A 144,179-nucleotide genomic window follows, 5' to 3' on the forward strand; every position below is an offset into this window, starting at 1 on the left:
GGCTCTTCTGCATTGATCAATTCAGTAGCTAAATTTCTCTTTATTCATATATTCATGGCAGTAATGCAGGGAACTTTGTTGTGGACCGTCCTTGTAAGGACGGGAGTCAGTGGGGTTTAGGGTGAGTTAGGGGTGCTTCACACACAGCGAGCTCGCTGCCGAGATCGCTGCTGAGTCACGGTTTTTGTGACGCAGCAGTGACCTCATTAGCGATCTCGCTGTGTGTGACACTGAGCAGCGATCTGGCCCCTGCTGCGAGATCGCTGCTCGTTACACACAGCCCTGGTTCGTTTTCTTCAAAGCCGCTCTCTCGCTGTGACACACAGATCGCTGTGTGTGACAGCGAGAGAGCGACAAATGAAGCGAGCAGGGAGCAGGAGCCGGCGTCTGACAGCTGAGGTAAGCTTGTAACCAAGATAAACATCGGGTAACCAAGGTGGTTACCCGATATTTACCTTAGTTACCAGCCTCCGCAGCTCTCACGCTGCCTGTGCTGCCGGCTCCGGCTCTCTGCACATGTAGCTGCTGTACACATCGGGTTAATTAACCCGATGTGTATAGCAGCTAGGAGAGCAAGGAGCCAGCGCTAAGCAGTGTGCGCGGCTCCTTGCTCTCTGCACATGTAGCTGCATTACACATCGGGTTAATTAACCCGATGTGTACAGCAGCTAGGAGAGCAAGGAGCCAGCGCTCAGTGTGCGCGGCTCCCTGCTCTCTGCACACAGCGCTGGTAACTAATGTAAACATCGGGTAACCATACCCGATGTTTACCTTAGTTACCAGTCTCCGCAGCTTCCAGTTGGCGGCTCCGTGCAAGCGCAGCGTCGCTTGCACGTCGCTGCTGGCTGGGGGCTGTTCAGTGGTCGCTGGTGAGATCTGCCTGTTTGACAGCTCACCAGCGACCATGTAGCGATGCAGCAGCGATCCTGACCAGGTCAGATCGCTGGTCGGATCGCTGCTGCATCGCTAAGTGTGAAGGTACCCTAACATCAACCTGGAATCCAAGCCCCATCCTGGCCCTGTCAGCAAGAGATGTGATAAGCAACAGAAGATGATCTGAATGGGTGAGATCTTCCCTGTTTTTTGCCTAATTTGTGTGTTGATTACAGTCAAAAGGTGATAGGCGTTGGTATATATTTTCGTACCTTCAGTGAAGTGGAAGTAAATATATATCCTTTTGCCTGTTATTTTATGACCCTGGTCTAAACATAATGGAACTACTGTTGTTATGATTATGTGCTATCCACTGATAGTGTTAACCCGCGTTGCTCTCAACACATGATTTAGCTGTCCCATTGTTTACCTTGCCCAAGGGACATATCTATAGCCCTTTTGAGCTTTATATACAGCTCTGGGCAGTGTGTGATTTGTGACCTGCATGGTCAAACCTTTGGTATTTTAATATTGCTTTTTGTGTGTTTTAAGGAATAAAATAAAGGTTAAATTTTAATATAATCTCACTGGTGCTATTTCCCAAACAAATTGTGAGCCCCTGTCCTGGAAGGAACACAAATCACTGGTTCCCTTGCTTACTTGCCGTGCTGCCTTTGAGAAGCGGCCGACAGCGGAAGTTCCTCCATCGTCGCGATGATCACCCGATACACATCCTGTATCAGCGAACTACAAGTACTAGGAGGCCGGCGATGGAACGGAAGGTAAGGTGAGCATAATATGTGTGTGTGCGTGTTTGTGCGGACTGCAAGAGCGGGTTAGAGCATGGAACCGGAAGTGTGTGCGGTATTTGCTCGTACAGCAAAGCATGCTCGTACACGGAGTTACAAATGTACAGCAAGCTTTGCTTGTATAGCGAAATACTCGTACACTAAGTTACTCGTAAACCGAGGTTACACTGTACTTTATCTTCAAAAGTCTACAAAACAGGGAGGATTGGCAACTGGGAATGTGAGGAAAGAGTTAACCTTTTTCACTGACTTAGAAAATAATAGAAATTCATTCTCCCTGGCAAGACCGAACCAGACTTATTTGCTTAATAAACTGTGAGACCAACCTCAAGGACGCAGAATGTTTTGACTTAAGGCTGCTTTACACCAGACAATCTATCGTGCGATAGATCGTCGGGGTCACGGTTTTTGTGACGCACATCCGGCATCGCTGGCGATGCCGGCCTGTGTGACACCTCCTACCGACGCAGTATCGCTCACAAATCGTGAGTCGGGTACTGCTCTCTAGGTTCCATAATATCGTTTATTTTAGTTGACCATCGTTTCTGTGGTAGCACACGCCGCTCCGTGTGACACCACGGGAACGATGAGCAGCTCACCTGCCTCCCGTGGCCGCCGCCGGCTCTATGTGGAAGGAAGGAGGTGGGCGGGATGTTTACGTCCCACTCATCTCCGCCCCTCCGCTTTTATTGGCCGGCGGCCGTGTGACGTCGCTGTGACGCCGAACGTCCCTCCCACTCCAGGAAGTGGACGTTCGCCGCCCACAGCGAGGTCGCACGAGAGGTAAGTATGTGTGACGGGGGTTACTGACTTTGTGCGACACGGGCAGCGATTTGCCCGTGACGCAAAAAGGACGGGGGCGGGTACGATCGATTGTGAAATCGCACAATCTGTCGTACCATGTAAAGCAGGCTTTAGAGACGACTGAAAAACATCTTGTTATTGGAGTATAAGTCATTATATTAATTTCTCTTGCTGGGAATATGCAATCCACGCCTTAATGAATGTAGATTAATGAATATGTATGTTGCATAGTTACGCCCTAATCAACTTTGTATAACCTTGTAATGTAAACAAAATAATACAGTTTTTCTTTTTGGGAGCCGCACGTCTCCTAGCCTTTACGTGTATAACGGTGTCTGCCTGTTTTCATTGAAGGCTAAAGGGAGGGCAGAGGGGGGTCACCGGTACCCTCTCTGCATTCTGACATCGCTGGCAATAGCTGTGACCGTTAGGTCAACCTAACATTATCTGGCGCCCGAACAGGGACCCGTGTTTCTAATCCCAGGACGCAGTGGACTGTCTTGCCATTCAGAGGAGGAGTGGACCAGATGTGGGGACCAGAAACACCTGGCCAGGTAAGAGTTGAACCTTATTCTTCTCTTTATGCTCCCCACGTCTGATCTCCCCTCTCCTCAATGCGCAAAATGGTACACTGTGAGTAGATACTGGGTTATTGGCGGGTTTCTACTGAACTCTGAGAGAGCCTTGCCAGCAGATGTTTTCTGTGCCTTGTTTGGTTGTTTGCTTGTTTGTTTCTCTGTGTTTCTCTGCCTCTCCGTGTGTTGCGTGTCTGCTCTCCTGTGCTTTACTTCTGTGCTGTTGCCCTTGTTGGTTGTCATAGATCCCATACATCAGTGAGTGTTGAAAGGGAATAGTGTACCTGCTCTGTCCCATGGATGTGATATTCACTGCCCTTGTGTTAGTGGGAATAGCCCTGTTTGCCATTGCCATCTGATATAGAGTGTACCTTTGGTACAAGAAGGGTAACCCAGCGCCATTCAACATTCTCAGCCCCCTCTGAAGTTAGGACACCACCTTTCAGTAGGAATACAAAAGGAGTTAGTCTCTGAGTATCTCCAGGAAAGGTGGTTCTAGACCTCACCTTAGGTAGGAATACAAAAGGAGTTAGTCTCTGAGTATCTCCAGGATAGGTAGGTTTAGTCCAAAGGACGTTCAAGGGTCTAAAAGCTGAAGAAGATAGACGAAGAATGGGGCAAGGAATATCAAAAGACAGAAGAGCTGGATGCACCCTGCAACATCTCATTACGTGTTATCATGGCAAAAGAACAGCCAGTCAGTCCAAGGAAGTTTTTAAGACATTTGGATTGAAGGGGAAGGATCAATTGGACCCCAACAAATGGGACACAATAAGAGCTACTAGAGCAGGAGTGATAGCAGATAAATCATGGACTAAACTGATCAGAACTCTTTCTGACATGGCAAAAAACAGCCCACGATCAAGGTTGGATATACCATGAAGAATCAGACACATGGGAAGAAGCTGGGAAGCAAGCTAATAAGGATCCGCAGCCCCCTCCGTACCTGTCAGCTACTCCTGGAACGACTCCAAAAATAGCAGGATCCCCGGAATGGACCTGCACAAACTGTGGCCAACAAAATCCGGATTGGAGTGAAAAATGCCTAGCCTGTGGAGCCCCACAGCACAAGCTACAAGCCACAGCACCAGTGCCTCTTTATCCCGTAGTGGAAAGAAGAGTCCTGATAAGACCACCTGTTAATCCACAAAACCCAGATGCTCCCAGAGATGCAGTTCCTCGTACGTATGATGACTACGTACCCTGGACTCCAGCCCAGCAGATGGCTTTCCTCCAAAATGCTCCAGATCCGACTAGAAACCCAGTCAGTTTTTCACGTTACCTGAACCAAATACAGGTCTCCTACAGAAGCACTTGGTTGGACATGGAAGGTTTATGTAGAGTTAAAATGTCTCCCGAACTGTATGCCAAACTCACTGCCCACCTGACAGGACATGTTCCGGACGATACCCGTAATATGGAATCGGGCCAAGATTTCATGATAAGACTCAATCTCTTCTGCGCCCAGGAGCAAAGAACTAAGGGCACAATGGGACCAGTGCATCAAGGTCCTGTGGAGAATGTCAGCTCATTTTACTACAGATTGATGCAGTCATTCGCAGATGAAGGGCTGGACTTACAAGCGGGTGCAATACGTCGCCTGATGGTAAGATCCTTCATGGATGGAATACATGCACCTCTGGCAGAAAGATTGAAAGCGTGCTGCCCAGAATGGAGGAACATGGAAGACATAGATCTTCTAGTCAACAAAGCAAGTGGCTTAGAAACCGACGCAAAGGATAAAAGGAGCAACAAGAAAGTTGTCATAGCAGCAGTGGACGGTCAGCCAGAAGGTACAAGAAGGAAGGCACCGACCTGCTACTATTGTGGAGTCAGAGGACGTGATCAGAGACTGTAGAAAGAAGAAGAGGGACACTCAAAACCAACCCGAGAGTCAGGAGGAGAAGACTGCCTGACTTGCGGCAGCACGGGATAGGGATGCCAGAGGTCCATTTATACATGTCCCCCTTCACATTGGCAACAAGGAAATAAGAGCTTTAGTGGACTCGGGAGCCTCTCGCTCCGTACTCCCCAAGAATCTGGTGCCTGAAGGATCCATCTCCTCTGAAGCTACTTTAGTATCCGGAGTTGATGGACAAGCCCAGATAATCTCAATAATACATCCACTGAAGGTGAAACTGGGACCATACATGTTCGTGTCTAAATTCTTAGTGTCCCCCCTGGGTGGAGATGCCCTAGTGGGAGAAGATCTACTATCAAGACTACAAGCTCAGATTGTCTACAATGAAGATGGATCTGCTATCCTGCAAATTCCAGAAGATATCCCAGAAGAAATCCTGTGCACTCTCCAGATGATAGAAGACCAACCAGAATCTGAAGTTACACATGAAGTAAACACGGACCCAATACTTCTACAAGTTCCTGCAAAACTCTGGTCCACATCAAAAACTGACCTCGGCACACTACCCGTGCCCACAGTAAAAGTTTCAGTCAAGCCTGGAATTACGCCACCGCAGCTGAGACAATCCCCCCTCCCGCTACCTCTCGCAGTACATCTATCAGTACGTGGATGATTTACTACTGTGTTGCCCTAGTGAAGAAAAATGCAAAACGGCTTCAATAAGTCTTCTTACCTTTCTGGCAGAAGTAGGATGCAAAGCGAGCAGAGATAAGTTGCAGTTCTGCAAAACGAGGGTCACTTTCCTGGGTCATTGCCTTTCTGCGGGACAAAAACACCTCAGCCCGGACAGACAAGAAGTTATCAGGAAAGCAAGCATTCCTAGAAATCTCAAACAACTCAGAGGATTTTTAGGGCTAATATCATTTTGCAGACAGTGGATTCTCAATGCATCGCTACTCATGCAACCGCTGTATGATTGCACAAAGAATGTTCCTTTCTCCCTTACAGAAGAAGCTCGACAAAACTTTCAAAAGCTCAAGGAACTAGTGATTGATGCACCTGCTCTGGCACTACCAAACTATGATCTCACCTTTAATCTGTTCGTAGCAGAGCTTCAAGGATTTGCCCTAGGAGTACTCACCCAGAAGACGGACAAACATCACATAATCGGGTACTACTCCTCTAAACTCGACAACGTCACCAGAGCAGCACCAACCTGTGTCCGTGCCGTTACAGCAGTTTCAAATATACTGCAGAAAGCATCTGAAATCTCACTCGATTTCCCGACTACCATCCTTACCAGCCATGACATCTATGCTGTTCTCAATCAAGTGCAGTTGAAACATCTCTCCATGGCAAGACAAGTCAGACTCCAGTGCACGCTGTTGCTACCCCCAAACATCTCATTTGCTCGAGTTACAAGTCTAAACCTTGCTGATCTGCTGATCTTTACAAGTTTAGAAGGGGGGACAGAAGAGAGGACAGAAGAGAGTGACAAACGTACCAGCGCACCATTTGATCATGATTGTCAGGAACTCATTGAACATGAGGCAAAGCCCCTGCACAATATTCAGGCAACACCGCTTACAAATCCAGACTTTGAACTTTTGTGGATGGTAGCAGATACGCTGATGAAGCAGGCAAGTTCCACACCGGATTTGCAGTAGTGACTCTATATGCAGTCCTAGCCAAACAACCGCTACCTCCACGCATATCTGCTCAAGAAGCAGAACTTCTTGCTCTCATCTGGGCAATTGAGTTTCTGGAAGAACGAACAGCGAACATCTACACGGACTCAGCCTATGCACACGGCATTGTGCACGATTTTGGCACTATCTGGCAGACAAGAGGATTCCTCACAGCAACAGGAAATCCCATCAGGCATGGAGCCTTAGTGAAGAAACTAATGGAAGTAGCCTTGATACCAAAACAGCTAGCAATCATAAAGGTTGCTGCCCCCACCAAGGCTCAAACACCCGAGGCAAGGGGAAATCGCTTGGCCGATCAAACAGCAAAACAAGCCGCCTTACTCCCTTTGAAGGAGACGGAAACAGTGTCAACGACGGAGGAAGAAATGCAGAACCTCTTTGAGACACAAGAAAACGCCTCTGAGGAAGAAAAGGACGGATGGCTGGCCAAGGGGGCAGAAAAGGTGGAGGGGATTTGGCGCCTAAACGGACTTCCCGTCCTGCCACGCAGTTGGTTCCCTGCCATTTTCCAAGTACTCCACTACCCCACATATGGAAGCACAAACTCAATCATGAACCAGATGCAACCATATTGGGTAGCCCCCGGCTTCAGACAATACGCCTCCCAGAGAATAAAAGCTAGTCACATCTGTCAACAACACAATTCAGGCCAGCTAACTAAAACCCCGCAAAGACACATGCCAAAGACGTTTGCCCCATTTCAAAGAGTACAAATAGACTATATACAGTTGCCAAAACATGGCATCTACGAGTTTGTACTTGTCTGTGTAGACCTCTTCTCAGGATGGCCAGAGGCCTATCCTGTAAGCTCAGCCACGGCCCGAATTACAGCAAAGAAATTGGCCTGTGAGCTGGTGCCTCGGTTTGGACTCCCTGAAGTCATAGAGTCAGACCGAGGTACTCATTTCACTGGACACGTTTTCCAGAACACCTGTGCCCTGTTAGGCATTCAGTCAGCCTTACACACGCCTTACCACCCACAGTTATCAGGGAAAGTGGAAAGGTTAAATGGCACTCTAAAGCTCAAACTAGCCAAGGCAGTGGAGGAGACTGGTAGACCATGGACAGAATGTCTCCCCATAGCTCTTTACTCTATAAGGACCACCCCGCAGGGAAAGCACAGGCTCTTACCCTTTGAAATACTCTTTGGTAGTGCACCCAGATTAGGATGCTACTTCCCGCAGGAGTTACACCTGCAATGTGATAGCCTAACGTCTTATGTTATTTCCCTGCAGAAGAGACTAACTGAAACCCACCAAAGGGTCTACTCTTCTCTACCTGATCCTGATGCCATTCCAGGAACCCACTCTCTAAAGCCTGGTGACCGGGTCTACCTAAAGAAGCACGTGAGAAAGACCCTTGAGCCACGATTCGAAGGGCCTTTGACTGTCCAGCTGACTACTCCAACCTCCGTCAAACTTGAGGGGAGATCGACATGGGTCCATGCCAGCCACTGCAAGAAGGCCTAATACTGCTGATAAGTATTTCTATGTGTACTCCCTTTTTGGGGCCTTCTACACCACGGCAGAATTGATTTGAGACCCATTATGAAGTGTTAGCTGAAAAATTTGAGATCACAGACTGCTGGATATGTACAAACGCACTGGTGACAGCCTCTTCCATGCGATACTTAGCCATACCAGTCCCAATAAACAAAGTGTTTCAATGGGGAGGCTGTTACAACAGACTATCAGTGTTCCAAGTGTTACTCTGTTTACTAGTTGCTTATGTAGTGTTCAAGTTGCTAATGGCTTTGTTTTCCCGCTGCTTGAAGCAATGTAGATACAATGATTATTCAGCATCTGTATGAAATCACTAATATGCCTTTTTTCTCTTCTCTACTCTTTCCTCTAGAAATCACCTTGGCGTATCATGATGAGACTCCTATCGAGAGGCATGCAGGCAGTCCTGGGTGACGGATGTGACACGACACTCCCTGAGCAAACCCGCGGCTCAGAAAGTATCTGGAGGCTAGCCTGCTTACTCTATAGTCCACAGCTTCTCGATGGCCCCCTGTCCATCAATCACGCCAATAGGGGGGATTGTGAGGAAAGAGTTAACCTTTTTCACTAACTTAGAAAATAATAGAAATTCATTCTCCCTGGCAAGACCGAACCAGACTTATTTGCGTAATAAACTGTGAGACCAACCTCAAGGACGCAGAATGTTTTGACTTAGAGACGACTGAAAAACATCTTGTTATTGGAGTATAAGTCATTATATTAATTTCTCTTGCTGGGAATATGCAATCCACACCTTAATGAATGTAGATTAATGAATATGTATGTTGCATAGTTACGCCCTAATCAACTTTGTATAACCTTGTAATGTAAACAAAATAATACAGTTTTTCTTTTTGGGAGCCGCACGTCTCCTAGCCTTTACGTGTATAACGGTGTCTGCCTGTTTTCATTGAAGGCTAAAGGGAGGGCAGAGGGGGGTCACCGGTACCCTCTCTGCATTCGGACATCGCTGGCAATAGCTGTGACCGTTAGGTTGACCTAACAGGAACTTTCTTATCCGTTTTAGAATTGGTAGTTATAGTCCTTGTAGAAGTAGAGACGGTACAACGCCGACTGGCTGTGGAAAATTCTGAACACAGTGTTTTTTATTATTGGCGCGTTTCTGGGAGCAACTTCTTCAGGACAAAAATCACATAGGAATCTTCCATGGCCATGCGGCATTGTCCTGTCTCTGCTTCTACAAGGACTACTACTATCCCCAGGGATGCTGCAGCAGTCATCTATTAGTTTTCAGTAAATTTGGCTTCTAACAACTACCCCAGTTGAGCCTGTTTTTCCCTCAATAGATTTTTTTTTTTTTATCATCCCCAGATAAGACCCTTTTTGCGCTACTTTTTCTTTCCAGTATTCGATTTCTAGAAATGGGAGTTAGGAAGAATATGGAGGGAATGTTAGGCATTTAATTTGGGGGATAGGAGAGGGTTGAAATACTTCTTCATATTAGTGTCTATAATATATATGAATATATAACGATGTGAAATATTCAATGCACATTGAATATTACTTTTTCTATCCTTTTTAATTAAAGATATTAGTAATCTAATATATAAAGCTGAGTGTATGTATGTTGTATGTATGTACTAGCTGTTCTCAGCCAGCTAACGCTCGGCTCAAGGGTATACAGCTCACCTCCTTGGTATATAGCTCCCCCAAAAGGTATAAATCTCTCCTCCCCAAAGGGTATACAGCTTTCCTTCCCCCAAAGGGTATCCAGCTCTCCTCTCAAGGGTAAACAGCTCCCTTCCCCCCAAGGGTATACAACTCCCCTCCCCCCAAGGGTATAATGCTCCCCTCCCCCCAAGGGTATAATGCTCCCCTCCCCCCAAGGGTATAGTGCTCCCCTCCCCCCAAGGGTAAACCGATTCCCTTCCCAAGGGTATACTGCTCTCTTCCCCAAGGGTATAGAGCTCTCCTCCCCAAGGATATAGAGCTCTCCTCCCTAAGGGTATACAGCTCTCTTCCTCCACAAGGGTATACAGCTCTCTTCCCCCACAAGGGTATACAGCTCACCTCCCTAGTATGCAGCTCTCCCCCAATGGTATACAGCTCTCCCCCAAGTGTATACAGCTCTCCTCCCTGGTATATAGCTCCCCTAAAGTTATATAGCTGTCCTCCTCCCAAGGGTATACAGCTGTCCTTCCCCCAAGGGTATAAAGCTCTCCTCCCAAGGGTATACAGCTCTCTTACCCACAAGGGTATACAGCTCCCCTCCCCCAAAGGGTATACAGCTCTCTTACCGAAAAAATGGTATAAAGCTCACCTCCCTGGTCCCCGAGTGTGCAATGTACACAACAGGATTTGTCTCTGTGCTTACAGGACCTGTGATATGTTACATAGAGGGGAGGATTCTAAGGTCACATGATCAGTTCCTAAGTGTATGCAGGACTTTGCTGTGCTGGTTCTTATGGTGCTGGATTAGGTTAAGTTTATGTGTGGGGTCAGGAGGGATTTAGAGTGTGGATGTAGCAGAGCTGTGTGTGTAATATGTGGAGGGGCGGAGCCGCGTGTGGTTGTGTGGTAGTAATGTGTGGGGGGCGGAGCCGTGTGTGGTAGTGATGTGCGGAAAGCGGAGCCGCGTGTGGTAGTAATTTGCGGGGGGGGCAGAGCCGCATGTGGTAATGATGTGCGGTGGGCCGAGCCACGTGTGGTAATGATGTGGGGGGCGGAGCCACGTGTGGTAATAATGTGGGGGCGGAGCCACATGCGGTAATGATGTGTGGGGGGTGGAGCCGCATGTGGTAATGATGTGGGGGGGTGGAGCCGCATGTGGTAATGATGTGCGGGGGATGGAGCCGCGTGTGGCAGTGATATGTGGGGGAGCGAAGCCACATGTGGTAGTGGGGTAATGATGTGCAGGGGAGCGGAGCCGCATATGGTAATGTGTGGGGGCGGGATTAGCGAGTAACCACGAGTAATCACAACGGCTCTAATATATATAGATGTGTGTATGTATGGATGTCCGCTAAAGGAAAACAGAACCGTCGCATTTACAATTACAAAATTTTGCACAGACACCCTATGTGACTCAGGGAACATCATGGACTATGTTTTGACGGGAAAATTTAACCCCACGCTTTACAGTTACTCTCCAAAAAACCTGACTTTAATAAAGTCAATGGAGCTGCGAGCTACAGGTTATTAATAGAAGCTGTGATTGGTTGCTATAGAAACAAAATAAATTGTTAGTATAAGAAGCTTATGTGTGAGGTAATAAGATGTCGGTGAAGAGATGGATAGAGAGAAAGAAAGACAGACAGTAAGGCCTCTTTCACACGCCAGTGATTCTGGTACGTTTGTGCTTTTTTTTTTAAACGTACCAGAATCACTGACATACGCAGACCCATTATAATGAATGGGTCTGCTCACACGTCAGTGATTTTTCACTGCACGTGTCTCCGTGCGGCGTACCCGCGTGTGCGTGATTGCCGCACGGAGACATGTCCATTTTTTTCTGGCATCACTGATGTCCCACGGACGACGCAGTGGTGTGGTCCGTGAAACACGTGCCAGAAAAAAACGTGCTTTTAAAATAATAAACATTTTAACTCACCCGGCGTCCAGCGATGTCCTCTGCAGCCCGTTCTGCCTGCTGCTTCTGAGCCGGCTCATTATTGTCGCCCATATTCATTATGCGCGACACAGCCGACCCGGAAGCAGCTGCTGCGGGGGTCACCGCCGGCCGGATGCTGCACCGCGGGAGCGATCAGCACCATGGACAGCGGGAGCGCGCACAGGTGAGTTGTTTTCTAAGTGCAATCACATGCCAAGGAGAACGGAGCCCGGATTGCACTTAGACAACCCACGTGTGCCGTGAATCACGGCACACGCAGGTACATGTGCGTGTTTTACACGCCAGTGAAAAACTTCACTGTTTTTCACTGACGTGTGAAACGGGCCTAAGAGGCAGACAAGGAAAGAGAGAGACAGACAGGGAAAGAGACAGACAAGGAAAGAGACAGTGAAAGAGACAGAGACAGACGGGGAAAGAGACAAGCGGGGAAAGAGACTGACAGACAGACACAGAGATAGAAACAGACACAGAGAGAGAGAGAGACAAACAAACACAGAGAGACAGACAGACAGAGAGAGACAGGCACAGAGAGATAGACAGACAGAGAAATAGACACAGACAGACATGGAAAGAGACAGACACATATGGATAGAGACAGACAGAGACAGACAGAGACAAACATACAGAGACAGACAGACAGTGACACATATGGATAGAGACAGACAAGAGACAAAACACACACAGACAAACAGACAGAGACAAACATAGACAGAGAGACAGAGACACAGTTATCCCGGGCAACGCCCAGGTACTACAGCTAGTTGCATATATTTTTAATTCAAATAAACCATATTATTCAGGCCACATTTTTAAAGCATTTTTCTGCCAGGAGATGCAGATTTGGTGCAGAAATTTCAAAAACCAAATACTCAACATGCGCACGCAGCCTAATCTGGTAATCCAGTATGGAGTTCACCTCAGGTGAACTGACATCACTGCTCTCAAAGTTGCATCTCCGTCAGTGTGACCTGCAGACCACAGGGATTGGTCACGTTTTTTAATGTGATAGCGCACTGCCACCTCATGATATAACAGAGCCAGTAATAGCTCGGCATGGATTATGTTGGACCTGCAGGAGTGTTTTGGGGTTTAATAAATTGGAGAAAGAGGGTGTGTGATTTTTAAAGGATTTTTCAGTGTTTTGTTTTTATTTCTTTTTACTCACACGATTAGTAATGAGGGTGGGAGTCTCAGACCCCTACTCATCACTAATCCAGGGCTTCATGGCAGCTGTGATTTTTGATAAATTATAGCTGTCATTAACTCATAATATTATCCCCATTGTCACTACACCAGGGATGGCTGTGGGCTTCTATTTGTAGGCTGGGGAGAGCCCAATAAGCATAAGCCTCCCCAGCCTAAGAATACCAGCCCCCAGCCGCCTGGTTTATCTTGGCTGGGCATCAAAATTGGAGGTGACACCATGTCATTGTTTTTAAATTATTTAAATAATAAAGCAAAACAAAAACACAACATGTGGGGTCCCTCGTAATTTGATACGCAGCTAAGATAAAGCACACAGCTCGGAGCAGCACAATTAGCTGAAATTATATCTGTGAGGGTATCAAAATACGGGAAACCGCACATCCTGTTTTCTAATTATTTATTTTTACACTTCACTTCGGGGACCTATATAGCTAGTGTGAGGTCAACCAATCACAGACGTTGGGACAGGGGGTGGAGGCACAGTCTGACTGCAATCAATCACAGACACTGTCACAAAGGGTGGGCTGGAGAACCAATGAATATTCATAAGATTCAATGAGTAAACCTGGAAACAGTGTGACAGCCACGCGGAAACTCAATAAGTATAATTGTCCTGCTTTACTCCCCATTTTACTTCCTTTAGTAGCCCCCTAGCCCTTACTGCCATCATTTTATACCACTTGTTTAGGTCCATATAGACTTATATGGGGTCCGTGGTCAAGTTGGGGTCAAATCCGGCTGCATCCCTCAAACCTGAACATCTGCGAGTTTGCTCATCTCTATTAATAGAGATAAACTGAAGAAAAAATCCGCCACGTAGTCTGCTTCAAAAAGGTTTGAAACTCTACTTCATTCAAAAGAAGTTTAAAAAGCACATATATTTTAAAACTTACGTGTTTCAGACCCAAAGAGTAGCAGGTCCTTAATCATAGATAGTATATTGTTAAGTGAAAACAACTTTATTTGAACACATACAAAGAGGAAGTGTCTAAAGGGAGATGCCCAGGGTAAAATAATTAAATCAGTCATGTTGTACAATACATTTACTATTTGATTAAGCCAAAAACAATATACCTGTAATTAAAATAAGTAAATTATTTGAAAAGGCAGATATATTAAACAGATACATCCTACTGATATTATTCCATCTTAAACTAACCAAAATAATATAAATAAATAAGCAATTTGTTACCAAAAGAGCATAGTCACTACTGAAAGGTATTGAAAATGTCACATTTTTATGCACAAAATTAATTTTTTGTTTTTTTATCACATAATAAAGAATCTCTTGATTTCGCATAGGTAATATTTTGTGCTCTATTTAGGATTTCCCCTAATATCCACTCTTCCTAATTCGTTTGTATATAATTCTACATTCAGACAAAAAGCTCTGGTCTAAAGAGCATAAACATCTTGCTCTTATAAATTCTCCTACTGGCAATTTTTTTATTACCAGGGCAGGATGGCAGCTGGTAGCATATAATGTAGCATTGCCACAAGTTGGGTTGCTGTACAATGAAGGATGTAGAACATTGTGCTCATCATCTCCTATTAACAAAACATCTAAAAAGGGAGTTTGTCATGTATTTACATACTGAATTTTAAATTGAATCCAATGTTGTTAATATAATCTTTAAATTTATGGATAATCTGATCCGATGTTTCACTGGACATGTGCCAGATGATGTGACCACATCGTCTATGTACCTAGCGCACCATTTTATAGATGACAAAAAAGGATTGGTTAGCATATGTATATACCAGGAAGCATAAAGGCTCGCCAGGGACTGTGAAAAACTGGCACCCATTGGGCAACCACACATTTGTAGAAAAAAAAATCTCCATTAAATTTAATTTAGTTCTTTTCCAACAAAAATGTAATAACCTGGAGAATGTATTCACATAACGCCAGAGAATATATCTTAAATTTATGGATATGATATGTGGTTGCAAGAATAGCTTTATCGTGGGGTATGCAAGAATAAAGTGACAAAATGTCACAGGTGATCCATTTATCACCATGTTCCCATTTTACATTTTGTAAAGCCCCTAGTAGATGTTTACTGTCTCATATATCCTGTGATGGATTGAACAATTGGTGGTATTTAACAATTTGTTTGAGCAAATTTCTACTGATTCATTAACGTCTAAACTAATTTACATTTCTCATTTTATTATATAATGGTCTCTTACATGTTTTTTTGTACAATTTGTCTATAAAATTTCTTCCTGTGTACGTTATTTTTGATGGTCAACAAAATATGATTTTCCAGTAATTCAGGTCTCAAAATCTAGGTAGGAGTATGGCTTCTTCCCTGTGTGATTTCTCTGGTGCATCGTCAGATCCGATTTCTGGTTAAAATATTTCCCACATTCTGAACAGTAAAAAATCTTCTTTCCTGTGTGACTGTTATGGTGTTTAATAAGATGACATTGCTCTGCAAAACATTTCCCACATTCTGAACAAGAAAATTTTTTTTCCCCTGTGTGACTTCTCTTATGTATAACAAGATGCTCTTTATCTACAAAACATTTACCACATTCTGGACATGAATATGGCTTCTCCCCTGTGTGACGTCTCTTGTGTACAACAAGATTGAGTTTTAATACAAAACCTTTCCCACATTCTAAACAGGAATATGGCTTCTCCCCGGTGTGTCTTCTCTGGTGTGTAACAAGAGCTGATTTATGTGCAAAACATTTTCCACATTCTGAACATGAATATGGCTTCTCCTTTGTGTGTCTTCTCTTGTGTGTAACAAGAACTGATTTACGTGCAAAACATTTTCCACATTCTGAACATGAATGTGGTTTCTCCCCTGTGTGAGTACTCTGATGTCTAACAAGATGTGATTTCTGTACAAAACATTTTCCACATTCTGAACATAAATATGGCTTCTCCCCTGTGTGAGTTCTCTGATGGCTAACAAGATGTGATTTCTGTACAAAACATTTTCCACATTCTGAACATAAAAATGGCTTCTCCCCAGTATGAATTCTGTCATGATAAACAAGAAGTGATTTCTTTTTAAAATATCTCCCACACTTAGAACAAGAAAATTTATTTCTGTCCGTGTGACTTTTTTGATCCTTATCAAAAGATATTTTGAGAGGAAAATGATTTCCATATTCTGAATTTGAAATTTGTTTCTTTACTTTAAAAGCAGTTTGTTTTTTAATGCCTCTTTTGTGAATTTTATTTTTCTTTGTAGTCTGTGATGAATTAGAAGAGAGAACCTGTTTCATAGGATCAGATGATAGAGCTTTGCTGTTAAAGGATGATGGGATATCTGGAGTAATGACATTCACTTCAACTGTATCCTGTGTGATTTCAAAGTCATCTGATTTAAAAATAGAAAATGTCAGTTGTCCCTCCGATCTCCTGTCATCGTCATCTGCCAAGAATAAAGCCAATTATTTTTAAATAATATACTCTTGAAATTTATATTTTACAACATTTCTACTTAAAAATGTCTACATTATTTACTAAGGCAATGACAGATCATAGATTAAGACGATCATAGCATGATCTAACAGAACGTGGTGTTCAACTGTTTGTTCATACTGCTTCCTATATATTGGTATAAAAAGCCACCAAAAACGTTATTTAAATGAAAATATCATCAATATTCCACATTCTGAATATGAAAAAGGCTTCTCTCTTTTGTGACTTCTCTTATGTGAAACAAGATTTAGTTTAGTTTCAAAACATTTCCCATATTTTGAACATGAATATGGTTTCTCTTCTGTATGATTTCTTATGTGGGGGTCTCCTTCTGATAGGAATATACGAGGGGCTGCTGATAAGTCTTTGGCTTTGTGATTTTTTTTTTTGTTTCTATGGTAACGAATGGTACATCACATGAAAGCCTTATGTGCTAATATATGTTTTCAAAATTTTGTATTTGTTGCTTATGGCAACAGTGTTCCATGTACAAGGGAAAACAAAATGGTGGGGTCTAATGCGATATTCACAGCAACTGAGAGCAGAGGAGTAATAAAATTCTTGTCTGCGAGGAAAGTCCGCAAAGGATATTCATGGTGATATGTCGCATACACTGGGGGATCAATGCCTTTCATATTCCACAGTTAAGAACTGCATTGCCAAATTTAAAACGGACCACTTCAACACCAATGATGAGGAACATCCTGGACGACCAAGAGTGGTTGATGTTCCAGAGATCCTCGATTCTGTGCACAACATCATACTGGAGAATCAACAAATTTCAGCTATAGCAATAGCAGACATCATAGGGATTTCCCGTAAACCTGTTCGTGTCATTATCCATGAACATTTGGACATGAGGAAGCTATCTGAAAAGTAGGTCCCCAAATATTTGACAACAGATCAGAGAAGCATGCGAGTGAAAACTTCCCATCCATTTGTCAGCGTTTCCTGACTGATAACTTCCTGGATCAAGTGATCACTATGGATGAGACCTGAATATATTTGTATGACCCTGAAAACAAGGAGCAGTCAAAAGAGTGGAGGCACAGTGGTTCTCCTAGTCCACAGAAGTTCAGGGTGCAAAAATCAGACACTAAGGTGATGGCGTCTGTCTGTTGGGTTAAGGAGGGAATGCTGCTAGTGGACTACCTTCAAAAGGGTTCTACCATGAATTCAAGGTATTAAATTGAACTTTTGGACCAATTGAAGGGAGCTCTGTGGGTTATGTGCTGGTGTTCGCTGTGGGCAGTGAGGAAGGGGCCATCGTGAAAATGTCGGGCTTCAAATATTGGTGCTCGGAGTCGGCACATGTGCAGTTGGAGCTCTTGACTCAAGATTAGGGCTGAGCAGATCCAAACTGTAAATGTTCGGATCCGCGCGGTTTCAAAGATTTTCGGGTGCATGATCTGGATCTGGCACTGGGGAAAATAATTGAAAAATAAAGAAAAACAAAAATAAAACAGAGTTTCATACTTACCGAGACTCGGTGTCATGGCGGCACACTGCTTCCGGGTCGCGCATTCACTTCCTGTACTGTGCATTGTATACACACAGCTTTCAGTGTCTTCCCCGCTCACTGGCTGTATTCTCGTCTGTGATTGGTTGCAGGCAGACGCGCCCCCAGCCTGTGACAGTATCTGCCTTCCATGTAGTCATCGTTACTCAGTCATTGTCTGCACAACCTGCGGTCGTGCTCTATTGCCGCTTACTGTGTTATGTAGCAGAGCTGGATGCGGCGTGGGACCTCGTGTGGATTACGCCGGACCTGCAGGGTGTTGGGGGTTAATAAACAGGTGAAGGAAGGTATATGTTTTGTACTTTATTCCAAATAAAGGATTTTTCTGTGTCTGTGTTTATTTACTGTCACAGTTTAGTGTGATGCAGGTATCTCATAGATGCCTGTGCCATCACTAACCTAGGGTTTAATAGCAGCTGTGCGCTGCTATTAACCCCTTATTACCCTGATTTCCACCGTTCCAGGGCAATCGAGAAAAGCCGGTATTGCACCGGGATTGTCACATTTAATAGATGCGTCAATACCGGGCGACTACGGGCTGAGATCACCAGCCCCCAGCCGGCTTTATTTTGGCTAGGGATGAAAATTAGGGGGGGGGGGGGCACAAGTAGTTTTTTTTTTCTATAATTTATTTAAATAAAAAAAAAAAAAAAAAAAAAGTTGCATGACAGATGACAGGCACAGCCGCACACACTTCTGACAGGACCGTGCATGTGTTTCTGAAATATATGCACGTTCACCATACTGACCCGCAGACACTTGCACTGCTTTCCCCACCCACTGGCCGTCCTGCCGCCTGTGATTGGTTGCAGTCAGCTGACACACTGCCACTCAGGGTGGGGGCACGTATAACTGCAACCAATTACATGTGCCGGTGGGCGGGCAAAACAATGAATACTGAATTGTCGGCTCCAAAAGGGAAAAGCATGACCCGGAAGGAGTTTGCTGCCATGAAACAGCCTCGGGTGAGTACACTGCGCGTGCTCCTACCCCCCTATCCCCTCCACAAACTTTTTTAATCTCCGGATTCTGGTCCCCATAGACTTATATGGGCAACGGAATACGGAGCAGATCTGGATTTTTTTTTTCAATCCGGCAGTGATCCGCCGGTCCCGGATTTTGTTGGATTCGATCAACTCTACACAAGATCTCATCTGCAAGTGCCAACTCTGGCCCATTGATCTCCAAGCAGCGGACTGAAGGAAAATGAAGTCCGGAAGTGGCGCGTGCGCAGATGAGATCTCGGCTTGTCATTGAGCAGATAGCTCAATCTGCGCACGCATTGACTCCGGGTGCAATTTCTTTGAAGCCCACACTGCCAACAATTTCTAGCTATTCTCTGCTTCATAACGCCCACAGCGAGTATCCGCCAGCAGGATTGTTTTACTCCACCACCGCCCCTGCCTCCTGTGACCTTGCTCTACTACCGCTGTCGCCCCCTGGTAATGGTAAGACACCATCGGATTATAAGACGGATCTCTTTTTTTTCACTAAATTTGGCGTGCATCTTATAAAACAATACGGTACTCTACAGAACGTTCAAAAAGCAGTTATTAGGGGAAAATTCATCCAGATTAACAGTAGAGAAAGGAAAATAAATAAAGAAAATATAAAACCACTTTCATCTAGGATTAAAGACATAGAACACTCACGGATTGATAGTCCTTCAATAAATAAACACTCAGAAAGACTAAAGTTGAGAATGGACTTGAGATCTCAGAGACTATGACAGAATGCTACAGAAAAGTCAAAACAAAATTGTATTATTCGAATAATAAGCCATCTAAATATATGATGACTAGGATAAAGCAAAGGAAAGATAGGACAAGAATGTCAGCAATAATTAATAAAGACAATACGTAAACACCCGAATGAAATAGTGGACGCCTTTGCTGCTTACTATTCTAAGCTATACAATTTAAGAGAAGATACAAGTATCATATAACCATCAAAAAGTAAGATTAACAAATTTCTCTCAAGGATTCATCTTCCAAAGGTATCTGATGACGATCTAGCCCAGGGGTCCCCAATTCGTCGCTCGCGAGCCACATGTGGCTCGCCTGCTCCTCACATGTGGCTCGCCTGCTCCTCACATGTGGCTCGCCCTCTGTCACCGGGAATGTACAAGGCCACGGGACCATCTGTTTTTTGGGACCGGCAGTTTTTGGTGGGCAGATGATCTAGGGCCTCCACGCTCTGAGGGGCCACCAGCCTTTCAATCATAAACTTCAGCGATAGTACAAGTTCTGTACTATCGCTGAAGTTTCTGCAGTTGCAGAATGACATTTGGTGACATCACAGTCATGTGACTCACCTAAGGTCCTAACGCTGCACTGCGAGAGTCTAGGCCTGCACATATGAGGTCAACTAGAAATAGCTCTGGCACACTGAAATAATTGAGAGCATGGAGCAAAATTCTTTGAATGCTGAATATATTTATTTGTGCGAAGGATAAATAATAAACGTCCGACGTTTCGACCATATAACTTAGGTCTTTATCACAGACAAAGTTATCTATATGAACAATGGGAAGGTATGTGTTCTATTGCATATGGGCATCGCCAATAGGTAATGAAAGAACAAACATGAGATCCTTATGCACTTGAGAATAGTAATGGAAAAGGTAGCAGAGGTCTTTATCCAGAATTGGAGACAATGTATAATTGTGGTTGATCCTGAATTACTGTGTTATGCTCAAAAGGTAGATTTTTTGGGGAGATGGAAAGGAATGGTATGGTTCCCTCACTGAATGGTTCTCAGTTGCCTCCAAGAGACATAGATGCTTTGTGTAGCAAAAAGAAGATATCAACAACAGGCACTGATGCCATAAATAGGGAGTCAAGCGTCCCTGCAGGACTCTATGAGAAACCTGGAAGGCACTAATGTAAATATAGTAACACTGTCAGGCACAGTATGGTGATATGAATCTTATGGCGCTGGTACAGGGTATAGGCCCCAGGGAAGCTAGAATTCGTTCGGGGCATTGTTTTACCTAAGATAGCAGAAGAGGATGGAGTGTTTTTGATAGACCCATTACATTGGAAGAACAGGAGAAAGCAGTAGCAGACATTGCCAACCATAAATCTCTGAGATGTGATGAACGTCCAACTGAGTTATCTAAAAAATTACAAATGTCTCAAGCTGAAGTAGAAGAACGGGCACTGCCATTGTCCATGAGGGAGGCTATTATAGTGGTTATAGCTAAGCAAGAGAAGGATCCTTTGGTTCTATACTCCTACCGTCCAATATCTCTTCTCAACAATGATATGAAAATAAGAGCAAAGGTTCTTTTGAACAGACTTTTAAGGATTGTCTCCACCATTGTCCATCAGGACCAGTAAGGCTTTATGCTGGGTAGATCAACAGCAACTAATATATGTATATTATTTTTTAATATGCAGGTGCCTAATTGTTGAAATAGGGTCATCTGTTCATTAGATGTCGGAAAAGCTTTTAATAGCATGGAGTGGGTATTTTGTGGTCAATATAGAAGGAGTTTGGTAATGGAGGGCAATTCATGGAGTGGATACAACTATTATATTCCAATCCCCGGCCAGGATATGGGTGAAAGAGCTAATGTCGGATTCTTTTGGTCTAGAAAGGCAGGGGTGTTTGCTGTCACCTCCAATTTTTGCCCTAGTGATAGAACCTTTAGTGATACTGCTGCAACGTAATGTTAGGGTAAAGGGATTCAAGCAGGGACTGTTGGAAGATGAACTGTTAGCTATCCCTCCTAGCTTTCCATCACCTGTAAATTTGCTCTATACAGCACAAGCGATCAGATGATCGCATCTTCAAGTCCTCTAATTGATTTAGTTAACACAATAAGCAGTGTAAAAATAAAAAAAAGTTTTAAAAATATGAAAAAACAACAACAGTTCAAATCACCCCTCTTTTGCCCCATTAAAAATAAAACAAAAAAATAAAAAATATACTTCTGTAGCATTGCCTGATAGTATAAAATTACCTGATAAGTAAAGAGCATAATAAGAAAAAAAAAAAAAAAATCAAAAACAGCAGAATTACGCTTTTTTGGTCTCTGCAACATTGCAATAAAATGTAATAAAAGGCGATCAAAACATCATACCTACACCATTAATAATTAAAAATGTCAGCTCAGGCTGCAAAAAAATAAGCCATCACTTAGTCCCAGATGCTGAAAAATGAGAATGTTACGGGTCTCAGAATATGGCGCCAAAAGTGCAATTCTATTTTTTGACCAATTTTTGAATTTTGTTTTCAGCAGATAAAAATAAAAAACTACAAGTTTGGTATCTACGAACTCATACTGACCTGGGGAATCATACTGCCAGGTCAGTTTTACCATATAGTGAATGCAGTAAATTAAAAAAAAAAAAAAAAATACATTGGGTTTGTGAAATTGCACCTTTTTTTTTTTTTTTTTTTTTACAATTAAGGCTCACTGGCCTGTAATTTTCTGGCCCCATCTTTTTTCCTTTTTTGAAGATAGGGACAATATGTGCCATTCTCCAATATTTTGGGACTTCCTCTGTTCTCCAGAATTTTTCAACAATTCTGGCCAGTGGTTCTGCTATTTCCTTGGCTCTCTCTTTCAGTAACCTAGGATGTAATTCATCTGGACCAGGAGATTTATATTCATTTAAATTAGCTACGTGTTTCCTCACCATCTCTCTGTTTATAGATAGTGTGGACTCTGAACAGTCTTAAGGCCGTGTCACACGCAACGACTTATCTAACGATATATCGCCGGGGTCACAGATTCCGTGACGCACATCCGGCATCGTTAGCGACGTCGTTGCATGTGACACCAACGAACGACCGTTAACGATCAAAAATACTCACCTTATCGTTGATCGTTGGAACGTCGTTCACTTTCAAAATATCGTTGATTGTTGAGGCTGCAGGTTGTTCATCGTTCCCGAGGCAGCACACATCGCTACGTGTGACACCGCGGGAACGACGACCTGCAGCTTACCTGCTGTCGCCTTCAATGAGGAAGGAAGGAGGTGGGCGGGCTGTTACGGCCGCTCATCTCCGGCCCTCCGCTTCTATAGGGCGGCCGCTTAGTGACGCCACTGTGATGCCGCACGAACCGCCCCCTTAGAAAGGAGGCGGTTTGCCGGCAACAGCGACGTCGCTAAGCAGGTAAGTCAGTGTGACGGCTCAAAACGATTTTGTGCACCACGGGCAACGATTTGCCCGTAACGCACAAACGACGAGGGCGGGTACGCTCGCTAGCGATATTGTTAACGATATCGCTGTGTGTAACGGGGCCTTAAGTCCTGGCAGGTCTTCCTCCTCTTGTAATCCAAAATTTGAGGATAGCATGATCGCAGTCTTTTAAATTCCCAGCCACCTTTATTTTTTCACCCATTCTTTTGTTCCCTCTTCTACTTTTCAAAGAAAAAAAGTTGTCAGCGAGAGAAGATAAAAATTTTCTGGACCCATTCCTTGTGCCTGAGAGGGATACCCAACAATTATATAGATAATTAAAATCTACCACAATCAATATGCCATATATTTTTTAGGAACAAACACATCTGATGTAAAAAGAGTTCATCGATATCTTCAATCTGTCCAGGTGGCCTATACTAATCACCTACAGTAGTGCCCTTTCTGTTCTTCTCTCCTTGTATTCTTACCAAAACAGTTTCTTCAGAGCCATCATTCTCTTTAGCTTGGATTTCTGTGGAGATACTCACTTTCCTAACATACAATGCAACAGATACTCCGCGTTTATTAAGTCTTTTTCTCATAAATAAGTTGTATCCTTCTAGCCTTTTACTCCAATCACGTGTATCATAACACCAAGTTTCAGTGATGCCTATGACATCCTCTCTCTCTTCCTGTATCATCAGCTCCAGTTCTTGTTTCCCATGCGCTGTGCATTTGTATAGGCATTTTAGTTTGAAGTCGGTTTCTCTTGCTCTTCTAATTTCATTCATATTTTGTTGTCTTTGTTCTTTATTTCCACTTCTAACAGCAGGGCTCTCAAAATAATTAATTACCTGCATATGTTTTCCTGAATGTATATTTCCCATCCCACATTGTTCTATGTAATGCTCTCCTGATGAGTGTAGCAAGGTGTCTACCAAATATGTGTTTTCTTAAAATGCAACCGATCTCTAGCAAGGAGTCCATCATACAGGTAATTCACTCCATGGTCAAGAAAAACAAAATGTTGCTGACTGCAATATTGATGTATCCAGTTGTTCACCAGTAGAATCCTGTTTAATCTCCTTGTTCCATGTTCTCATATATCTTCTCAGTGGATGAAGACGACCTGTGCTCTTAGTTCCTTCATTTTCTAGCCTAGGTCTTCAAAGTCTTTGCATGTAGTTTCCAGGTCCATTTTTCCTGTGTCATTTGTGCCTATGTGCATAAGTAGAAATGGGTAGTCGCCTGAAGCGCTAAAGAATCTTGATAATCTACCGGACATATGTTTGATTTGGGCACCTGGATGACAGCACTCTTCTTGTGAGATGTCCAGTTGTCAGATAGCTTCTGTTTGTCTCATTAGGGAATCCGCTGACGACCACCACTCTCCTTTCCTTCTTCTTCACAGCGCTTCTTTTTCTCCCTTGAGGATGCTTATGATTGCTTACTGCAGTGTTCTTCGTTGGCAAATCATATTTTTGATATACATCTTCGTAGTCGTCCTGCGTAAGAGCCTGGTAGCAGTGTTTCTGCAGTTTGGCTGCTGACTGCCTCTTCATCCTCCTCCTTCTTTTGGTCACAGGCTTCCATTTGTCTTCTTCTGCAGATATACTGAAAGATGCTTCTCTTCGAAGATTTTGAAGAGTTATTTTTGCTCTGTCAATAGCCACAGCTACAACCAAAGATCTTCAAACTTGCAACGACTCTTCAGTCTTCCCAGAATGCACAGGAAATATATATTACAGCCATCAACCCGGTCATCATACCCGGTCAATCATAGCACATGTGTTTTTTTAGCACACATGTAGTTTATCGCAATTCTCTTTAAAGTTAGTTGGTTTTAAAAGAAATTGAAAAGTCAGGATAAAGGGAAAATCTGTTGTAATTCTACAGAAATTCACACTTGCCTCTCACTGCACATTTAATGTTGTCAATCATAAATGCAAACTTTAGCAAGAAAAACTGGACCTGGTCTTGTAGTGGTCATATGAGCACATTCAGCAGCACAGAATGGAGAAAAGGAATAAGAGAATAAGATATCAAGATTCTAGGAAGGCACCAGCATCATTACCTTTCACTTTCTCTTAGAGGATCATCATTATATATTTCTTCAAATAAATAATAGGGATCGGCACTTGTAGATTTTTCTTTCAATTCTTCGTGTCTTGATTTTAAATCATAGTGCATAAAACACCAACTAGTGTGACGCGTTTCGGTCAAAGGGATAAAATGACCTCTCTCAAACTCAGCCTAGAAAGAAAAATCTACGAGTGCCGATCCCTATTATTTATTTGAGTTGTGGAGACCATCCAGCGATACGTGCACCGCAGTATTGGGAGTGCCTGCCTGACTTTTTCAAGTGAAATATATTTCTTCAAGTCATTTTCTAACTTGTCAGCACATTCTACATACACTGTCATTTGGATTTGTAGTTTACAGATCTGGGCAGGTAAGGAGCAGTGTCTTCTAAATCCAGGAGGTAGGTGGATCCTCCAGGTTGTAAGTTCTATAGAAGAACTTCCAGTGCCAAAACTAATTTAAAACAGTTTCAGGGGAGGAGAATGTTGTGGTCTAGTGACAAAATGGTGATCACAAAACTATGAAATGTCTGGACTATAGCACCTATAAAGCAGCCACAACCGGTGACTGAGAAAAATCTGTGACTTCTCTGCATTTAGAGGTTACTACTCACCTGGGTAGCCATATGTAGGAATCTCCTCTTTACACTGCTCATCACTCCTCACATATGTCTCTGTAGTATTATTATGGGTCAGATCTTCAGCCTGAAACAAATATTGTAAAAGTCACAGACAGATGGAGAAGTCACATCTATGATCAGCTCTAATCCTGTCATCTCCACCGTTCTCATTACACAAGTATAAAACATATAATACTGGTGGATAAAACAAGACTGAGCACAAGACCTTCACAGCCGTCTACACATCATAGGGAGATTTCATGACACCTTCTCTCCATCTACCTGATGATCCTGAGGAACATCGGGATCTTCTTGTTTCACGTCCTGTGGGAGAAGAGGATGGGGACATCTCTCTGGTGTTGTCTTGTTACTGGATAGAACTGGAGCAAACACATACAGAGACTGAATTCATTCCTTACATACAGATAATTATAGGCCGTGTGTATTCAGTCCTGTCTATTACCTGGTGATGTGAGGTCCTGGGGATCCTTCATTATGACGTCCTTGTACAGATCTTTGTGTCCTTCTAAATACTCCCACTCCTCCATGGAGAAATAGATGGTGACGTCCTGACACCTTATAGGAACCTGACACATACAATGATACCGTCATCCCCCGATCCCTTCAAAGCGTTACTGTATAATGTCCCAGCATTCCCAGCAGGGTCACCTCTCCAGTCAGCAGCTCAATCATCTTGTAGGTGAGTTCTAGGATCTTCTGCTCATTGATGTCCTCATGTATCGGGGGGTGAGGTGAAGGCCCTGTGATTGGGCTCAGGGGTCTTCCCCATCCATCAGACACAGGGGCCTGACAGCGCTCACTAGAGGTCTTTTTCACCACTATGTAATCCTGGTTATGGAAAGACACATTAATAAATCTCACTACAGACATTTCCAGAGTCCTCACCTCTCCAGTTCTGTCCATCTGTTATTCCCATAGATAAGAGTGATGTAATGTGACGTCATCAGCATCTCTCACCTCTCCAGTAAGCCGGAAGAGGATCTCTAGGGTGAGGTGTAATATCCTCTCCGCCATCTTGTCCCTGTCCATATCCATCCTTGACGGGTCAATCAGGAAAATTGTCTTCTTTGAAATATCTCCACTGAGAGGATCAGATATTGTAGGGTCCTGAATAAGTGAATAAGAGGATGAAGCCAATGTAACATCATAAAAGAATCCTGTATAATAATACAATTACTGACAATAATGAAGGAAACATATCAGGAGATACAACATGTAGATACTGTATTCTCTCTTGCCTCGTACGGACTGAAACATAAGTTGAATTGCTGACTAAGACGTCTCCTACATGCTCCCTATCACTGGCTATGTCGTCCACTGCTCCGGCAACTGGCTGTAGGAATCACAAGTTCATTGGCACAAACCAGGAATACAGAGACTGGCGGGGACTGAGCACAATGGTATTTTTATTGTTTTACAACATTCAGTTTAAGTTACCACTTAAGGATCCGACACCCATTAGACTGAGGGTTGCTGAAACTGCTCATATCAGGGGAAACTAATCAAGTAAATACCATGTAAGACAAACAAAATACAGCAGCCCTCTGTAGGCGCCAAGACATAGCTAACATAGAATATATGAAATGTAAGCTGCATTAATTCTATAAAAAATATACTTAGAAAAATATACTTAAAAAAATGAAGGTTCTTGGAGCAAAAATTGGTCAATTCTTGTATGCTCATCAACCATGGCAAGGTGACCTTTCTTTGATGGGACCCTATCCTAGTGTCATGCCTTTCCTGGACTAAAATTCTATAACTATATGGGCATATACGATCTGGCATTTATTAAAATGGCCCTGTGGCTGATGCCAGAGAGCAGTCAGAATAGCAGGCTGTCTACAGCCCCAATATTTACTGCAAATAAAAACCAAACTGCATCTCCAAAAAAACATAGCAAGTGTGAACAGGTGCCAGCTGCTATAACTACACAAAACACAAACAAAAGGGTACAGTACCACTCCTTAGTCTAGGGAGAGGCCATGACACCAGGATAGGGTCCCATCAAATAAAGGTCACCTTACCACAGTTGATGGGCATACAAGAATTGGCCAATTGTTGCCCTAAGAAAATTCATTTTTTTTCAGAATGTTTTATATAGCATTAATGTAGTTTACATTTCTTAAATTCTATGTTTGCATATGTCTTGGTGTCTACAGAATGCTGCTGTATCCTTTTGTTTCTGTTTTGTGTAGTTATGCAGCTAGTAGCTGTTCACACTTGCTAGGTTTTATTTGGAGATGCAGTTTTTTTGGTTTTTGGACTTTATAACATAAGGACCTCAAGACAGATGTCAGATGAGAGAAGGATCTGGCATGCTAAATTGTAGAATATGATAAGTTTGCTCTCTCTGTTGAAAAAAGTTTAAAAGTGAAAAATTAAGATAACAGTTTTAGCAGGAGAGAAAGAGAATATTCTCCATTGTTGATGAACAGAAAAAGAAAGCTTCTTCCATATATTTGAGATAACCAAAAGACAGTAGCCATAATTTTATTTGTGGGAGAAAGTAAAAACAAGAGAAAGAGTGAGAAAGAAAGAGAGAGAGAGTGAGAAAGAGAAAGAGAGAAAGAGAGAGAGAGAGAGTGTGAGAGTGAGAGAGAGAGAGTGAGAGAGAGAGAGAAAGAAAGAGAAAGAGCTCCTCATACATCTATAGAACCTGCCAACTGTCACAGATCCACATTTCCAGACTTGAGAAACTGATCCGGGAAGTTGGTAGTATGTGCCGGGTTCATCTGTATCTGCAGTAAGAATGGGGGGGAAGTGAGGATTTATTTATTAGCCGGTGGGGTGGATGGTGCCATAGTGTGGGAACATTATATTGTGTGGGTGATGGCAAAGATGTGAGAATATTATACTGTGTGGTGAATGGTGGTATTGTGGGAATATACTGTTGGGGGGATGGCGGTATTGTGGAAACATTATACTGTGTGTGAGCGAGATGTGACTTCTCCCCAGTGTGAGTTCTCTGATGTGCAACAAGAAGTGTTTTATGCACAAAACATTTCCCACATTCTGAACATGAATGTGGCTTCTCCCCTGTGTGAATTCTCTCTTGCCTAACAAGATTTGATTTCTTGTTAAAATATCTCCCACACTTGGAACAAGAAAATCTCTTCTCCTTCATGTGAATTTTTTATGCTTAACAAAAGATTTTTTGATGTGAAAATGATTTCCATATTCTGAATGTGAAATTTGTTTCTTTGCTTTAAGAGAAGTTTATTTTATTAATGCCTCTTTTGTACATGCTATTTTTCTCAGTAGTCTGTGATGAATCAAAAGATAGGACCTGTTTCAAAGGATCAGATGATAGATCTTTGCTGTGAAGGGATGATGAGGTATCTGGAGTAATGGCATTTACTTTAATTGTATCCTGTGTGATCTCAAGGTCTTCAGATTTAAAAATTGAGGATGTCAGCTGTTCTTCTGATCTTCTGTCAACGTCATCTGCCAAGAATAAAACGAATTATTTTTTGTAAATAAAATATCCTTGAATATATCCTTTTGAACATTTCTACTTAAAATGTCCATAGAAATGGCAAGTTATGTAGCAAATTTGAATTATTGACAAAGATAATGACATTTCACAGTAGGGCTATGGAGTCAGAATCATAATCATGGAGTTGGTGACAATTTTGGTGGAGTCGGAATAAAATGGAATAATATGTGCTGAATATATTTTCATAAGTATTTGGGAAAGTTATGAGATGTCCTATAAATGTCTGTTCTATTTCTGATAGAAGAATCTAGGCTTTTAGTTGAGCTGAATCTGTGCTGCATTTTATGTACATGATAAGTAGTGAAGCTCCTCCTCTACAGATAAGGGTAAAAAACACAGGCTCTTGCTACTGTAACTGACAATGCTTCAAACATGATAAGTACAATTAAACTGATGGATGAGAATAATGAAGGTGAACAGCAGCCAGAAGAAAACTTCTAGTACTAGAAAATAAAATTCTTCTGGCAGCTGTTTGTGTTGACCCAAGTTAACGGATATTACTGGATGATCAACAGCTTACTAAAGGAAAAGAAGCTCTCACAGAGGCAGCAGTTAGTATGAGCGACTGCAGGATGGCCAAGAGCAAGAGGAGTTGTGTCATCCAGGGCTACTGCCTAATAACTTCTGTCTCATCAGATAAGGAGTTTAATTTTGAAAAGTATTTGGACGACATGGAGCAATTCCTTTATACCCAGAGATTGTTAGAGGTGTTACCCGTGTGATTGCTGCTTTGCCGCCAGTTGAGTAACTTCGGGTGTACAGGTAATTCTCTCGCCTTAAAATAATTAATTCAGATACTATTTCTTATAACAAATTCATAGACTGCACAAATATTATTCAGTACGTTTTTGTACTGAATGTCCTAAGTGGACACGATGCTGTCTCAGGGATCACAACTGGTCAGAAAATTCTCCAACAAATGGACGCCATTAAGTCCATTTTTAAGTCCGATGGTGGCTTAACCCCCAGACACTTGTAAGCTTGTGATTTGGTTACCCACCGGAATGGCAAGAAAAACATGTGAAGAAAAAAAAAAGAAAAGAGAAAAAAAAGGGAATAAAAAAAAAAGATGAAGAAGTTGATATAGTTGTATGTCAGAATGTGGTCAATTACATCATGAACAATGGAATATGGCATTGAAAGAACAGAAGGGAACTTTGGAACATGCAGGATTACTTGGGACAGCCTAAGCTTGGTATGGAGTAGCCTGTGCAATTGTAAAAGAAAGTTATGTGGAAGAAGTACGTGATAAGAAAGACAATGTATTGTGTTATGTTTACTATAAGTCTCTGCTACAATCACTGCCCTATAATGGTGCCGAGGGTCCAAATTGTTCTACCTGCCCACACTGTGCCCAGCCAAACCCTCCCACTGCCATGTGTTGTGCGTCCTGTGGGGCGGCCTGCCTCTCAACCATACCACCCTGTATTTACACACCCTCCGCCCTCTCTGTCATCCTGCCTCCACTCAGTGACGTGGTTACCCATGTGTCAAGCTCTTCCCCAGACGGACATCTTGGTACACCCAATGTGCGAAGAACACCAAGTCCCAGCCATATTCCCCTATATCCATTACTGGCAGCTGTTGGAAGTTACTACATTCCTCCGGAACATGTGGCAGCCCTGTTGAAGAGAAACCAAAGACATTATCCCAGCTTATCCTGTCACTATCCTTGTCCCACATGATCTCAAGGCTATCCTTGAACAAAGTCAACAGAAGAGTATCTCCTCACAAAGGTATACAAGACTCCAATGCACCTTGCTCCTACCCTCCAATGTTACGCTCCAGCGCTGTACTACTTTCAATTCGACTTTTTTTTTTTCTTCTCTCTCTTAAGGGGGGAATACTTCTCTATATAGGATACCCCCTCCAGGTCTATGGACATTGGCTATGAAGACCCGTCTGGCCGCAATACAGCCTGTACACCGGAGTTTCTCCCAGACACCCTGCTGCTGTGATAAGGCACCAGCACTTCACCTCACTAACGCCAAAACAGATTCACTACAGCCCTGGCACTTACTCTGCCTTGCTCCTGTCCACAAGTCATCCATTACTGCTCTACAGAGCTTCCCAGTGTCCACCCCAGGATCCATTATGCCCAGATGAAGGCTCTGAATGTAAGAGCCGAAACGTTGGCTAAACTGGCGTGTGGCTCTTTTACAGAAATAATTTACAAATAAATTATATTATTATTTCATCACAAACGTGTGTGCCACAAATCTATATTACTATTATTATTATCTCCTTTTTCTGAGCACCAATCTATGTATGGTTGCAGCAGTTCTAACAGAAATTGAAAACTCAGGATAAAGGGAAAATCTGTTGTTATTGTACAGAAATTCACACTTGGCTCTCACTGCACATTTAATTTTGTCGATGATAAATTCAAAAATTGACCATAAATTCTGGACATAGTGTTGTTGGGATCATATGAGCACATTCAGCAGCACAAAACAGAGAAGGCAGATTCACCTAATAAGATATCAGGATTCTAGGTAGGAAACAGCAGCATCACCCTCCACTTTCTCTTAGAGGCCAATCATAATATTTTTTCTTCAAGTGATTTTCTAATGTGACGCCCTGGACCCCAGGGGTCACAGGTAACAACACCTACCACACCACAAACACACACACACCCATCCCTTGTGAGGACACACCCGTCACCCGAAAGGGAGACCTGATGCCTCCCTCAGGCCCAGTAGGGCACACCAGGTGGGCGGAGTCAGGCGGAAAGGCACGCCCACCGAGGAGACTACTGTCCTGAGGCAGGAAATACAAACAGTTGAGTTGAGGGTTAGATCTAGTGAGGTGAAGGAGAAAAGCTGTCAGGGACCCGGGTTGGAGCCTGGGATCCCTGTAACGTCAGGCAGGCAGACGGTGGTGGCCGCCTGCAGGAGTACCGGTATAGCGACCGGCGGAACCGTAGGGACCGGGCCAGGGTTGGAGCCCGCCGGCCCTGAACCGGGGAGTCAACAGCTAATCGGAGCACCAGTAACCGGGTACTCAGACCCTGTCCTAGCTTGGAAGCCACTGAGTGTAGGCAAATTAACTGATTGCAGTGTGGACCTCACGGATTCATCCTCACCCAAAGTCCCGAAAGAAGGCAACAGCCCACCGATACCGGGTGAGAGCCACCGCCAAGGGCCAAACATCCGACGGGCCAGCGCCTGTGGGCAACCGAGGGATCTTCTGGCAGCTAAACGCTGGGGAGCGGGCTACCACTGCCCAGGCAGGGAAGCCAAAAATCAAAACAAGAGGTGCAAGGGAAAGTGGCCACCATCAGCCTCACAAGGGACAAGCAGCCGGCTGCGAGACCCGACCATACCCGAACTTTGGTTTACCAGTGACTCTGAGTGTGAATTAATAGAGAGTACACAAGTGCCATCCGGTCACGACATAACACTGCAGTACGGCACCTTGCACCCCGACATCATCATCGCCCGTCCCACTGGGCCCCGGGACACACCGCCCCTACCCACAGAGGGGATAACATCCAGGCTGCGCCCGCAACACCGATCCCGGGAGCCCCCTTCACTAGAGCCGCAGCGGTGGTGCATCCCGTCACCACGACCCGTGGGTGGCGTCACGACCCGTCCAACGACAACTCGGCCCCCGGCTGCGAACCTCGTCCCACACCAACACCCCACTGCCTCCCCTTAACAGAGCGACGTGGCCCCCAGTCCGGAGGCGCTCGAGCCACCAACACCCCGAGCCCTGACCTCGAGCGGCTCGGCCCGGCAAGGGAGCGGCCGGGCCCCTCTCAGGGCGGTACACATCGACTCTTCTGGCATCATGAACAGGATTCGGACAGTCCACTCACCTGTGGAAGTGCGCCTTGGAAGTGTCCGTCCGCGGCGTCCTGACGAAAAAGTTGAAGATCCGCCATCTTGGCGCGAAGGTTTCCCGCTCTCCCCGAGCAGTGAAGGCGCGAAAAAGAAGCCCTGCCCCCGGGAGAAGGAGTGCTGAGAAAAGACCAAGGGGGAAACGGCGAGAACATGTCGGCACCCAGCGCCGATGATGGGATGGCGCCATTCGCCAGAGCGGCGGCGCCCGACGGTGGAGACGCGGCCGTCCCTGCTTCGGTCGCACGAGCGGGAGAGGTCGCGGGTCCGGCGGTCGCCCGGGTAATGCCGATATCCCTGCCCTATGTGCCCGGTGCAGCCTGGCTACCCCAGTACGACGGGAAGCCTGATACATTGCAGGCCTTCCGGAAAAAGATATGCTCGGTTCTCAACCTGTAAGCCATGACTGGCAGGCAGCGTGCGGTGGTAGTCCTGGGGCAGTTGACCGGTGCGGCTGAGCAGGAGGCGGAAACCTGGGCCGATGCGGACCGGACCTCTGTGACCACTATCTTCGAGAAGCTACAGGCCGCTTTCGAGACTCGCACCGCGGCCGAACTCCGGATGCAGTTTTACCACTGCCGGCAGCGGTCAGCAGACAGCATCAGGGACTATGCCTTACGCTTGCAGACGGCTCTCCGAACCCTGAAGCGGGCAGATACCATCAGCGAGGCCGATAGTAACAAGATGCTGGTGGAGCAGTTCCTACGGGGCCTGGGGTCTGCCGAAGACCGCAAGCACTTGCGACTTTGGGCCCTGGAACACCCCGACCTGGACTTTGCAGTCGTGAAGGAACGGGCCATCAAGGCCCTGCAGCCTCTGGAGGTCAGTCTCCCGGACGCGGCCCCCCTTCCGGTCGCCACCGCTCCCGTCTCGGTACTCACCTCACTGCTGGCCCTACCGGCACCGGATGCGCACGTTGGGGCGAGGGATGAGCTGGCCGACAAGGTGCAACACATGAGCGAGGAACTTGCCTGAGTGGTCGCCGCACTCAAGCTTCAGCCGAGAGTCAAGCCGCCGGAGACCATCCAGTTCGCCGACCGCCCCGAGGATGTCCCGTGGATGCAGCGGAGGAGGGCCAGCGACCCCCGGTATGGACCACCGGTGTGCTACCGGTGTAACCAGCCCGGCCATTAAGCTCGTCACTGTCCGTTAAACGAGCCACCCTTGGGGCCAAGGGCCAATCCTCAGGAGTAGACCCTTATGGTCCGGCGGACTGGCGGGACTGGTATGTTGGAGGCCGGCCTATCATCTCGGTGGCGGTGGATGGGGTCCCGATCACAGCCTTACTGGACACTGGATCGCAGGTAACGACCATGCCCTATGCGTTTTACCAGCGGTATTGGGATGACAGTGAGCTTAGCCCCCCCGACAGTGGTATGACTGTTGTTGAGGCTAATGGGCTCCCTATGACTCAGGTGGGACTTAAGGAAGTGACCCTGACTGTAGGAAGGACAGAGCTGAAGCGTCAGGGGATGATTGTCGTGCTGCACGAGTCTAGTGATCGCAACCCGAAGATAGTTTTGGGGACAAATGTGATTGAGGACTGTATGGGCGATGTGTTGAGTTTGCTGCAGCAGTTGTCAGCCACCGAAGGAGGGGGCCGGCAGAGGGCACTCCAGCGTGAGATCCGGGCCCTCCTGCAGCGGCAGCAGGTGAACCTGACAGGTGGAGAGATCGGTGGTGCACGGGTGATGGATGTAGCACCCTTGGTGGTGCCGCCCAGGAGCGAAATGATGATCTGGTGCAAAGCAGCAGTCGGCTCCCAGGGACAGGATTACCCGGCGATGGTGGAACCCTCGCCTTCGGAACACTGGCCCACCGTAACGGCGGCCAGGGGGGTGATTGACGTCAAGAAGGGGAGAGTGCCAGTGAGGGTGCTGAACTGTTTTTTTTTTTTATAAATCAGATACTTTTTTATTAAAACAGAATACATACATCAGAATAACAAATCGGCATCCAAATTAAGATTATCACATCTATTACCCCTTTAACTCCCCCTCCCGCCCCCTCCCCCACCCCGGCAGCAACACTTCTCCCCGATACTACATCCCATTTAGTACACACTTAGGGGCACTTTGCACACTGCGACATCGCAGGCCGATGCTGCGATGCCGAGTGCGATAGTGCCCGCCCCCGTCGCAGCAGCGATATGTGGTGATAGCTGGCGTAGCGAAAGTTATCGCTACGCCAGCTTCACACACACACTCACCTGCCGTGCGACGTCCCTGTGGCCGGCGACCCGCCTCCTTGTTAAGGGGGCGGGTCGTGCAGCGTCACTGCGACGTCACACGGCAGGCGGCCAATCAGAGCGGAGGGGCGGAGATGAGCAGGATGTCAACATCCTGCCCACCTCCTTCCTTCCGCATATCCTACGGAAGCCGCAGTGAGGCCGGTAGGAGACGTTCCTCGCTCCTGCGACTTCACACACAGCGATGTGTGCAGCCGCAGGAGCGAGGAACAACATCGGACCGTCGCGTCAGCGTAATCATGGATTACGCCGACGCTGCACCGATGATACGATTACGACGCTTTTGCGCTCGTTAATCGTATCATCCAGCCTTTACACACTGCGATGTCGCATGCGATGCCGGAAGTGCGTCATTTTCAATTTGACCCCACCGACATCGCACCTGCGATGTCGCAGTGTGCAAAGTGCCCCTTAGAATACCCTCCAACTGCATTATAGCAACCATCCCGTTGTGCAGGAGGAACAACTAGGAACACAAATAAAACAAAACACACACATCAGAGGTCTCCGACGGCTATCCCGGTCCCAAATCAGTTTACTGGTCCATCACTCGTCCTATTCACATTGCAGCCAAGGAGACCATAGCTTCTCAAACATTTTAACATTCCCCCTTCTTTCATACACTCCCTGTTCCAGCTGAAGAATACATTTCACCCTTTAAATGTACTCTCCCCTGGTAGGGGGGGTCTTTTTTAATCCAGGACCTGGCGATCAGCTTTCTTGCCGTATACAGCAGCCTAGCAATGGCAATTTTCATAGTATTTTCCACCCCAAGCTCCTCAACATATCCCAATATGCATAGCAATGGTTCCCTGGGAAGGACACACCCATATGTTCTTCCTATCTTGTGGATAACCTTAGTCCAAAAGGAGACCAGTCTCGGACAAGACCACATCATATGAAAAATACCTGCGTCAGATCCCTGACACCTTGGACACTCCGAATTCCTTTTCAACCCCATTTTAAACAACAGTAAAGGAGACCTATATACCCGGTGAATCACGTATAGGTGAGATAGTCTGGCCGGTTCGCTCATGGAAAGTTTAGGGACATACTCTAAGATACTCTCCCACACCTCCTTCGTTATCGGCCCAACTTCCTCCTCCCATTTAGATTTAGTTTTAATTGGGTAGTCTAAAAGAAAGGTATGTAATATATCTTTATATGTGCCAGAAATGATCCCTTTAGTGCTTCCTCCCCCCTTACACACATACTCCAGTACCAGGTCAGTCTGTATGTCCACACTTTTTTTAGCCGCTTGGGCTGCAATCGCATGTTTTAATTGACTGTAGTGGAGCCAGCCAGACGCCGGTAACTGAAACTCACTCTGTAACTGCGGGAACGATTTCACAATTCCTCCGTCCAATATCTGATGCATGTATATTACACCCTTGCTTCTCCACTCCTCAATATTCCCCATTTTCTAAATCTCCGGGAGATTACTGTTATCCCAGATAGGTGTAAACTTAGTTAACCGGGTCGAGGGTGCTGAACTGTGGAGAGGAAGAGGTTAGGCTCCCCCGCTATGCCACGATAGCTAAGCTGTTCACCATCGACACCCATGCCATCCACGAGACCATGCCCGCTGCACCTACACCTAACACCAGCCACAACACACCACCCTTACAACCAGAGGAGTGGTGCCGGGAGCTACATGTTGGTACCGAATCTACCCCAGCACATCACAAGGAGGGGGTATACCGGGTGGTTCAGGAGTATGGGCAGGTTTTTAGCAAACATGCGCTGGACTTCGGGAGGATTAAGGGGGTCCAACACCATATCCCCACGGGCACACACCCGCCCATCAAGGAAAGGTATAGGCCGATTCCCCCAGCACACTATCAGTGCGCTAAAGATATGTTGCGCAGCATGAAGGAGGCAGGGGTCATTAGGGATAGTTGTAGTCCCTGGGCAGCCCCACTAGTGCTAGTGAAGAAGAAGGATGGCACCATGAGGATGTGCGTGGACTACTGCAAAATCAACCAGATTACGCACAAGGACGCCTACCCTCTCCCCCGCATCGAAGAGTCTCTGGCCGCACTGAAAACCGCTAACTATTTCTCCACTCTTGATCTCACCAGTGGCTAATGGCAGGAGGCGGTTGTACCAGAGGACCGTGAGAAAACCGCGTTCACTACACCGATGGGACTCTGCGAGTTCAACAGCATGCCGTTTGGGCTGTGCAATGCCCCGGGGACCTTCCAGACGGTGATGGAGTGCTGTCTCGGCCATCTTAATTTCGAAACAGTTTTACTGTACCTGGATGATGTGATCGTGTACTCCCGGACGTATGAAGCCCATCTGGAGCATCTGGCGGAAGTGTTTGCGGCCCTCGCTAAATACGGGATGAAGCTGAAGCCGTCCAAATGCCACCTGCTGAAGCCCAAAGTACAGTATCTCGGGCATGTGGTGAGTGCTGAAGGTGTAGCCCCGGACCTGGAAAAGATCACAGCTATCCAGGACTGGCCACGCCCGACCACATAGAGAGAGGTGCGATAGTTCTTAGGCCTGGTGGGCTACTACCGTCGCTTCATCAAGGGGTACACGAAGATGGCCTCCCCGATGCAAGACCTCCTCGTGAGACAGACCAAGGTTGGTAGACCCTCCGGGGCCCAGTTTGTGTGGAGTGAGCAGCAGGAAGAGTCCTTTTGGCAGTTAAAATCGGCATTGACGGGAGAAGAGATCTTAGCCTACCTCGACTACGGCCTCCCCTTCGTGTTGTATATGGACGCCAGCAATGAGGGCCTAGGCGCTGTGCTGTCCCAGGTCCAGGACGGAAAGGAGAAGGTGATCGTCTATGCTAGCCGGAAGCTTCGACCCACCGAGCGGAATCCCGAGAATTACAGCTCCTTCAAACTGGAGTTCCAGGCCCTGGTGTGGGCAATAACCAAAAGGTTCAAGCACTACCTGGCCGCAGCAAAGTTCACCGCCTACACGGACAATAATCCGTTAACACACCTGGACACGGCCAAGCTGGGTGCTCTTGAGCAGAGGTGGATGGCTCGACTGTCTAACTATGACTTCACCGTCAAGTACCAAGCCGGGTGCAAGAATACCAACGCGGACGCCCTATCCAGAATGCCGCATCTACCCGATGAGGGGGCGGAAGAGGACCGCCTAGAAGAAATAGAGCTGCCCGCGTTTCACCAGCCGCAGGAGGAGAAGCCCTGTGTGGCCCAACAACAGGTGGACCTCGACCCGCTGCCCAGCCAGGAGTGGCGAGACGCCCAAGACCAGGCGCCTGCAGTCCGACTGGTTAGTACCCTGATAGCCCAAGTCGTGCGCCTAATGGACCCGGCGGCCCCCTCCGAGGCCCAGCGACTGAGGAAGGAGAGGGACCGCCTGTGCCTGTACCAGCAGAAGTTGTACCGGGAGCTGACCGACCCGAAAACCCATGAGATGGTTCGCCAGTTGGTGGTGCCTCAGGATAGTGTACCCAAGGTCCTTCAAGCTTATCATGACGGCGCTGGGCACTTCGGTTGGAAAAAGCTGGAGATCCTGTTGAGAGAGCGGTTCTACTGGAATGGGATGCGGGACCCCGTGGAGGCGTGGTGCCGAGAGTGCGGCCCTTGTACGCTGAGAAGACGGGATGAAGCTAGCCAGAAGGCCCCGCTGCAGCCGATTGTTACCCACCAGCCGCTGGAATTGGTTGCCTTAGATCATGTCACGCTTGCGCCCAGCCGAAATGGGCACACCTACGCCCTGACCATCGTGGACCACTACTCCAAATTCATGGTGGTTGTCCCAGTAAAAGATCTGACCGGCCGCACCTCCGCCAGGGCCTTTGAAGCCTACTTCAGCCGGCCCCATGGCTACCCGGAGAAGGTGCTTACGGATCAGGGCCTTTGAAGCAGAAGTGTTTCAGGAGTTCTGCCAATTGTACGGGTGCAAGAAAATCCGGACCACCCCCTACCATGCCCAGACCAATGGGATTTGTGAGAAAATGAACCATCTGGTCCTGAACCTCCTCAAAACGTTACCCCTGGAAGAACCTAACTTGTGGCCGGAGAAGCTGCCCGACTTGGTAGATATGTACAACAACATACCCTGTAGTTCCACCAAGTGTACCCCAGCATACCTGATGAGGGCCCGACCTGGGCGACTGCCGGTAGACTTAGAGATGGGCTTGGAAGCGCCCGAAGCCCTACCCTCCACCGCCAACTGGGATGCCAAATGCCAAGTACAGTACCGGCGGATTCAGGAGTATGTGGAGCGGAACCTGCGTCAGAGCCGGGAGAAGCAGGAACAGCGCTTTAACCAACGAGCTCCGGCTACTCCCTTCAAGCCGGGAGATGTGGTGCTGAAGCGAAAACGCAGAACCCATAAGCTTGATGATCAGTGGGAGAGAACTCCGTACGTTATACAGCCCACCGGATGGGAGAATGAGAAGACCTACCTGATCAGTTATGACCAGGGGAGGACCGTGGCTACCGTTTCCAGGGACCACCTGAAGAGATGCCCGGATCACCTGAGGCTGGTAGAAGAGGCCCCAGTTCCCGTGCCCCGTGATGAAGCAACAAAGAAAGAGGTGATCCAAACCATTATGGGAGATTTTCCAGCGGACTGGTCCATGCAGAATGGTGCGGTGATTGTTCCCGTGATAATGTTCCCGCAACCCGAGGAAGAAGTGGAGACGGAAACACCCGCCAGAGAACCAGTAGAGCCAGTGCCCAGGGATGCACCTACCCCCTGTTCCCCTATGCCTTTACCTACTCGACTCGACACCCGGGAAGAGGGACTTGTTGTCCCTTCTCCCCCGTTACCTTCCACTGATGCCCTAGTACTGAGACGATCCACCCACCCTAACCTAGGTAGGCCCCCGCTTAGGTACAGAGAAACTGATCTGTAGGGGGTGCAAGACCTGATTGTGTATATAAGTTGAATGAGCGAATAACCAATTGACGAGACGCTTACCTGATTAGCTACTGAAGACCCGTCTCCGTTGGGACTTGTGTTGCCCCGTTGACCCCCGTTTTCCCCTGTTGCGTGAGTGACTGCTCATGGACAAGGCCGTGGACTTGCTGGAGACCCAAAAACTTTTGGGCTTGTAAATATTGCCCCATCCTGCCCCCTTTTACATGCCTTCCCGTTCCGTTAGCCTCCGGAGAGGCAGATTGGAGGTAGGACCCGCAGCAGAGCAGGCTGGGGTCCGGTCACCACCGGGACCGGTGACCATCCTCCGGGGAGCCCTTGAGCAACTGCCGGGTGCGCCGCACCATACCCGTTCCCGCCTGGGTGATCTGGCCGTGTTCCTGTTTCCGGACTGGGGAAAAGGGGTGCTACCCATTTCTTAGGGGCAGCATCAAGGTTAGGTTGTTTGGGTGGGAAAGGCAGAAGGACATGAACCCGCTCCTTCAATAAAGTTATGCAACGTTAAAGTAAAATGCCTCCCGTTCTGGGAAGACCTTCCGAAATCCTATATTTTGTAAAAATGTTATTATAATTGTAAATGTTTCCCGTTTTACCGTTGACAGAAAAAGAAAACAAAAATAAACCGGAGTTGGTTGGGCAGCCCGCAGACGGTCTGCATTAAACAAAGGGGGAATGTGACACCCTGGACACCAGGGGTCACAGGTAACAACACCTACCACACCACACACACACCCCCATCCCTTGTGAGGACACACCCGTCATCCGAAAGGGAGACCTGATGCCTCCCTCAGGCCCAGTAGGGCACACCAGGTGGGCGGAGTCAGGCGGAAAGGCTCGCCCACCGAGGAGACTACTGTCCTGAGGCAGGAAATACAAACAGTTGAGTTGAGGGTTAGGTCAAGTGAGGTGAAGGAGAAAAGCTGTCAGGGACCCAGGTTGGAGCCTGGGATCCCCGTAACGTCAGGCAGGCAGACGGTGGTGGCCGCCTGAGAAGTACCGGTATAGCGACCGGCGGAACCATAGGGACCGGGCCAGGGTTGGAGCCCGCCGGCCCTGAACCGGGGAGTCAACAGCTAATCTGAGCACCAGTAACCTGGTACTCAGACCCCGTCCTAGCTTGGAAGCCACTGAGTGTAGGCAAATTAACTGATTGCAGTCTGGACCTCACGGGTTCATCTTCACCCAAAGTCCCGAAAGAAGGCAACAACCCACCGATACCGGGTGAGAGCCACCGCCAAGGGCCAAACATCCGACGGGCCAGCGCCTGCGGGCAACCAAGGGCTCTTCTGGCAGCTAAACGCCGGGGAGCGGGCTACCACTGCCCAGGCAGGGGAGCCAAAAATCAAAACAAGAGGTGCAAGGGAAAGGGGCCACCATCAGCCAAACAAGGGACACAGGCAGCCGGCTGCGGAACCCGACCATACCTGAACTTTGGTTTACCAGTGACTCTGAGTGTGAATTAATAGTGAGTACACCAGTGCCATCCGGGCACGACATCACACCGCAGTACGGCACCTTGCACCCCGACATCATCATCGCCCGTCCCACTGGGCCCCAAGACACACCGCCCCTACCCGCGGAGGGGCTAACATCCAGGCTGCGCCCGCAACACCGATCCCGGGAGTCCCCTTCACTCCAGCCGCAGCGGTGGTGCATCCCGTCACCACGACCCGTGGGTGGCGTCACGACCCGTCCAACGACAACGCGGCCCGCGGTTGCGAACCTCGTCCCACACCACCACCCCACTGCCTCCCCTTAACAGAGCGACGTGGCTCCCGGTCCGGAGGCGCTCGAGCCACCGTCACCCCGATCCCGGACCTCGAGCGGCTCGGCCCGGCAAGGGAGCGGCCGGGCCCCTCTCAGGGCAGTACACTAACGTCACCACAATCTATGTATGCTATCATTTGCCTTTGTAGATTACAGATCTGGGCAATTAAGGGCCAGCATCTTCTAATTCCAGAGGGTAGGTGAATCCTCCAGACAGTAAGCTCTACAGAAAAAGGCCATTCAGTGCCCAAAGTAATTTGAACAGTTTCAGGGGGAGGAGAATGTTGTGGTCTAGTGACAAAATGGTGATAAATGATTGTGAAATCTCCGGACAACACCACCGATAAAGAAATCTGTGACTTCTCTAGTGGTCACTACTCACCTGGGTAGCCATATGTAGGAATCTCCTCTTTACACCGCTCATCACCTCTCACATATGCCTCTGTAGTATTAATATGGGTCAGATCTTCACCCTGAAACAAATATTGTAAAAGTCACAGACAGATGGAGAAGTCACATCTATGATCAGCTCTAATCCTGCCATCTCCACCATTCTCATTACACAAGTATAAATATATAATACTGGAGGATAAAACAAGACTGAGCACAAGACCTTCACAGCCGTGTACACATCATAGGGAGATTTCATGACACCTTCTCTCCATCTACCTGATGATCCTGAGGAACATCGGGATCTTCTTGTTTACAATCCTGTGGGAGAAGAGGATGGGAACATCTCTCTGGTGTTGTCCTCTTTTTGGATAGACCTGGAGGAAATACATACAGGGACTGAATTCATTCCTTACATACAGATAATTATAGGCCGTGTAAGTCCTGTCTATTACCTGATGATGCGAGGGGCTGGGGAACTTCCATCATGACATCCTTGTACAGATCTTTGTGTCCTTCTAAATACTCCCACTCCTCCATGGAGAAATAGATGGTGACGTCCTGACACCTTATAGGAACCTGACACATACAATGATATCGTCATCCCCCCGATCCCTTCATAGCGTTACTGTATAATGTCCCAGTATTCCCAGCAGCGTCACCTCTCCAGTCAGGAGCTCAATCATCTTGTAGGTGAGTTCTAGGATCTTCTGGTCATTGATGTCCTCATGTATCGGGGGGTGAGGTGGAGGCCCTGTGATTGGGCTCAGGGGTCTTCCCCATCCCTCAGACACAGGGTCCTGACAGCGATCACTAGAGGTCTTCTTCACTACTGTGTAATCCTGGTTATGGAGAGACACAGAAATAAATGTCACTACAGACATTTCCAGAGTCCTCACCTCTCCAGTTCTGTCCATCTGTTATTCCCATAGATAAGAATGATGTAATGTGACATCATCAGAATCTCTCACCTCTCCAGTAAGTCGGAAGAGTATCTCTAGGGTGAAATGTAATATTCTCTGCTCCATCTTGTCCTTGTCTATACCCATGCTTGATGGATCAATCAGTAGTAATCTGAGTAAGAAGATGACAATGTAACATCATAAATAATCCGGTGTAATAATGCAGTTACTAGAGATAATGAGGGAAACATATCAGGAAGTAGAACGTGTAGAAGTTGTATTCTCTATCTTGTCTCATATGGACTGTAACATAAGTTGAGTTGCTGACTAAGATGTCTCCTCCATGCTCCCAATCACTGGCTATGTTGGCCACAGATCCGGCAACTGATTGGCTGTAGGAATCATAAGTTCATTAGGACAAACCAGGAAATACAGAGAATGGCGGAATACCAAAGCAGTGGCGATAATATTATTGTTATACAACATTGTTTGTTACCTAACGTCTGCTGAAACCGCTCATATCAGGGGGAATAGGCTGATTAGAACATATGTGGGGGCCTCAAGACAGATGATGCACATCAGAGAAGGATCTGGCATACTGATGTAATGAGGCGAGCAGCTCTGACTGTTTTTTGACTGAAAAGGACATGGAGACTGACATTACACAGGATGGTGCTGCCACCTTGTGGACAAGTGCTGAAATTGCTCGAGGGGCAGACACTGTAAAATCTGATCCCCTCCCACAGACACTGGTTGTACAGGAAAAAAGTGCGGGAAAAAGGACACTGAGCCACTGGAGCTGTATCAGAGCAGACCTGCCTCGGACTTCCCTCATCGCTGAAGTGTGAGGGATTGCCAGAACTGCTGCAGATGTGATACTGGATTCAAGGGACCTCCGGACCATCTCCTTCCTCCATACCAAGAGACTGTATGCTAGTCCTCTGTTGAGAGGGCTGAAGATCTTCCCATCTCTCTCCCTTGGAGTCGCCACTGTTTACCCGGAGTCCAGGCCTGCTACGTGGGAGCCCTCCCTCCTTGTGTTTTGGACTGGTAATGTAACCCATAGGGCAAGTCAGGGACAGAATTCTTGTTTATCATTGCTGGTTTTTTTGTGTTCTGTGCCGTGTGTCCGAAGTTAGAGACTCGGATAGCAAACCCTGGTTATGTGTGCTGCTAAGCCAGCTGCGTGTGTCATTGAAATGTTTACCAGTAAAGAAATGTACCCTTGCATAAAATCTGAGCGTGGGGATTTTGTTGGCGCAGATTATGGGAACTCAGCCGCGGTCTTACCCGCGGCCACTTCATCTGGCGTAGTCGGCAGGATCTGTGACCAGCAAAATCCCCTCCCGGTGGTAGCTTATAGTCAGACAGCTCCTCCGGCGTCTATTGTAAATCAAGTGAGGAAGTTTAATAGACGGAATTACCCTGTACCTGAATGGGCGGAACAACTTAGGATAGTGGGGGAAATGTATAATGCAGACCCTAAGACCTTATCGGAAATGGCTATGCTGACGTTAGAGGGGGAGGCATGGACGACAGTCAGACTGGAGACGGTTAGGGGCCAGCGTACATTAGATGACTTGATACGGGTGCTAGAGAACACCTATGGGCTGACCAGATACCTGGGAACACTGCGCTACATGTTCTTCCAGCGTACACAGCTCGAGTGGGAGGACATTCCCCAATATGCGAACGCCCTCCAGGTACTGCTGGAACAAGCCTGCAAAAAATGGAGAAAATCTAGCTGGTACATTCTCCCGCGACATGGTGCTGAGGGACCAATTTGTAATAGGACTGAGAGATCCGTATCTCAACCGCTCATTGCAGGACTTACTCCGGATGAATCCAGCCCTTACGTTTGCTGAGGTTAAACAAGAAGCCATAGAACGTCCTAGGGGACGTGTTACGGGAACAGAGACTTATAGCGCTACTTGCAGATCCATGTACAGTACAAATACTCCGAACAGCGACGGAGGAACTGAAGCAGATGGTGGTGGACTTACAGAAGCAGGTGCTGCAGCTCACACTAGACCGACAGGCAGATGGGCAAGTGAGACGGCAACCTGGCCGGCCTATGGGAAAGTGCTGGACATGTAGTGATCCCCGTCACAGAACAAACCGTTGCCCCCAGAACTCCTTCCAACCCGATCCGCAGCCGTTCCATCGGATGGACTCTCAAACACCCCAGCAAGTGGAGTTTCACTCGAAACAGCGGGTGGAGCCCCAGGCCTATTCACTAGAACCGCCAAGCTGTGCCTCTCAACAGCAGCCACCTTTAAACTAGACACCCCGGCTGAGGAGGCTCACTCGACCGGGAAGGCCAAAGAAAAAAGGAGCCAACAAAGGAGCAAGCTTGCATCAAACAGCCCTACACTGAAAGTAATGCTAGAGGGAGTTGCCGTGCAAGGACTAATGGATACTGGATCCCAGGTGTCCACTATCTCAGAGCAGTTTTACGAGAAATATCTACAACCATGGGCTGCCTATGACCCGAATACCGTCATCAAGATCAAAGCAGCCAATAATCTATCCATTCCAGTAACGGGAGTAGCTTGGATGAACACCGAAATGTGTGAACAGGACCTCGGGAAGAGGGGGATAATCGTGGTCAAAGAAGGCTTCGGTTCGGAAACGCCCATGATTATTGGGATGAACATCCTGAAAGACCTGGACCTGATATTGTTTACAAGCGGGGACCCAAGTACTGGCAGGAAGTTACCATACACGGGGCCACCCGCCGAGCATTCCGAAGAGTGGTTCGGGCCTGCAGCCTACAGCAAATGGCCCATAGCCACTATCACCGTGCCTCGCCACACTAGGATCACCTTACCGGCTGAAAAGGAGACAATTATCTCACTACCCCTTAGCACCACAAGACCACTTGAAGGCGTGGAGGTACTGATTGAGCCGCGAACCCCGAGGGAGGGAAAACTGAACCCATTAGTCGCTCGCACTCTGGCTGTCGTGAGGAGGGGAAGGATCCCTGTCCGTCTGAGCAATACGGCTAGTGTAGGCGTTGACCTAGAAGCAGGGGACGCAGCTCGCCAGAGTCTACGCCCTACCTACAGAGGTGAATCCCAAGGGCCCCCTCCAGTTTGCCCCATCGACAGAGGGAGACTGGACAGTGACTGTCTCCGCCATGGCCACCGCCACAGATGACACTGAAGCTGGAAAGGAGCTGTTAGAGAAGTGTCAGCTGGATACATCCCAATACTCTAAACAGGAAGTTTTCCAGGTGGAAAAACTACTACAGGAACACCAGGCGTCCTTTGCCCGGCATGACACCGACTTTGGATGCACCACCAGTATCCAACACGAGATCCCTACGGGTAACGCTTCTCCTATCCGTGAGAGATACCGGCAGATACCACCCCAGCAATACCAGGAAGTAAAAAGCCTCCTGAATTCCATGCTCCATGCCGGAGTGGTACGAGAGAGACAGAGCCCCTGGGCTGCACCGGTGGTAATAGTTAAAAAGAAAGACGGATTCCTGAGGTTCTGTGTGGACTACCGCCGCCTGAATGCTTGCACCATCCGGGACTCATACCCTTTGCCGAGGATCGAAGAATCCCTGACGGCTCTGAAGAAAGCCAAGTACTTTTCCTCCCTGGATCTGGCCAGCGGCTATTGGCAGGTACCCATGAGCGAAAAGGACAGAGAAAAGACCGCTTTCATCCTACCCATGGGCCTGTACGAGTTTGACAGGATGCCCTTCGGCCTGAACAACGCGCCGGGAACTTTACAGAGGCTGATGGAGCGCTGCTTGGGAGACTTCAATTTCGACTTCACCCTCATCTACCTTGATGACATTGTGGTCTATTCAGCCACGTTCGAAGAACATCTACAGAAGCTGGGCCGCGTGTTCCAGAGGTTAAGGGAACATGGCTTGAAGTTGAAACCCAGCAAGTGCCGTCTTCTACAGCAGGAGATCGATTACCTGGGCCACAGGATCTCGGCCGAAGGTGTACAACCATCGCCGGAGAAAATAGCCGCCGTACGGGACTGGCCCCAGCCCACAACTGTCAAGGAGGTCAGAGCTTTCCTGGGACTGACAGGCTACTACCGTCGGTTTGTCAAGAACTTCGCCCGACTTGCCGCACCACTGCATGACCTGCTTCGAGGGACCACCAACAGTCCCAGAGGACGCCGCATCAATTGGGGCCCTACCCAAGAAGAGTCTATCCAAGCTCTAAAGGGTGCCTTGACGTCGTCCCCCATCCTGGCATATGCAGATTACACCCTGCCCTTTCAATTACATACTGACGCCAGCCTACAGGGTCTGGGGGCAGTACTCTCACAGGTACAAGAAGGCAAGGAACGTGTTGTAGCCTATGCCAGTAGGTCCCTACATGAAGGTGAAAAGAATCCCACCAATTACAGTTCATTCCGGCTGGAGCTGTTGGCCTTGATGTGGTCAATGACTGAGAAATTTGCCGGATATCTGACGGGGGCAGAAGTACTAGTCCTGACGGACAACAACTCGTTGGCCCACTTAGAAAATGCGAAACTTGGGGCTATGGAGCAGCGATGGATGGCTCGGCTCTCCAAGTTTAACTACAAGATTAAATATAGAGCTGGGGCTGAAAATCAGAATGCGGACAGCCTGTCCAGAAGGACATCCCCCTCGTCCACTAAGGACCGGGACGAAGAGCTGGAAGGAGACGTGATGCCTGACTTCGCAAGATTAGCCCGGCAGATGATGGATTGCCGCCAGTATGCTGTGGATGAGGCTGGCACTCCAGTAGGGTCCCCACTGTCCCCACAGGAATGGTGCAGAATCCAGGACCAGAATGCTGAATGTGCCCTACTTAAACAATGGGTGAAGCAGCAGCAGAAGCCGTCCTCTGACACGCGGTCACGACTGTCCACCAGTACCCTGACCCTGCTCAGCCAATGGGATCATCTGATTCTGAGAGAAGGAGTGCTATACCAGAGGATTTTCCTATCCCACATGCTGGAGGAGTGCCTACAGGTTGTAGTGCCGGCCCAAATGGCCCGTGAGATGGTGGGAGAAGCACACAAAAGGAATGGCCACTTTGGAATAGACAAGACCTTCCGGTGGATCGAACAGTCCATCTACTGTCCGGGACTCTGCAAGCTGGTTGAAGATGTCTGCCAAGCCTGTCGCACCTGTGAGCTTTACAAGTCCACTGAACAGCGTGCACCTGTCCAAACAGTTGAGACATCCCGGCCCCTTGAGCTGTTGATGGTGGACTACCTGTCGATTGGGACGGCGAGTGGTGGCTACCAATACTGTCTGGTTATGGTAGACCATTTCACAAAATTCGCAGTTGCTGTTGCTACCAAAGATCAGACTGCCAAGTCAGCTGCGCTGGCCATCTGTCGACAGTTCATCCAGGTCTATGGGTGTCCGGAGAGGTTGCACTCTGATCAGGGGGCTTGTTTTGAAGGTCAAATTATTGAGGAGCTGCATCGGATGTATGGGATCCAGAAGTCCAGAACCACCCCTTACCACCCACAGGGGAATGGTGCATGTGAGCGCTTTAACCGGACTCTACTCCAGTTGATCCGCACCTTAGCCGATGACAAGAAAGACCAATGGCCCCAATTCCTCCCGGATCTAGTGTGGGCCTACAACAATCAAGTCCACTCTGTGACGGGTTTTACCCCACACACCCTTCTCTTTGGCCGCCCAGGAAAAGGGGTCCGTGACCTAAACCTGACCAGTCCTGAAAAAGATACCGGCGGTACCTATCCATCCTGGCTACACACTCATCGTCAGAAGATGGAAACTGTATACCAACTGGTAGACCAACAAATCCGGGGCCAGAGACATGCTGACCCGCTCCCCATACAGGAAGAACCCTTAGAAGTAGGACAGCTAGTCCTGGTTCGTATTAAGAAGCCTCAAGGAAAACTCCGAGCTAAGTGGGAAGCTGAAGTCTATCGGGTAGTTGAGCGCCCCTACCCTGATGGTCATGTGTACAGAGTCCGGGGCGAAGATAGCGGCAACTCTCGCACCTTGCACCGGAATATGTTGTGCCCCTGCCGATCCCAGCCTGACCCCCTGACCACAGTACCCAGTGAGGACGACACTGCTGACATGACTGACACCATTGACATTACTCAGCATAGTGACCTTGTTGACTGCGGGACTGGTTACCCGTCTGCGCAGACTGGCTCTCCCTCTAGGGAACTGATGGAGGTAGAGAGTGTAACCGGTGATAGAGTGGAGTGAAATCCACCTTTGCGGCGTACTACCCGCACCACTGCCGGGGTTCCTCCTGGGCAGTCTTATAGGGACCAGTATGTATGGCCCGCTTCTCAGCCTCCCCCTGCCACAGCCTCAGTCCTCGCTGCCCTGGAACCTGTGAATGTTGACAGGGACTGACAACCTTTCAGTGTGGGGATATGTAATGAGGCGAGCAGCTCTGACTGTTTTTTGACTGAAAAGGACATGGAGACTGACATTACACAGGATGGTGCTGCCACCTTGTGGACAAGTGCTGAAATTGCTCGAGGGGCGGACACTGTAAAATCTGATCCCCTCCCACAGACACTGGTTGTACAGGAAAAAAGTGCGGGAAAAAGGACACTGAGCCACTGGAGCTGTATCAGAGCAGACCTGCCTAATACTGCCCTCATCGCTGAAGTGTGAGGGATTGCCAGAACTGCTGCAGATGTGATACTGGATTCAAGCAACCTCCGTACCGTCTCCTTCCTCCATACCAAGAGACTGTATGCTAGTCCTCTGTTGAGAGGGCTGAAGATCTTCCCATCTCTCTCCCTTGGAGTCGCCGCTGTTTACCCGGAGTCCAGGCCTGCTACGTGGGAGCCCTCCCTCCTTGTGTTTTGGACTGGTAATGTAACCCATAGGGCAAGTCAGGGACAGAATTCTTGTTTATCATTGCTGGTTTTTTTGTGTTCTGTGCCGTGTGTGCGAAGTTAGAGACCCGGATAGCAAACTCTGATTATATGTGCTGCTAAGCCAGCTGCGTGTGTCATTGAGATGTTTACCAGTAAAGAAATGTACCCTTGCATAAAATCTGAGCGTGGGGATTTTGTTGGCGCAGATTATGGGAACTCAGCCGCGGTCTTACCCGCGGCCACTTCACTGACTTGTAGAAGCTGATTAGTTTGCTCTCCCTGGAGATAAGCCTCAGCTAAAGGGAGTTTGCCAACTACTGTCTTAGGGAATGTCCGCACACTGCATCTTTTTTTCTGAGTGCATCTTTTGTCCTGTGGTCACAGAAAGCTCAGCTTGTAACCCAAAAAATGCATGACGTTTTGCCACGTTTTTGCTAATGCATTTTTTAAAGGAGAAACAAAATATGATAGGATAATTAATAGTGAGAATACATAGATAAAAAAAAAAGTAGATAGAGCGATAGCTAGCTTGGTTTTTCTAATTATTTTTTGGTTAAAAAAAAAATATGACGTGGAGTCACCCCCCATTTTTCATATCTAGCACAGGGAAAGCAGCAGCTGAAGGCTGCAAGCCTCACCTGTCTGCTGTGCCTTGGCTGGTTATAAAAAATAGAGGGGATCCCACACTTTTTTTAAAAATTATTTTATTTATTTAAAATAAAAAATAACGTGGGATCCCGCATTTTTCTAAAACCAGCCAAGCTATAGCATGCAACTGAGGGGTGATATGATTAGGGTGGGAAGGGCCATGGTTAATTGGCCATTTCCAGCCTAACAATAGCAGCCCACACGGCACCATAAGTGGCCCATCCATTAGATGCACCAATTCTGGCACTCTTCCCGTTGACCTGCTGCAGTGGCAATCGGGTTAATAAGGAGTTAATGGCAGCTCACAGCTGCCACTACACCCTATATTAGTAATGGGAGGTGTCTATGAGACACCCCCATCATTAAAGGGAACCTGTCAGGTGCAATATACACCCAGAACCACAAGCAGTTCGGGGTGCATATTGGTAATCCCTGCCTAACCATCCCTGTTTACAGTAGCATAGATAAAGGAATGTTTAGAAAAAATATTTCTAAAAAGCTTTTATCTTATGCTAATGAATGCAGGGACTAGTCCCAAGGTCGTTATATTCCCCTGACTCGTCCATCCTCTTAGCATGTTAGAACGTCCATTGGGGCGTACTAATGCTATGCAATGCAATGTCACCAGCAGTGACGCGTGTTCCTGTGTTCGCTGTGGCCGCTCTTCTGAATGCCTGGAACGTCCAGTCATGCGCAGTAGACCTCTCTGAAGCCGGACGTGCCCGGCATTCAGAAGCGCAAACACAGGAACGCACATCACCGCTGGTGATGCTGAATTGAATAGCATGTTAGTACACCCCTGTGGGCATGCTAATATGCTAAGAGGGAGGGCTAGTCGGGGGCTATAACGCCCTTGGGACTAGTCCCCGCGCTCATTAGCATAAGAGAAAAGATCTTTAGAAATACTTTTTCTAAAGATTCCTTTATGTATGCTACTGTATACAGGGATTAGCAATATGCACCCAGAACTGCTCATGGTTCTGGGTGCATATTGCACCTGACAAGTTCCCTTTAATCTGTAAATGAAAGTAAATAGACACAAACACCCAAAAAATTCTTTATTTTAAATTAAAGACAAAAAGCAGGCTCTTTCACCACTTTATTAACCCCCAAAACATGCCAGCTGGTCGAACGTAATCCATACGAAGTCCCACGACCCTTACAGCACTGCTATATCTGAATGCACACAGAGCGGCCATAGAACATGACCACCTGCTGTGATGTTCAGGCAGTGACAGAAGTGAGCCGCGCGAAGAGCGGTGATGTCACTCCGGTGATTTGCAGTCACATTTGGATGACTCCAGTTGTGGTCGTGGCTAACCTGAGTGACATCACCGCGGATTGCGCGGCTCATTCAGTCTTTGCTTGAACATCACAGCGGGCAGTCATGTATTATGGTGGGCGCTGTGAGATTCAGATGTAGCAGTGCTTGTAAGTGTCGTGGGACCTCGTGTGGATTACGTCAGACCTGCAGGGGAGTTTTTTGGGTTAATAAAGTGGTGAAAGAGGATTTTTTTGTCTTATTTCAAATAAAGGATTATTTTGGTGTTTGTGTTTAATTTCACTTACAGATTAGTGATGGGGGGTCTCATAGACTCTTCCCATTACTAATCTAGGGCTTAATGGCAGCTGTGGGCTGCCATTAACTCCTTATTATCCCGATTGCCACCGCACCAGAGCAATCAGGAAGCGTAGGGTAAAGTGCCGGGACTGTCACATCTAATGGATGTGGCAATTCCAGGTGGCTGCAGGCTGATATTTGTAGGCTGGGGCGCCCAATAGCCATGGGTATTTCCAGCCTCAGGATAAAATGCCCCCAGTTGTCGGGCTTTATCTGTGCTGGGTATCACAATATGGGGGATTCTACGCCAATTTTTTAAATTTATTTTACTGTACGATATAGACCGCCCACAGGTGTCTGTGATTGGAAGGGTCAGACACGCTGTCACTCAGCGTGGGGGTTCGTCTAACTGCAACCAATCACAGACACCGGTGGGCGGGTGAAGCAGTACATATTCAATGAAGGTAGTGGGAAGTGAATGACTGGCTGCGGGAGCAGTGTGACAGCCGCCCTAGTGAATTGTTAAGTATGAAGCTCTTGCTCCTACCTCTTTGCGTCGGATTCTGGGCCCCATAGACTTTATGTAGGGTCCGGCTTCTGGCGAGATACCAGGGATCAATCCTCCACCGACCCTGTGTCTGTGGGGAATTGATCTGCCTGCCAGTCCTTCGAAATGCAAGGACAAAACGCAAAAAGAAATGACATGCTGCATCTTGGCTGCGTCCATAAAAATGCAGCCAAAAAAAGATGCACTGTGTGGACAGCAAAATAGAAATCGCATAGACTTTGCTGGGGGAAGGAAATGCATTCATTGCACTGGCTGCCCATTTATCACAGGATCCAATTCAAATTGCTTGTTCTCACCCACAAAGCTCTCCACAGTGCGGTAGCCCCCTACATCTCCACCCTTATCTCCATCTATTACCCCAGCCGTTCTCTACGCTCTGCAAACAACGTTTGACTAACATACCCACTAATCCAAACCTCCCACTCCCAGATCCAAGACTTCTCCCAAGCTGCACCAATCCTCTGGAATGTTCTACCCCAAGAAGTTAGGACAAAACACAGTTTATTCAGCTTTAGACATTCCCTAAAAACACATCTTTTTAGGTTGGCCTATCACACTACCTAGCCAAACTAAATTCACATAGTCCCTCTACGACATCTCAGAACATAACTCCCCGTGAAACTCCACCTCACCCAAAAGCATCTCAAAGTTTTGGCTCACTGGTCCAGGCAGCCATTATCTATCCCCTATTTCTTTGAGATGGCTAAATTGTCATTGTAAATAAGAACTTACACCTTGTCCCCCCCACCACATTGTAGATTGTAAGTTCTCACAAGCAGGGTTGTCTTTTTTTCTCTAATAACTGTATTTTCTATAACTGTTACTTGCTTGTATATGAATCTCTGAATTGTAAAGCGCTGCAGAGTATGTTGGTACTATAGAAAACGATTTTTTTCTGATTATTAATTATTATTATTATTATTATTATTATCTGCTATATATTTGAGATAACCAAAAGAGAGCAACCATTATTTTGTGTGAGGCAGAAAGAAAAGGAAAGAAAGAGAGAGATAGAGAGCTCCTTCATACCTCTATAGCATCAGCCGACCAACACAGATCCACATTTCCAGACTGAGGAAACTGGTCCAGGAGGTCGGTGGTATGTGCCGGGTTCATCTGTATCTACAGCAAGAATGAGGATAAGTCAGGATTTATTTATTAGCCAGAGGTGTGGAGGGGATGGCGGCATTGTTACAATACTAAACTATGTGGGCGAGGATGCCAGCACTGTGTGAACATTATATTAATATTTGGACAGTGACACAATTTTCGCGAGTTGGGCTCTGCATGCCACCACATTGGATTTGAAATGAAACCTCTACAACAGAATTCAAGTGCAGATTGTAACGTTTAATTTGAAGGTTTGAACAAAAATATCTGATAGAAATTGTAGGAATTGTACACATTTCTTTACAAACACTACACATTTTAGGAGGTCAAAAGTAATTGGACAAATAAACCAAACCCAAACAAAATATTTTTATTTTCAATATTTTGTTGCGAATCCTTTGGAGGAAATCACTGCCTTAAGTCTGGAACCCATGGACATCACCAAACGCTGGGTTTCCTCCTTCTTAATGCTTTGTCAGGCCTTTACAGCCGCAGCCTTCAGGTCTTGCTTGTTTGTGGGTCTTTCCGTGTTAAGTCTGGATTTGAGCAAGTGAAATGCATGCTCAATTGGGTTAAGATCTGGTGATTGACTTGGCCATTGCAGAATGTTCCACTTTTTTGCACTCATGAACTCCTGGGTAGCTTTGGCTGTATGCTTGGGGTCATTGTCCATCTGTACTATGAAGCGCCATCCGATCAACTTTGCAGCATTTGGCTGAACCTGGGCTGAAAGTATATCCCGGTACACTTCAGAATTCATCCGGCTACTCTTGTCTGCTGTTATGTCATCAATAAACACAAGTGACCCAGTGCCATTGAAAGCCATGCATGCCCATGCCATCACGTTGCCTCCACCATGTTTTACAGAGGATGTGGTGTGCCTTGGATCATGTGCCGTTCCCTTTCTTCTAACTTTTTTCTTCCCATCATTCTGGTACAGGTTGATCTTGGTCTCATCTGTCCATAGAATACTTTTCCAGAACTGAGCTGGCTTCATGAGGTGTTTTTCAGCAAATTTAACTCTGGCCTGTCTATTTTTGGAATTGATGAATGGTTTGCATCTAGATGTGAACCCTTTGTATTTACTTTCATGGAGTCTTCTCTTTACTGTTGACTTAGAGACAGATACACCTACTTCACTGAGAGTGTTCTGGACTTCAGTTGATGTTGTGAACGGGTTCTTCTTCACCAAAGAAAGTATGCGGCGATCATCCACCACTGTTATCATCCGTGGACGCCCAGGCCTTTTTGAGTTCCCAAGCTCACCAGTCAATTCCTTTTTTCTCAGAATGTACCCGACTGTTGATTTTGCTACTCCAAGCATGTCTGCTATCTCTCTGATGGATTTTTTCTTTTTTTCAGCCTCAGGATGTTCTGCTTCACCTCAATTGAGAGTTCCTTAGACCGCATGTTGTCTGGTCACAGCAACAGCTTCCAAATGCAAAACCACACACCTGTAATCAACCCCAGACCTTTTAACTACTTCATTGATTACAGGTTAACGAGGGAGACGCCTTCAGAGTTAATTGCAGCCCTTAGAGTCCCTTGTCCAATTACTTTTGGTCCCTTGAAAAAGAGGAGGCTATGCATTACAGAGCTATGATTCCTAAACCCTTTCTCCGATTTGGATGTGAAAACTCTCATATTGCAGCTGGGAGTGTGCACTTTCAGCCCATATTATATATATAATTGTATTTCTGAACATGTTTTTGTAAACAGCTAAAATAACAAAACTTGTGTCACTGTCCAAATATTTCTGGCCCTGACTGTAATATATATATATATATATATATATATATATATATATATATATATATATATAAATTTTGCTCTTATCTTGCAGTAATGTCCCCATCCTTGTCACCTTGTCCTGTCCCCTTCTTATAGTAATGTGCCTCATCCTGGTCCCCATCCTGTAGTAATGTGCCCATCCTAGTCCCCTATAAGATTGTTCTCATCCTGTAGTAACGTGTCCATACTTGACCTCATCCTGCAGTAATGTGCCCCATCCTGGTCTCCTTGTAGAAATGTCCCATCGTGTAGTGGCCAGAGTCCAGCGCTTGACGTCATATCACTACGTCAGCTGCTGGCTTGTGATTGGCCGGTGGCTGCCTTAGGCCAGAATCACACTTGCTAGTGCCTCGCGCGAGTCTCTCATTGACTCACCCGGCATGGCCGCACACTCACCGGACAGGAGTGTCTCAGCTGCATAGAGATACATGCAACCGACCCGCTCCTGTCATGGGAGTGTGCGGCCAAGCCGGGTTCTATCATGAGAGACTCGCGCGAGGCACTAGCAAGAGTGATTCTGGCCTTTGGTATAGTTCTGCAGAGAGCTCTGTGCGCAGTGCCAGCAGGTAATTGAAATTAAATAATGTCCTGACTACTGCGGCCCACAGACCTCGTGATGATCGCGAAGGAGACTGAGGGACTACATGTGGCCCGAGTGTTTGAGACCTCTGGTGTAGGGGATGGCAGTGCTTTGGAACATTATCCTGTGTGAGGGCGGAAAGGGGTTGGGGGTTCAGGGCGGAATGGGGCCGAGGACTGAGGGCGGAGAGGGGTAGGGGACCGAGCACACGAAAGGGGCAGAAGACCGAGGGCAAAAAAAGGGCCGAGGACTGAGGGCAGGAAAGGAGCCGAGGACTGAGGGCAGGAAAGGAGCCGAGGACTGAGGGCAGGAAAGGGGCCGGGGACCGAGGGCAGGAAAGGGGCCGAGGACCGAGGGCAGGAAAGTGGCCGAGGACCGAGGGCAGGAAAGTGGCCGAGGACTGAGGGCAGGAAAGGGGCCGAGGACTGAGGGCAGGAAAGTGGCCGAGGACTGAGGGCAGGAAAGTGGCCGAGGACCGAGGGCAGGAAAGGGGCCGAGGACCGAGGGCAGGAAAGGGGCCGAGGACTGAGGGCAGGAAAGGGGCCGAGGACCGAGGGCAGAAAAGGGGCCCGGGGACCGAGGGCAGGAAAGGGGCCGAGGACTGAGGGCAGGAAAGGGGCCGAGGACTGAGGGCAGGAAAGGGGCCGAGGACTGAGGGTAGACGGGTTTCCTCACTTCCGGCCTCTCATAGTTGGGGCGTCTGTATCTATCAGAGGAAAAGGAACAAAAACCTCACGATTCATAGAAATCAGCGAGAGAAAAACCGCAAGAAAGTCTCAGAGCTGAAGGGGTTAATGCCCCCTGCCCCAGTAATGGGGAATCTCCACATACCTCCTCCTGCAGAGCCGCACACTAGATATATGGCTGCTCTGTGCTTCCAGGACCTGTGATGATGTCACATGGAGGGGAGGAGTCAGGGGGTGTCACATGATCAGCTCCTCAGTGTATGCAGGACTCTGCTGTGCTGGGTGTCATGGTGCTGGATGAGGGGAAGGTTATGTGTGGGGTCAGGAGGGGTTTACAATGTGGATGGAGCGGAGCCGTGTGTGTACGAGGTGTACGGAGCGGAGCCGTGTGTGTACGAGGTGTACGGAGCGGAGCCGTGTGTGTACGAGGTGTACGGAGCGGAGCCGTGTGTGTACGAGGTGTACGGAGCAGAGCCGTGTGTGTACGAGGTGTACGGAGCGGAGCCGTGTGTGTACGAGGTGTACGGAGCGGAGCCGTGTGTGTACGAGGTGTACGGAGCGGAGCCGTGTGTGTACGAGGTGTACGGAGCGGAGCCGTGTGTGTACGAGGTGTACGGAGCGGAGTCGTGTGTATACGGAGTGTACGGAGCGGAGCCGTGTGTGTACGGGTTGTACGGAGCGGAGCCGTGTGTGTACGGGGTGTCCGGAGCGGAGCCGTGTATGTACGAGGTGTCCGGAGCGGAGCCGTGTGAGTACGAGGTGTACGGAGCGGAGCCGTGTGTGTACGAGGTGTCCGGAGCGGAGCCGTGTGTGTACGAGGTGTCCGGAGCGGAGCCGTGTGAGTACGAGGTGTACGGAGCGGAGCCGTGTGTGTACGGAGCGGAGCCGTGTGTGTACGAGGTGTACGGAGCGGAGCCGTGTGTGTACGAGGTGTACGGAGCGGAGCCGTGTGTACGAGGTGTATGGAGCGGAGCCGTGTGTACGAGGTGTACGGAGCGGAGCCGTGTGTACGAGGTGTACGGAGCGGAGCCGTGTGTGTACGAGGTGTCCGGAGCGGAGCCGTGTGTACGAGGTGTACGGAGCGGAGCCGTGTGTGTACGAGGTGTCCGGAGCGGAGCCGTGTGAGTACGAGGTGTACGGAGCGGAGCCGTGTGTGTACGAGGTGTACGGAGCGGAGCCGTGTGTGTACGAGGTGTACGGAGCGGAGCCGTGTGTGTACGAGGTGTACGGAGCGGAGCCGTGTGTACGAGGTGTATGGAGCGGAGCCGTGTGTACGAGGTGTACGGAGCGGAGCCGTGTGTACGAGGTGTACGGAGCGGAGCCGTGTGTGTACGAGGTGTACGGAGCGGAACAGTTTGTTTAAAAAGTGTATTTATAATCGCTTCTATGTGTGTTTATGGTGTTCACAGAGCATAACCTAGTGTTTGTGTATGATGCCTATACAATGGGCCTGTGTGTGCGCAGGAGGTGTAATAATAATTTTTATTTAGCGCCAACATATTCTGCAGCGCTTTACGATTCAGAGGGGACATGTACAGACAATATGAGACAATACAAAATAACAAAGTTCAGATCAGGGCTGTGGAGTCGGTAAGCCAAACCTTCGACTTCGACTCCGACTCCTCAAATTCTCTTGCACCGACTCCGACTCCGACTCCTACATATATTGCTTATAGTTAGGTGAAAAATTTATTGTAGTACATGAATATGTGTATGTGAACATCAGACATTTAATAATTTTTATGATACAATAATCAAGATATTTGGATAGAACATAAAATATATTTATTGGAATACAACTTTAGAACACAAAACTGTAATAAATTGTAAATATGTAATACACTATGTAATATACAGTAGATTACATATATATCTTGTGTGTGTATATACACTATATATATATATATATATATATATATATATATATATTTTACATATTTACAATTTATTAGTTTTTTGTGTTCTAAAGTTGTATTCCAATAAATATTTTATGTTCTATCCAAATATCTTGATTATTGTATCATAAAAACAATTAAATGTCTGATGTTCACATTGTACTACAATAAATTTTTCACTTAAATATAAGCATTATACTAAATGTTATTATTTAGTAAAATATTCAGCACATTCTGCATTGCACTCCTGTCCCCAATTTATTATATATTTTAGGAGTCGGAGTCGGTGCATTTTATACCGACTCCGACTCCGACTCCACCAAAATGAGCTCCGACTCCGACTCCGACTCCACGACTCCGACTCCACAGCCCTGGTTCAGATACCAAGAGGAGTGAGGGCGCTGCTCATAAGTTTACAGTCTATGAGGAAATAGGGGAGGCATAAAAGGTGAATGGGGGAGAAAAGTGTGACGCCCTGGCAAAACCAGGTAGTCACAAAAGTGTACATCCTCCTTGTTACCACCAGAAACCCACAGTCAGGTACAACACACAGCCATAAAAGCCTAGCAACCCCCTCATAATAATAAGGGCACACCAGTGTGCGGGATCAGGCGGATGAGAACGCCCACCTATGGGTTCTGAGGTGTCAGAAGTGGGAACACAACAGTGGAGTCAAGAACAGAACACAGTAGACAATTGAAGCTGACAGCTGAAGTGTGGAGGAGATGTGTAGTGAAGTCAAGTGCTGACAGCAGTGGAGTCATGGGTAGGGGTCCCTGGACTACCTGGCTAGGTGGCAGACAGTGGACGGGGCCACAGGTGATGGAGATCCGGTCGCGGGAAACCTTAAGTGGACCGGGGCAGGGTTGTAGCCCGCCAGTGCCGACAGCGGGAATCCGGTCCGGAGGCCGTGCACAGACTGGGTTCCTGAACCCTAGGACGAGGAAGGTTGCAAGCCCTCTTGTTAATTAACCAGCAAAGGACGAGGTTTCAGGACTTGTTCTCCCGAAGCCCAGAGAGCGAAATGGAAGCCCAGCGCGGGGGATAGGGTGTCCGTCAGAACCCACAGAGATCCCAAGGGTCAGACTTTGCGGGCCACAGCTCCCAAATACATACAAAACCGGGAGTGGACTTCTCCGTTCCATGCAAAGTCGTCCAACAGGAGAGACAAACATAACGTGCAGAAGGAAGGGACACCTGTTCACTAACTGGGGTGTGGGACCTGAATACACCCTCCAATGGCAGCCAATCACTGGCAACTTGGTTTACCACTGGACTTGTGTTAAATTATTGAACTGTGAGAGTACACCATTGACCCCCAGTCCAATCCGGAACGCTCCTCCAGCAGACATCACTCCCGTGTACCGGCACAGGGCCCCGGGACTACATTTCCCTACCCGTGGCGGGGATCCCATCTAGCTGCCCCGTTCAACCAGCCCCGGGCACCCCATAACCAGGCAGCGGCGGTGTCACCATCCCTCACCGCAACCCACGGGTGGCGTCACAGACAATTCTCCCTGTACATAACCCCCTTTTCCGACGGTTGTGAGGACGGGCGGCCGTGCGAGCCTGGGTCCAGTCACCACTCAAGCCGCAGCAGCGAACCCGGATCCGAGCGGGCCCCAGGACAGCGGCCCCTGCCAGCAACAACCCGAACCTGGCATCACGAACAGGATTCCTACCCCATCTGTAGACTTTGATGACATGCGCCTTGATTTGAATTCTGTGAACTATTGAAAAATTTTGAACTGCCGCCATCTTTGGTGCCAAAACAACAACACCAGCACCTTCTTCCCCGAAAAGGGCGCGAAGTTGAAGCCCGCCCCCTAAGAGCGCGGGCAAAACCCGGTGACTCTCAAAGCAGGAAGTGCAAAGGACAGTGGGTCTCGCGAGATTACTATTGAAAACCAAGGGGGAAGGTGAAGGAGTGGCATTTAACCAGAACTGTACAGGGAAGTGCAGGGACACCAGGACTCTGCAGAAACCCATTCCTGGACACAAACGCAGCAAGATGTCACAGCAGGCCGCAGCCTGGCCCTGAGCATGGCTGCAACGGTGATGACGTTGGCTCCGGCAGTCCGCCCAGCCGCAACGGTGATGACGTCGGCTCCAGCAGTCCGCCCGGCTGCAACAGTGATGACATCGGCTCCGGCAGTCCGCCCGGCCGCAACGGAGGCGACCCATGACCTGAAGTCTACCCCAGTAGCAGCGCCAACTGCTCCCAAGTACCCCGTCTCGGCTGTGGAGCAGCCTGAGTGCACCTGCAGAGAGGCGGAGCAGGCCACCAATCGGTGGGTCCCATGTCAGTATGAGAGGCCAGTCGTCGCCGGCGCCGAGGGCATCTGAAAGAGCCTGGCTCCTAAGCAGGAAGCAGAGCACCGAACCCGTGCCCCATACTGGGAGGCACTGCAACAGTAAGCTACCCGAATGTTCTATTGTACAAGTTAAAAGTTACAAGATGACTGTTTAAGGACTGCACCCTTGTTGAACGTCCTCATGTTCCGTGAGGAGGCCATCTGGATTCCCAGGTGGAGGGTGGCAGGAGAGTTAAAGTTAAAAAGTTGAAGAAAGTAGCTGCAAGGGGAGCTGCGTTGGCAGTGGTTGTAAAATGTTGTTCTATGGACTTGGTAGCGGGACTCGGCTACCTCTTTTCTCCAGGACAGTTTCGTAACGTTAAAAATGTTTGGGTTTTTTTATGTGCCTTCCCTCCAGGTAAGGAAATGTTTTGAAATGGTTTACTTGTTATCTTTTTCAATTGCAGAAGCAGAAAAATAAACGTCGGTGGCCGGACAGCCCAAGGAAGGGAGGTGTTTTACCAAGGGGGTGTGTGACGCCCTGGCAAAACCACGTTGTCACAGAGCCTGCACAGATCCACCAAAATGCAGGCTATTCTCCTCCTTGGCACCAACACAATCCCCACACAGATATACACCAGCCAATCAGGCCCTACTTACCCCCTCCCCAGGAAAATGGGAGGGATCGAGAAGAGCTTGGGAAGTGACAGAGCAGAGTTTAGCTTCCGTTTGGCCGGTAGTCAGTGAAGAGCTGACAGGAGGGAGTTGGAGCTTGGTAGTCGGGGTTGGAGCCCTGGACTACCGGACTAGGTGGCAGTGAGGGCCACAGGCACGGAGATCCGGTCGCGGGGAACCTGAGGCCGACTGGGGCAGGGTTGAAGCCCACCGGTGCTGAGAGAGGGGATCCGGTCTAGAGGCCGTTCAAGCGGACTAGTCCAGACAAGAAAGAGACAGAGAGTGTGGAAGAAAGGGCCCCTGGCTGTATATCTGGGTGTGGGACCCAAAAACACCCACCAAAGGTGACCGGCCATTGGCAATTTGGTTTACAATACAGACTGTGTGTGGTTACTGACCATCCAAATCAGTAGCTCATCCAGCACCACGACAACCGAACTGAGGTTCCTGCTCCCTGCAACCTCTCACAATACTATGGGCCCCAGGATTACACCTTCCCTACCCGTGGAGGGGATCCTACCTTGCTGCCCCGCTCCATCAGCCCCAGGCACCCACATACAAGGCAGCGGCGGTGTCACCATCCCTCACCGCAACCCACGGGTGGCGTCACTGACAAAGACTCTATCCCCTGTAAATAACTCCTTTTCACTCGTGGGCGACGGACGGCTGCGCAAGCCCTGGATCCGGCTGCAACTCGAGCCACAGCAACCACCAGGATCCAAGTGTCTCGAGCGGCCCCCCGGTTGTGATCTGTCTCCCGCCCACGACAAAAGCTTGTCATATATCGTCCAGTCATCGATTTAATAGGGGATTCAAAACCAGCTGCGTGGACCGGTCACCAGCCAGAATTTATACAGGTACAGAGTGTAAAAAAGTACATGAAGAGGAAGAAACCAGAAGATACAGGGGACAAGAATTTTATGAAGGGCAGAAAGGGACTAGATTAGATGAGGGAGGTGAGGTGATAGGCTAGTCTAAAGAGATGCGATTTTAGGGCCAGCTTAAAGGTGTGGATGTTTGGAATTAATTGAATTGTTCTAGGTACTGTGTTCCAGAGCATAGGTGCAGCTTGTGAGAAATCTTGAAGATGGGAGTGGGAGGTTGGAATTGTTAAGGATGTCAGTCTTAGGTCATTAGCAGAGCGGAAGACAAGGGTGGGGTGATAGACAGAGATGAGGGAGGAGATGTAGTGTGGTGCGGAACTGTGGAGCGCTTTGTGAGGGAGAGTAATAAGTTTATGTTGGATTCTGTAGCGGATAGGCAACCAGTGCAATGACTGGCACAGAGCAGAGGAATCAGTGGAGCGGTTGGAGAGGAAAATGATCCTGGCTGCTGCATTCAGGATGGATTGGAGAGGGGAGAGTTTAGTAACAGGGAGACCAATTAGTAAAGAATTACAGTAAGCCAGGTGAGAATGACCAAGAGTGATAGTAAGAGTTTTTGCAGAGTCAACGGTAAGAAAAGGTCAAATTCTAGAGATGTTTTTGAGGTGGAAGTGACATGAACGAGCCAGTGAACGAATGTGGGGAGTGAAGGAGAGATTGGAGTCAAATATAACCCCAAGACAGCAGGCGTGCTGCTGGGGTGTAATGGTAGAGCCACACACAGACATGGTAATACTGGGTTTGGAAAGGTTAGGAGAGGGAGGAAACATGAGGAGTTCAGTTTTTCACAGGTTCAGTTTTAGATAGAGGGAGGACATGATGTTGGAGACAGCGCACAGATAATCGCTAGTGTTTTGTAATAATGCAGGGGTGATGTCAGGAGACGATATATAAAGTTGGGTGACCTCAGCATAGAGATGGTACTGGAAACCAAATCTGCTGATGGCTTGTCCAATAGGGGCCATGTATAGAGAGAAAAGGACAGGGCCGAGAACTGAACCCTGAGGAACCCCGACCATAAGGCTGGGGCCACACGGGGATTACTGCGACCCCCTTGCATGACACTCGGCTCACGTTGGCAGTACAGCAGAGCCGAGTGTCATGCGAGTGTCACTGCGACTGAGATCCGATTGTGCGAGCAGACTTCAGCTGCAGGGGGCAGGCCGGCACTGAGGAGAGGTGGACCTGCACTGCCGAGGGGCGGGCCGGCGCTGCGGAAGGGAGGGAGGGAATTATCTCCCTCTCTCCTCCGTAGCCGGCTATTGCCATTTTCGCCCTGCACTCGCGGTACACCGGTGTACTGCGAGTGCAGTGCGATTTTTTTTTTTTCTCGCCCCATAGACTTGAATGGGTGCGAGAGAAAGAGTCTCACATTACAGTCGCAGCATGCTGCGATTGTTTCCTCGGTCCGATTAGGGCTGAGAATCGCTCATGTGTGCTGACACAGGCTAATATTGGTCCAAGTGGAATGCGATTTTTTTATCGCACTCCACTTGCAGCGATTTTCATGCCGTTTGTCTCAGGCCTAAGGGGAAGAGGAGAGGAAGAGGAGCGGGCAAACGATACAGTGAAGGAGCGGTCAGAGAGCTAGGAGGAGAAACAAGAAAGAACAGTGTTCTTGAGCCCGATAGAGCGGAGCATAGTGAGGAGGAGCTGGTGATCCACAGCATCAAATGCAACAGAGAGATCCAGCAGAATTAGCAGGGAGTAGTGACCGTTAGATTTAGCTGTTAGTAGATCATTAGAGATATTAGTAAAAGCAGTTTCAGTAGAATGTAAGGAGCGAAAACTGGATTGTAGAGGTTTGAGGAGAGAGTTATGTGACAGATAGCGGATAAGACGGGACTGGACCAGGCATTCCAGGAGTTTGGAAATGAAGGTGAGATTAGAGACTGGTCTATAGTTAGCAGCACAGATTTGGTCCAGGGATGTTTTTTAAGTAATGGGTCCATGCTGGCATGTTTGAAGGAGGGAAAGACACCAGAGGAGAGAGAGAGAGATTGAATATTTTAGTTAGGTGAGTGGTGACAGCTGGGGTGACAGATTTAAGGAGATATGAGGAAATAGGGCAAGACGATGCAAGAAGCCTAGTAAGTTCTTCTTTTGTGACCGGATCAAAGGATGAAAGTGAGCTAGATGAAGTGTAGGAGGACAGACAATGTATGGTGTTATGAGGCTGTGATAACATTTCCTGGCTTATATGGTCAATTTTTTTCTTTAAAATAATTGGCAAGGTCTTCGGCACTGAGGTTGGTTGGTGGTGCCAGAACTATGGGTCCGAAGAGGGAGTGGAAAGTATCAGAGTTGTTTAGGATTGTTGGCTAGAGAGGTGATGAGTGTGTTCAAGTACGCTTGTTTGGAGAGGTGAAGGGCAGCCTTGTATGTTGTGAGCATAAACTTATAATGGATGAAATCAGCGGCTAGATTGAATTTTCTCCACAGACGTTCAGCGCACCTGGAGCACTGCTGGAAGAAACGTGTTTCCAACGTGTGCCAGGGCTGCTGCCATCTGTGCTGAGTTGCTCTACGTGTAGCAGGAACAGCCTCATCCAGGGCGTTCTGCAAATTCAGTCAGAGGTGTAGGGACCTGGACCATGTGTGTGCAGAAGGTGAAGGGAGCTGGACCGTGTGCGCGCAGGAGGCGTAGGGAGCTGGACCGTGTGCACGCAGGAGGCGTAGGGACCTGGACCGTGTGCTCGCAGGAGGCGTAGGGAGCTGGACCGTGTGCTCGCAGGAGGCGTAGGGAGCTGGACCGTGTACTCACAGGAGGCGTAGGGAGCTGGACCGTGTGTGCACAGGAGGCGTAGGGAGCTGGACCGTGTGTGCGCAGGAGGCATAGGGAGCTGGACCGTGTGCGCGAAGGAGGCGTAGGGAGCTGGACCGTGTGCGTGCAGGACGTGTAGGGAGCTGGATCATGTGCGCAGGAGGCGTAGGGACCTGGAATGTGTGCGCGCATGAGACGTAGGGACCTGGACTGTGTGCGCGCAGGAGGCGTAGGGACCTGGACCGTGTGCGCGCAGGAAGCGTAGGGACCTGGACCGTGTGCGCAAAGGAGGCGTAGGGAGCTGGACCGTGTGCGCACAGGAGGTGTAGGGAGCTGGACGGTGTGCGCGCAGGAGGCGTAGGGAGCTGGACCGTGTGCGCGCAGGAGGCGTAGGGAGCTGGACCGTGTGCGTGCAGGAGCCATAGGGAGCTGGACCGTGTGCGCGCAGGAGGCGTAGGGAGCTGAACCGTGTGCGCAAAGGAGGCGTAGGGAGCTGTACCGTGTGCGTGCAGGACGTGTAGGGAGCTGGATCATGTGCGCACGAGGGGTTGGGAACTGGACTGTGTGCGCGCAGGAGGCGTAGGGACCTGGACCGTGTGGGCACAGGAAGCGTAGGGACCTGGACCGTGTGCGCGAAGGAGGCGTAGGGAGCTGGACCGTGTGCGCACAGGAGGCGTAGGGAGCTGGACGGTGTGCGCGCAGGAGGTGTAGGGAGCTGGACGGTTTGCGCGCAGGAGGCGTAGGGCGCTGGACCGTGTGCGCGCAGGAGGCATAGGGACCTGGACTGTGTGCGCGCAGGAGGCGTAGGGAGCTGGACCGTGTGTACTCAGAAGGCGTAGGGAGCTGGACCGTGTGTGCGCAGGAGGCGTAGGGAGCTGGACCGTGTGCGCACAGGAGGTGTAGGGAGCTGGACGGTGTGCGCGCAGGAGGCGTAGGGAGCTGGACCGTGTGCGCGCAGGAGGCGTAGGGAGCTGGACCGTGTGCGTGCAGGAGCCATAGGGAGCTGGACCGTGTGCGCGCAGGAGGCGTAGGGAGCTGAACCGTGTGCGCGAAGGAGGCGTAGGGAGCTGTACCGTGTGCGTGCAGGACGTGTAGGGAGCTGGATCATGTGCGCAGGAGGGGTAGGGAACTGGACTGTGTGGGCACAGGAAGCGTAGGGACCTGGACCGTGTGCGCGAAGGAGGCGTAGGGAGCTGGACCGTGTGCGCACAGGAGGCGTAGGGAGCTGGACGGTGTGCGCGCAGGAGGTGTAGGGAGCTGGACGGTTTGCGCGCAGGAGGCGTAGGGCGCTGGACCGTGTGCGCGCAGGAGGCATAGGGAGCTGGACCGTGTGCGCATAGGAGGTGTAGGGAGCTGGACCGTGTGTACTCAGAAGGCGTAGGGAGCTGGACCGTGTGTGCGAAGGAGGCGTAGTGAGCTGGACCGTGTGTGCACAGGAAGCGTAGGGAGCTGGACCGTGTGTGCGCAGGAAACGTAGGGAGCTGGACCGTGTGCACGCAGGAGGCGTAGGGAGCTGGACCGTGTGCACGCAGGAGGCGTAGGGAGCTGGACCGTGTGTGCGCAAGAGGTAGATAACCACTACAAGACATAATCTGTCTAGAGATTACAACCCCCAATGTTCATCTCGCACTCATGAACAACTACCCAAACTGTCATCACTAAGGTTTGGTTCGAGCTCTCATCTCCATCCTCCGATGACAGAGACAGAGCTGCCTCCATTTCAGTTCAGGTAGACTGAGAGGCTGTTTCCTCCATTTTATCTAAGGTAAACTGAGAAAGTCAGAGTCGCTTCCATTTTATCTGTACTTGCTACTGTGGGGACATTTTACTGTGTGGGGGTGTCATGTATGTACTTCTCAGCATGTGACGTGGGGTGCGCCTGCACGGGTTAATATAAATCATTTCACTCAATCTGGCATTCAATCTCTGTTTAAAGCTGAAAAGCGAATGTAGGTAACACCCCGACATTGTCCATACACCCCGACACCGTCCACACACCCCAGCTACACAACACACTGCCACCACTCATTAACCACAAGGCGGAATGAGTTTTCAGAATATACACTACTGTCTGACAATCAAAAAGGTCACACACTCTCTAAAAGGCTATAGAGTCTTTACAGTATACAAAGATCAAACTAGTTAAAACTTTTAACCCTTTGTTGACGGTTGATATGCCTTTTTTACGCCGGTCGTTCAGGGGCCTTATTCCTCAGCAATATTTTTTAACGGTCCTGAGGAATATGTAAATAGCACCAACCCATTGGATGAAAAGTGAGTGAGAGCTGACACCAAAGCGCATCGACCCCGATTGGTTTTGGAACATTAACCTTATGACAGCAGTATTTAAGAGGTTAAACAGAGGTTGAATGATCCCCTATGCGGGATCGGTCCCCCGCAATGATAATCACACATGCAGATCATTTCCATTGTACCCTGGGATCATCTAACATCTCCAGGGTATGGTAGCATGTAAGATCCAGCTATAAGCACGGTGTCAGTGAATCACTGATATATCATGTGCTGCTGCACACGAGTACAGAAGTTCACGAGATCAGTGATCAGAGTAAAAACTATTTATGTCCAATAAGTGAAAAAGTAAAATAACAAACATAAAATGTGTAAAATAAAGCGCAAAAGTCATATAAACCTACAAAAATTGTTTTTGTAAAATATAGATTTTAGTGTAAAAGTAGCAAAGCATAAAGAAAAGGATATATAAGTCTCATATTGCTGAATAAGTGAATTGCTGGTTTATGAGCATTTTTCATCTGAAAAATCTGAATAAAGTGATCAAAAAATGTTATCTTTCCTAAAATGGTAACAAAATAATCTCCAACTCATCACGCAAAAAAATTAGCTGTCATACTACCCTGTTTGCCAAAAAATAAAAACGTTACAGCTCGCCGAATATTGTGACAGAAAAAACTATTTTAAAAAAGCATTTTCACTGTGCGATAGAAGTAAAGCATAAAAATCAATATAAATCTGTAAGCGCATCGACGCACAGAAAAAAAAATCTGTCCTATCACTAATACTGCATGATGAACCATGCAAAAATAAAAATAAGAACTATTCTTGTATCTATATCTTGTATCTTCTATCTCTTCATTGTACCTCCCAAAAATTTGGCTAAGGCTGGGCTGATATTTATCCTGTGCTCTCCGTTGAGCACTTATGTTGGGGTTTCCATGTAAATCATAAAAAGCAAGATTCAGACAAAACCCCCAGATGGAACCACCCTCTCTAATGAGGCAGATGGAGCCACTTTGGACTCTGGTCTCTGTTCCAGCAATGTCCTATCATTTTAGGCGTCTGTTTAGCAGCTCTGTGCAGGTTTAAAAAGATGGACACCAGCGACAGACGCCAAATGGAGTCCAAAGTGTTTCCATCAGAGTAAGTGGTTCAGAGGCGTCTTCATCTGAATCACAATTTTGGGGTATTTACTCAGCACAGAACACAAGAATGTGATCCTAGCCTTAGGGGTACTTTGAACACTATGACATCGCAAGCCGATGCTTGCAATGCCGAGCGCGATAGTCCCCGCCCCCGTCGCATCAGCAATATCTTGTGATTGCTGCCGTAGCGAACATTATCGCTACGGCAGCTTCACATACACTCACCTGCCCTGCGACGTCGCTCTGGCTGGCGAACCACCTCCTTACTAAGGGGGCGGGTCGTGCGGCGTCACAGTGATGTCACAGCAGGCGGCCAATAGAAGCGGAGGGGTGGAGATGAGCGGGACATAAACATCTCACCCACCTCCTTCCCTCCGCATAGCCGGCGTGAGCCGCGGTGACGCAGGTAGGAGATGTTCCTCACTCCTGCGGCTTCTCACACAGCGATGTGTGCTGCCGCAGAAACGAGGAACAACATCGTACCGTCGCTGCAGCTAAATTATAGAAATATCGGACACTACACCGATGATACAATTACGACACTTTTGCGCTCGTTAATCATATCAGAAAGGATTTACACACTACGATATCGACAATGATGCCGGATGTGTGTCACTTTCGATTTGACCCCACCGACATCGCACCTGCGATATCGTAGTGTGCAAAGTACCCCTTATACTAAAAGTGATTAGAAAATGTTCTGTACCCCAAAATGTTAGCAATAAAACCCCTATTTATACCACACAAACCCAGCCCCCCACTCAGATCTGTCACTGGAAATATAGGGGTGTCCCATGTTACTTGCAGCACAAAGGCTCTGAATGAGGGATATGGGTCCCACCCCCTAAATAAAATCCAGTGAAATCTGCACTCCCAAATCCAAATTACTCCCTCTTTCTGAGCCCCCCTTTCCCTAAATCGCAGTAAGTGGTCACATGTGTTGCATTATTGTGGTGGGGAGAGTGCACTTAATTTACGGGGTGCATGTCTCCAGAAGTACAATATATGGGGGTGCTACAATGTATGGGGGTACAATGTACGGGCACTAAACTGGCATATTTGTAATTCTCCAGAAAAACAGCGTGGCGTGGATGATACAAAATAGTCACTGCAGCCATAGACAAGTTATTTGACAGATGCAATTTCTACAGTGAAGATCACTTTTGTTTTTTTTCTGTTGTTCTAGCACCTCTGGGGCTCTGCAAATGTCACTCACAACTATTCTAGCAAAATCTGTGCTCTAATAGCCAAATAGCCCCTCCCTGCTTAGCCCTGCCGTGTGGCCAAACAGTAGTTTCTGATAACATATAGGGCATCCCTGCTTTCAGGATAAATTGCACAATAAATTGTGGAGTCCATTTTCACCTTTTACCCCTTGTGTAAATGACAAATTTAAGGTAATAACAAAATTTAATTTTTACCACTAAAATGTTATATTTCCACTTCCCAATGTTAGAAAATTCTGTAAGGCACCTGTTGGTTCAAAATACTGACTAAACCCCTAGATAAATTCCTTTCGCAGTGAATTTTCCAATATGGGGTCACTTGAGGGGTTTCTACTGATCTGGCACTTTACGGGCTCGGCTCACAGAGGCCACAATCTATTCAAACGGAATCTGCTTCCTAAATACCAAGTCACGCTCTTTCCCATCTGATCCCCACTGTGTATTCATATAGTAGTGTATGGGGAACTGCCCTATTGGTAAAAATGTCATAAATTGTCCTGTCACCATTTGTGTGATTTAAAATTTTGAGCTAAAGTAAAATTGTAGTGGAAAAACGCTAAGTTTTTCATTTTCACAGCCCAATCTAATACAAATCTGTGTAATTTGTGGGTTAAAAATACTCACCACACCAATAGATCAATTCATTATAGGGTGTAGTTTGCCAAATAGAGTCACTTGTGCAGTTGCTGCCTTTTTGGCACCTCAGGGACTCTACAAATGCAGCACATTGTTCAAGTTTGCGCTCCAAAAATCAAATAGAGCTGTTTGCTTTCCGAGCCCTGCCATGTGTCCAAACATGAGTTTTTGACCATGTATGCGTTATGACGGTGTTCGGGAGAAATTGCGTAACAAATTATGGGATCCATTTTCTCCTATTATCCATTGTCAAAATTACAAATTACATTATTGTGGAGAAAAACGTTACCATCATTTTAATATCCACATGTTTAAAACTTCTGTGAAGCGCCTATGGGTTAAAAATGCTCAACACACTCTACATAAATTCCTTGAGGGGTCTAGTTTTGAAAATGGGGTCACTTGTGGGGGTTTCTGATGTTTTGGTACCTTAGGGGATTTGCAAATGCGACATGCAGTCAGCAATCTATTTCAGCAAAATGTGCTTTCCAAAATTCAAATATTGCTTCTTCTGTTCAGAGCCGTCCCATTTCTCCAAACAGAACTTTTTGACCACATGTGGGGTATCCCCGCGCTCATAAGAAAGTGGGTAACAATTTATTTGGGACACTTTTTGGTGATCCCTCTTGTGAAAGTGAGAAATTCAGTGCTACAGCAACATTTTTGTGAAAAAATTAACATTTTTCAATATGACGTTCTAAAGTAATGAAATTCTGTGAAGTACCCGTGGGTTCAAAATACTCACTATACCTCTGGATAAAATTCTTGATGTGTCTAGTTTCCAAAATGGGGTCATTTGTCTGGGGCTCCTGCTGTTTATATACCTTAGGGGCCCAGCAAATGCAACATTGTGCCCGCAATCTATTTCAGCCAAATTTGTGTTACAAATTTCAAATGGTGCTCCTTCCCGTCCGAGCCCTGCCGTTTGTCCAAACAGAGGTTTCCAGCCACATGTGGGGTATCAGCGCACTTAAAATAAGCTGGGTAACAAATTTTGAGGTCCAATTTGTTGTGTCATTTCATGTAAAAGTGAATAAATTGAGGCTAAAGTAACATTTTTAGGTAAAATGTAAATTTAATTTTTTCTTTCATTCCACTTTATATTAATTCCTGAAAAAGCACCTGAAGGATTAATGAACTTTTTGGATGTAGTTTTGAGAAGTGTGAGGGGTGCAGTTTTTAGAATTGTGTCACTGTGGGGTATTTTCTGCACCTAGGCCTCTCAAAGTCACTTCAAATGTGATGTGGTGACTAAAAAAATGGTTTTGGAAATTTTGTTGGAAAAATTAGAAATTGCTGATAGTTTTAACCCTTCTAACTTCCTAAAAAAATGTTTCAAAAATTGTGGTGATGTAAAGTAATCATGTGGGAAATGTTATTTATTAATTATTTGTGTGAGATACAGTTTACATACACTATCTAAAAAGACACATCTGCATGTTTCTTTCACTCTCAGACATGAAATCTGAATAAACATTTCCCGTTTTAGGTCAGTTAGGAACCAAACTGATTTATATTTGCCAAATGCCAGAATAATTAGAGAGACAATGTTTTAAGGCATTTTTATTACTTTCTGCAAAGTCAAAGGTTGACATACAGTAAGAGAACTATACCTTTAAACAATATGGAACAGCCCATATGATAATGTAATGTCTTTGGATGCTTCTGATAAGTTTTTAATACACACCTGAAACACACTGCTACTTTGTATAGCATTATGGGAAAGTCAAAAGAAATCAGCCAAGATCTCAGGAATTGTTGTCTTGCACAAGTCTGGTTCATCCTTGGGTGCACTTGCAAATACCTGAAGGTGCATCGTTCATCTGTACAAACAATTATATGCAAATACAAAGAAGATGGAAACGTCCTGCCACCATAACGCTCAGGAAGGAGACGGGTTCTCTGTACCAGAGATGAATGTGGTTTCTTCAGACATGTGCATATCAACTCAAGAACAAAAGCAAAAGACCTTGTGAAGAAGCTGGCGACAGCTGGTAAGATTGTGTCATTATCATAGTTACATAGTTAATAAGGTTGAAAACATACCTAGGTCCATCTAGTTCAACCTTATCCACAGTGAAACGAGTACTGTATCAACATGGGCTAAAAGGTCACTCTGCCAAGAAGAAGACATTACTCCAAAAGAAACATAAAAAAGCCAGATTAATGTTTGCAGATGCAAACAGGAACAAAGACCTTAATTTTTGGAGAAATGTCCTGCGGTCTGATGAAACTAATATTGTTTGGCTATAGTGACCATCGATACGTTTGGAGGGAAAAGGGAGAAGCTTTGAAGCCTAACAACACCATCCCAACTGTGGATGACAGCATCATGTTGTGGGATTGTTTTGCTGTAGGAGGGACTGGTGCACTTCACAAAATAGATGGCATCATGAGGAAAGACGATTATGTGGCAATATTGAAGCAACATCTAAAGACATCTAAGAAATTTCTAAGGGAAAGTTGCAGTCTGTCACTGCTATAAATAATCCATAGCGGATATACAGTGCTGGCCAAAAGTATTGGCACCCCTGCAATTCTGTCAGATAATACTCAGTTTCTTCTTGAAAATGATTGCAATCACAAATTATTTGGTATTATTATCTTCATTTAATTTGTCTTCAATGAAAAAAAAAATTGTCATAAAGCCAAATTGGATATAATTCTACACCAAACATAAAAAAAGGGGTGGACAAAAGTATTGGCACTGCTTGAAAACTCATGTGATGCTTCTCTAATTTGTGTAAATAACAGCACCTGTAACTTACCTGTGGCACCTAACAGGTGTTGGCAATAACTAAATCACACTTGCAGCCAGTTGAAAATGAATATGTCTGGCTCACTGTGTTTACAGTAGGTGCCCAGAAAAAATAAGTCAATCGAATAGAGATAGTTCTGGCACACTAAAATAATTGGTAACAGAGCAAGTTCTTGGAATGCTGAATATGTTTATTTGTGCAAAGGATAAACAATGAACGTCCGACGTTTCGACCATATAACTTAGGTCTTAATCATGGACAAAGGTTATCTAAGATCAAAAGAAATGTGAAAAATACAAAAATTAGTACATAGTATGGTATTGACAATACATTGTCACATAGAAAACGTATCACAATTGGCTGTTTACAGTAGATCAATAGACCATCTTGTATTGCACATAATAAACGCATCTGTGTTGTAGAAATGTATGGAACACGGAATTAATTATACCGATAACCTATCTAGAAGGAAAAGTGCATGTTAGTATCAAAACAAGAGATACGTACAGCAACGCACCCACCTATATGAACAGTGGGAAGGTATATGTTCTATTGCATATGGGCATCGCCAATAGGTAGTGAAAGAACAAATATGAAATCCTATGAAGGAAACAGAATGAATAAGTGTCACGTGACATATCGTGAAAATATAGACATAGAATAGCAGTTCATATTTTCTGTTTTTCATATACATCAGGGACATGAGTGTATAACTATATCTATACCTTATGCACTTGAGAATAAAAATGGGAGAGGTAGCAGGAAGTCTTTATCCAGAACTGGAAATAATATATACTTGTGGTTGATCCTAAATAGAGATCAGCACAGACGTTTGCATCATAATAATGTATGGACAATCTCATGATAGGAGATGTGAAAAAAAGGGCAAAAAATGCAAGAGTGATAAATAAAACGTGGAAATTAAAAGTAAAAGTGAAGATATACATAGGAGGACATACATAAGAAGAACAAACTACCTGAATTACCGTGTTGTGGTCAAAGGTAGATTTTATGGGGAGACAAGAAGGAATAGTGTGGTCCCCTCACTGAATGGTTCTCAGTTGCCTCCAAGAGACATAAATGCTATAAAAATCAAATAGGGATAGAAGAGATCCATGCATGATTAGATGACACCAGTATAAGGTACAAGGTACATATGTCCTAGGATATAATAGGTCTAGTATCCATATTATCTTTGCGTAGCATAAAGAAGAAATCAACAGGCACTGATGTCATAAATAGGGAGTCAGGCGTCCCTGTATGACTCCATGAGACACCTTATAAAAGTGTAAGAGGAATTTAAATATGACAAAGAGTGTGAAACAATACACCAAAATAGCACAGGTTAGGGCACATACCTGGAAGGCACTAATGTAATTAAAGTAACACTGTCAGGCACAGTATGGTGTTAAGAATCTAAGGGAAAGCATGGGAGAGAGAGTGTAAGTGATGGCCTGCCAGTGCAGGATAGTAGGCAGAAAAAGACAGTAAACACATACCTTATGGCGCTGGTACAGGGTATAGGCCCCAGGGAAGCGTGCAATGTGTAATGGTGACTTGAGAATCTAAATTGTGAGGAAGCATGAGCAATCTCAAGGCTACAAGTCCATCTCCAAAGACCTGAAGGTTCCTGTGTCTACGGTGTGCAGTGTCATCAAGACGTTTAAAGCCCATGGCACTGTGGCTAACCTCCCTAGATGTGGAAGGAAAAGAAAAATTGACGAGAGATTTCAACGCAAGATTGTGCGGATGGTGGATAAAGAACCTTGACTAACATCCAAACAAGTTCAAGCTGCCCTGCAGTCCGAGGGTACAACAGTGTCAACCCGGATTATCCGTCGGCGTCTGAATGAAAAGGGACTGTATGGTAGGATACCCAGGAAGACCCCACTTCTTACCCTGAGACATTAAAAAGCCAGGCTGGAGTTTGCCAAAACTTACCTGAGAAAGCCTAAAACGTTTTGGAAGAATGTTCTCTGGTCAGATGAGACAAAAGTAGAGCTTTTTGGGAAAAGCCATCAACACAGAGTTTACAGGAAAAAAAAAAGAACATGGTCCCTACAGTCAAACATGGCGGAGGTTCCCTGATGTTTTGGGGTTGCTTTGCTGCCTCTGGCACTGGACTGCTTGACCGTGTGCATGGCATTATGAAGTCTGAAGACTACCAACAAATTTGGCAGCATAATGTAGGGCCCAGTGTGAGAAAGCTGGGTCTTCCTCAGAGGTCATGGGTCTTCCAGCAGGACAATGACCCAAAACACACTTCAAAAAGCACTAGAAAATGGTTTGAGAGAAAGCACTGGAGACTACTAAAGTGGCCAGCAATGAGTCCAGACCTGAATCCCATAGAACACCTGTGGAGAGATCTCAAAATGGCAGTTTGGAGAAGGCACCCTTCAAATCTCAGGGACCTGGAGCAGTTTTCCAAAGAAGAATGGTCTAAAATTCCAGCAGAGCATTGTAAGAAACTCATTGATGGTTACCGGAAGCGGTTGTTCGCAGTTATTTTGGCTAAAGGTTGTGCAACCAAGTATTAGGCTAAGGGTGCCAATACTTTTGTCGGGCCCATTTTTGGAGTTTTGTGTGCAATGATCAATGATTTGATTTTTGTTTCATTCTCTTTTGTGTTTTTTCATTGCAAGCAAAATAAATGAAGATAATAATACCAAAGAATTTATGATTGCAATAATTTTCAAGAAGAAACTGAGTATTATCTGACAGAATTGCAGGGGTGCCAATACTTTTGGCCAGAACTGTATGACCCTCCACAAGGTTACAGATGTGGAAGAAAGAAACTGGGATATGTCGTGCTGACATCAAACATCCATAAGTTGATTAATTTCTCTTTTATTCAATCAAGTCTCCGCGTTTCAGAGGACGCAGCCTCCTTCTTCAGGACAATTATTACAGAGAAATCAACTATACTGGTATATAACAGTCTCCTCTCCATATATACACTTGTCTCAGTAATGTATGAATTCAAGACCGCCCTCAAATTTTCAAAAAAAGGCGGGTGGCCGATCAGTGGGATTTACGATCGGTAAATAAATCACAATTGTCCAAAACATATTAAAAAAACATTTGAGTAACATTCCGTCCATATCGATGTTGTGAAAAAATTAAAAAGAAAAAGAGAAAGGGAAAAAAGGAGGGGGTAAATGTGTTTATATATATATATATATATATATATATATATATATATATATACATACAGTATATTATATATATATATATATATATATATAAAAAATAAGGTTACTCAAGAACCAGCGATGCTAGTTTTGTAAACACATAAACTAACCATGATACCAAAGCAGAAATACATGAGAAAATGTAGATCGAAAAAAGAGGTGAAAGGTTAAATGTCAAAAAGACCGTGAAACATCCATTATAGTGGAAATGGATTATAAGATTATTTTATCCATTATAATAAAGTTGAATCATAAGAGTAACATTATTTTGTATAATATGTATAATATACAACTGAATTGAATTGATGAAATTGAAATGAAATAAAAAAATGAATTAAATTGATGAGAATGAAATTAAATAAAAAATTATAAAGTGAAATGTTTCCAGGTGTATTAATTTTCAGTTTTACAAGGGACAAAAGTTATCTTTCTATAAAGATAAAGCAGTGGAAGCGAGTGACAGAAGAAACATCTAGTGCGCATGCCCAAAAAGTTAATCTCAGTATAAACTGTGGGAAAATTCATACTGAGATTGCGTGAAGGGTGACTATGGTTCAGAAGCGTGAGAAAAAAAACAAACTGCGAGTTCATAAACTGGAAGGCATAGTAGACATGTTAACCTAGAATTAGTCACTGTTGTGAGCCGCTGGAGCCCGCGATAACTGCAGGGACACGACCAATGACGTTCTAATACATCGTTGGTCTTGAATGGGTTGAGAAAAAAAGTAATTGATTTTCCCACCATTTTCTATGTGCTCTCAAATATTACAATTTGGATACAAAGAGCATTTAAAATAATAGAAAATGTGTTCAAGGACCCTGTGTGGAAAGGTAAAGGGGTGAGGATAAATATATTGATATTGTGTTATCTACAAAAGTTTAAAAAACTGAGAATTTGAGAGCAACTCTGAATTTCGTTGTCTATTTTAGAATTGGTAGTTAGGAATGTGATGGAGAGAATGTTGGGTATTTATTTTGGGGAATGGGGGCGAGGGTTGCAATGCTGCTCCATACAGTATGTATTAGGGTGACAATGTGCACTATAGAAAAAAATAAAAATTAGCTTCATTCAAAGTATCACCCCCCCCATAATTGTTACACATAATGATCTGTAATATCCTTTAAAAAAAATCATTTGGTTTGGTTGTATTTAAAAGGTGGCTCAATGTCGGCCCTGTAATAGTTGTTAAAATAGGATTTGGGTAGTTTTAATATAGACCAGTAACGAGAGCCCCACCGCTCCTTGAAACTCTCTCCAGTTTACGTATTTGTAATTTATAAAGAATAATTATTATTACAGTAAATTTTTGCCTGAAATTCACTTTCTTTAATTGATAATAGTAATTTGGAAGTGATGACGAGCGATATTAGGGTGATTTTCAGCAACTGATAAGCAAATCCATGTGTAATCGGCTTTGGCCGCATACAACTGCTGTCTATCCTGCACCAGAATTGAATGGAGTCAAGAGTAAGCATGCGCAGTAGCACACACTCATCGTTTATTCACTTTTTCGGCTTCCGTCCAGGACAGTAAAGCTTGTTGAAAGGCTGCAGGGCAGCCAATCAACAAGCTTTGCAGCTGTAGCGCCTCCCTCAGTTATTAGTGTAGGTTGATAATGGCAAAGGAGAAGGTGCACAGCCAAATACACAGGGATTCGCTGATCTCTAGCAGCAACGTATCATCTTAAATGAAATGCTGTTTTAGGTTTGCTATTTAGGCCTCCCACATGTTTAGTCATGGTTGTCAGAAAAAATGGCATCTTCAAATTGCAGTGTTAGAGGAATGTGATTATTTGTAGGGACAGCACAACGTATTACCATTTTTAAGCTGCTGTTGAATAAGCAGGTGTTGGCCAGGTTTTATTTCCTGCACTGTACAGAATCACAACCAACATGTACCACTCCTACTGTTGCAGCCAACAAAGTACTTTAGTTCTGGGAAAAAGCAAGATTCCTGGCAAAGCAACAATATCACATGATCAGTAAGGTCAATAATCAATTTGGTCAATGGAAGAGTCGCAAGAAGAATCCTAAATGGCAAACCAAAACACATGAATCCAAGGGGAAGGAATTTGTTAATAAACTTGATGATTTGTTTGATGTTGCTCATGCTGATGCCATGAAACTGGTAAAACTTCAGGAAGACAGGGACTTCTTGCTTACACAAAGAGACAAAGGTTGTTGTTGAAGCATGGAACCATTAGACAGAAAGCTGGCCATGGTTGAGGAAAGAAGAATTATGAGAGAATTACAAGCAGAGAAATGAAGAAAAAAGGAAACTGAGCGAGTTCAGCAGTTGACAGCATCGGCTAAATTTTGCATTAGTACCAGTTGCAGCTACAACTGCTCTTACGACAATGATAGTGATAGAGGGCAAAAGGAATTTTAGCCCCAAGAAATGTGTCAGTAAGACCGGTCAACATTGTGACTCAGGAAGTTGCTGCAGCTCTAGCCAGAACTATTATCGGTGATAGAAAAGCGACCTACCTTCTTGCTGCAGCTTTTCAGTCTTTTGGCCATGATCAAGATAGATTCCCTGTTCAACATAAAACTAGCAGTTGGGCTTGTTGCAGGCATCAAGAAATTGCAGCAAATGCTATCAAAGCTTCTTTCAAAGCAGTGGTTCACTGACTGTATGTACACTGGGATGGAAAAAGGTTTGCAAGCTAGACCAGCAATGAAACTGCTAAGTGACTGTCAGCACTAGTGTCCAGAGGAGGAACTGAAAAGTTGATGTCAGTCCCAGAGATACCTAACAGCACAGGAACAGCACACGCTAATGCTGGGTTCACACATAGCGACGCAGCAGCGATCACGATGGGCGACCTGACCTTATCAGGATCGCTGCTGCGTCGTTACATGGTCGCTGGTGAGCTGTCAAACAGGCAGATCTCACCAGCGACCAGTAACCAGCCCCCAGCGACTTGTGGAAGCGGTGCTGCGCTTGGTAACTAAGGTAAATATCGGGTAACCAAAAGCTTGGTTACCCGATATTTACATTGGTTACCAGCGCACACCGCTTAGCGCTGGCTCCCTGCACGCCAGAGTACACATCGGGTTAATAAGCAAACCCTTGCTTATTTACCCGATGTGTACTCTGGCATGCAGGGAGCCGGCAGCACAGGCAGCGTGAGAGCGGCGGACGCTGGTAACGAAGGTAAATATCGGGTAACCAAGGAAAGGGCTTCCCTTGGTTACCCGATGTTTACCTTGGTTACAGCTTACCGCAGGCTGCCAGAAGCTGGCTCCCTGCTCGCTTCAGTTCGTCGCTCTCTCGCTGTCACACACAGCGATGTGTGCTTCACAGCGGGAGAGCAACGAGCAAAAAATGAAGCAGGATATTCGGCAACGAGCGGCGACCTCACAGCAGGGGCCAGCTCGTTGCTGGATGTCACACACAGCGACAGCGACGGGACGTCGCTGCTACATCACAGAAAATGGTGACGCAGCAGCGACCTCGTCGCTGTGTGTGACATCACCTTTAGGCTGTATTCAAGGTTCTGCATGATTGGCAGCTCTTAGATAAAGTCAAGTTTATGTCATTCGACAAGACCAGTAGTAATAGTGACAACAAAGGCTGGTGCGTGCGTTCTTTTGATATAGAAACTGCAGAAAGAACTACTGAGTTTCTCGTGTAGGCACTACATTCACAAGCTAATTATTGCAAGCTTATTAGATAAATTGTGGCTGGCATCAACAGATCCAATTATAAAGTTCAAGAGATTTTCCGTTGTCTGGAATCAACTGGATAACACCAAGTTTTCAGCTGGAATGGAAGATGACGTAATTTCAACTGAGCTACATCTACTTAAAGGGAACCAATCATCAGGATTTTCGTATAGAAGATAAAGCCAGTGCTATACTGGCACTATCAGGCTGCTTATCTACATACTATTAGTGGTCAGCTAGGATGTTTAGGCTATGTGCGCACGTTGCGTACAGTTCACTGCAGAGATTTCTGCAGCGATCTGAAGAGCACATGTGCGCTTTAAATCGCTGCAGAAATGTCCGTAGTGAGCGCTGATTCCATGCGCTCTGCCTGCAGCTCCTGCCATAGACATAGCAGGAGCTGCCGGCAAAGCGCACGGAAGAAGTGACATGTCACTTCTTTTTGCGCAGCGCTTCGGCAGTAGCCGAAGCGCTGCGCTTTAAAACGCCACGTGCGCACGGCCCCTGCACAATCTCCATAGACTGTGCAGGGGACGCAGGACGCATGCAGTTACGCTGCGCTACAAAGCGCAGCGTAACTGCATGTATTTACGCAACGTGCGCACATAGCCTAAGGCTTTCATATCCAAGAAAGTGAAGTTTATGAATTCAGCAGCTTCTTGAGTGACAGTTGCATCTGAGCAGCTAATCTCTCGGTGGGTATTCATATGAATTCCCGCCCCCCTGCCATCTGTTCCTCCCTCTATGGTAAGTATTATACAAACGATTCACTTTTTTGAAGGACCTGTGGTAAGGTCATACCCATGTGACCAGAAGGGGGGGCCTCAGCCAACAAAGCTGGATACCAGGTTACATGGGTATGAACTCACACAGGTCCTTCAAAAAAAATGAATAGTTTGTATAATACTTACCATAGAGAACAGAGAGAGGGAGGAACAACAGGCAGGGGGGCAGAAATCCATATGAATACCCACCCAGAGATTATCTGCTCAGATGCAACTGTCACTCAAGAAGCTGCTGAATTTATAAACTACTTCACTTTCTCGGATTTGAAAGCCTAAACATCTGAGGTGACCACTAATGTTATGTAGATAAGCAGCCTGATAGTGCCAGTACTGCACTGGCTTTAGCTTATATACAAAAATCCTGATGATTGGTTCCCTTTAAGGAGTGCCTAGTTGAATTTTGCACCAACCACCTTGCACAATGCCATCCAAGACAATGATTACAAGGAATTGTTAACACTGGCACTCCTGTTCCTTGGTTCATCGGCAAACCCAGACATACATATCAAAACTCCAGGCGGCTACCAGTGGGCCCGATAGAAGACCAAACTGATATACCCTCTGAAGATCTTAATGTTTTGTCACCAATTTAGTTTACCTGTGACAAGTTAAAAAATCTCCATTAATTTTGTACTTTTACCGTCCACTGATACTTGAAGGCTTGGTACTTCTGTCAGATCCCAGCCATATCGCCACAAAATGACTTGATATTACTGCAAGTGTCGCGGGCGGAGGAGGGGACACTGCGCTCTCCCACTGCTCGGGTCCGGCCGTGGCTGCTGCGGCTGCTGCTGCTCGGTGGTGGCTCGAGCGGTGGGCCGGATCCCGGGGATTCGAGCGGCGCTCCTCGCCCCTGAGTGAAAAGGGTGGGGATTGGATGGTGGGGATTTGGTTATTGTCCGTGACGCCACCCACGGTTGTGGTGATATTGGTGACACCACCGCTGCTCTGCACGGGGATCCCGGGAGCGATGACAGGGATCAGCCTGGATGTTAGTTCTCCCCTCCGTGGGTAGGGGGTTTGTTGTCCCGGGGCCCGGTGATGGGGTAGGGATGGATGGCAGGCGGGTTACGGGGCCTGGCCAGGTGCAGGGTCGCGGGGGCAGCGCTGTGCCACACGGCACGGTGGTACTCACGGCTGGATGGACGGGTCCCACAGACGGCTGCGGTGTTTCTCCTCCCGGCAGGTTGATGGTGACTGCCTTTCCCTGCACCTATGTAGTGTAACGGTTCCAATGGGTTCCCACCGGTAACCCGCTCCTCAGCTTGGATGGGTGCTGAAGGAGCCCCTTTTGCCCGCAGGCTCTGGCCCTGGGAACTTTAGCCTTGGCGGTGACTGTGTTTCCCTCTCTCGGTTGGACTGTTGCCTTCTGACGGGACTTGGCTGCTGGGAAACCCAGGTTCCCTTCGCTAACGGATTTGGCAAATTCACGGCGACTCCTAGCCTTGCCGGGGTCCGTAAGCCCCTGCCGGATGGTGCTGGCTTCTCTTTGCGTACCGGTCCGGTACCGCCGGGCCACCGCCCGTCCACGGTCCTTACGGCTGGCTCCAATAGGCCTCTCCTGCAGACGGTCACCACCGTCTGCCAACCTTGCTGATCCGTCCGGGCCACACACCCGGACCAACTTCAGGCTTCTCGACTGCCACTTCACTTCTCTCACTTTCACTTCAAAACTCTATCTGCCTTACTTTTCCCGCCTCCAGGACTGTGAACTCCTCGGTGGGCGGGACCAACCGCCTGGCCCACCCCCTGGTGTGAACATCAGCCCCTGGAGGAAGGCAACAAGGGTTTTTGTCTGACTTTGGTGTGCCTGACCAGGAGTGTGGGGTGTGTTGGTGTAGTACCTGTGAAGTCCTGGCTTGTCCAGGGCGCCAGATTCCCCCTTAGTAAAATGCAGACCGTCCGCGGGCTGCCCGTCCATCACCGGTTTTATTTTCACAAACTGAAAAAGATAAACGGTAAACATATTATAAGTATAATAACATCTTCCCACATCGAGAGGTACCTTTACTTAAACGCTGCAAACGGTAACGGCTTCCGCTCTCTCCCACCCAAGTAACCTGGCCCTGATGCTGCCCCTAAGCAAACAGGCAGCACCCCTTGACCCCAGTCCAACACAAGTTACCCGAGCCGGTTCTGTCCTTTTCAGGGGTCCCATGTCCATGGGGAGCCCCTGAAACCCCCAGAGGATTGCCACCGGTTGCGGTAGTGGCGGGCCTGGGCCATCACTTCCCTCCAGGCCCATCCTCCAAATCAGCCTCTCCAGAGGCGATAACGGTTTAGCCATAAAAACATCATTTTTATTTACAGACCACAAGTTCGTGGTTGCCCTGCCAGTTCTCGGGCTTGTCCGTAGTAGTTCCTACGCATTTGGTAAAGGGGTCCCAACGGGGACCAGTTGCCAGCAACGACCGGTGCTAATCAAGGCTTGTTAATCTGGTGAACTTCGGTTAATCATTCTTATCATTCATTTTCAAAATATTTAAACGGTTACAGGTGGTGGTCCCAACGGGGACACTGCAATGGGACTCCGCTGCCCTTACTCCGATTCTTCTACGTCGGCTGGGGGAGGAGGTGCGGTGGACACTCGGGCTTCTTGGCTGCCCCTCAGCTTCGCATCCAATGCGAACCACCCCCTCTCCCCACAGTGCCGGGTATACTGCACCAGATCTCCAGGCATCAGATTGCGGCCTGGATGCTCCTCCGGCAGGTGGGCGTTGACATCCCGCCGGGCTACAAAAACTTCGGCCTCCAGGCCCGGTTCATAGATAAAGCCATAGCCCCAGCGGACATCAAACCGCCTCACCTGCCCTTCATACAGCGGGCCCCGGATACGGAAGGTCGCTTGGCGGAGGCTCTCCTTTTCCCGGATTGTACGGGCCACCAACTCCGCCTTCTTCCTCTCTCTTTCCGCGATCTCCGGGCCCAGCAGTGTCGGCTCCCTGTCCCAATACGGAGCTGCTGCGAGCTCCGGTGCACGGGTCGGGCCCCGCGAGATCTTCTGGACACTGCCCACCACTGGCAATCTGGGTGGAAGGTCCCGCGGTGACTTGGCCTGGGGTGCTGCCCTGCAGCGGCAACCCGGCGCAACCTCAGCCGAGGTGTGGGGGATGGGCACAAGGGTCCTCTTCCGCCGGGCCTCCTGCACGGAGCGGCCTATCGGCTCCGGCTCGGGAAGTTTTTTGGGCGATGCCTCCGGCTCAGGCTTCTGCACCTTCCAGGGTAGCACTTCCGGTCGGTCACGGGCTCCGGCTACAGGTCGATCCGCCTGGGCGGACATGCAGGGTACTGCTACCGGTTGCTGGGGTAGCGGGCCTAGTGGCGGGGCCGCGGCGGCCAGTACGGGTAGCGGGGGAGGTAGCAAGGTGAGCGGGCGTGGACCGGGTCCCTCGGCCGCGATGACCGACCCACTAGGGGCACAGGGGCGTGGGTCACTCACCCTCCCTTCCGAAGCTCCCTCTTCCTCGCGTCTCCGCACGGTCGCTACGACCTCCGCCATGTCAGCCTCCCACTCCTCCAAGAGGAGCTGCATCTTGACCTGTAGCCGTTGTTGGAGCTGCGCGGTCCGAAACTCCACCCACGCCGCGGTTCCAGGCGCGGGGGCTACGGTGCTGCGGGACGGCATAAACATGGCTCTGGCGGCCTCTTCCAGGAACCAGCAACAAGATGGCCGCTGGGTCCTGGCGTCCCTGCTTTTATAGCCGCGGGCTACATGCGGCCAGACGCCATCAGTCCCCCTTAGTCTCTTTTCGGCTCCTCCTCTACAGGGGCGGGGTTTTGGCCTTCGCGCCTCCACTACTCGAGGAGACGCTCGAGCGGGAATTTTTCGAGCCTAAGATGGCGGCTTCTCCAATTTTTCGGCCGGACACCACCGGCGGTAACAAGGCGCACCTCCACCAGACGGCAGAGCGGTAAGATCCTGTTCGTAATGCCAAGTTGTCGCGGGCGGAGGAGGGGACGCTGCGCTCTCCCACTGCTCGGGTCCGGCCGCGGCTGCTGCAGCTGCTGCTGCCCGGTGGTGGCTCAAGCGGTGGGCCGGATCCTGGGGACTCGAGCGGCGCTCCTCGCCCGTGAGTGAAAAGGGTGGGGATTGGATGGTGGGGATTTTGGTTATTGTCCGTGACGCCACCCACGGTTGTGGTGATATTGGTGACACCACCGCTGCTCTGGACGGGGATCCCGGGAGCGATGACAGGGAGCAGCCTGGATGTTAGTTCTCCCCTCCGTGGGTAGGGGGTTGGTTGTCCCGGGGCCCGGTGATGGGGTAGGGATGGATGGCAGGCGGGTTACGGGGCCTGGCGAGGTGCAGGGTCGCGGGGGCAGCGCTGTGCCGCACGGCACGGTGGTACTCACTCAGCCAATGATGAGGACACAGTTCTCGGTAAAACACACGGCTGGATGGACGGGTCCCACAGACGGCTGCGGTGTTTCTCCTCCTGGCAGGTTGATGGTGACTGCCTTTCCCTGCACCTATGTAGTGTAACGGTTCCAATGGGTTCCCACCGGTAACCCACTCCCCAGCTTGGATGGGTGCTGAAGGAGCCCCTTTTGCCCGCAGGCTCTCGGGCCCTGGGAACTTTAGCCTTGGCGGTGACTGTGTTTCCCTCTCTCGGTTGGACTGTTGCCTTCTGACGGGACTTGGCTGCTGGGAAACCCAGGAGGTTCCCTTCGCTAACGGATTTGGCAAATTCACGGCGACTCCTAGCCTTGCCGGGTCCGTAAGCCCCTGCCGGATGGTGCTGGCTTCTCTTTGCGTACCGGTCCGGTACCGCCGGGACACCGCCCGTCCACAGTCCTTACGGCTGGCTCCAATAGGCCTCTCCTGCAGACGGTCACCACCGTCTGCCAACCTTGCTGATCCGTCCGGGCCACACACCCGGACCAACTTCAGGCTCCTCGACTGCCACTTCACTCCTCTCACTTTCACTTCAAAACTCTATCTGCCTTACTTTTCCCGCCTCCAGGACTGTGAACTCCTCGGTGGGCGGGACCAACCACCTGGCCCACCCCCTGGTGTGAACATCAGCCCCTGGAGGAAGGCAACAAGGGTTTTTGTCTGACTTTGGTGTGCCTGACCAGGAGTGTGGGGTGTGTTGGTGTAGTACCTGTGACATCCTGGCTTGTCCAGGGCGCCACACAAGCACTCGTAGCATACAAAGGAATCAACGCACCTTTTGCTGAAGCAGCAATAAACCTGTCAACAGCCACCTGTGGTATCTCAGCGAGATTATGGTGGGTATGGCTTTTTTTTTTGACCGAGTTTCTAATTGCAGAAAACCATAGAAAATTTTCCGATGGTTGAGAAAACAACTATGTCTGCTCAACTCACATGCAGCTTATGGAAGATGTTGTGTCACACAATAAGCTTCATCACTTCATGTTGCCCAATACAAAAAACTATTTGTTGCACTGGAAATAAACCAATACTTTCTTCATCCAGATCCTCACTGTGGCACACTAATTCAAGTTATATCGATGCATCCTCAATAGTCTCCTGATTGAAAATCGTGACTGATGCTGACGAACACTCCATTGCACTCATGAACACATTAAATTAGTCACTGAGCACTCAAGAAGACCATAAACGGTTTATTCTCCAGTGTGTGGAAGCATAGCCAAGACTATCAGAACCAAAATAGAGCGTGTTTTGTTAAAAAAAAAAAGCAAAACCACTGTAAAATTATACAATTTACTTTTAATACAATAAATTGTTAGTTTTGTGATGATTCAACTACCAGTGAACCATGAATTATTACCAGGGGGTGAGACCTAAAAATTTGCACAAGAAACTTTTGACTGTCACCCTAGTATGTATATATGAATATATAACAATGTGAAATATTAAAATTAAACATTTTTCAGACCATAAGAGGCACCCTAGGTGTAGACAGCATCAAATAGGAAAAACATCTTTCCTGCTAATAAAATCTTCCCTGCAGATATAAAAAGGAGGGGTAAAGATTGCAAATTTTAATGCACTAGATTACAATAAGGAAGTAACAAATCTTTTGATAAGTGTTTCTCTGCACCATTTGTTTTATTATATATAGCTTCACAGCAAGAACATTAATGATCACTGCAGCGCTCATACATACACACACACAACACTGCTGCATGAACAGTACAGGTACTCATGTCTGCCATGTATGCACATTTACATTCACATAGAGCTCTGCTACATATATACATTATCTAAACATCCAGCTCTACTACAAATGCACATTTGCATACATATACACTGTGTATACCCCATATTGCAGTTCCTTCCAGGCAATGTGATTGATTACATGACCTGAATGGTCCAGGAGCTAGTAAATAGTGATGGGTAGCTCCTGAACGAGCCGGCTCTAAGAGCCGGCTCTTCATAGTGAATCATATGAGTCGGCTCCTGGCAGGGAGCCAATTGAAATGTAAACGGCTCTTTGCCAGTTCCGTTCCACAGTCAGTCCCCTCTTGCCCCGCCCCTCCCCTCTTGCCCCGCCCCTCTCGGCCCCTCCCTCCCAGCAGTAGTCACTCTGATCTTATCCAGGAGACTGAGAATGCATGCTCCTCCTGCTGCCGCACATAGCACTGACTCACAGCCCCGCCCCCCTCCAATCTGTGACAAGCAAGCAGCAGTCAGGCAGTCAGGCACTTTATTAAAGGAACACTGACATCTGGATTTAGCCTGATTCTAGTTATTTACCGCCAGCTTGTAAATCCTCGCTGAGCGAAGCAGAAACAGCGGATGTAAATGTGCGTCCCTTGTTCTCTCCCATTCACTTGAATGGAAGAGAACAAATGATCCGCGATGCTGGATTGAGCATCACTGGATCGCAGGCTCGGGGGCTGCATCGGCTGTGTAAATGCACCATTAGCTAGGTTATGTTGTTTCTGGTATGTGAATAACCTCCCAGCAGTCCCTGTTACATGATAGCAGTGCCCATCTGAGGGACCAACTTCATGCACAGAACTAGTCCTATACAAGGCAGTACAGCACTCTCAAATCACATCCGATTTTGCATACAATTGCCAGTAGTGTTGAGCTCATTGAATTGCACTTGTTTGATTTCTGCACTTTTTTTTTATCAAAAACATTGTGTTTGTTAAAGTTTTTACCGCAAATAATATAAAATCTGGTTATTCTGGAAACTATTCTGTTTTATGTCATAAATTGGCACATGTGTAGATTTTTACTAAAAGGTATACAATCATGGGTTAAAACATACCAGAATTGGGCTTCAAATTTAAAGCCAAAGGTAATAGGAAATGAAGAGCCGTTTTCGGAGCCAAAAGAGCCGACTCTTTTTGGTGAGCCGATCCAAAAGAGCCGGCTCACCAAAAAATCGCATTTTACCCATCACTACTAGTAAAGTGGAGGGCTCTTCAGCTGCTCACTCAGGACGTGCAGCCTCTGTACAGGTCTCGGGAGCTTCCTCTCCTGTTCTGCACCAATCACATAGATCAGTGAGGGGCAGGAGAAGAGAGAAAAGTTCTCTGTGATCCGAAATGACGCTGTCTCGGCGTTCTCCTCCATCACAGGAAGCTGCCACCAGACACTTATTAGCAAGATTTTTTTCTTGTTAAAAGTGAGTCTTATAGTCCAAAAAAATCATTAACTTTTAAAGCAATTTCCTTTTCTCATTCAACTACACAACGGTCGCATATGTTTTTAGTACAATTTGTCTATAAAATTTCTCCTCGTATGAGTTATTTTTGATGGTCAACAAAACATGATTTACCAATAATTCAAATTTCGAAATCTAGGTATGAGTATGGCTTCTTCCCTGTGTGAATTCTCTGGTGTATCGTAAAATCTGATTTTTGGTTAAAATATTTCCCACATTCTGAACAGTAAAAAAACTTCTTTCCTATGTGACTGCTGTGGTGTTTAACAAGATGAAATTGTTCTGCAAAACATTTCCCACATTCTGAACATGAAAAAGGTTTGTCCCCTGTATGCGTTGTTTGATGTGAAACAAGGTGTGATTTACGTGCAAAACATTTCCCACATTCTGAACATGAAAAAGGCTTCTCCCCTGTGTGAATTGTCTGGTGTCTAACAAGATTTGATTTATCTACAAAACATTTCCCACATTCTGAACATGTAAAAGGCTTCTCCCCTGTGTGAATTGTCTGGTGTCTAACAAGATTTGATTTATCTACAAAACATTTCCCACATTCTGAACATGAAAAAGCCTTCTCCCCTGAGTGACTTCTCTTGTGTAAAAGAAGATTTGATTTAAATACAAAACACTTCCCACATACTGAACATGAATATGGCTTCTCCCCACTGTGAGTTCTCTGATGGGTTATAAAAACTGAATTACATGTAAACCATTTCCCGCATTCTGAACATGAAAAAGGCTTCACCCCTGTGTGAGTTGTCTGATGTGAAACAAGGTGTGATTTACGTGCAAAACATTTCCCACATTCTGAACACGAAAAAGGCTTCTCCCCTGTGTGAATTTGTTGATGTCTAACAAGATTTGATTTATCTACAAAACATTTCCCACATTCTGTACATGAAAAAGGCTTTTCTCCAGTGTGACTTCTTGTGTGTGCAACAAGATATGATTTCTGTGCAAAACATTTCCCACATTCTGGGCATGAAAAAGGCTTCTCCCCTGTGTGACTTCTCTTGTGTAAAACAAGATTGAATTTAAATACAAAACATTTCCCACATTCTGAACATGAATATGGCTTCTCTCCTGTGTGTCTTCTCTTATGTGAAACAAGATGTAATTTAGATGCAAAACATTTCCCACATTCTGAACATGGAAAAGGCTTCTCCCCTGTGTGACTCCTTTTGTGTGTAACAAGATGATATTTATCTACAAAACATTTCCCACATTCTGAACATGAATATGGCTTCTCCCCTGTGTGATTTCTCTTGTGCGTAACAAGATATGATTTCTGTACAAAACATTTCCCACATTCTGGACAAGAAAATGGCTTCTCCCCTGTGTGATTTCTCTTGTGTGTAACAAGATGTGATTTGTGCGCAAAACATTTCCCACATTCTGAACATGAATGTGGCTTCTCCCCTGTGTGAGTTCTCTGGTGTCTAACAAAACTTGATTTATATACAAAACATTTTCCACATTCTGAACAGAAATATGGCATCTCCCCTGTGTGAGTTCTCAGATGTGTAGCAAGCTGTGATTTATTTACAAAACATTTCCCACATTCTGAACATGAGTGTGGCTTTTCCACCTTGTGAGTTTTCTGGTGTCTATCAAGATTTGATTTCTGTACAAAACATTTTCCACATTCTGAACATGAATATGACTTCTCCCCAGTATGAATTCTCTCATGCCTAATAAGATTTGATTTCTGGTTAAAATATTTCCCACACCAACAACAAGAAAATCTATTTTCCTCCGTGTTAATGTTTTGATGCTTAACAGAAGAAGTTTTGAGGGGAAAACTATTTCCATATTCTGAATTTGAAATTTGTTTCTTTGCTTTAAGAGCAGTAGGTTTTCTATTTTTCTTAGCAGACTGTGTTGAGTCAGAATATAGGACCTGTCCCATAGGATCAGATGAGAGATCTTTGCTGTGAATGAATGATGCTATTAATCCAGATATCCCACTCACGTCAATTGTATCTTGTGTGATCTCAAAGTCATCTGATTTAAAAATTGAAGAAGTCAGTTGTCCCTCTGATCTTCTGTCACCGTCATCTGCCAAGAATAAAACCAATTATTGTTTTTTATAAAATATCTGTGAAATTTACAGTATTTTTTTTAACATATCTGCTTAAAACGTCCATAGAAATGGAAAGATATGTAGCAAAATTGAATAATTCACTGACAATAACGGTTCATAGCCTAAAAGACAATCTCATAGCATAATCCAGTCGAGCGTGGTGTTCAACTGTTTGTTCTGTGTCCCGAATATTGGTATAAAAACAGTTATAACTGTGTAACTGTTTACATGGTTTAGTGTATTATCTATCTGTGCTATCTCTGTAGCTGGGGAAAAAAAGGGAGGAGGTCACAAGATGATTGGTGTCAAGTATCTTGTTATTTGTGTCAAGTGATTCATGGTGTTTGCTTTGCTAGCTTGGTAGCGATTTACAAATTCCAATCACACCATGCGAGTCTTCTGAGCAGGCAAGGCTGCAATTCAAGTGTGGCTGCAAGGTAAGTATGTATAGCATAGTTAAACACAATATCATAATTTCACACAAGATCATAGTTTGGTGTTACCTTTCCATTGTTTTTATCTGTACCGTTTATCCCCATTTAGTATGTGCTTCATCGACAATGCTACCAAGTGTGTGTCTTGTGAGCTGTATGCATGCCTTGAACAACCATTCGAGGGTGAATAGGTCTGCACTCGATATCGGTGTTACATATTTGGAAGCATAGGTAATGGATCTAAATATGAAGCTTGCAACACTCAGGAGCATTGCAAACCTAGGGCTGGGGAAAACACAGCTGCAATGGTGCACATTGGTATTAATGACAAAGTTAGAGAGAGGTGGAAGGTCCTTAAAAATTATTATAAGAAACTAGGAAAGAAGCTGAAGTCCAGGACCTCCAAGGTGGTGTTTTCTGAAATACTACCGGTGTCATGAGCGTCACTAGAAAGACAGCGAGAGCTAAGGGAAATAAATATGTGGCTTAGAAATTGGTGCTGGAAGAAGGGGTTTGGGTTCATGAAGAATTGGGCCGAGTTCTCTGTCGGCTACAGGTTCTATATTAGGGACGGGCTGCAACTCAATGGGAAGGGTGCAGCTGTGCTGGGGGAATAAATGGTCCGCCAGATGGAGGAGCTTTTAAACTAGGATCTGGGGGATGGGAGGGTAGTTGTGCAAAAAAGAGAAAAGATAAAGTAGACGGAGACAGTAGGGGTCAAGGCAGGTTTAGGGGAGCAGGGACAGGCAAGAAAAAGTTGGGAGATGAGGAGTAAGAAAATGTATTACATTTCTGCTGTCAAATGCAAAAAATCTTGTAAAAAAAATGAATTCGTTGGAGAGTCTTGTGTCAGCCACAGATTACTATGTGGTGGGCATTAAGGAAACCTGAGAGTCATGACTGGGTGACAAATGTAAAGGGTTAAACCACATTCAGAAATTACAGGAAATACAAAAACGGTGAAGGGGTGTGTATATTTATCAAATTTAACTTAAAATCTGTGCTCAGAGATGACATTGGGGGGAGTTGCAACAATGTAGTTTCAGTCCGTGTAAATGTACACGGGGAGGGTAATAATGTTAACCCAAGAACGTGCAAGCAATTCAATCTACCATAGAAAACAAATGACCTAGCAGGCCTGCGAGGCCCCAGGTATGCGTTCTAGGGTTAAGCTGCTAATTTGAGTTTGCTATAAGCCTCCTAACATAGCTGAACAGGCAGAGAATGAACTGCTGCAACAAAATTAAAATGCATCAAATAATAATAATAGGGGCGTTATTATGGGAATTTCAACCATCCGGACATTCAGTGGGACATTGAATCTTCGGGTTGTGCTAAAAGCTGCAAATTCTTATCTACAATTCAAGACAATTACCGTATTTTTCGGCTTATAAGACGCACTTTTCCTCCCAAAACTTTGGGAGGAAAATGAGGGGTGCGTCTTAAAATCCGAATGTAGCTTACCGGGGGGTTGTACAGAGGGGTCAAAAGAGGCAGGGAGATACTCCAAGCAATGCACTCTGCTGCCGGTGCTTCTGTTCTGTTCAATGCTGTTCTGTGCATCGGGCAGCGCCGCTCTGTTCTATGTGGAGCCACTCCGTTCTGCTCTGTGCACGGCTGCTCCGGTCTGCTCGGCTGCTCTGTGCATGACTGCTCCGTTCTGCTCGGCTGTTCTGTGCACAACTGCTCCATTCTGCCTGGCTGCTTCGTTCTGCTCGGCTGCTCTGTTCTGCTCGGCTGTTCTGTTCTGCTCAACTGTTCTGTTCTGCTCGGCACTCGACTGCTCCATCACCAGCCCCGCACTGAGCAGAGCGGCGTCGCCGGCCCCGCACAGAGCAGATCGGCGTCGCCGGCCCCGCACAGAGCAGATCGGCGTCGCCGGCCCCGCACAGAGCAGAGCGGCGTCGCCGGCCCCGGACAGAACAGAGCGGCGTCGCCGACCCCGCACAGAGCAGAGCGGCGTCGCCGGCCCCGCACAGAGCAGAGCGGCGTCGCCGGCCCCGCACAGAGCAGAGCGGCGTCGCCGGCCCCGCACAGAGCAGAGCGGAGTCGCCGACCCCGCACAGAGCAGAGCGGCGTCGCCGGCCCCGCACAGAGCAGAGCGGCGTCGCCGACCCCGCACAGAGCAGAGCGGCGTCGCCGACCCCGCACAGAGCAGAGCGGCGTCGCCGGCCCCGCACAGAGCAGAGCGGCGTCGCCGGCCCCGCACAGAGCGACGTCGTCGGCCCTGCACAGAGCAGCACCCGCAGTGAGTATCTGGGCCCCCCTCTATACTACTTGCAGTATTCCAGCACCACCCTGCTTCCTGTTACCCCTACTCCGCTGCTGCCCCCTCTCCCTGGTAACACACCACCAGATTATAAAACGGACCCCATATTTTTTTTTCCGTCCAAATTTGGGGTGAGTCTTATAATCCAGTGCGTCTTATAAAACGAAAAAATTCGGTACATCGATCAGAAGGTAGATCAACCGACCAGGGAAATAATTTGTTGCATTTGGTCCTGTCGGAATAGACCAGATATAATTTCAGATGTACAGGTCCGGGAGCACTTGGGCAGCAGTGACCATAATATGGTAGATTTCAATGTAATATTCAAAAGAGCCTTTGAAAGGGGAAATGCTTAAACTTGGAATTCTAGGAAAGCTGATTTCAACAAATTAAAAAGGAAGAGCTTAATCGTGTAGATTTGGACAATGTCATGTTAACTGGAGATACCGACCATAAATGTTTAAGGATATACTACTAGAGTCCTGTAAAAAACGTATACCCTCTGGTAATAAAATGTCCAGGAATAAAAAGAAACCACTATGGTTAAATAACACAGTACAAAGTATAACAAAAACAAAAGGGCATTCAAAATCTTGAAGGCTGAGAATACAGAAATAGCATTTCAGGAGTATAAAGATCTCAATCAGAAATGTAGAAAAGAAGTCAAGCTAACAAAATTAGCTACTGAAACAAAAAAAAAAAAAGCCAAAGACATTACAATAAACCCCAACATTTTTTTTATAAATACAAGAATGCCAAAAGAAAAAAAAGCATGGTATCGGCCCCATAAAAGACTATAAGAAGATAGTTATAGAGGACAAAGAAAATGCTGAGATATTAAACAGACACTTTTCATCTGTGTTCACCAAGAAACTGACTTTTCCAGGGAGCAGTCAACAAGTAAAAAATTAAAGTTCACCACCTGATATAACTAATTTAACACAAGAAGAAGTGCGCCTGCGTCTGAGAAAATTAAACATTGACAAATCCCGTGGGCCAGATGGCATTCATCCACGGATATTGAGGCAATTGAACTCAGTAATTGACAGACCGCTGTATTTATCTTCTTAGACTCTCTTGTAACAGGGTTTGTACTTCACAATTGGAGAATGGCTGGAACAACTTTTAAAAAAGGGCTGAATGATTTCCTCAGTACATAATTGAACTAGATGGACCTAGGTCTTTTTTCAACCTATGTAACTATGTAAAAGCCACCAAAAATGCTATTTAGGTAAAATTAATATCAATAAAAACTTCTACTTATTGCAAAAAAAGCGCCCCCATTCAGGTCTATCAATTGTCAAAGGAAAAACAGATGGTTTCCACATGATCAGTGGATCAAAGGCTGTTTAAAAGCAACATAGCTTCCATAAACCAATACAGATAAATCCGCTCTCCCAAAGTCAAATCTCCCCTTTGTTTCTCAGCCTTGCAGTGTGCTCAAACCACATTTGGCATCTATGTATTTGGCATTGCTGTAGTGGGAAGAACACACTGAATTTACGGTGTACTTGTCTCCTAAAGCACTATCTGGGCACTATGTGTTGGGTAATAAAATGGCATACTATATTAGTTTGTCCAAGAATTATTAATTACAGTGTATCTTTTTTTGTATGAGTTATGCAATGAAACTTTTTCAATAATATCATGTACACTGGTCTAGTACATTTGATAAGTTTTTCAACAAATAGTGCTTTTACTTATCTGAAATGAATTATTTTTAGTGTGGTATATAAAAGTTACGAATAACTGATGTTGCTTTTAGTTTAATAAACTTTAGAGTTGATGACGCTTTTTAATATTTTATCTTTACCGCCTCCCTTGTTTCCTTAATAAAATGTGATTCCCATCTTTCCGACCTCATATCTTTCTGCTGCCTCATTCCTTCCCCCTTAAAAATTTTTAATAATACTTTTGTAAGTTTGCTTTTTATGTTTCGTTTTATAATTTCTAAAATAAAAAGATATAGGACAATAAAATGGCATATTTGCAATGTTCACTCTCCAACACCCATTGCATGGTAATTTCCAGAAAGTGCCTGTGGAGTAACAAAGAGTCAATTCTCCTACAAACTAATTCACTGAGGGTTATAAATTTAAAATTGGAGTCACTTTACAGCGTTTTCAACTCCTTTGGTTTTCTTCCATTCTGTTACATTCAGCAAATGGTGTGTCACATCTACTGTGGGATCAGCTCCAGCGACATTTGGTTATTTCACCAGTGTCACAAACCACCGGGGGGGTCACTCAAAAATCCCCCGCGCTGGCTACCAGTACGTCACAATCGGGGGGTAACAAGTGGGGGTCACCCCTCCTTTATACCTCCCGACCGACAGACAGAGCACGTGACGCGCTCTCTAGCGCCCCTCTTATAGTCAGGCCAATTATGGAATTGCCCGACAATAAGCAAGGAGGCCGCTATACTACTTATGCCGATTATTGAAGGGTCCCCGGTGAGAGTAAGGTATATATTCCCCCGACCTCCGCGGGCGGAATATATAAAATCTCCCCGAATCTCACTGGCCTCCCCACAATAATCCTTGGCACCATTCGCTGCCACCAACCGATTCACGGTAACTATTAGCCGAACACACAGACGTGGGATTCAAGATCGAGATAACAGAACAGCCCAAGATTAATTATATAATTTAATCGCCTAAAGCACACTAGAAACTACAATATATACAATAGGGAATCTACAGAATATACAGTTATGTCAGAGTACAGTTACAAATAAAGCATGGTTTACAAACAGGTATGTAATTCAATCAGTTACCTTGTGCGTCTGGCCACAGGGGGGCGCTGTAGACCAGGTTTCTAGGAACTCCCACAGAGGTTTCCTACACGTGCCCCCAGCGAGAAGAACGCTGGAAAATGGCCGAAGTAGGGTTATCAACCTGGGCAGATCCAGGTCCCCTCCTACCTTAGTGACCTCACAGGGAAGCACTGCCACTCCCCCTGCATGGATCAGAATTATCCAGCCAAGGGGATATTGGCCATAACTTTGCCTGGGAGCGTCGCAGGCGGACGCCAATGCTCTCATTGTGACAGTTATGAATTTAGCTACAGAACGAGGGGACTCATGACCTGTCTGCCAGTTCCCCATTGGCTGATATCACGCCTGGGGCATTTCCCAATGTCCTGCTCCCATAAAAAGGGTGTGCCGGCATCGTCCACATGCGGAGACACCATTTTTATGGTTGCCATATTTATCGGAAATATGGCTTGCGAGATATGAACCATTTTTTACTGGAGTCGTTCTGTCTGGCTATTTCCATAGCCTTGCTAACTAGCTAGCAGCCCCCACTACAGGGTGACGGCAGGGAGTCATCCTGTGTCCATTGTCCCTAAGCCACCTCATTTCCATATCACAGGACATGGCCATGGATTTGTTGCTAAACCAGTTGTGTGAAGGGAAGGGGGGGGGGTGACACCAGGAGAGGGCTTCCTGACATGACTTGAATGTCATGATTTATCGTCATATCTCCGGATTTACCTCACAACCAGGTGCAGCCTTCTTTGTTCTGTGGGCAGTGCAGTGCTGGTGTTGGAGAAGACGTAGGAAACAGAATCTCTGGGCAGCGCAGGCTCTGTCCAGCCACTAAGATTAGAGTGGCTGGAACCCATAGTATCATCCAGTCTGGCAGTATGGGTGTGTGCAGTCCAGCCGAAGTACTCAGCACTTTGCTTCAGCCAATCGGAAATCACTGCACCCCATTAAAGCTCGAAGCAGATTGCTGGAAGTTGGCAGATATAGCCTTATTCTCCTCTGGTTCAGTCCTTTGTGCACAGCTCCTGGCTTGAGTATTTGTTTCTTGTGACCGTGACCTATTTACCGACTACTCTTGCGTCTTCTGATTTTGAATTTTCTCTGTCCGGATTCTGACCATGCTACTTGAATACTCTTCTTGCTAACTTGCACCTCTAAACTACAACTAACTCTGGGGCCTAGCCTATGCATTCCTGTTTAAGTCCAGATCTATGTACAGAGGTTAAAGTGTAAAGGGCAAGGCAATCGGTGGGATCTGGAAAGTGACATAAGTAGTCATCTTTTGAGTGGCCAGGGGACCACAGTGTCCCCATTTCATTGTGCCTCAAAAGTATTGCAGCAATATCTGTATTCCTAAAGATAAATGTTGCTCCTTCCCTTCTGAGCCCAGCCATGTGCCCTGACAGTACTGTACAACCGTATACTGTATAGGGTACTGGAAGCCTGTGCTAGCATTTCTTCTGCGGTGTTGCTATCAGTGTGTTAAGAGTGGGAGAAGAGGGTTGCATTGACAATCCAAAACAACGGGCAGCACTTTGAACACATTTTTTTAATTGGTCATAATATTGTAAATAACTAATGAACAAATAAAGTTACGCTAAAACCAAGCACACCATTGTTTTTTGGGGTGAAATTCTCAATAAGTTTGATGTGTTACATGACCCTCTTCCCATTGGAAAAAATAAAGTTGGATCCATAATGGCCGACTTCAAAATGGCCGCCATGGTCACCACCGATCTTGAAAAGTTTCTCCCCTCCTATATACTAATGAGCCACAAACAGGGGGTTGATATCACCAACCATTCCCATTTTATTTAGGTGTATCCATATAAATGACCCACCCTGTACAATGTGTCATAGAAAAAAATCTTAATCACTGGAATCAAAAGAAGCATCCAAATTTATCAAGTCATAAAGTGACAAGTGTCAGATGTGAAAAATGGATCCTGATTAGGAACAGAAAACCGGCTGCAGGAAGTGGTTAAATAAGAGCACCAACTACTGTAGTCAAAATCTGTGAAAATAGCCAATGACAAATCTACAGAAATGATCAAACTCAAGAGTAAAAAAATTAGTAATCAGTGGGGAAACATCTCTTCTCATATGAGTTTCTTGAAGAAATATTAGACATTCAAAGAAAACGTTACAGACAAATTTATATCTTTGGCATTTGGCAGAGAGAATGGAGACTTTTTTTTTTTTTTTTTTTTAAAGAATACCAGAGAATTCCAGACTGACATAATTAGGGCAGGCCAATACAACCACAATAAAGCATAAAGAAGGAACCTGTAAGAAAAAGTATGTGTATGTTTGGGGGTGGTGGAAAAGAATCCCAATACAAAAACGGAGTTGTACTTAGACATGTCTGCAAAGGTAAAATTGAAAACAAGTGATTTTTATATACTTTCAACAGGTTATCTTGTTAAAAATATTAAAAAAAAGCCCATGAAGTACAGTTTTTTTTCCACAAACATTGACTCCATAGATTCATTTTTGCACCAACTTTGACCCCCTTCCATGACCTTTGGCGGAGGTCTTGGACCTTCCTAAACATTCTGCAGAACTTTTAGGATTGAATCTAAAGGAAAAGAATCTGCTAGCTCCTAGTGCCTGTTTTTCATGGTACAAAACCAGAAAAAAGGAATTCCTTCCAAACATTTCTCAAGACGGTGCTCTAGTGTATTTCAGTGATGTTCCTCGGCTGATGGAAAATATATCATTGAGTACAATGTCAGCGAGTCGAGACTATTGATTCATCCAAAAAAAAAAGTCTAAGGCTCTCTGTGCGCACGCTGTGGATTTACCGTGGATTTTGCCGCAAAATTGCTGCAGAAAATGTGTCTAACATTGCTGCAATCGTTCCCCAGCAAATCCCATGAAAAAATGCTGTGTGCACACTGCGTTTGTTTATACCCGCGGATTTTCCGCTGCGGAATAAATGAGCATGTCACTTCTTTTCCGCAGGTACCTGCGTTTTTTGCCATAGATAATGGTAAAAACTGCGGGGACCAACTTGCGGAAAATCCGTGGTAAATCTGCAGCAAAACCACGGCAAAAACGCGAGTGCGGTTTTACAGCAGTTTTTATCGCGGGTGCGGGATTCTTTCAGAGGGTCCGTTTTTTTCTTAAGAAAAAGGCACTTTCTAGTGCGCACATAGCCTTAAAGCTGTGCTACTGCACAATGGCAGTAAGTATGCTTCAGTGCCTGTAGGGCATTCTGTGCACGTGAAGGAATGCTACGAGAATTTAGACTTTACTCTCAATGAACTTAACTACGAGGATCAAGGATGGTCAATATGTGGTAAGCTGAAAGTTCTCTCTTTGCTCCTTGGGCAGCAAGGAGGATACCCGCAGTCCTCGTGCTTTTTGTGCGAATGGGTCAGCCAGGATAGGACTCATCACTGGAGCCAAAAAAGTTGTCTAAGAAAAACATCTTTGCAATCTGGACCCAAGAAAATAGTTGCAAAAAGTTTAGTTGATCCCACTAAAGTTCTCCTGCCACCACTCCACATTAATCTTGGACTGAAGAAGCAGTTTATGAAAGCTCTACCAAAAGAAGGAGAGACTTTTAAGTATCTGTGTACCAAGTTCCAGGGACTGTCAGAAGCAAAACTGAAAGAAGGCATTTTTGTGGGTCTGAATAATCAGAAACTTATGAAGGATGAAGAGTTCAAAACAAAAATGAAAGCTGTTGAGAAAAGGGCTTGGGATTTGTTTAAAGAATCGTGAAGAAATTTCTATGAAACAACAAAGATCCAACATTTAAGTCCAATGTGTTGAAACTGCTGAAACACTTCAAAGCTTCAGGTTGTTTGATGAATTTGAAGTTACATTCACATTTGGAATACTTTCCTGAAAACCTTGGTGCTAATAGCGAAGAACAAGGAGAGATTTAATGGCGATTGTAAGGAGATGGAACATGAACATAATGGAGGACTACTGCTGGATGCTTCACAGAGAAGATCCGCAGGCCTTCTATAAGAGAAACGGTATCAAAAGAAGCTTTGAAGAGAAAAGAAAAAGGCGCAATAATTCATTTCCATTAAAACTGCAGAATGTTCAATACATTTTTCTATATAATATCGTGTACATTTTTGACTACAATAAAAAATGTTCTTGTTACAGAATCAAAGAAAGTTAAGATTTGTAAGGGACCTCCATGGTCATCGTGTCCAACCCCCTGTTCAGTGCAAGATTCACTAAACCATCTCAGACAGAGGGCTGGCCAGCCTTTGTTTCAAGACTTCCATTGAAGGAGAACTCACAACCTCTCATGGTAGCCTATATCATTTATTGTTCGCTCTCACTGTCAAAACATTTTTTTTTTAATATCTATTCTGTATCTTCTGCCTTCCAGTTTCAACCAATTGCATCTCGTGCTTCAATGTGCAACTGAGATAAAGCATGATCCTTCTACATTCTGACATCCCTTCAGATATTTGTAGACAGCTGTTAAGTCTCCTCTTAGCTTTTTTTGCAAGCTAAACATTCCCAGATCCTTTAACTTGCGGAGGAGAATGTTGTGTTCTAGTGACAAAATAGTGATCATACAATTTTCATATGTTTGGACTATATCACCGATAAAGCAGCCACAGCCAGTGACTGAGAAGAATCTGTGACTTCTCTGCATTTAGTGGTTACTACTCACCTGGGTAGTCATATGTAGGAATCTCCGCTTTACACCACTCATCCTCCCTCACATATGTCTCTGTAGTATTAATATGGGTCAGATCTTCACCCTGAAACAAATATTGTAAAAGTCACAGACAGATGGAGAAGTCCCATCTATGATCAGCTCTAATCCTGCCATCTCCACCGCTCTCATTACACAAGTATAAAACATGTAATACTGGAGGATAAAACAAGACTGAGCATAAGACCTTCACAGCCGTCTACACATCATAGGGAGATTTCATGGCACCTTCTCTCCATCTACCTGATGATCCTGAGGAACATCGGGATCTTCTTGTTTACAGTTCTGTGGAAGAGGACGGGGACATCTCTCTGGTGTGGTCCTCTCACTGGATAGAACTGGAGGAGACACATACAGGGACTGAATTCATTCTTTACATACAGATAATTATAGGCCATGTTTATTTAGTCCTGTCTATTACCTGGTGATGTGAGGGGCTGGGGAACCTCCATCATGACGTCCTTGTACAGATCTTTGTGTCCTTCTAAATACTCCCACTCCTCCATGGAGAAATAGACGGCGACGTCCTGACATCTTATAGGAACCTGACACATACAATGATACCGTCATCCCCCGATCACTTCATAGTGTTACTGTATAATGTCCCAGTATTCCCAGCAGTGTCACCTCTCCAGTCAGCAGCTCAATCATCTTGTAGGTGAGTTCTAGGATCTTCTGGTCATTGATGTCCTCATGTATCGGGGGGTGAGGTGGAGGCCCCGTAATTGGGCTCAGGGGTCTTCCCCATCTCTCAGACACAGGGTCCTGACAGCGCTCACTAGAGGTCTTCCTCACTACTGTGTAATCCTGGTTATGGAGAGACACAGTAATAAATCTCACTACAGACATTTCTAGAGTCCTCACCTCTCCAGTTCTGTCCATCTGTTATTCCCATAGAGAAGAATGATGTAATGTGACGTCATCAGAATCTCTCACCTCTCCAGTAAGCCGGAAGAGGATCTCTAGGGTGAGGTGTAATATCCTCTCTGCCATCTTGTCCCTGTCCATATCCATCCTTAATGGGGTAATCAGGAAAATTCTCTGATATAAAAGATCTCCACTAAGCAGATCCAATATTGTAGGGTCCTAAATGAGGAGAAGATGACGATGTAACATCATAAAGAATCCAGTGTAATAATACGATTACAAGAGATAATAAAGAGGGACATATCAGGAGATATAACGTGTAGATATTGCATTCTCTCATCTCGTACGGACTGAACATAACTTTAATTGCTGACATCTCCTCCATGCTCCCAATCACTGGCTGTGTTGGCCACCACTCCGGTATCTGATTGGCTATAGGAATCACAACTTCATTAAAACAACCAGCAAATACAGAGACTTTCAGGGGACACAAGCAGCGGTGGTATTGTTATAGTTTTAAAACATTCTGTTTGTTACCTTTTAAGGCTCCCATACAAATTAAACTAAAGTTTGCTGAAACTGCTCATTTCGGGCAACAGAATGTCTCAGTGGTTAGCACTACAGTCTTGTGGTGGCTCAGTGGTTAGCACTGCAGTCTTGCAGCGCTGGAGTTCTGGGTTCAAATCCCACCAAGGACAACATCTGCAAGGAGTTTGAATGTTCTCCCCATGTTTGCGTGGGTTTCCTCCAGGTCTCTGGTTTCCTCCCACACTCCAAAGATATACAGATAGGGAATTTAGATTGTGAGCCCCAACGGGAACAGTGTTCCTGATGTATGGAAAACGCTATGAAATTAATGGCGCCATATAATTGAATACATATTATTATTTCAGGGGGAATTGGTCGACTATATAACATATGTGGGGCCCTCAAGGCAGATGATGTCAGATAAAAGAAGGATCTGGCATACTGAATTTAAGAAGCTGACCATTTTGCTCTCTCTCTAGAGATAAGCGTCCGCTAGAGGAATCAGCCAACTACTGTCTCATAGAAAGCGCAGGAAATCCTGGCAAAGTTCAACGGTTGTGTATAGTCAGGAGAGATAGGCATGAGCCGATTGATCATTCGGCCACAAATTCTCTCCTGTGTATGGGGCTGTTAGTATTACACTGACAGGAGGGATAATACTCTGTACTACAGTAGAAATATGAGTGGATATTTCAGCTCACCCAGCCCATATATCACTTGGATCCTTCAGTCATGGACGGGGCAAGGAGGGCGGCTACGTGTTCAAAACAGCACAAGATTCAATTGCAAAAAGGAAGTATTCCAGCATCCCGTCCCATTATGATAAAAACAGCTTTTATTTCATCACGTTGGTAGGACATCCACCAAGTTAAAATTTGCGTCTTACGCATTTTGAACCTATGAAGCGGTTCTTAATCATAGATTTTTTTTTTTTACAGTTTTAATTAGTTTTTCAAAACAAACAACATTTCCAGATTATGCTTGAAGCATACATATGTAAATTAAAGATAGAAGTAGACCTTGCTACACACAGACTATCTATCAAGTATACTAGCTCATGCCATCCATGTGCTATCTGGATGTCACACAGATAGCACACGAAGGAAACACATGGACACATGGATACACATAGGCACCTTCACCAGGGACCGTGCTAAACGTTAGGTTTTGCATGGACGTGGTTAAGGAGGCCTCTAGGAGTGCAATAAGATTGATCCTTACAAATCATCTGGCATTGTACTACTTCACCCTACAAGTAATCCTGATGCTATCAATGTTTGTATCAGTATTGCTGTAATTGTCACATGGTGAATTTTGTGCCAACAAAATAATACAATTTAATTGAACAGCTGTGATAAGCAATACTTATCTGACTGGAAGATGACCTCTGTAGTTATAAAGCTGATTTATTTTAAGGGACATTGGCTTTCTATATACAGATAGATAAAATTTGATATTTTCTGTATTCCAATACAGAGACCCTGTACAAATTAATTACAGTAAGTGCCTTGAGCAATAATACAATTTTTATTATTAACTTCATCTTTTTTAAAATGCGTTTTAATGGAATAATAATAGCTATATTTTAATTCACAATCTTTTCCTCCCCCTTTATACCATTACTGTGATTGGCAGGCCGCAACACATCATCAGGTCTATAGCAGACCCAGTGACGCGACGCTCAGCACACACTACCAAGGAAACTGTGTAGGGAGAGCTGCTGCAGGAGGGTTAAGTTAGAATTAGAGGCATACAGGCAGGGATTATTGCCTTACAGTCCTTGCTGCTTCAAACTAAAACGGAAAATGCCTTGTCAGGACTACATCTATTCTATTCCCTAGTAATATCGCTGTTTGCTGCATTTAGTGTAGGGGTAGGTGGTGAAGGCGGGATAGATTTGGATTAAGAGGCTGCAACCTAAAACCCAAAAGTCCTTTGTCAGGGAAACATCTATTATATTCCCTATTAATACCGGAAAGTTTGCAGGGATATATCATCTACCTAGTTTAATATGTGCAAGGTGTGCGGCAAGAGATGGGAAAGTGGACATGATTCTGATTGTGTATGCAGAGGCCGAGACCATGGGTCAGGTGAAACTGTGCCTCCTACAAAAGCACTGCCAACATGCTCATCCACAAGGCCTAGCTTCCAATCCCCTTTTGCAATGGGGAGCGGGACACCACTCTTGATGCCAGAACAGTGCGAAGAAGTAAGCAGTTGGATGGCAGATAATGCATCTAGTATATTTCCCAGCACCACCCTGTCTTCCACACGGTCAATTCTGGCCAAAAGTCTAGACCATATAATCCTCACCCTGTTCCTCCTTCCTCCCACGATGCCAAGAAGAGAAGTGATTCCACATTTAGACACTCCGAGGACCTCTTTACATTTCCATCTGTTAATTCTGGCCTCCTTACCTGCATGTTTCAAGATCGTGCAATGTGATGGCCAAATATTTGAGCAGCCACGGTCAGAAGAATTCGACGGTGGGGAATGACCATTAGTGTCTCAAGAGGTAAATGATGATGACGACATACAGTTGCTAACAAGTGATGTTTTAAAGTTAACAAGTCAGAAGGAAGATCAGAGTGAAGAAGCACTTTACCATATCAATATTTAAGAGGTGGTCCACAACACAGCTTAGTGGCCACATCAATTTAAAGCAGTAAACAAAGTATTTTTCATTTCAGCCTATAAGCGGCGCTATCACTGTCCACTAATCCCCATCACGTGACCCAGGTTGCTGCAACCTCTGATGTCCGGTAAGGTCGGGTCAACTTCCGTAATTGGAAGTAGACCCAGCATCACCGAGGCAGGACCCAGTCTCCCTGAATGTCTGGTCTGTAGGCGGAGTTTCATCGCATGTCACAGCATTATACGTGCGTGCGGCGCTCTGTTAAGCAGTGAAGGTGAGAGCGTGCGAGATGCTGGGCTGTGACGTGCGATGAAACTCGGCTCACAGCCCAATCAACCAGAGAGACTGGGTCCTACCAGTGATGCCGGGTCAACTTCCAATTCTTGCATTACCGGACATCAGATGTCGCAGCGTCCTAGGTCACGTGATGGGGATGAGCGGACAGTGATAGCGCCGTTCACAGGCTGAACTGGAAAAAGAAAGTATTTAAAAAAAGCCTTCTATCCCTGCATTAAATCGATGTGGCCACTAAGCTTTGTAGTGGACCACCTCTTTAATATGGGTCAGATCTTTACTCAGAAACAAATGTTGTAAAAGTCACAAACAGATGGAGAAGTCCCATCTATGATCAGCTCTAATCCTGCCATTTCCACCGCTCTCATTACACAAATATAACACATATAATACTGGTGGATAAAACAAAACTGAGCACAAGACCTTCACAGCCGTCTACAAATCATAGGGAGATTTCATGGCACCTTCTCTCCATCTACCTGATGATCCTGAGGAACATCGGGGTCTTCTTGTTTACAGTCCTGTGAGAGAAGAGGACGGGGACATCTCTCTGGTGTTGTCCTCTTACTGGATAGACCTGGAGGAAACACATACAGGGACTGAATTCACTCCTTACATACAGATAATTATAGGCCTAGTGTATTTAGTCCCGTCTATTACCTGGTGATGTGAGGGGCTGGGGAACCTCCATCATGACGTCCTTGTACAGATCTTTGTGTCCTTCTAAATACTCCCACTCCTCCATGGAGAAATAGATGGTGACGTCCTGACACCTTATAGGAACCTGACACATACAATGATACCGTCACCCCCGATCCCTTCATAGCGTTACTGTATAATGTCCCAGCATTCCTAGCAGTGTCACCTCTCCAGTCAGCAGCTCAATCATCTTGTAGGTGAGGTCTAGGATCTTCTGGTCATTGTTGTCCTCATGTATCAGGGGGTTAGGTGGAGGCCCTGTGATTGGGCTCAGGGGTCTTCCCCGTCCCTCAGACACAGGGGCTTGACAGCGCTCACTAGAGGTCTTCTTCACTACTGTGTAATCCTGGTTATGGAGAGACACAGTAATAAATCTCACTACAGACATTTCCAGAGTCCTCACCTCTCCAGTTCTGTCCATCTGTTATTCCCATAGATAAGAATGATGTAATGTGACGTCATCAGAATCTCTCACCTCTCCAGTAAGCCGGAAGAGGATCTCTAGGGTGAGGTGTAATATCCTCTCCGCCATCTTGTCCCTGTCCATATCCATCCTTGACAGGTCAATCAGGAAAACTCACTTATATAGAGGATCTGCTATTGTAGGGACCTGAATGGGAAGAAGATGAGCTGGTAGAACATCATAAATGATCCCGTGTAATAATACAATTACTAGAGATAATAAAGGGAGAAATATCAGGTGATATAATGTGTAGATATCGTTCTCTCTCTGGTCTTGTACGGTCTGGAACATAAGTTGAATTGCTGAATCAGACTTTTCCTCCATGCTCTCAATCACTGGCTATGTTGGTAACTGCTCAGGCAACTGATTGGAGTTCTTTGGGACTGAGTAGGAAATACAGAGACTGGCGGGAGACCCAAGCAACGATGGTATTTTTATTAGTTTCCAACATTCTGTTTAAGTTACCTCTTATGAGGAAGATAAGTAAAGGGACATGCTATGATTGTACCTGTGGCAGGGAATAAATGACAATTGTGCCGAAAGGCTGCTCACCTATTGGGGTTGTGCACACCTGCACAACCCCAGTTGAAGTGTATGTAATCGACCGTGGGAGCTGGTGGAATCTGTTCTGGCTGGACACATGTGGCCGCCGCTTCGGTCTTGCTTCCGGGTGTCGTCACGTGATCCGAGTGAACCGGCAGTGTGTCACCACAGGTCCTAACACCTGATGAAGATAAGCTAGACTATCGAAACGCGTTGTTTTCAGATAGAGGGTTCAATAAAAAGGTTTGTTTTATCCTTGGTCCAAATCGCCTTTTTTTTCCACAGCGCTCCATTTGACCGCCATTATTGCTCCAATTACAAAAGTTACCTCTTATGGCTCCAATATGCATTAGATTAATGTTTGCTGAAACTGCTCATTTCAGGGGGAATTGATCGACAATATAACATGATGATAATGATGATGTCAGATGAGAGAAGGATCTGGCATACTAAAATTCAGAAGCTGATCTGTTCTTCTTCCTGGAGATAATCCTCAGCTAGAGGAATCTGCCAACTACTGACTCATAGAAACCACAGGAAATCCCAGCCGAGTAGAACAGTTGTGAGTATGGTCAGTCGGGTGAGATAGCTTTAAGATGGAATATCGTTCAGCCAACAGATATCTCCAGTGTATGGGGCCATTAGTATTACACTGACAGGAGGATAATACTCTGCAATACAGTAGTGCAGTGTAATATATGAGCGATCAGAGACTTGTATGTTGTATGATCGCACTAATGAGGATTCTTTTTTGATTTTTTTAAAAAAAAAAAAAAAAGCCTAGAAAAGGTATTTAAGCAAAAGAAGGATTTTTGTGTACTCACCGTAAAATCTCTTTCTCTGAGTCTTCATTGGGGGACACAGGACCATGGGTGTATGCTGCTGTGACTAGGAGGCTGACACTAAGTGAACATAAAAAGAGTTAGCTCCTCCCTGGCAGTGTACACCCTGAGCCGGAGGCGGATCTATGTCAGTTTAGTGTACAAGCAGTAGTAGGAGAAACCTGAACAACCATAACTAAACAAGGTAATTTCAAGAGAAAACGTGTGGTGACACACAGTACCTTATGAACATGTATACATAAACGTATAATAGCCAGGTGGAAAGAACATTGACCCATAAAGAAAACGGGAACATCCGGCAAGCTAAGACCTCACAATCCAAACAGGGTGGGTGCTGTGTCCCCCAATGAAGACTCAGAGAAAGATATTTTACGGTGAGTACACAAAAATCCTTCTTTCTCTATCGCTTTCATTGGGGGACACAGGACCATGGGACGTCCAAAAGCAGTCCCTGGGTGGGTACAGAAGCAATCCCACAGATACAACAACAATCACAAAATTCTGTGGGAAAGCTCTGTCCAACTGTCTACTAGCTTTTCATAGGTGTGCGACGGCCACCTGCAACACCTTTCTCCCAAGGCAGGCATCCGCTGACGCCTGGGTGTGGACCTTGTAAAACCTGGCGAAGGTATGAAGGCTGGACCACGTGGCGGCTTTGCAGAGTTGTTCGGCTGACGTCTGGTGTCTGATTGCCCAAGACGCCCCAACTGCACGGGTGGAATGGGCTTTTACTCCCCTCGGAGGGGACTTGTCCCTGATCCAGTAGGCCTCTGATATGGCTGACCTGATCCATCTTGCAATGGTAGCCCTGGACGCCGGCATGCCCCTCTTGGAGCCAGAAGACAGGACAAACAGGTTGTCTGATTTGCGGAAAGGCGCAGTTCTCGAGACGCAAGTCCTGAGCGCTCGCACTAGGTCTAGTGTGTGCAGTGACCTCTCCAAGGAGCGAGTGGGTGCCGGACAAAAAGATGGAAGCACGATCTCCTCATTCAGGTGGAAAGGAGACACTACCTTCGGCAGAAAAGCAGGAGACGGGCGCAGGACAACCTTGTTCTGGTGGAAAACAAGAAAAGGTGACCGTCACGAAAGAGCCGCCAGTTCAGATGTTCTCCTGATTGATGTGACCGCCACCAAAAAGGCCACTTTCCAGGATAAGTCTGAGAATGAGGATTCCTTGAGTGGTTCAAATGGAGCCAGTTGGAGGGATCCTAAAACCAGATTAAGGTCCCATGGTTCTAGCGGAGAACGATAGGGCGGAACCAGATGGGCGACTCCCTGGATGAACGTCTTGACCTGTAGACATGATGCTAGATTTCTCTGGAAAAGAACAGCCAAGATAAGGCAGAAAAGGGGTTAATGCTGCGCATCAGCCAATTGAAGACGTATAATGTTGATGAAGATGAGTATTCTTTTTAAAAAGAATACTCATCTTCATCAACATTATACGTCTTCATTTGGCTGATGCGCAGCATTAACCCCTTTTCTGCCTTATCTTGTATGCTCATCCACGTGGGGCTGCAGCAGACGCCATTATCTCATGCGCACTAGTGGTTGTGACTGTCACAACTGATCCAGGTGAGTGTATATTTTCCAGGTATACCCCACTGATCACTTTGGTGTTACACTATCAGCGCTCCTTATTTTCAGATCTATCTGGAAAAGAACAGACAGAGCCGAAACCTGACCCTTGATAGTCGCCAGCCAGAGACCCGCTTGTAAACCTGCCTGAAGGAAAGCCAGTAGCGCCGGGAGTGACAGAACTAACGGAGAGGAATTGCCATTAACCTCGCACCACTGAAAAAAAGGCCTTCCAGGTGCGGTAGTAGATCTTTGACGAGGGAGGCTTTCGAGCTCTGACCATAGTCTGTATCACTTCAGGAGCAAAGCCTGACTGGGCTAGTAGCCAGGATTCAAGAGCCATGCCGTCAAATTGAGAACCCCTGAATTTTGATGGAAGAGCGGACCCTGAGACAGCAGGTCTGGCCGATCTGGAAGCCGCCATGAGGTGTCTGCGATGAGCTGTGCGAGTTATGCGAACCACGCTAGCCTGGGCCATTCTGGGGCAATGAGAATCACTAGAATGCCCTCTGCCTTGATTTTCTTGAGGACTCTTGGGATCAGTGGAAGCGGTGGGAAGATGAACGGCAGTCTGAACTGATTCCACGGAAGGATGAGAGCGTCGACTCCTAGCGCCTGCTGGTCATGGTAACGGGAGATGAACTGTGGGACTTGATTGTTGAGCCGAGAGGCCATCAGGTCCACATCCGGAGTCCCCCATCTGTGGCAGATCTGTTTGAAAACCTCTCTGTTGAGAGACCATTCGCCCGACGCCAGACCCTGTCTGCTGAGGTAGTCGGCTGCCCAATTTTCCACGCCAGGAATATGTACCGCGGAGATCCTGGAGTGGTGAGACTCTGCCCACTGTATGATCTTTTTCACCTCTCTCATCGCCATGACGCTCCTCGTGCCGCTCTGGTGATTGATGTATGCCACAGCCGTGGCGTTGTCCGATTGGATCCTGATAGGCGATCCCTGTATAAAGCGCTGAAAAGTCTGCAGGGCTCGGAGGACCGCTCTGATCTCCAAAACGTTGATCGGGAGCCGGCTTTCCTGGGAGGACCACTGACCGTGAGCCGTGTGTTGATGGACCACCGCTCCCCAGCCCAGAAGACTGGCATCGGTGGTGATTGTCTGCCAGTGTACCAGTCAGAATGACGTTCCTTTGGAGAGATTTTGGCTGTTGGTCAACCAAAGAAGCGAGCGGCGGGCTTCCAGGGGCAAAAGTATCTTGCGATCTAAGGTAAATAGTGACTTGTCCCATTTGTTCAGCAGGGATAGATGAAGGGGACGAAGGTGGAAGCGGGCAAACGGAACCGCCTCTATTGCCGCCACCATCCAGCCGAGGACTCTCATACCAAAGCGTATGGACAACACTCTGGAATGGTGGAGGGTCTGGAGGTCCTTCCAATCTCTTCCTGTGGGAGGGACACGCGTCCTTAGATGGTATCGAACTCCATGCCTAGGAAAGTAATCCGGCGGGCCGGGGTCAGAGAGGGCTTCTTCCGGTTGATGAGCCAACCTAGTCGGGACAGAGTATCGATGGTGACCTGAACACTTAGGAGACAGTCGTTGAAAGAAGACCCTTTGATCAGCAAGTCGTCCAGGTATGGGATCATCAAAACTCCTCTGGAGTGTAGGATAGACATGGCAGCAGCCATGACCTTCGTGAACACTCGTGGCGCAGACGCGAGGCCAAAAGGTAGGGCGGTAAACTGATAATGATCTTCTGCTATAGCGAAGTGCAGGAATTTCTGGTGCTGATGGGCAATTGGGATGTGCAGATATGCGTCCTGTATGTCCAGAGAGGCGAGGAATTCGCCGACCTCCATGGAGGCAATCACCGATCGGAGGGACTCCATGCGAAACTTTCGGGGTTTGACATACCTGTTGAGAATCTTGAGGTCGAGAACAGGACGAACAGTGCCATCCTTTTTGGGAACAACGAAGAGATTTGAGTATACTCCCTTGAAACTTTCCGAATTTGGAACTGGAATCACGACCCCTGAGCGGAGCAGAGATTCGATGGCGTGAAAAAAGGGGCGAGCTCGCGCGTCTGACTCGGGAGGATGAGAAGGGGAAAAAACCAACTTGGAGGAATTGATGAGAACTCTATTTTGTATCCAGATACTAGAATTTCTCTGACCCAGGCGTCCGTGATCAAAGGCAGCCAGACGTGTTGGAAATGAGAAAGGTGCCCCCCCACCTGGTCTGCGCTGGCACGCAGAGACCACGAGTCATTTGGTGGAGTAGCGCTGTGATCTGGATGTTGATTTGGCTGGCTGGTGTGGCCTAGAACGCCAGGAAGGGTTTGTTTTGAAAGATGGGTTCTTCCTGTTTCTCTGCGGGGATCTGTTCCTCCTAGGATGTGTAGTGGAACTGAAGCTGCGAAAAGGCTAAAACCTTGAGGTCGGCAAGCGACGCGGAATACATCTTGGTCTCAGCTGTGGAAGAGAGGTGCTCTTTCCTCCCGTAGCCTTGGCGATAATCTGATCGAGCCTGTCTCCAAACAGCCGACCTCCTGCAAACGGGAGGGCGGTAAGGGATTTTTTAGAAGCCGCGTCTGCATTCCAGGCTCTAAGCCAGATCGCCCGGCGGATTGCCACTGTGTTGCTGGCCGCTTGTGCTGCGCAGTTGGCTGCTGACAGAGATGCGTTGATGATATACTCACCCGCTAGAGCAATCTGTGCCGCCATGTTGTCGAACTCAGGATTGCTAGACTCTGTGCGAAGACCTCTGCGGAGGGTGCCCCCCAGGCCACCATGGCCTTAGCCACCCAGACGGCGGCGAAAGCCGGCGACAGGGCCGTGCCTGCCGCCTCAAAAGCCGAACGGGCGAATCTCTCGGTGTTCCGATCCGTGGCGTCTCGGAGCGATGTCCCGTGCGGCAGAGATAAAACTGTATGAGAGGCCAGGCGGGAAACCGGCGGGTCGACTACAGGTGAGCCTGCCCATTCTTTCCTGAGATCCTCAGGGAAGGGAGAGTGTAAATCAATCGACTTACCATTGTTGAAAATCCTGTCCGGTTGCTGTCTGTGCTTGCGTAAAATCTCAGGAAATTCCGGATGGTCACAGAAATGCCTGTGGGCACGCTTAACCCACTTGAAGGATACCTGCGAGCTCTTGGTGGTGACAGAGTCCGGCTGGAGCTTCAGCGTTTTATTCACCGCTTCGACCAGACTGTCCACCATACGCCTGATATCGGCTGCCTGATCCGAGTCCAGCAGTGAGGCTGCATCCGACTCTTCTCCTGAAAGATCTGACGGTCCCGGAGACGAGTGGTACTCGGGCCTTGGAGGGGAGAGAGACCTCTGGGAGGAATTGGAAGAGGAGACCGTGCGAGTCCGCTTCCGCGCTCCAGTAGCCGGGTCTGAGTCAGACCGACTGTCGTCCTGCATCAGCTGAACCTGGGGGGCATGGCTGAGCGTAGGGAGCGACTGCAACGCCTGCGCGATGGTCAGAGACGCCCTTGAAAGAGAGTCCACCGACTGGGAGAGGGAAGTCAACCACTCCGGGGGAGATAGCGCATTGGAGCCCGGGGCGTCCTGTACTGCTGCAGTAGCGACGTGGATGGGGGAGCTGGCAGCGTCTGGGGCAATCTGCATTGGCTGTGGATCAGGGACGCAAGCCGAGCAGAGGGGCGTAGCCTGGCCTTGGGAGAATTTTTTGTTGCAGGACGAGCACGCAAAACGCCTCCGGCTCAGGGTGTACACTGCCAGGGAGGAGCTAACTCTTTTTATGTTCACTTAGTGTCAGTCTCCTAGTCACAGCAGCATACACCCATGGTCCTGTGTCCCCCAATGAAAGCGATAGAGAAAAACAAATACTCTCCATTTTATATAAAGAAAAAGACAAGAGATTTTCATATATTTGAGGTAACTGAAAAAGATCATTATTTTATAAGAGAGGGAAAGAGAGACCAGAAAGGGGCCGAGGACTGAGGGCAGGAAAGGGGCCGAGGACCGAGGGCAGGAAAGGGGCCGAGGGCTGGAAAGGGGCCGAGGACCGAGGGCAGGAAAGGGGCCGAGGACCGAGGGCAGGAAAGGGGCCGAGGACAGGAAAGGGGCCGAGGACCGAGGGCAGGAAAGGGGCCGAGGACCGAGGGCAGGAAAGGGGCCGAGGACCGAGGGCAGGAAAGGGGCCGAGGACCGAGGGCAGGAAAGGGGCCGGGGACCGAGGGCAGGAAAGGGGCCGGGAACCGAGGGCAGGAAAGGGGCCGGGAACCGAGGGCAGGAAAGGGGCCGGGGACCGAGGGCAGGAAAGGGGCCGGGGACCGAGGGCAGGAAAGGGGCCGGGGACCGAGGGCAGAAAAGGGGCCGAGGACTGAGGGCAGACGGGTTTCCTCACTTCCGGCCTCTCATAGTTGGGGCGTCTGTATCTATCAGAGGAAAAGGAACAAAAACCTCACGATTCATAGAAATCATAAAGAGAAAAAACCCAAGAAAGTCTCCGAGCTGAAGGGGTTAATGCCGCCTGCCCCAGTAATGGGGAATCTCCACATACCTCCACCTGCAGAGCCGCACACTAGATATATGGCTGCTCTGTGCTTCCAGGACCTGTGATGATGTCACATGGAGGGGAGGAGTCAGGGGTCACATGATCAGCTCCTCAGTGTATGCAGGACTCTGCTGTGCTGGGTGTCATGGTGCTGGATGAGGGGAGGGTTATGTGTGGGGTCAGGAGGGGTTTACAGTGTGGATGTAGCAGAGCCGAGTGTGTACGAGGTGTACGGAGCGGAGCCGTGTGTGTACGAGGTGTAGAGTGCGGAGCCGTTTGTGTGTGTACACTCTGTGTGGAGCAGAGCCGTGTACGTCGCAGAGGTGTATCTAGGCTTTCCAGCACCCAGGGCAAGAATTCAGTTTGGCGCCCAGCTCCGGGCAGTTTAGGTGGTCGTCTTGTGACCACTCATATGTTATTTGCACACTTACAGTCACATGATGGCGAGCTGCTCTTAATAATTCTCTCAAAGTTCAATGAGAAACGTAGGAAGAAAAGCTAATTGTCACATGCAAGTATGAAAATGCCATATGAGTGGAGTAGCCATGTGGTGACTGCTAGAACCAGTAAGCAGAGCTGAATCCTAACAGTGAGTATAATACACGTTGTTAGGACTGGGCTACACTGCTGAATTTTATAATTTAAGGGCTTGTCCAGGTTGGAGATGAAAGTCTGCAGTGACTCTAGGTGACTGCAGGCATCTGACATGCACTGCACACTTTCCAGTGGCGAGAGTGGACGGTCATGTGAGCATAAGATTTGTATATTTCTTGCCACATTCTGATTTGACGTGTCCAGCTTCAGTCAATTCATTTTCATTAAGCGAGGCCATGCATGTCTAGTCAGTACTTGACTATGTGTATGTAAATCGCATACTTGCAGTTTTGTGACCTCCCAATCTCACTGTCGGCACCAGAGAATCCTGACAGCTTGCAGTGTGCGCACTGTGAGAACTCAGACGTCTGTGGTCAAATAGAGTGACACATAGAGTGACTGCAGGAACATCACAATCTTGGACAACCCCTTTAATGCTCCTAACATAAATAAAAACATAGTAACCCTTAACTTGTCAGATGGCACAAGACTTTATTAAGGAGGTTGTTCACTACTTTAACAATGATGGTGTATCCTTAGGATAGGTCATCAATGTCTGATCAGCCAGGATCCAGTACCTGGCACCCCGCCAATCACCTGTTCTAGATTCCGGTAGCGGCAGGTGGCTAATTGTGCTCAATTCCAGATCGGCTCCGTCTTCTGATAGTGATAGATGCCTTTTATTGAAATCATTGAGGAGCATGAGAAAATCAATCTCAGGTCCTTTCCAGATAACGAAGACGTCGTCTATGTATCTCAGCCACAAGACGACATCATCGGTATCCAGGAGACCACCAAAGACCTCTGTTTCCTCCCACCAGCCCAGGAGGAGATTAGCATACGATGGGGCACAGCAACTCCCCATCGCAGTCCCCCTGAGCTGGTGAAAGAAGTATCCGCCAAAGGTGAAGACATTTCTGGTGAGGCAGAACTCAAGAGCCTTGATCACAAAGTCATTATGTTGGATAAACTGACTTCCTCTTGAGCCCAAGAAGTACTTGACAGCTTCCACTCCTGCATTATGTGGAATGGACAAATATAACGCCTCCACGTCAATGCTGCAAAGCAGCATGCCCTCCTCCAGAAAAATGTCCTCGATCCTGCGTAAGAAATCCTTGGTGTCCCCCAAGTACGAATTTAGGGACAATACGAAAGGTCTCAAAATTTTGTCGACATAAATGCTGAGTCTCTCAGTCAAACCCCCTATACCCGAAACAATAGGGCGACCCTTCAAGGGACTAAGGCCCTTGTGCACCTTTGGTAAGGTGTAAAAGGTTGCCACTATTGGAAAAATAGGAAGCAGATATTCATATTCATTCCTATCGATGATATTCATGTCCAGGGCTTCCCCTAACAGGGTTCTCAATTCATCCTTAAACATGGGTAGCGGGTTGGAGTCCAGTTTGGCATAACATGGCCAGTCACCAAGAATGCTGAGGCAGATGTCCTTATAGTGACTAGAATCCAGCACCACCACATTGCCCCCCTTGTCAGAAGGCTTTATGGTGATGCTGGAGTCACTCTCGAGGCTGATAAGGCTGCGCATCTCAGACTTAGTCAGATTGTAATTACCTCTAAATTTCACTGTATTCGCCCTTACATCCTCCGTGACCAGGTTCACAAAGATGTCAATAGCATCAATATCGGTCATCACCGGCGGCATTTTCTTGCTCTTATTCTTAAGGTCTGTGACAGGGCCTTCACCAAAATCATTTGGGTTAGCATCGCTAAGATGGAACAACGTTCTAACATCCTGCAAAAGGTCCTCAGGAATCCCTAGTTTGGCAGAGGTTTTTTCAGTTTGCCTACAAAAATATTTTTCCCACTTGAGGCGTCTTGCAAAAAGATGCAAGTCCTTGATTGCCCCAAATTCATCAAAGTCAGTAGAAGGTACAAAGGACAAGCCTTTGTTCAAAACTGATAAATCGTTATTGTTAAGGAGTCTTGAAGACAAGTTTATCACCTGAGGGGCCCTACACATTATAACGGGTTTGGTTGTCCCTTGCTCCTCAGGTGATATTGGTTGTCTAAACCCCCCCCTACTGCCGTAATTATGTGATGCTCCTCTGAAGTTGGATTTACCTCTCCCTCTCTGTTTTTTATACTGTTGTGGAGGTCTAAATAGACTATTCCTAGTGTTCGTGTCCGAGAGTTCTGCGTCTGTAGAGGGGACGTCAGTCTCACTATGTCTCACAGAACGAACTATTACTCGTTTCCATTGACTGTGGTCGGTCTATATTGTATATTCCTCATGGCTTTTCCTTGTCCCTCTTGATGTGTTGAGAACGATACCTACCTCTGTTGCCTGTAATCCTCATTTTATTACAATAAATCCTAACCACACACAGCTTTTGTTATACCAATTATAACTGTGGCCTTGAGCCTATGTGCTTACTCGGGACGCTACGCTGTGTCTAAACCTGTGGGTCTGTACGTTGCGATGGCAACGATCCCTGTGTTTATTGATCGGACCAGTGTGCGTTCCACCTGCATATTGTGATGTCACAGTGTGGGGCCGCGATCGCTCTATTGTGACGCGGCTATCAGTGACGTTGCACTTCCGGTCTCTTGGATTTCTGGGAGTGCGCGTCACTGGTGCGTCCTGTGCCTCTGCGCATGCGCCGGGCTATAAATGGAGCCCGTTTTGTAGACGCCGAGCGCGGCACATTCGAAATTCTAGGTCGTGGCACGTGATTGTGGCGGTGAGTATCCTGGACCTTGGGACTCTGTGACAGGCTTGCCTTTACACCCGAGGGGCTCACACGTTGTTTGCTCTATTTTTCAGTGATTCTGGGCATGACTTGACTGCCATATGAGATGTATGCAGGCAGTACCCTTCACTATTCTTTTGGACTCCCCTGAAGATTATAACATATGAAACGCGTTGGGAGTGTTTCTTTTTGAGGTGGTTACTTGCTGGGCCTCTTTTTGGGATTTGAAGAGCTGAGTGACAGTTCCCCAGAGGACCCCAACCACATGCTGTTTAGCCCCGTGTCTATCTACAGGAACTGGTAAAGCCGTTCCCTACTAGTTGGGGATTGTTTTGTATTGTGCCCAGTTCCTTTTGTGCATGTATGGGTTAGCTGGCTGCACACCTGTATTATATCCCAACCCCATTGTTTTGGTGTGAAGGAGGAGTGTTTGCATGCCTAGCCCATCCTACATTGTACCTTCTATGTTTAGGCTGACTAAGTGGATTTGACTTTACCACTCTCAGTCCATAGAGGATATTCAGGTTTATTAGGCTTATTCTAGCTACCTTTGATTCCAGCACTAGGGATATTTATGCCAATTTGTGCCTGTTTTTAACCTTATAGGGAATATTTCCTTCACTTTTTATACGCATATTAATAAAAGTTACATTTTAGGTCTTTTTGTTACCTTTACACTACTGGATTCAGCTATTTACTACTTTCATGATCCAAACTAATAACAGCACCAGAACCACCACAGGTACAGAAATACATAATTAAAACCCCCATCAGTACAGAAACACAGCATCACAACCACCACCAGTACAGAAATTCATCATCTGAACCTCCAGAAATCACCAGAACCACAAGCAGAATACAGAAATACATCCATATATACCCCATCAGTTCAGAAACAGCATCAAAACTCTCATCGGTACAGAAATACATCATCGGGACTACTAGAAGTACAGAAATTTGGCAGTTTGCAGATTCTGTAAGAGAAGCATCAAAAGGGCTAAAAGGTGCTTTACACGCTGCGACATCGCTAGCGATCACGTTAGCGATGTGACACGCCAGATCGCAGATGCGATCTGCCGAGATCACACACAGGTCGTTTTAATAGCGCCGGTCACATGTGCGATCTCGGCAGATCACATCTGCGATCTGGCGTGTCACATCGCTAACGAGATCGCTAGCGATGTCGCAGCGTGTAAACCCTTAAGGCTATGTGCGCACTTTCCCTTTCCACCTGCGTTTCAGGTGCTTTTTAGTTCCGTTTTGAACTGCAGCGTTTTCATGCCAAAAGGCATGCGTTTTGATTTTCCAGCAAAGTCTATGGAAAATGTGGCTTTGCTGTCCGCACTTTGCGTTTCCAAACGCAGCATTTAATTTGCATAATTTGTGGCAAAAACCATGCGTTCAAAGATACAGCATGTCAATTGTTTTTGCCATTTGGGCTGCGTTTTGCTAACATTGAAGTCAATGAGAAGTAGCAAAAAGCAAGAAACATCAAAATACCAGCGTTTTACCTGCTTTTTAGATGCAGAAACAATGCGTTTCTGACATCAAAATAATGGAATAATATGTCCCTCTACACACACACATAGTCCGACAATTAAAATAAAGAAAATTATTTCATTATTGATATTTTTTGCAAAAACAGTATAAAACCGCTATAATTTCATTAAATATAGCTATTTTCGTTATACTTTAAATAATTATGTCTTTTCTTTTTTTTCACCTTTTTTCATAGTGTTTGTATGTTAAAACTTTATTTTGTTGTGTCTTTGTGTTCAAAATGCATCTGACTTTAGGCAATGATAAAGCAAGTAAAATGCGCTAAAAACGCAGCTAAAACGCGGTAAATACGCACGCGTATTTACCACGTTTTGATGGTCAAAAGCAAATTTCTGCCAAAATATGCGTTTTGAACTGCAACTAGGACGATGCAAAGTGCGCACATAGCCTAAGGCCAAACACGAATTGAGGCTTGCAAAAGGCCAAAAGTAAAGTAAAAGAATGTTGAGGGTATGTTAAAAGCAAAAGAAAAGTGAAGGAGACCATTGGAGTCCTGCAGAATCAAAAAGGTGAAACTGTCAACAAGGTGGAGCAGCGGGTGGAGCTACTAAATTTGTATTTTGGATCTGTCTTCTCCCAAAAAAACTAATGCAAGCATCAATAATATTCATGATAGAAATGATGATCAGGAGGAGTCCAAGTTGACAATAAGCAAAGGATTGATATTAGAACACTTAGCCAAATTAAAGGAAACAAAGTCCCCAGATCCAGACGATTTACACCCTACAGTCCTGAAAGAGATAGCTGACAAAATAATAGCACCACTTGCCCTAATCTTCAATAAGTCCTGGGAAACAGGAGTGGTTGCCCTAGATTGGAAAAGGGCAAATGTGGTTCCAATTTACAAAAAGGGGAAAAAAGGAGGATCCAGGGGATTACAGGCCAATAAGCCTGACCTCCATAGTAGGAAAAATCTTTGAGCAATTTGTCAAAGAACATTTACTTAGGTACCTGGATGGGAAGGCGTTAATCAACCAATGCCAGAATGTCTTTATGACCAATAAATCTTGTCAGACCAACCTGATTTCCTTCTATAACAAAGGCACTGAATGGTTGGAGCAGGGGAATGCTGGGGATATGGTATACCTTGACTTCAGTAAGGCATTTGATAAAGTATCACATAACAGCCTCATTGAAAAAATGAAGTACGGAATCGACAAAAAATCAGTTAGATGGATTCACAACTGGCTTATTGATTGTGCACAAAGAGTAATACTAAATGGCTACACATCAAACTGGAGGAAAGCTAAAAGTGGGGTGCCGCAAGGCTCTGTCCTGGGCCCAGTACGGTTTAATATTTAGATCTGGACAACGGAATTATTGGGGAACTCATAAAATTCGCAGATGATACTAAGATAGGAGGAGTAGCCAACACTAGAAAGGAAAGAGAGAGTATTCAGAAGGATCTAAACACACTCAAATAATGGGCCGAGGAGAACAGAAGGGTGTTTAACAGAGACAAATGCAAAGTCCTACATCTGGGTAAAACAAATGTAAAAAGTATATATAGTATCGGAGGAATAGAACTAGGAGATAGCACCGGGGAAAAGGATTAGGGCATAATAGTAGATCCTAGATTTAACATGAGACACCAGTGTGGTGCTGCAGCTAAAATAGCCAACACAATTCTGGGATGTATCAGAACAAGCATTGAATCTAAATCAAGAGAGGTAATTATTCCCCTACACCAGACCTGGGCAAGGGGTGGCCCGCGGGCCACATCCGGCCCGCCTACCGTCTGTGACCGGCCCGCCTTGTTCAGGACGTCCTTGCTGGCCGGTCAGTGATAAGGGCAATCTGACCTGTTTTCCGGAGCTCCAGGCTCCGGGAGGCCCCAGGTCAGATTGCCCCATCACACGTGCGCCCTGATGTCGCCAGTACGGTGCGCGTGTGTGTCATTTGAAAAGTTCCCGCCCCGCAGGAGAAGAAGGTGCAGCAGCCGGGGCCCGTACAAGAGAAGAAGCATCTCAGCAGGGGCCCGTACGGAGGTGCCTGAGGAGGGGACAATAAGAAGGGAGAGGTGAGTGGGGACTAGTAACCTGAGGGGACAATTGGGGGAGGGGGGTAACTGGTGACTAATATTTGGGGTGTAGTGATGTAGTATATGGGAATGTAGTTTTACAGGTGTAGTATATAGGAGTGTAGTGATCTATATGGGGGTGTAGTCATGTATATTACAGGTGTAGTATATAGGAGTGTAGTGATGTATATTATAGATCAGGGGTCTCAAACTCAGCTGGGTGTATGGGCCGCACACAGAAAAAAAATAATTTGAGGGGCCGCATTCTTTTCAGGACAAAGTGACATTGGTAGTGGTACCATATATATATATATATATATATATATATATATATATATATATATATATATATAAAAATAAAACATACACTTTTTTATGTAAGTAATAGAGTTTTATTTACAATAAGCACTGCATAGTAATTTTGGCCAACATCTTGTAGTAATGTGCCCCATCCTGTTCCCCATTCTGTAAAAATGTGCGCATCCTTGCCCCCTTGTAGCAATGTGCCCCATGCAGGTCCCATTCTTATAATAATGTGCCCCCATGCAGGTCCCCTTCTTGTGGTAATGTGCCCCATATGCAGGTCCCCTTTTACAGGTGTAGTAAATAGGGGTGTAGTGATGTATATTACAGGTGTAGTAAATAGGGGTGTAGTGATGTATATTACAGGTGTAGTATATAGGGATGTAGTGATGTATATTACAGGTGTAGTATATAGGAGTGTAGTGATATATATTACAGGTGTAGTAAATAGGGGTGTAGTGATGTATATTACAGGTGTAGTAAATAGGGGTGTAGTGATGTATATTACAGGTGTAGTATATAGGGATGTAGTGATGTATATTACAGGTGTAGTATATAGGAGTGTAGTGATGTATATTACAGGTGTAGTATATAGGAGTGTAGTGATGTATATTACAGGTGTAGTATATAGGAGTGTAAAGGTGTCGTATATTACAGGTGTAGTATATAGGGATGTAGTGATGTATATTACAGGTGTAGTATATAGGGATGTAGTGATGTATATTACAGGTGTAGTATATAGGGAAGTAGTGATGTATATTACAGGTGTAGTATATAGGGGTGTAGTGATATATATGGTGGTGTAGTGATGTAGCATATTACAGGTGTAGTATATAGGGGTGTAGTGATGTATATTACAGGTGTAGTATATAGGAGTGTAGAGGTGCAGTATATTACAGGTGTAGTATATAGGAGTGTAGAGGTGCAGTATATTACAGGTGTAGTATATAGGATTGTAGTGATGTATATTACAGGTGTAGTATATAGGGGTGTAGTGATGTATATTACAACAACAGGCGAAGTGGAGGAAAGCTTGACACGCCCAATGGAATAGGTCACCACACATCCATGGAGTGCAACGATATGAGGTCCGCCAGGTGGACTATAACTTGAATAAGAGGAAAAAAATATCGGCACATCCAACGTAAAATAATTTCTTTCTTTATTTTCACATAATGTTAAAAAAGTCCATCCATATTTAGAAGACCCTGACGCGTTTCCGACGCAAAAGAGCGTCCTTAATCATAGTATATAGGAGTGTAGAGGTGTCGTATATTACAGGTGTAGTATATAGGGATATAGTGATGTATATTACAGGTGTAGTATATAGGGATGTAGTGATGTATATTACAGGTGTAGTATATAGGGGTGTAGTGATGTATATTACAGGTGTAGTATATTGAGTGTAGAGGTGCAGTATATTACAGGTGTAGTATATAGGAGTGTAGAGGTGCAGTATATTACAGGTGTAGTATATAGGAGTGTAGAGGTGCAGTATATTACAGGTGTAGTATATAGGATTGTAGTGATGTATATTACAGGTGTAGTATATAGGGGTGTAGTGATGTATATTACAGGTGTATTATATAGGGGTGTAGTGATGTATATTACAGGTGTAGTATATAGGAGTGTAGTGATGTATATTACAGGTGTAGTATATAGGAGTGTAGTGATGTATATTACAGGTGTAGTATATAGGGGTGTAGTGATGTATATTACAGGTGTAGTATATAGGGGTGTAGTGATATAGAATATGGGGATTGTTTGTGTATGTATGTATATATAGTGTGTGTGTGTGTGTATTTATAGTATATGCAGCTTTGTCGCCATAGAAGGGGGAGCCAGATACAATTTCTTGCACAGGGGTCCCAAGCTGTCAGTGTCCGCCCCTGCTGCTGAGAGTAGACATTTGATTGTGGTGCTCCCGGCATTGGCTCCGTGTGGAGCTCAAACATAACTAGAGCGGGTCTGGTACCTAGAATCAGCGCAGACAAAAGCCCATCACTGTGAGTGGTACTCGAGTTACATCGGGTACCATGCGCCCCCTCCGCCCCCTGCAGCGGCGTACCGCCATTACAGGGCCTGATTGCGTTTTTCCGGTACCTCTTTGCATACGTGTGACAGATACTGGAGAAAACACGAGTTTGAAATAAAAAGATTTTCCATATTTACCTGCTTTCTTCGGCTCTGCTGCCTCCTGCTCAAGACCCCCGCTCATTCATCGATTATTCACCGCACTCAGGACCTGGAAGTCGGAGCATCGCGGTGAAAGCGCTGGGCACAGCACCACTGAGGACATCACCATGGGGACAGGTGAGTATTCTGCAAGCACAGTGACATCCAGGAGGTCATCGGAGTTTCCAATGAACTCTGATGACCCCCCTGCGACACCCACGCTACATCTTCACGGGTTCATCAGAGTTCATTGGGAACTGTGATGAGTCTCTGATGCTGTCCCCGCGATGCTCCGGTTTCCAGGTTCTCACTACACTACCGGTGAAAAAACCAGACATGTCTGCGTGTGTGCGTGCGGGGCCACGAGGGGTCACCTGGTCCGTGTGAAAGCACGGACGTGTGAATAACAGCAAATAACAACATGGGTACGTGTAGCATCCATGTTAAAAATGGATATCATATGTACCTAAAAGACGGACGTCTGAAACCGACCTAAAGTTGACAATTTTCTAAAGTGAACAATCACAAGGTCATTAAAGTTTATCATCTCATTAAATAATGATGTAATTAGGTCCTCCATATTTTCATTGAATCTTTGTATTGTTTAACTTACTGTTTGTTTATGAAGGGATAGTATATATACTATATACAGTATTGGGTAAAACTGAGTTAATTATATTAGTCCGGCCCTCTAAAACCATCCCAATTTCTCATGCGGCCCCATGGAAAAATTAATTGCCCACCCCTGCCCTACACTATGCCCTGGTCAGACCCCACCGGAATACTGTGTACAGTTCTGGGCGCCCCAATTCAAGAAAGACATCGATATATTGGAGCAAGTCCAGAGAAGAGCAACCAAGATGGTAGAAGGTCTGCAAAACATGTCATATGAAGACCTGCTAAAAGAACGAGGAATGTTTAATTTGCAAATAGAAGGCTGAGAGGAGACTTAATAGCGGTCTACAAATATCTGAAAGGTAGTCATAGTGCAGAGGGAACTACCCTATTCTCATTAGCACAAGGAAGTACAAATAGAAATGGGATGAAACTAAAAGGAAAGAGATTCAGATTAGACATTAGGAAAAACTTTCTGACAATGAGGGCAGTCATGGAGTGTAACAGGCGACCACGGGAGGTAGTGAGCTCTCCATCAATGGAAATCTTCAAGGGTCATTCCATGGTAACATACGTTACATTCACAAGCCAAAAACTAGGTTAATAATGGCTATAGACTGTTCTCTAAGTAACAAAAAGTAACGTAAGTTACCAAGTAATAACATTGTATTTTGTATTTAAATTCTATTGTTGAAAAATGAAACTGTTGAAATCTATTGAGCATAGTTCAATGTATAATATACATTCACTCATTTTTGTGCCTGCCTTCAGAGAACAGTCTGTAGCCATTATTAACTCAGTTTTTGGCTTGTGAATGTAATGTAAGTTACCATGGAATCTCCCTCAAGTGGAAATTGGATAAACATATGGATGGGATGATTTAAGAAAACCTGCACTAGCAGGGGGTTGGACTCTATGGCCCTTGAGGTCCCTTCCAACTCTACTATTCTATGATTCATTCTACGATTCTATTAAATTTATCACCAGAACCACAAGCAATAAACAAATCCATTATCAGAACCACCAGCAGTACAGAAACACATCATCAGAACCACCAGTAGTACAGATATACATAATCAGAACCACAAGCAGTACAGAAATACACCATGTGCAGAATTATTAGGCAAGTTGTATTTTAGAAGATTTTTTTATTATTCATCAACAACTATGTTCTCAATTAATCCAAAAGACTCATAAATATCAAAGCTTAATATTTTTGGAAGTTGGAGTGGGTTTGTTTTTTTATAGATTTGGCGATCTTAGGAGGATATCTGTTTTTGCAGGTAACTATTACTGTGCAGAATCATTAGTAAACTTATTAAAAAACAAATATATTCCCATCTCACTTGTTTATTTTCACCAGGTAAACCAATATACCTGCACAAAATTTAGACATAAACATTTCTGACATGCAAAAACAAAACCCCCAAAAAATAGTGACCAATATAGCCACATTTCTTTATAATGACACTCAACAGCCTACCATCCATAGATTCTGTCAGTTGCTTGATCTGTTTATGATCAACATTGCATGCAGCAGCCACCACAGCCTCCCAGACACTGTTCCGAGAGGTGTACTGTTTTCCCTCCCTGTAGATCTCACATTTTATGAGGGACCACAGGTTCTCTATGGGGTTCAGATCAGGTGGACAAGGGGGCCATGTCATTATTTTTTCATCTTTTAGACCTTTACTGGCCAGCCATGCTGTGGAGTAGTTAGATGCATGTGATGGAGCATTGTCCTGCATGAAAATCATGTTTTTCTTGAATGATACCGACTTCTTCCTGTACCACTGCTTGAAGAAGTTGTCTTCCAGAAACTGGCAGTAGGTCTGGGAGTTGAGCTTCACTCCATCCTCAACCCAAAAAGGTCCCACAAGTTCATCTTTTATTATACCAGCCCATACCAGTACCCCACCTCCACCTTGCTGTCGTCTGAGTCAGAGTGGAGTTCTCTGCCCTTTACTGATCCAGCCTCTGGCCCATGCTTCTGGCCCATCAAGACTCACTCTCATTTCATCAGTCCATAAAACCTTTGAAAAATAAGTCTTAAGATATTTCTTGGCCCAGTCTTGACGTTTATCTTATGTTTCTTGTTCAAAGGTGGTCGTTTTTCAGTCTTCCTTACCTTGGCCATGTCCCTGAGTATGGCACACCTTGTGCTTTTTGATACTCCAGTAACGTTGCAGCTCTGAAATATGGCCAATCTGGTGGCAAATAGCATCTTGGCAGCTTTAAGCTTGATTTTCCTCAATTCATGGGCAGTTCTTTTGCGCCTTTTTGCCTAACATGCTTCTTGCGACCCTGTTGGCTATTTGCCATGAAATGCTTGATTGTTCGTTGATCACGCTTCAAAAGTTTGGCAATTTCAAGACTTCTGCATCCCTCTGCAAGACATCTCACAATTTTGGACTTTTTAGAGCCCGTCAAATCTCTCTTCTGACCCATTTTGCTAAAGGAAAGGAAGTTGCCTAATAATTAAGCACACCTTATATAGGGTGTTGATGTCATTACACCGCACCCCTCATCATTACAGAGATGCACATCACCTGATTTACGTAATTGGTAGTTGGCTCTCAAGCCTATACAGCTTGGAGTAGGACAACATGTATAAAAAGTATCATGTGATCAAAATACTAATAATTCTGCACACAGTGTACATCCATATAACCCCATGAGTTCAGCAACACAGTATCAATACAGAAATACATAATCAATCTGAATCTGTCACCAGGTGTTTAACACCTAATCTGAGAGCAGCATAACGTAGGGGCAGATATCCTGATTCCAGCGGTGTGTCACTTACTGGGCTGCTTTTGATAAAATCATTGATAAATCAGCAAGAGCTTATCATTAGAGGACTACTTGGCATGCTGCCAGATAGTCCAGCATATTCATGAGCTCTGTATAACTACTAGATCTGCAGTAGAGGAAACATTGATTTAATCAAAATGATAGCTAACAGCTTAGTAAGTGACACATCGCTGGAATCAGGCTTTTTGGCTCTACATTATGTTGCTCTCATTGGGGGAGCAAGATCTGGTGACAGACTCCCTTTAACAATGATAAGGAGAAACTAGGGAGTTGTCAGTCATCATCAGACCGCGGACCATACAGGAACCACAGTAAGGTCTCAGTTCCGTTTTGCATAGGCAAGTGCTATCCGATAAAACATCGGACTGCACTCGCACTAGTGTAAAAGTATAGGGCAGTGGCCATCTGCAATTGATTTCTCATGCTGTATCGGCATCAGAAAAGTATCACCATATGCTGCATTTGACAGCGAGTCTCAGCTCACACACACCCATACAAGTCTATGGGACAGTGTGAAATATCGTATGTCATCAGAGTGCAGTGAGATGTATGCAGAGACAGGCTGTCGAGAAGAGGGAGAAAGTGCTCCCTCCCTCTTCTCCGCAGCTGGGATCCAATCTCAAGATCGGCTCACAGTCGCCTGACAGTCGGCTCACCCTCGCAGCAGAATGAGAGCCGAGGGTCATTAGCATATAGCATCTGATGCTCTCACATCAGAAGCAATGTGCAAGTGGGACCAAGGCTTAATGATGAGAATTAGTATCACAAATAAACATTTACATTCAGGTACCTTATAGATGACGTTGTCTCTGATCGGAGTCGTTTCTTTATTTTCTTCATCTTGATGACTTTTCCCATCCACAGTTTGTCTCTGCAGACTTCAATTCTCTCCGGTCTTCTGCAGCACATTCTGGCACAATACCCTTAAAAATAGAAGAATGATTAGAATGTGCCTATATAAAAAAATATCTGCCCTACACTCTGCCCCAAAAGAAATAATTGCACCTCACTGTGTTCTCTGCACAAAATAGGACACACACTGCCATCTCCTTTCCATCCTGAGCCCACTCTTCACAATGTCCTCTCACACTGTGTCCCCTTGTAATGCCCAGCCTTTATACTGTGCCCACTCATCACACTCCCCCTCCTCGCTATAGCCTCATACTGCACCCAAAGGTATTCCATCCCCGTACTGCCCCACCCGCCACTACGCATTCTCTATTCTGTGCTTTCTCCTGTCATACTGTCACACTACCTCCTTACTCAACCCCCTCACTCCCCATACTGTGTCCATAGATGCTTCCCCCTCCACATCCTCAATCCTGTGTCCATAGATACTTCCCCTCCCCATCCTCTCTCACAATACTGTGTCCATAGATACTTCCTCCTTCCCATCCTATCTCACAATACTGTGTCCATAGATAATTCCCCCTCCCCATCCTCAATACTGTGTCCATAGATACTTCCCCCTCCTCATCCTCTCACGATACGGGGTCCATGGATGCTTCCCCCTCCCCATCCTCAATACTGTGTCTATAGATACTTCCCCCTCCCCATCCTCTCTCACAATTCTATGTCCATAAATACTTCCCCCTCCCATCCTCTCTCCTCCCTGACCCCATACTGTTCCTATTTGGTGTCTTCAGCTCCACTGGAGCACTTATCACCAGCGTGGTCTGCTGCCTATGCGGCGCTGAAGAGTGACATCAGCAGAGTGATCAGCTGACCTGATCACATTACAGACATCGCACTGATCCGGAAGTCAGAAAGATACAGCATGAGGACAATTGATTAGTGGGACCAGGTGCGCCACACTTCCTCTACACTATCAGTAAATGAGTCTGGGCTATCAGCATGACAGCCGAGACTCAGAATAGATGGCTCCCACTACGGAGTGGCAAACGCAGCCGCCGGGGAGACTCTGAGACCGGCCCATCAGGCAGCCCGATGTCGCCCATGATGGTTGCGCCCGGGGCACATGCCCTGCCAGCACCCCCCTAGATATGCTTTTGGTATGTTATGTCTGGAGCAGAACCGTGTGTACACAACGAGTGTGGAGCAGAACCATGTATACACGATGTGTGGGGAGCCGGCCCATGTGTATGTTATGTACAGAGCAGAGCCGTGTGTGTGTGTGTGGGGGGGGGGGGGGGGCACGGGGCAGGCAGTGGTAGTCGTGTATACTGGGGTTGCCAGGCTACAGTCCAGCCACTCGGTAACCCCTTACCTCCCAGTCGCCGCTCCACTAAAAGGATGACTCCGTCACAGTCCATTCTTCAATCCATTCTCTCTCTGAGACAATAAAGTGCACAACAGAATATTCTCTTTCAACAACGGAACTTTACTATTCTTTTTTACAGCATCTGTCTTCACTTGCACTACACGGGCACCGCTTCTGGTCCCGATGGGGTTCTCTCCAGACTCCACTTCCACATATAGTTTAACGGCCGACCGCTTTCCTTTCACCCAGGCTCCATCAAATAGTCCTTCAGCCTATTCGTCCCACCCACAAGGATTAGCTTGCGCTTTGGGAAGGCTTTGTGCAACAGCACTCCTCCGCTCGTGCTATAGGCCAGGACCTACCCTTCTTTGTCCAGGGCCCACTGACCTTTGGTCTTGCAGATTTCTTAGTATTTTTGTATCCAGGAAAGAACGGACGCCTCCCCAACTGACCAGACTAATCCCTGCTTCTGGGGATGCAGTTCCACAATCCTCTAAAGAGCAGGACCCCGCATGTCTTGGATCAGACCTTTAGGATCGTTAATTAAAGAGTATATATTTAGGTTTGTTCTCCGTATCTCCTCCTGGGGACTCTCCTACCCTCCTTCTATGTCCTGTCCTAAATAAACACTTTCCTATCCTCCTCCTTTCTCTTAACTCATTGTTTACCTAAACAGGTGCCAGGGCAGCATTCACAAATCCACACTGCCACCTGGTGGTCATTTACCAAATACACATATGTGGCGCCCCAGAGGCTTCAGTCGCCACAGGGTACTGCATCTTACTTAAGATTGAGTACTCATCCCAGGTAAGAGGTTAATCGCTGGTGTTTCTCACATTCACACACCAAACACAGTTAGGTGCTTTCCCACTGGGATTGGCCAAGGGTAGACAGGGGGGTGTCCATCACAAGGCATGGGACTTTCCCGGTCACTAGGACAACCACCTGAGGGGCGGGCACCACTTGGGGAAAAGGGAAGGAGCATCTTCACACTTAACTACCAATCCTGGGCACAGCTTGGGGTGAGGGACACAGTTGGGACTTCGGTCCATTCTTCTTTTACCTCACACTTCTGGGAGCGCTATAGGACCCGCGGCTTGGAGCAGGCAGCTCAGCCCAAGTTCTCTACAGCTACACAGGATTCCAGGGTCTGCGGAGAGTGCAGGAAACACCCGCAGCCTGTTCCACATTCCATACACTGGGATTGGAGGGACCCCAACCAGAAATGACTCACAGTAGAAACACTGGTGGTGACCTCAAATTGCTCGGGATCGACTGGGGCCCAGCACGGCAGAGACCGGTACTCCAGGGGCGGCAACCGGACTGTGAGTAAAGGAACCTTGAACCGCAGAGACTGTGTCAGCCTGTCCTCGCCATCGCCCAGTGCTTCGGCGCCAAAGGCCGCTACTCCTCTCATCATCCTCCCCGGGGCCTGCTCCACCTGTGGGGAGCACAACCATCCTTTTTGCTACAACCATCCACCCCGGAAAACAGCGACAGCAGCGGTGGCTAATCCCTGGCCGTGTACCGCAGGTGGCGTCACGGGGCAATCCTCCTCTCCCTCATCCACTACTACCCTCATCTTCTTCATCACCCCTCCATAATCTCCAATCACCTTTTTATTGTACACCTCGGGACCACAAAGCCGATAGGGCCACCCGTGACATCCCCAGATCCGACATCACTGGCCCAGCGACGAGTACGATTTAACCCCTTGCCCCGTGGGTGCTACACATACAATTTATTACAGCAGATAAACCCAATCAGTGTGCCTGCTACTTCTGCAGGGGGATAGCGTAGCCCTAACCCTCCTACATTTCCCCTTTCCTTTAAGCTAGGCCGTCCCGGATGACTATACACGGGCCGGCACACATTCACTTGACTTGACACTCAGCCCAACTTATATCCCTACCACTTTCCAAAAAGAATATCATAGCTGCTCCAGGGGACCTGGTTTCTGTCTTCAGCTGCTGAGCCAACCCAAAAATTTAATTACATGTACACCACACTCTCCACATAGAAATTTACACAAGAGCAGAACAATAAATATAACTTTAATAAACACCATGGCCGAACTCTGTATCTTCGGGCTTCACGCCCCGCACATAACCGCATAGGACACACACTGCCATCTCCTTTCCATCCTGAGCCCACTCTTCACAATGTCCTCTCACACTGTGTCCCCTTGTAATGCCCAGCCTTTATACTGTGCCCACTCATCACACTCCCCCTCCTCGCTATAGCCTCATACTGCACCCAAAGGTATTCCATCCCCATACTGCCCCACCCGCCACTACGCATTCTCTATTCTGTGCTTTCTCCTGTCATACTGTCACACTACCTCCTTACTCAACCCCCTCACTCCCCATACTGTGTCCATAGATGCTTCCCCCTCCACATCCTCAATCCTGTGTCCATAGATACTTCCCCTCCTCATCTCTCTCACAATACTGTGTCCATGGATGCTTCCCCCTCCCCATCCTCTCTCACAATACTGTCTCCATAGATACTTCCCCCTTCCCATCCTATCTCACAATACTGTGTCCATAGATAATTCCCCCTCCCCATCCTCAATACTGTGTCCATAGATACTTCCCCCTCCTCATCCTCTCACGATACGGGGTCCATGGTTGCTCCCCCCTCCCCATCCTCAATACTGTGTCTATAGATACTTCCCCCTCCCCATCCTCTCTCACAATTCTATGTCCATAAATACTTCCCCCTCCCATCCTCTCTCCTCCCTGACCCCATACTGTTCCTATTTGGTGTCTTCAGCTCCACTGGAGCACTTATCACCAGCGTGGTCTGCTGCCTATGCGGCGCTGAAGAGTGACATCAGCAGAGTGATCAGCTGACCTGATCACATTACAGACATCGCACTGATCCGGAAGTCAGAAAGATACAGCATGAGGACAATTGATTAGTGGGACCAGGCGCGCCACACTTCCTCTACACTATCAGTAAATGAGTCTGGGCTATCAGCATGACAGCCGGGACTCAGAATAGATGGCTCCCACTACGGAGTGGCAAACGCAGCCGCCGGGGAGACTCTGAGACTGGCCCATCAGGCAGCCCGATGTCGCCCATGATGGTTGCGCCCGGGGCACATGCCCTGCCAGCACCCCCCTAGATATGCTTTTGGTATGTTATGTCTGGAGCAGAACCGTGTGTACACAACGAGTGTGGAGCAGAACCATGTATACACGATGTGTGGGGAGCCGGCCCATGTGTATGTTATGTACAGAGCAGAGCCGTGTGTGTGTGTGTGGGGGGGGGGGGCACGGGGCAGGCAGTGGTAGTCGTGTATACTGGGGTTGCCAGGCTACAGTCCAGCCACTCGGTAACCCCTTACCTCCCAGTCGCCGCTCCACTAAAAGGATGACTCCGTCACAGTCCATTCTTCAATCCATTCTCTCTCTGAGACAATAAAGTGCACAACAGAATATTCTCTTTCAACAACGGAACATTACTATTCTTTTTTACAGCATCTGTCTTCACTTGCACTACACGGGCACCGCTTCTGGTCCCGATGGGGTTCTCTCCAGACTCCACTTCCACATATAGTTTAACGGCCGACCGCTTTCCTTTCACCCAGGCTCCATCAAATAGTCCTTCAGCCTATTCGTCCCACCCACAAGGATTAGCTTGCGCTTTGGGAAGGCTTTGTGCAACAGCACTCCTCCGCTCGTGCTATAGACCAGGACCTACCCTTCTTTGTCCAGGGCCCACTGACCTTTGGTCTTGCAGATTTCTTAGTATTTTTGTATCCAGGAAAGAACGGACGCCTCCCCAACTGACCAGACTAATCCCTGCTTCTGGGGATGCAGTTCCACAATCCTCTAAAGAGCAGGACCCCGCATGTCTTGGATCAGACCTTTAGGATCGTTAATTAAAGAGTATATATTTAGGTTTGTTCTCCGTATCTCCTCCTGGGGACTCTCCTACCCTCCTTCTATGTCCTGTCCTAAATAAACACTTTCCTATCCTCCTCCTTTCTCTTAACTCATTGTTTACCTAAACAGGTGCCAGGGCAGCATTCACAAATCCACACTGCCACCTGGTGGTCATTTACCAAATACACATATGTGGCGCCCCAGAGGCTTCAGTCGCCACAGGGTACTGCATCTTACTTAAGATTGAGTACTCATCCCAGGTAAGAGGTTAATCGCTGGTGTTTCTCACATTCACACACCAAACACAGTTAGGTGCTTTCCCACTGGGATTGGCCAAGGGTAGACAGGGGGGTGTCCATCACAAGGCATGGGACTTTCCCGGTCACTAGGACAACCACCTGAGGGGCGGGCACCACTTGGGGAAAAGGGAAGGAGCATCTTCACACTTAACTACCAATCCCGGGCACAGCTTGGGGTGAGGGACACAGTTGGGACTTCGGTCCATTCTTCTTTTTCCTCACACTTCTGGGAGCGCTATAGGACCCGCGGCTTGGAGCAGGCAGCTCAGCCCAAGTTCTCTACAGCTACACAGGATTCCAGGGTCTGCGGAGAGTGCAGGAAACACCCGCAGCCTGTTCCACATTCCATACACTGGGATTGGAGGGACCCCAACCAGAAATGACTCACAGTAGAAACACTGGTGGTGACCTCAAATTGCTCGGGATCGACTGGGGCCCAGCACGGCAGAGACCGGTACTCCAGGGGCGGCAACCGGACTGTGAGTAAAGGAACCTTGAACCGCAGAGACTGTGTCAGCCTGTCCTCGCCATCGCCCAGTGCTTCGGCGCCAAAGGCTGCTACTCCTCTCATCATCCTCCCCGGGGCCTGCTCCACCTGTGGGGAGCACAACCATCCTTTTTGCTACAACCATCCACCCCGGAAAACAGCGACAGCAGCGGTGGCTAATCCCTGGCCGCGTACCGCAGGTGGCGTCACGGGGCAATCCTCCTCTCCCTCATCCACTACTATCCTCATCTTCTTCATCACCCCTCCATAATCTCCAATCACCTTTTTATTGTACACCTCGGGACCACAAAGCCGATAGGGCCACCCGTGACATCCCCAGATCCGACATCACTGGCCCAGCGACGAGTACGATTTAACCCCTTGCCCTGTGGGTGCTACACATACAATTTATTACAGCAGATAAACCCAATCAGTGTGCCTGCTACTTCTGCAGGGGGATAGCGTAGCCCTAACCCTCCTACATTTCCCCTTTCCTTTAAGCTAGGCCGTCCCGGATGACTATACACGGGCCGGCACACATTCACTTGACTTGACACTCAGCCCAACTTATATCCCTACCACTTTCCAAAAAGAATATCATAGCTGCTCCAGGGGACCTGGTTTCTGTCTTCAGCTGCTGAGCCAACCCAAAAATTTAATTACATGTACACCACACTCTCCACATAGAAATTTACACAAGAGCAGAACAATAAATATAACTTTAATAAACACCATGGCCGAACTCTGTATCTTCGGGCTTCACGCCCCGCACATAACCGCATAAACCCCCCCCCCCCCCCCCCCCCGAAAAATCAACCAAAACTGTTTATGCAAGCTTCAGTTCTCAGAGGAGATAAGTTCCTCCCCTGAGTACACTTCTTGAACATTGCAAACAAGTTTCTTGAACAAAAAACAGAGTAGGTCATGGGGGCCAAACAGGGCCAGCACAATGCAACCGTGGAAGACCCACATCCAAACGACTTGCACTTGAGGATGTATATTCTCCACTCCAGCTACCTCCACTCGGGGTCCTGGACCACTGTTGTCTCGGCAGGGCACCAGCCACCTCCCAGAGACTCACCGACTACATGGTCAATACTCGGGTGGCCACGGCATACCACCCCTGCGGTTAATCCTCTTTTATGAATTCTCTAAGGTTGCCGCAGTAAACAGGGGGTCCTGCATCCACTGATCCCGCATCTCCTCCTGGGGACTCTACTACCCTCTTTCTACCATATGTCCTGTCCTATATATACACTTTTATGTTCTCCTCCTTTCTCTTAACCCATTGTTTACCTAAGGCTAAGTTCACACTTTCGTTGTTTTGCATCAGTCACATGCGTTGCTTGACGCATGTGACTGATGCGTTGTACAACGGATGACAACGGTGACAAAGAAAAGAATTTCTTTGTCGGACTCCATTGTGTGCGGGGGGGTGGAGTTCGGGGGGCGGAGTTCGGGGGCGGAGTTCGAGGGGTGGAGCTGAGGACGTCAGTGCCGCGGTCTGCATGGCTGGGGACAGGTGAATCAGTGTGTGTATGTGTGTGAGTGTGAGTGTGTGTGTGTGTGTGTGTGTATGTCTACATGCGTGTGTACATGCGGAGTGCGGGAGGGGGCGGAGCCGAGCGGGGCCGTGGAGCTGAGGACGTCAGTGCCGCGGGGACTGCAGGGCTGGGGACGAGTGAGTGTGTGTGTACACATGCGGAGTGCGGGAGGGGGCGGAGCCGAGTGGTGAAGCGTCGGCCTACTTGCACACTGTATCCAGGGTAAATATCGGGTAACTAAAAGCAAAGCACTTTTTGCTTGGTTACCCGATATTTATCTGGGATACCAGCTTAGCGCGGGCTCCCTGCACCCGTAACCACTGTAAATATCGGGTAACTAACCAAAGCGCATTGCTTGGTTACCCGATGTTTATCCTGGTTACGGGGGTGGGGAGCCAGAGAGCGCATGCGCAGCGAAATCCTACAGATCACGCTGCTCAAAAAACGTTACAGGCTGCGTTGCTCCCGCCCGGCGGTCAGTTAAAAAACGACTGACCGCGACACAGCGGATGCAACGCAGCATCATCAGTCACAATCCGTCACTAATAGAAGCCTACGGGGAAAAACAGGATTCCTGCAAAATATTTTGCAGGATACCGTAATTCCTCAAGGCTACGGATTGTGACTGATGCAAAACAACGGAAGTGTGAACTTAGCCTAACCAGGTGCCAGGGCAGTCGTCACAAATCCACACTGCCACCTGGTGGTCATTTACCAAATACACATACAATTTATTACAGCAGATAAACCCAATCAGTGTGCCGGCTACTTCTGCAGGGGGGTGGCGTAGCCATAACGCCCCTACATGTGTACCACTTGTGTGGAGTAGTTATGTGTGTTTGTCGTGTGTGGTGTGGAGTCATGTGTGTTTGATGCATATGGAGAGGTGCCGCGTACGTACGCCGTTTACAAAGTGGAGCCGTGTGTGAGAGGAGCAATTTTTATACAACACATACAAAGCTGAGCCCGTGTGTGTGTAAAGGTGTTACGTCCTGGATGTGGATTCACTGGGCCATGCACCGGACTCCCCCAGCGAGGCAACCCGGAGTTATCCCTATACAGGGACTGTCCGGTCACCCTGCAAGAGGGCCTAGATGCACGGTAGCCGGAACACGGGAGGTACGGAGTCCAAGTCCTACAGAATTCTGCTAGAGTCCAAAGGGAAACGTAGGCAGGACAGATGACTGGAACCGGGTTCAGGTGCCGAGAAGGAACAGCAGACAGGATCTGGATCCAGACGAGATGTGCAGAGCCAGGTTACCAGGAACCGGTGACAGGATCAGACTGACGAATGATGACGGGATCCACAGCAGACAGTCACGAGACACTTCCTGGGGGCTCCGCAATCGGGACAATGTCAGGGCGGCAGACAGGCTCTAAGGAAGAGACAGAGTTAATCTGGAGACAAAGTACAAAGGAACCTGAACACCTAGCTATGGGAACACGTTGAACAGACAACGCCCACCTGGAAGAGGAAGTCTTATATACCCTATACCTGTATTAGCCATATCCTGTTCCTGGGACGCTGGCCCTTTAAGAGGAGGTGAGCGAGCGCGCGCGTGCCCTAATGCGCATGCGGGAGGCCCGAGTGCCGGAGGCCAGAGCAGGAAGCGGCGGGGAAGATGCAGGGGAGCCAGGCAGAGGATCCAGAGATGCAGGGGGACGCTGAGACCGACGGACGGACGGCACAGGAGACGCACAGGAGGGGGAGTGAGAGGGACCGCCGTGGGCAGGAGAACCGGAGACCGGAGCGGTGAGTGACAGGCGGCGACGGGACCCGGGGAGCGTGACAAAAGGCCACTTCACACATAACGAGATCGCTAACGACATTGTTGCTAAGTCACAGTTTCTGTGACAAAACAACGACTTCACCAGCGATCTCACTATGTTTCACACATACCAACGATCCGCCCCCTGCTGTGAGATCGTTGGTCGTTGCTGAATGTCCTGGGCCATTTTTGGCTCATTGGAGTCCAGCTGGGCAGGATGGATCGGTGTGTTTGACACCTATCAACGATCTTGTAAAATGATTAAAATTAATACATCTAGTTATCAAATATTTCATAGTAAGACATATACGTTCATAGTTCTGTTTATGTTGGAGGGCATAGGTTATTAATAAAGTTTATAAGGGATAAATATTAAAATGCCCATATTGAATATACTTGATAACTGAGCATGGAAGGATATATTTAAATCCTTCCCGAAGCTTTCCGAAGTTTCCAGAAGGTTACGTAATATGGAACTATATTCAACTGTGTTCCACTAAACACCCTATATGGACTGAGCAGCTGGTATATAATACACGATGGAGGGGGCTACTGCTCGCTCCTGCACGTTGTCAGCTGTCCCAGAAGGCTCACAAGCTGCAAAGATGAAGACACGCTAAGAGATGACATCCCCTGCATTGCCGTTCAGGACCCAAAGAAAGATGGGTAAAGACTTCCCATTGATCAGTATGGACTAAATGAACTCTTATTTTTGCGTAAGCTATCAAAGTATATTATTTTTCCTTTCTGTAACTGAACCCTGGCAACCATTTTTAAATAGATAAAATACATTTATTTTTACATTTTTGAGGTCTTTTCATTCATGCGCCTTAACGTATTTGAAGAAAAATATATTTAAGAGTATATTTTTTAACATTTTGGCGAGTCAGCTATTCGTGATTTTTTTACATTTTTTTTTTTGTTGTTCCTTCACTTTGCATAAGGGGGGTCGAAGTTATCAAAGTCATAAGTATTTTAAGTATCTCCTGCAAAGGATCAGGAATCGACAATTTATAAAAATCACGCAGAACCTAGGAAATACGTATAAGTCAAGTAGCATGAATGTTTTTATTTTTTGTTGTTTAAATGAACTTTAAAGACTTTGTAAAGCCACAGAAGTTAACTTTTGACGTATTTTTGAGCAAGAAAGATAAAGTCAGTCCATAAGAGGTATTGGACGTGCTGAGCAAGGTGAATCAAGTCTTACAGGATCATCCATCAGTTCATCTGATCATTTCAGGTAAGAAAATGGATTTTATCTCTTCATATGTTAAGCAAAGTAAACTTCAGTTCACTTATTCAGATATTTCTAATGTAGAGGAGCTTTGGTTACGCTTTTATGAGGAGTGTGAACTTGAGAATTCACGTATAGAATGTGCAAGGTCTTTTAATAGAGAGAAACAGAAAATCAGAAATGTCTGTCATTTAGTCTATGATTTTCACAAGTTAATCGTAGAAAAGTGTAAAAATGGTGGAAATAGACAACCTGAATTGTCAGGAGAGTCAGTGACAGAGAAATCCAGAGACTGCTTAGAACCTGAAATGTCAGTCAGTGATATTGTGAATTCTGACTGTAATGTTGGCTGTAATTTTGCAAATCAGAATTTTGATAATGGCGGCAGACATGTGCTACGTAATCAAGGTCATTTTCAGGACACTGGGAAAGAAGCAGGAAATGACGTAGAGAAGCCAGAAGGGGGAGGAGCCAGAGTGGGACACGTGCAGAAAAGACACGTGGAGAGAGAAAATGGCGACGATCAGTTTCTAAAAATGGAACAGGCTAAGTTAGGGATTAAACTTAGAAAAAATTTAATGGACATATGCAAATTAATTCCCGCATATAATCCTAAAATACATGTTTGCAGAAATTCAGAGATATTTGAAAGTTCCATTGAGAAGTTAAATTTAACCAATAGTGAGACGAATCAGTTATTTCGTATATGGATACCTCAGCATTTCTTTAGACAATTGGCTTTAAAAAAGTCTTCTGACAATGAGACATTTGATTGTTCAAATGATAATGATATCATAAGGCTGAGAAATCTCATCTTCTGTGCAAGGAATGAATCTGATCCAAACTATGAGATGTTGAAGGAATTACAAATTGAACAGAATGAGAGTACGTTCTCATTTATGTCCGTTTTTGAACGTTTGTACAGGGCGGTCATTCCAAATGTGAGATTGGATGGAATGATACGGTTATTCATCAAGAAATTTAATTTCCTTGACAATGCCGCCTGTGCGGTGGCATTAAAGAAAAAGTCCCTATTCGAATGTACGACATTTATCGATTTTGTTAGAAGTCGCCAGAGTCAATCAAAACAGAAATTAATTAATTCTGAAAAACCAACAGTGTCTCCCAGATCCAGATATTTCTGTGATAGGGTGTATGAGATTCGTAGGAGGTTGCATACGTGTTACAAACCATACAATCCATCCCAATTTCTATCGTCTAAAAATCTTTTTTCACAGGAAAAACCCTTGTCTCCAGTGAAGGGATCGGTCACTGGGATTGAGGATCCCAGACAAATGATGAGTAAAAGCTTTGAAAACCAGAAACAGGTGTCTTGTGGAGATCCTCTCCCTGGGTTAGGATTTGATAGCCACCAACAGCTGGGTGGTCTTTCAGAGAGAGACATTCTCTCTCATATAACAGAAAACCTTGAATTAAATAAGTTCCGAGATTCCTATAAGTTCAAAGTGAATTTAATAAAGCGAATCTTTGAAGAAAAAATTAGGTATGGTTTTCAGTTAAATAAAGTGGATTTCTGGGTAAATTAATTATTGTTTGTTAAGTATGTTTATTCATATACAGTGAATCAATACATATATATATATATATATATATATATATATATATTAAAGGTAGTGATAGTAAATCAAGGTCATATTTTCATTTAGTAAAATGATAGTTTAACGTTATAAATTAATAATTTGATCTCTGTATATGAATAATAATATTTAAAATAAAATAATAAGAGAAAGTAACGGATTTTAAGTGTTTCATTTTTATCATAAATATGATAATAATTTTATTCTTTTATTTCCCTCAGAATTTATCAGTAAAACAGATTGATGAAGTATTAACTTTTTATTTTTACATATGTTCTTGTCCTCAATCAGGTAACATATATTTTCTTGTGTAAGGTTAATTCGCGAAAGCATGATTGATAATTATTATTTTCTCAGGTACCAATGGTCAGAGAAGTATACTTGAACGTTTTTTTTTATGAATATATATATATATCCTTTAGAGTTATTAGAAATGTAATCTGAGCTTTGGAAGTGTAGTAAAACTGCTTGCTGTTTTGGAATGGTGTTCCTTGCACGTAACCAGAGCATGACTTGGTACTAAAGCTAAAAATAAATGTTTGTTCCATGGTCATATGTACAGTGTGTAATACATTGGAATTTGTTTTTTTTCGAGAAGTACTTCAAATTAGTAACATAATTTTTGAAATGCGCATAGAATATTGGAAAAAAAAGGATATGTGTTTGTCAGTTTCTATGTAGAAGTGTATGTTGGAAAAAACATGACAGTCTTGTGTGCACAGATGTGTCTTTGAATGATTGATTGTTGAGCAGCTGCTAAAGTCAGAGTACTTGGATCCAGAGTGAGAGAAAAAAAAAAGGGGAATTTTTATTTTAACTTCGAGGTTATAATATGTATGTATAATATTAGATAATAAGTTATAGTACATAAGTATAAATGAAGGAATTTATACCGGATATATATATCTTATTCTTAGACATTTCTTTAGTATAGAGATATTAGGATTTTTTATTAAGGGTTTATTCTGAAGAGTTACATTCTAGAATAAGGTTATAACGTTTTGATTTTCTTATATCTTTTGTGTTAGTCACTTCTTTTATTGGTACATAGATTGAAAATCATTTTTCTTTTCAAATATGGAAGTGATATTTATAATATGGTCTTGAAGATATGCAACACAAATTTTAATTTAATTTAATCTAAACATATAAATTTTTATAATATCATATTTCGTGATATTGAAAGGGGGAGGTTTGGTCTCAATCACACACATTTATATTTGATAAATATATGTATTTACAGGATACTTTAATAATTAATATTTCAAGTACAAAGGAAGAATTGGGAATAAAAAATATATTTGAAGTATATCATAATGCATTTATATACTAAGAGAAGTGTATTATTTGCAAGGTTACATGACTTAATTATTTTTTATAGGTTACTGATAGGTATGGTAATCCTATGTATTATTTTTTATTTCAATTTTTTATTTTTATTCCAATTTTCATTTTTTCTTTTATTCCTATTTTTTATATTAATTATTATTTAATATTCACATTTTTAATCAAAATCTTAAATTATACAATTTTTATTTTTCTTCAGATTTTAAATATCTCAATTGAGAAGACACTTCAATATTTAGTTCAGTAATATCTAATATAAGAATATTACTTTATTAAATATGAATCATATTAAAAGGGAAAAGTTCCATTTTTTGGAAGAAAAGATACTTCCTTCATCAATATATATACAATTGTTTATTTCCTGGTAATACATTATTTTTATATTAGTATGTTAACACAATAAGGATGAAATATTACTTATAGTTACACATTTTCTTATATAGTAGATTATTTAATAAATAATAGGCAAATCAAATAAATTAAATTAGAGTAATAAAGATGGAAGATCGACGTACATCTAGGTTTACCTTCCTATATTTACAAATAATATATATTATATTTTTAATCAATAATAATTTATAATGGGTATTATTGTGTTTTGATGGTATCATCCAGTCTTTTCTAAAAGGTTATTTGCTTTGATTTATAATTTACAAATGATCTAACTAAAAGCCACATTGTTGCCTTTCATATTTATAATATGATACATGTTATAGGTACACATTATATTATTTCATACTTTATATTATATTTTGGTTACATTCAACACATTGCCACCTATGGGTTTGGAAGGGTAATACACCAATGATAAAAAAGGTCATTACAAGAGAATACTATCGTCTATACCATTATACAGTATTTTATCATTCTGAGTATCAATTATATTAATACTTTTACGATAATAATAATGACATGGTATTATAGTATTAGAGTTATGATACGCTGTGACATTTATTAGTGATAGTTATTGCCATATTTGGTATTTAGATTAGGGAGTGAAATCTTCAATCAAGATTACAAAAGATAAAACGACTTTATAATTTTCCTAAGTTAAAAGGGATTCTGCAAAAAGGTCCAAAAGGTAACGTCTCAAATAAGACTGTAAAACATACAATACACTTACCGTGCTTGCACTTCAGAAACGCAATATCTTTTGGTTCAAGGATGGACAATGACACATGGTCTGCGCATTAAGACCTCCCTAAAGTTACTAAGAAGAGCAATGACGTGTTAAAGTTAACCCCTGTCGTGCTGACCAAGAACGTCTTAACATCTGTTATTCGACAACAGGCAGCATGGAGGATAAAAGGTGACTAATGTAAATTGCACTGCACAGACATCAAAGACTTTTGCTATTCTTCTACATTCATGAACTGTGGTTTATCAACATTGGCTATGGACTTTGCAATAAAAAAATAAAGTTTATGGACTTTGATCTAACAATGATAAACGCAATATGGGACTGTATTAAATTGGTAACCATTCATTTTTATCAAAGGATTTATTTCTAAGAGACTGTGTTTATGCCGGATTACATCGGAGATAAGAAGACATCAACTCAGAGGACATCATATGGTGACCGGATTTGGTTTTTTGCATTTCTTTTTAGGTCTAGCGAAGTATAGTTTTATACATTTTTATATGATTGATCAGTCACAGCCTGTCATAACATGAATCCACATTATTATATTATTGAACTTACATGAATAATGCAAATTAATTATTCTTCATCATTATTATTGATATTAATCCGTTATTGCCAAATAAGGAAAGAAGATTTGTTATTTTAATGATGTATTAATTAATTTTCGGGGTTGCTCCACCCACTTCAAGGGGGAATTGTAAAATGATTAAAATTAATACATCTAGTTATCAAATATTTCATAGTAAGACATATACGTTCATAGTTCTGTTTATGTTGGAGGGCATAGGTTATTAATAAAGTTTATAAGGGATAAATATTAAAATGCCCATATTGAATATACTTGATAACTGAGCATGGAAGGATATATTTAAATCCTTCCCGAAGCTTTCCGAAGTTTCCAGAAGGTTACGTAATATGGAACTATATTCAACTGTGTTCCACTAAACACCCTATATGGACTGAGCAGCTGGTATATAATACACGATGGAGGGGGCTACTGCTCGCTCCTGCACGTTGTCAGCTGTCCCAGAAGGCTCACAAGCTGCAAAGATGAAGACACGCTAAGAGATGACATCCCCTGCATTGCTGTTCAGGACCCAAAGAAAGATGGGTAAAGACTTCCCATTGATCAGTATGGACTAAATGAACTCTTATTTTTGCGTAAGCTATCAAAGTATATTATTTTTCCTTTCTGTAACTGAACCCTGGCAACCATTTTTAAATAGATAAAATACATTTATTTTTACATTTTTGAGGTCTTTTCATTCATGCGCCTTAACGTATTTGAAGAAAAATATATTTAAGAGTATATTTTTTAACAGATCTCGTTAACGACCTAGATGAGAACTTAAAGTGTGACACGTAGGCGTGTAGTTGCGTCACCTTTTCCGCGCCCCCGCTGCACCAATTGGTTGGCGCTGAGAACAGTAAGCAAACACTTGGGAACGAAGGAGGGATGAATCCGGGTGCAGATGTAGCTTCGATCCGAAAAGCAAGCAAGCAACCGGGAACAAAGTACGAATGAATCCGGGTGGAGTCGCAGGTTCTATCCTCAAAGCAAGGCTCAAAAAGGGACAAAGGATGAAGCGACACAAAGTTGCCTTCTAGCCCGGCCGCCTAATCAAAACGCAGTATTGGCCACCAATCGGAGCGGAGGGGTGTGGAAAAGGCGACGCATATGCACGCCTACGTGGCTTACAGCGTCAAACACTACGCCCCTATTCGAGGTCGGAATTGTTACATAGCTGCTGTGTGACAGGGTCCCAACGACCAACGAGATCGTTATACAGGTCGCTGCATCGTTACTAAAGTCGTTGGAAAAATGACTGTGTGACATCTCACAAACGATCTCAC

General features: G+C 46.1%; 1 protein-coding gene across 1 annotated transcript; it reads right to left on the reverse strand.

The window, feature by feature from the left end:
- Positions 1-13,921: 13,921 nt before the first annotated feature.
- Positions 13,922-107,266, reverse strand: LOC142312950 (uncharacterized). The gene is made up of 23 exons (XM_075351938.1): positions 107,112-107,266; positions 106,572-106,706; positions 106,263-106,442; positions 106,058-106,181; positions 105,877-105,974; positions 102,010-102,159; positions 101,701-101,880; positions 101,495-101,618; positions 101,317-101,411; positions 101,029-101,119; positions 88,951-90,883; positions 43,340-43,442; positions 43,031-43,210; positions 42,824-42,947; positions 42,648-42,745; positions 42,361-42,451; positions 29,040-29,197; positions 26,711-26,860; positions 26,402-26,581; positions 26,196-26,319; positions 26,015-26,112; positions 25,727-25,817; positions 13,922-16,326 (listed from the first exon to the last, which is right to left on the reverse strand). The coding sequence occupies exons 2-23, from the start codon at positions 106,647-106,649 to the stop codon at positions 15,209-15,211; spliced, it is 5,568 nt and encodes a 1,855-aa protein (XP_075208053.1). The 5' UTR covers positions 106,650-106,706; positions 107,112-107,266; the 3' UTR covers positions 13,922-15,208.
- Positions 107,267-144,179: the final 36,913 nt, after the last annotated feature.

The sequence above is a fragment of the Anomaloglossus baeobatrachus genome, chromosome 5 (genome assembly GCF_048569485.1).
Source record: "Anomaloglossus baeobatrachus isolate aAnoBae1 chromosome 5, aAnoBae1.hap1, whole genome shotgun sequence".
Lineage (NCBI taxonomy): Eukaryota > Metazoa > Chordata > Amphibia > Anura > Aromobatidae > Anomaloglossus > Anomaloglossus baeobatrachus.

Bases quoted from the DNA above. Each gene is read 5' to 3' on its own strand.
- LOC142312950 (XM_075351938.1), bottom strand. From the start codon at position 106,649: ATGGATATGGACAGGGACAAGATGGCGGAGAGGATATTACACCTCACC. The intron at 105,975-106,057 runs GTAATAGACGGG...TGTTTCCTCCAG, and splicing joins CCAGCCCCTCACATCACCAG to GTCTATCCAGTAAGAGGACA. The intron at 90,884-101,028 runs GTGAGTAGTAAC...TATTCTTGGCAG, and splicing joins TCCTACATATGACTACCCAG to ATGACGGTGACAGAAGATCA.